Raw genomic sequence first — 144,179 nt, forward strand, 5'->3', positions numbered from 1 at the left:
CACCCCTGCTATTATGAGACTGGAGCAGACATCCACCTCACTGCAGACAGGAGGATCTGTTCTGTAACTCAGAGGAAGAAGGCAAAGCCTGTGCCATGACACGCTATCGGTTTTAGTGTTACTCCAGCAGCAGCTGGCGAAAACTAGTCAATACTTGCAGGTTTTGCGCATGGGGGATGTAAGCTTAAGGACAAGTTGACAAACAGCACTAGCTTATCTGAAGGAACTTCAGCACTCTCAGCAGACTGAGCTGTAAATCATATTATGTATAGCACTAAAAGTATCATTAAGACAACTTGAAATAGTTAGTTTGTATTAGATACATTTTGGCTTGCAGGAAACATGCGGTCCTGTCTGCATTCTGTATCCATCTGAAAAGCCTCCAGCTATGTTTTAGAAAGATTAAAGTGTCTCAAAAGCACCCCCAAAGCCTTAAACTCAGGACTAAGTTGATAAGTTGTCTGTAAGAATTTAAGGCCTGAAGCTAACTTTTATTTACTTTGGGACGTTTGCTCCTCTGTCATACTGTGGTTTCTTGGCGTAGGAGGATTACTGGTCTAGGGTGTGAATGGTATGAAACTGTACAACAAGGCAGAGTGTGGCGTAAGTAAAGCTGCATTTTTATTGATGCTCAGCTGAACTGTCACACAGAACTGCAGTGTAGGAATGGGAAAAGCATCTGAAAAAGCATTAAATCATATTTATAGGGTTGGCGTGTTTTGGTTGGAGTGTCAAGGCCAGGGAGCTATATCTGAGTTTCACTCACTGGTATTTAAGATTTGCACCACTTTCACTGGTTTTGACTACCAACCAGTCTTCTATTTGACTACGAGCTTTAAGTTTGCCAGGAAAAGGGTAAGCAGGCTAGAACTCTGAACAACAAAGTAGTTCTTCAGGCCTGCATTTGTCTTGGTGTCTTCTGCTCAAAACAGTATATAAGATCTCCACCTCAATTTTGTCTTGCAAAAGGAAATCAATACATGCCACCAAAGACCAACTAATACGAGTAGGACAGAGAACCAAGGATATTGGAATCAGCAGATCTCTGCATGCTGTTATCTGAGATACCGTGACAAAGCAGAGCAAGAGCAAAGTATAGAAACAGACTGCTTGCCTGCCCCATGTCCATATTTCACACACCCCTTGCCTCATGTGTTTAGCCTACATAAATCTGAAAGCCCAAAACTAACCGATCAGAATATTCTATGATGAACCCAGGCCATGCCTGTGCCACAATTCGGTGTTCAAGAAGCTGTCTTATGACAGTGGTCTCCTGAGCCCTGGGCTGCTGCAGTTACTAGATTTGATACAAACCAGATGTGATAACTCCACACTCCAGCTTTTCCTCTGGCTAAAGGATGTTCTCATTGCTTTCTAGTAATTTCAAGAGACTTGTTCTTTTTGGAATGGCTTTTTCAGGAACAGGCCTTTAAATGAGTAGCTTCCAAGAACCAGGTCAGGGAGAAGAAAATAACCTCTACAAGCTAGGTTGGAAATGAAATTCTAAGCAATAAAGTCACATCATCCAGGAAAGGTTAATAGTGCTGCAGTCAGTTTGGGAGCTGCGGTGGGGTCCTGCACACGGACAGCGAAAAGCCATGTATGGGACAGAGGGCCATGCTGAGTGGTTCTTTTCTAGCTGTAGAAAACAAGACACACATGGCTGGCCCCCTGAAGCCAGAGAGAAAGCAATCGAAACTCATGAACAAAATAAGTGTTTTGATGCTAACTTTAGTAAGTAAAGTTTTCCAGATAAAGGCAATTGCATCCATATTTAACAGCTGTTAAAGAGATACATATTTAATTGCATTATATAAGGGGTGCTCTATATTCAAGACAAAACATTTCAAGTGTTTTAGTTCTACCTGTTTGGAATCCAGACATTCTCCCTAGAAGATATTCCAGTTGACAAAAGGGCCTTGTTCAAATATCTGGGATCAACTGAATACATTTATTTAAAAGCAATTTTAAATATTAAAAAAGTAGAAATTAACACATACAGTACTCAAAAAACTGTCACATTAAATACATGTGAATAGACGTGTGTACTGATGTTTCATCTTAACATTCAATGAGAAGTCAAGATTTTAACTAGTGGCATGACCAGATCTGATTTCTGTACACGCTGATCTACTATGTAATAAAAAAATAAATAGCAACCATTGTTCAACAGTAAATAAGACATCATCTGCAGAGCATACTTCCCCCTCTGGGGGCACCTTCCCCTGCCCCTCCCCCCAACCCTTTATCAGCTAGTTTCCCATAAAGATTTAGACTTTCCAAATACTATGTCATATACAAAATTGCAGACAGTGGCTCATTGAGTTCAAATATAATACTGTACTTAAACTCAATCAATATCATACATTTTCAGATTTCTTATGACCCACAATAAGCCAGAATAAACAGAACTATTGTTCCTGATGGAACTAATTTAATTTTATAAAATGCATATGTATACTATTTTAAAGAGCGTAGAAAAGAATAGACATTTGACTCTACATAATTTTACATGCCTAGATTTTCTTTATATGATTTGCTTTTATCGGTTTATTTCAAGATCACTTAAAAATACAATTGACCACAAAAGTGAATAGGTTTTGTTCTTTAATGCAACTTAAAACATTGTAGTAATGGATAAAATGGAATGCTAAATAAATGCTAAACCTGATTTCCCTTCCATAAAAAAACAGAATAAAGTCTGAAATACTGGAGCTGGTAATACTGAAGATTAGATGCCAGCAGGCTCAATCACTCATTCTGTATTTTTTTTTTAAATAAACTTTTGTTGTAAATGATAAAACCATTAACAGTTGATAAATGTTTTGCATTTTCTTTTCCATGTGGAGTTTTCACTGGTATTTGTTTCTGTATTAACCACAGCAGAATTAAATATTCACTGACTACAGTCTTATAAAAAGTCTGAGATGTGCTTTTATGAAATGAAAATCTTTCCATGCAGCCAAGGGAGTCTGCTTTGAAATAGCAGTACAAGTTACTGAAGCCAAAATAACATTTAAAGCAAGTAATACTAAACTACATATGAAAGTCATGGAACCTGCTACAGGCAAACTATGGGAAAAACACAACTGCATTATGTTTCAGAAGTTAAAATATGATGTTGAAAGTGACGTAGGAAATGAAAGTTTCCAGTTTAAGTGTTTTCTGGCAATGCAACTTTATACCAGCTTTAAAGAAACCTCAGGTCAAATACAGCCTTCCAAAGATTTTCTTAGAAATTAGTTTAGTGAACTCTACTAAAACCAGTCTGATACCTATAATCTGAGTTCTATCATTAACAGCCTGATCAAATGCATGAGAGGTCATCTTAACTTCCACTTTTTAGAGCAATTAAAAATTATTTAAATTTATTCTTATCACCACTTAAGAAATTTTATTTTAGGTAACTAAGTTTTAGCAAAGTTGAAGACAGAGGAAAAAAAACTCCACAAAATCATTTTTCAAAGAGCCAATTTAGCTATAAACAAATACTGTTGCAAGCTCACATTAATCTGAATAGCAATTAAGTTAAAATGTTCTTTTCCTCAAATGTAGCTATACCACTACAGTACTACTTTTGTACAAAGGCAGGTTTCAAGTAAGCATCTAAATGCATGCATAATGTCAACAGTTAGCATTTTCTAGAAGTCCTCGGTTACTAAGAATTCAGTGAAAGAAACCAGCAAATTTCACATATATCTACTAAAGAACGATATGACTAATTTTCATTAAAAGAAGTTTTTGAATGAAATAAATTTGTAACTTTTTATAGTGAGGTAATATCACAGGGGAACTGCAATCACAGTTTGGCATAGGTCCACATATTATAAACATGAAATGCTGTATGAACACCGTAAAACATTACTGTATCTGTAAAGTCAGTGAATATTTGTCTTCATAATTACACTTAAACTGAGCACTATATTAAATAAATACTGAAGTGGGTTTCATAGCTGTAAACTGCATACACTTATAAACTGCAGACTGGTTTTTAAATTGTCCAAAACCATTCACTCATTCTAACTTTCTGCTAAGTGAATATTGAGAATACCAAGTTATTAGGAACAGTCATTTCTGTACAGTTACATGGTTGACAGAGACCACTTATGTTTGGAAAGCTGGCAGTTCATACCTATTTTGAACAGCATAGACAGAGATGTAAGTGCTAGATGCCAAGGATGGCTTCAATGAACCCAATAAGGCGTGCCAGGTTCCAAGGCTACCGTAATACTGGCAAAGGCAGAATAACACAGTATATTTACAATACATATAATTCAACCTCATGAGGTGAAACTTAAATGAATTCTTAATTTGTAACAGCAGCTATATATACAATTGTGCACAGGATTACAGGGAGGCAGCAGCGTTCGCTTTTGCTAAAAAGCCCGTCTTGCATGAAGAATGTGCAATGCTCAAGTTTAGGATTTTTTGTTTGTTCATGTTTACTAGTCTGATAGAATGTGCACAAAGGACACTGGAAAGACCCCTTTCCTCTCTGGCTGTCCTTCGATGTGGCCAATCTGCAACACAGGAGAAAAAGGTACATACGTGTGTTTACACATGGAGTTCGTAAACTGCATTTACTTCATTCAAAAGCATGAGAACTGCGTGAATCCTACAGAGCATTTGCAAGCTCTTGGACAGTTTAAAGCAGACCTTAGTTAACATTTCAATTTCTGTAAAGGGACAAAACAAAACCATGCAAACATATTATAAATAAGAGAAACTAAGCCAACTAAATCTAGGGAGAATAAATTTACAAACAGAATTTGCAACCCTACAAATGCCATTTCAAGAATCTCACCAAAACAGAAGCCTGACTTTCTTTTGGCTGATGAACCAACTTTCAGTAATGACATACAGATCTCTGAAAACTATGCATCGAATAAATCCTAAACATCTCACTTAAGGAAAATGTCTGCTACAGTTGTGAAGTTGCTTATGGTAATCTGCATGCTTCACTTGAAGTGATAAAGGCCCAGCTCTCTTCTCGTTGAATTAGTGTGACTTCTAAAGATTTATGTGCATGCTAGTTCAGAACGAATCACAGTATTGTCTGATTAAATCTCCTTACATGTTTCACATCATAATCATTTTATAAAGAAATAGCCAAGCAACTTCTAAATGTCCTCCCCAAAATAATGGCACCTTCCCCATGAACTTTACATGTTTAAAATGCATAATTCTAAAGAACTGTCAGATAGCACTGGAGTGGCAGCCTTGACTGATCACATAACCCTCTTCTCATCCTGCTACAGTGCTTCTCACTACTTTCAGAATAATAGTGTACCTCCTTCCTCTTCTGCAAGCTAACAAAATGGGAAAGGGAAGCATGTAGGGCAGCCATTTCCTCTTGCAGAGCCAAATTTTTTGAAGCATATGAGTCAACAGCCCTTGTTTTCCTTTCCAGAAAAACTTGGACCGGCAGCCTGCACAGAACTGGTCAGGCGTGTACCCAGGGATCTTCAAATGCCACTTCACAGAACAGATTCATCAGTGAAGACAACCATAACCAGGGAGTGGATGATATGACTAATAGAGAAGCTTTTTCACTGGCCATTGCTCTTTTGATACCATTTTTTCAGTAGAAAATCTTCCACACTTAAATGATGAGGGAAAGCTAGACTCAAAACAGCAAAAGTTGCACTGCACTCAGATTAGGAAATCACAGGCAGCATGAGAACTTGTTTTAAACACAATGAAATCTGTTTCTTCTTCCCTAGTAATAATTCTTAGGTGGGGAAGTATGATGTAGCAGGTTTTGAGCACAAGAAGTAGACTGTCAAGCATGCTGAATAGAGTACAAATCACCACCTCTTCATTTAATGAAAGGCTACGGTGCATTACAAAGAGTGAGCCAGCAATAAAGTCAAAGTTGAACCTAGTCAGGATGGTTCTAGCAGACTCCCAGGAAAAGACAGACCCTACCAGAGAAAGGAGACCTTCTCCAATAGAAGTTTAAGGGCTGGATGTTAGTTCAGGCAAAACACCCCCCTCCAAACCCCCCCAAAAAGGCAAAATAAAAACCCCAACACCCACAATTAAAAATAACAACAAGCCCTCTAACACTGGAAAAACAAGCTTTCCTTTAGAAGCCATGAAGAAGTTATGCAGAACTATACAAGAAAAAGACACATACCCACCACTCTTGGTCCTCTTCACCGGTTACAATAATTACTTCTCCTTCAACAAATGTGAGCTCATCATCATTATCTGCCTGACAGTCATAAATGGTCTTCACTCGCCTAACTTTGTTTTTCCCCTAGAAGCAGAATGAAGATTTAGATGAAGGACATGAGGAACAGCAAAAACATGTCTCCAGTCAGGGACAAAAACCCTGCTTCTACAAGGTTATTAAAAAACCCTGAACCAAGCAAAAACAAACAAAAATAAAACCACACACACACACAAACCCCCAGCAAACCCAAAACAACAACAAAAAAAAACAACCCACCCCCAAAAAATTCTACACAGGTATAGGTTTTTTTAAGATTCAGAACTCCCAAGAGACTTTAATGTGCAGTATATGGATTATGTAACCTACACTTCCTTCAATAAAGAAAGCTTAAAGAACATCTTTACATTTTTCTAGTCCTTAAACACCCCTTCTCCTTTAGTGCACACTTCATTAAATCACCTGCCACAAATAGAAAATGAAACCTGGTCTCCTCTGAATGTTACAAGAGGTATAAGCACTGAGGAGAATGCTGCACTGAACCCCAGTATTACAGTTTTAGTTTTGGATCTAGTGTAGAGATCTGCTTGCAGGACTGGAAATTACTGAGTGAATTTCCATCCGGATAATTAGCTCTTTCTTACTAAAAATATTACTTTCAGATGGCAGTACTATTTTGTGATGATAATTCACAACAGATATTCCTCACAGCTCTACCATTCTGAGTCCAAGTATTTTCTAGGTCACACTTTGCTGCATACTGCTAATTCATATGAAAAACCCTGAGCCGTGGAGTCCTCTGAACATATGTTTCTCACTGCAGGGAAAATGATTTAAATTATTTCCAAATAGAGAAAGGAAGCGATATTCACAGCAAAACACTCTTGTTACTTTGTATTCCTTATTTTTATACCCACACTTCTTGAAAAAGTACAGTTCCTCCTTTGACCAGAAGTAGTCAGATAACAAGAATGCACAAAAGCTAAGAGTCCAAGGATACGAGAAGCAGAAGGGCTACGAAGGCAAAAATCAGCAGGTTTAGAGAAATTTAAGCCAAAAGTAATTTCACAGAGGAAATTTCCTAGGGAACCTTCTCTTTACTATTACCTTCTCACTTCAAATACCTGCATGTTTTGACCAAAAAAAAAAAAATGAAAAAAAATCCCTGCAGATCAACTGCAGAACAGACACAGGGAAGAGCACTAAAACTAAACTCAAGGTACAGAAAAATAACAATTATAGAGGTATCTGAGGGACAAGGCAGTTAACAACGTAAAAGACGCATATTCAAGACAAATGAACAGAAATACCTGAAGTTCATATGAGATCAAAGGGGCTTTTACACCAAGGGTTTGCTGCAGCAAGAAGTTACTTCAAAGAACACTTTCTCTTTTTTAAAAAGGAAATTCTTATAATTTGAACAAAACAAAACAAATCTCAACTATCACTAGGGATTGGAATTCAATATTAATTGGTATTCGGAGGCCAGTCCCAGCTTTCAGCTCCAGAGAGCCTTTACAAACTAAGAGTGCTTCAAATCAATCATCCAGTGATAAAGGGAAGCAACTACTTCTGCTAGATAAGAATTGTCTCGTTCAATAAAGAGACTAAAAGTTAAACTCCTCTAAACTTAGAGAGCTGTATGCACCTTAGCTTGTAAGAACACAGAGAAAATGATTGCAATTGCTTCTGCTTCCTTCTGATTAGTGCCGCAGATGATATTTTAACATTCTGTTCTTTTCACTGAGTAGAAGGGCAAAAAAGCAGAATTCAAGCCCAGGCTGTATTCAGTCTTGGGAAGGTTTAAGAAAAGATTGTTCTGAAGAGAGGATTTATTTTTCAGAACACAGTTTACAGCACTGGAGTGTAAAGAAATAGAAGCAATTCCAGGACATGTAATTTATGACTACAAAACATGTATCACCCACCTTCCCACCAAGTCATAGCATCCAATGTTAGTTCTTACTAAGAATGGACTTAAACTGATTAATAATCAGATGCTGTGGTCATTAATAATGCCTCCATGCTCTTATTTACATTCAACACTTCTTTTGTTTAAAAAGAAGTATGTTGCCTCCTTTATAGAAAACAGACAAAACAAAAAAACCACCCCACCACAAACACTCAAATGCTCAGTGTGATTTAAAAAGCACTCAGAAATGAAACTTGCTCCAAAAATATTATTTCAAGTCCTTATATGCTAACAGCATTAGTATTTTTTACCTAATAATTCTGAACAGCTAATTTTCCAAAACTTCCAGGTAAGTCCACTCATCTATTTAGTGGCTACATAGTCAAAATCAATAGTGAAGTACCCACAAGTACTAATGGCTGCTGCCATGAGTCCTGCTGTTGGACTGTGGTGTAGCATTTCAGCAGTTTCTGCAGAGAGGATATAGCCCTCTGCTTTCACTATGAAAACAGAAGTCTTACTTCCTTTTACACAAGTGCTTTGCATAGCCAATTTGACAAGCAAAACCAACTCCATTTTGATGTATTCTTAATGATGAAAATCTTAAGAGAGCTCTCAACTTTCATAAAATTATTTCAATATACATATGCATGAAGAATCCTCTGTTGGACAGAAACTGCACTGGTTAGCAAGATGAACTGGGGTTGAACAAGACTAACTCTGCTCCTAGACACCATCCAGTAATGCTGATTTTGCCTCTTCAGCAGTATATCTTAACTTTTGTTAATCACTTAAATGTATCAATATTAAGTACTCATGACAGTTTGGCACAGTTTAATTTATTACCTACTGACATCCCTTCTTAAAGCATCAAATATATAAATATTCTAATGATCTAAGGCATACAAAACAGCAAGCAAAGACAGCAAACTGCCAATCAAATCAGAAGTATGACTGACACAGAAAAATGCCTAAATTCCCTTGTAAATATAAACACAGTGTCATGCTCTTAAGATTATTGCTTTATGTTACCAGTATTTGTTTCAGCATACAAGAAGCCTTGTAAACCTCCAGTATATGCTGAAGATGCTTAGGAATACAAAATAATCCCTCCTCATTCCCCATCCTAGCCCATAACATTATGCTGCTTTGTGTGCATAGCTCAAGGGTGGTTTATTTTTTCTGTTTTGTTGTTGTTTTTTTTTTTTTCCCCCACAGTAACTTCAAAGCGTTTCATGGATACTTTCAACTAGCTGGAATAATACCTACCATATTTATTTTCCTGGGAAGTGGCACAGGAGTTTCTGTCAGGGTATGTGTTATGTCATTGGACTCTTCAGATGCTTGCCTTTGGACGGTGTCTCTAGATTGTACGTTTGGAGAAAGATCTAAGGAGTGAGATTTTTGATTTGCCTCTGAGGGCTGAGGCTTCGGTGATGCTTCTCCACCTTGAGTTTTTGCCAAAAGCTCCCCCAGCTGAGGTTTTGGAGGAAGGTCCTTCATTTGTGGCTTTGGAGGTAAGTCACCAAGTTGTGGTTTTGGTGGTAAATCTCCAAGCTGAGGCTTTGGGGGCAGTTCTCCAGGCTTTGGGGGTAAATCTCCCACATGAGGTTTCTGAGTTAATTCCAGAGGCAGAGGCTTTGGGGGCAAGTCTCCAGGTTGTGGTTTCTGTGGTATATCGATGGATAGTGAGGGTTTGTGAAAGATTTCCGTGTGCTGATGGGATTTATCTATTGAAAGATGATGACTGGTTTCTATTTTCCTTAGTGCCACTAAAACAAAAGAGCATAACAGTAGGTGTTGGTTTGGGGTATTTTTGTTTGTCTGGTTGGTTGGTTTTAGTCTCATTTTAATATTAAAGAGATTGGGCACAGATCAGAACTGCAATTGTGTAATGACCACATGCTCACTGAGCCCCAGTAATGACACATTATATCCTCCAAGTCTATACAAATGCAAGGCAATACATCTTTACTTAACCCTCTTCCACTGAGATCTAATTTCACGGCTCCTCCTGGAGGCCAAGAGTGTTTAATCCAACAGCTACTAGGTGTCAATTTGCAAATTAAGTACTTAAGGTGAAATAAAGTGATTGCTTTTTGAACCTAAACCACAAAATATCAAATACAAGAAAAGATGTATTTTGTAAAACAACCCATCAACCCACTGATGTGCCTGGAATGAAAATTCTCTTTTTTGTCAATTATTCATATTGTACAGTTCAATTCCATACAAAAAAAACCTTCTGAATCTCAGGATTAGTACCTGTAACATCTTAAGAGAGCAAGTGAGCATGTCTGTCTATACACTTCATAGAATAGATTGTATTACAGATATTCAAACCAAAGCTGATAAAAATGTGATTATAAATAACTACAATTTAACAAAATTAAGTTTTGTTAAGTGTATTTTGTGAATTTTATGGAAGGATATTGAAAATACCTTTTCAAATAGGGTTTTTTTTTTGGTGTCATGTACTGATTCTACTGGTAAGTTTCCTAAGAAAACTTGACTAAAATCTACCTTAAAGAAAAAGCCCTAAGAACATCACAAAAACACCCAAACTCCATACACCAAGTAAACCTATATTAAAACAAACCAAGGGGGGCAGGAGAGAGTCAAGCTAAGACCCATGATGAAAGCAGCGCATTTTGATTAGAAGGAATAACCCAACTGCATTCAGGATTGCTTTAGGATCACATATTAACAGCCAAAAAGGTGACCTGCCATTTTACTGTGAAAACAGCAGCACTCATTTGGCTATCACCTACTGTAGTAAGTCTTCCATGTATTATTTATGGTTATTTATACCAAAAGAAGGGGAAACTTTGTGTAATTCTATGAAAGCAACTGTAGAGCTTCTGCCAGACACCCCATTAAAAAAAAAAAAAAGTCATCCAAAGATGATACCATGTTGTAATAATTGTAATTTAATGAAGTTGAAATTTCACATTCGCATTTTATGTTAAAATGATTTCATAGAACTGCAGAATGTTAGGGGTTGGAAGGAACCTCCAGAGATCATTGAATCCAACACCCCTGCCAAAGCAGGATCACCTAGGGCCCATCCCATAGGAACATGTCCAGATGGGTTTTGAAAGTCTCCAGAGAAAGAGACTCCACGGCCTCTCTGGCAGCCTGTTCCAGTACTCTGTCACCCTCACAGTAAAGAAGTATCTCCTCATGTTGAGGTGGACCCTCCTGTGTTCCAGCTTGTACCCATTGTTCCTTGTCCTATCACTGGGCACCACTGAAAAGAGACTGGCACCTTCGTCTTGACACCCACCCCTAGGATATTTATAGACATTGATAAGATCCACTCTCAGCCTTCTCTTCTCCAGGCTAAACGGCCCTAGTTCTCACAATCTTTCTTCACAGGACATATGTTCAAGTCCCTTAATCATCCTCACTCATTTACACTTAAAAATCTTCCTGGTTTTCCAAAAGCCTTTCAATTTTGCTAAAGATTATGTTTGTGGCATTGTAGAAATAATTTTCTATGGTAAAGAACCACATACTTAAAACAAGTACCTACTTTCACACACACACATGAAGGATGTCATTATGAGAACACTCACAAAGAGAACTCACCTTTTTGAGGTAGTTTGGGAAGAACTCTAGGGCCAAGTGCAGTCTTTGCAGTCCCAGTGCTAAGATAAGATGTGAATTGTTAGTGCATACAACTGTTACAAAATGTACTTTTTCTTTCTCCATGTTTTCCCCCCACACATCTATAACTGATTTTAAAAAATAAACAAACAAAACCCAAAACCCCTCCCAAACCAAACCACAACAAAAAGCCACACATCAAAAAAAAAAACCCAACCAAACAAAAAAATTACTCCAAACAAAACCAACCCACCAAATTAAAAAAAAAAAAACAAACCAAAACAAACCCAACTGCATTTATTCTGCTTCTTTTGTACAACTATCTTGTCTATGAATTAATCTGAAACTCACAGCACTCTTAAGAATGAACTGCTATTTTTTTTTTCAGAGAAAAATATACACAAACCCCACTGAGCTTCAATGCTACAGGGCAGATTTATTGCACAAGCTATGGTATGGGCAAAAATGTACCCTGAAAATAGGTGAAGTTGAAAGACCAGATCAATGGACAGGTCCTGAACTTTAAGGAAATTTTGGTCTTTATAATAATTATACTGAAGCACTCAAAACATAAGCTATCCTTCAAGTCAGTGAAGTTTCCCAGGAAGTTTCCAACCTATGCCTTGCAGACTCGTGCACAAGTATGATATTGTATTGCACACAAACTGCAGCTGCATTAGGAGACAAAACTTCTGCTCTTCCAAGGCAGTGCTGATGATTGTGGGAAAACAACATGCTTTACTGTGTAAACCTGTGTTACAGCTGTGTTAGCTACTCAGAGTGGTAAGCAACAATACAAGCAGGACAGCTGTGAGTAAACTGATTACAGCATAAAAACCTGAGATAGCTGCATATTGCCAAAACTTTCCATCCATGCTTTTGCTGCAAACACTTTTCCCCTCCCCAGATTAACACCAGACTGGCTCAAATTTGCAGGTGTGGCATGTGAGAGCAAAACATTCCATATTTCAACAGAAAACCACCAAATTTCTTCTACCAAAACCACACCTGAGTCAATTTTATACAAAAGGACTCTGGGGAAAAAAAAAAAAGAAAGCCAATTGATTTAAGGCATAAAAATCAAACAATAAATAAGCAAATAAAAATCAGTATTGTCACAAAACAGTTACTTAAAAAAAAAAAAAGGAAAAAGGAAAGCAAGTAAAGTTGCCAGAATATGGTATTATTTGTCTCTGAAACTAACATTGCAGAATGAGTATGATGAATCACTTTTGATTTCTTAGCCTTTTTTAAAATAGTCAAAATATACCATGACACAAAACTGAAAGAACAGCCAAGCTCAATCTGAAGTCAATAAATAATTACCTTGACCTTTATCTAATGCCACCAAGCCCGAGCACCATACTTTCACCCTCATCTCACAAATATATCAAGAATATTGCTTTGTGCTCACCACTGTTTCCCGGAATACCCAGGGCCACCTGAATAGATTCAGCAAATATGGCAAGTCAGCTGTGCTACTAACAACACATCCACTGCCAGATTGCAGACTGAGGAGTGTCCAGAAACTCTACCTACATATCTTCTACTGTGATTTGTTTGGTGTAACACATCCATCTCCAGTCATGGCCTGATCGCGCACACTTGTGGTCATGCCAGCTCTCTGCTGTGTGGCCTGAGGCTCGTGTTTATTAGAATTACCATGCTTTGAACCTCAGGACTTTGGAAACACAACACAGGCAAAGGAGTAACAAACACTAAGTGACAGGAATGCATGGCTATCCTTATTGCTTCAGCTATTGAAAAGACATTTATACTGACCTGATGAACTAGGAGCTAAATGCAGTTTGTGATACTACAGACTGTGCTGGCACATAAGCTTGGTGGACTGGAAAACACTTTCTCTGGAAGACTGAGACGAATTATCCCTCTTATATCCCCTTCAAAGCTAGCCTGTACCCAGAGTGACTTCTACAGCTACAGGCATGAGACTTCACATTGAAGCAGATGAAACGAAATGCCAGCAGACATGAAAATAAAACTTTTGTCCTGCTGGACTGCAGTCTTGCAGCCACATTCCCCATCTCAGAGAGCACTTCTGTAGGAGCACAGATAGATCTGGTACAAGTTGTTCTGTCCATCCTGCTCAAAGGATGAATTGTGTATGGACAGCTATGAACAAAGTGTAGGAGGCCCAGTGAAGCCAAAGTATGTGTATGGTAGTAAGGCATGCAGGAAACTAATGAAGAAACATAGCTAGGACTTTAATTCATACAAAAGGCAGTTTTTTTTCCTAATTTACAAATTAGTGACATTTAGGTAAGTTTTCCTCTTTGCCTTCGCATACAGGAATATTACCTTGATTGCTGAGACATTCCCTCAAACTTGTTTGCAGCCTTAGTTGAAGGTGGGCCCAAATCATTACCTGAGGTGAAAAAAGCACAATTTCAAAAAGACATTATCATTAGGATAACTGAAATTAAGTTGCACCCCCATCTGATTATACGTGAAGTACGTTCTTCCAAGTACTCTCTATGTAACACATCTAAAGACTTCAAAGATTGTTAATAATTTTGTAACTGAAAAAGCAGCAGGGGCTATAATAATCCAACTTGACCTTTCATGTAATACATTTTAAAACAAACCTCTGGTAGCTCACATCTGCTGGCAAGAAAAGATTGAATGACATTGCTGAGTTATTGCTGTAGGGCATTTGTTTTGAATATAGTGTTTCAATTTTTTCTGACTAGGAGATATTGCAGGCCAGTAACAAATTTATTACAGATGTTTACATTTTGTGTTATGATGCATGTCTTTTTTAAAACCACCATGAATTCGATTTTATTCATCAAACACCAAGTTTCTAAGAATTGGCATTTTATCCCTCACAAAGAAGAGTCTTTGCTGATTTAATAACTAAGTGATGACCATAACCTGAATGCCAGCCACTGGTAAAGAAAAGATCCCAGGTATACTCGATTCTGTCGAAAGACAGCAATATCCAAACCCAAGTGCTTCTGAATTTCTTCAGCAGAAGGCTTCTCTTTCATAACCATCACTGTTCCCATGGTACAATTAAACCACTTTGTTTTATTGCCTTTATGATCCCCCCCTTCCCTCATCTACTACAGAATGTCTAAACAATCTCAGAACCAACTTCAACAGCCATTAGTGAATTTTGTCATTGAAACAGATGTAAAATGGCATTTAATGATCCAAGAATTCAAAATACTTCCATGCCTCAGAATGACATATCTGCCTAGATACTGTTATTAGTGCATTGATGTCTAACTGAAACAGCAGGAAAGGCTCATGCTGAGCCATGCTAAAAATATGCTTATATTCAGAAGTAGGAAAAGGAAGGAAGGAAAGGGGGGAAAAAAAAAAGAAAGGAAGGAAAGGGGGGAAAAAAAAAAGAAAGGAAGGAAAGGGGGGTAAAAAAAAAGAAAGGAAGGAAAGGGGGGTAAAAAAAAAAAGAAAGGAAGGAAAGGGGGGTAAAAAAAAAAAGAAAGGAAGGAAAGGGGGGTAAAAAAAAAAAGAAAGGAAGGAAAGGGGGGTAAAAAAAAAAGAAAGGAAGGAAAGGGGGGTAAAAAAAAAGAAAGGAAGGAAAGGGGGGTAAAAAAAAGAAAGGAAGGAAAGGGGGGTAAAAAAAAAAGAAAGGAAGGAAAGGGGGGGGAAAAAAAAAGAAAGGAAGGAAAGGGGGGGAAAAGAAAGGAAGGAAAGGGGGGGAAAAGAAAAGAAGGAAAGGGGGGGGAAAAGAAAAGAAGGAAAGGGGGGGGAAAAGAAAAGAAGGAAAGGGGGGGGAAAAAGAAAGGAAGGAAAGGGGGGGGAAAAAGAAAGGAAGGAAGGAAAGGGGGGGGAAAAAGAAAGGAAGGAAGGAAAGGGGGGGGAAAAAGAAAGGAAGGAAGGAAAGGGGGGGGAAAAAGAAAGGAAGGAAAGGGGGGGGAAAAAGAAAGAAGAAGGAAAGGGGGGGGAAAAGAAAGAAAAGAAGGAAAGGGGGGGGGAAAAGAAAGAAAAGAAGGAAAGGGGGGGGGAAAAGAAAGGAAAGAAGGAAAGGGGGGGGAAAAAGAAAGGAAGAAAGAAGGAAAGGGGGGGGAAAAGAAAGAAGAAGGAAAGGGGGGGGAAAAGAAAGAAAGAAGGAAAGGGGGGGGAAAAGAAAGAAAGAAGGAAAGGGGGGGGAAAAGAAAGAAAAGAAGGAAAGGGGGGGGAAAGAAAGAAAAGAAGGAAAGGGGGGGGGGAAAGAAAAGAAGGAAAGGGGGGGGAAAAGAAAAGAAGGAAAGGGGGGGGAAAAGAAAAGAAGGAAAGGGGGGGGAAAAGAAAAGAAGGAAAGGGGGGGGAAAAGAAAAGAAGGAAAGGGGGGGGAAAGAAAAGAAGGAAAGGGGGGGGAAAGAAAAGAAGGAAAGGGGGGGGAAAGAAAAGAAGGAAAGGGGGGGGAAAAGAAAAGAAGGAAAGGGGGGGGAAAAGAAAAGAAGGAAAGGGGGGGGAAAAGAAAAGAAGGAAAGGGGGGGAAAAGAAAAGAAGGAAAGGGGGGGAAAAGAAAAGAAGGAAAGGGGGGGAAAAGAAAAGAAGGAAAGGGGGGGAAAAGAAACGAAGGAAAGGGGGGGAAAAGAAAAGAAGGAAAGGGGGGGAAAAGAAAAGAAGGAAAGGGGGGGAAAAGAAAAGAAGGAAAGGGGGGGAAAAGAAAAGAAGGAAAGGGGGGGGAAGAAGGGAAAAGAAGGAAAGGGGGGAAAGAGAAAAGAAGGAAAGGGGGGGAAAGAAAGAAGGAAAGGGGGGGAAAGAGAAAGAAGGAAAGGGGGGGGAAAGGAAAGGGGAAAAGAAGGAAAGGGGGGGGAAAGAAGGAAAGGGGGGAGAAACGAAGGAAAGGGGGGGAAAGAAACGAAGGAAAGGGGGGGAAAGAAACGAAGGAAAGGGGGGGAAAGAAACGAAGGAAAGGGGGGGAAAGAAACGAAGGAAAGGGGGGGAAAGAAACGAAGGAAAGGGGGGGAAAGAAACGAAGGAAAGGGGGGGAAAGAAAGAAGGAAAGGGGGGAAAGAAAAGAAGGAAAGGGGGGGGAAAAGAAAAGAAGGAAAGGGGGGAAAAGAAAAGAAGGAAAGGGGGGAAAAGAAAAGAAGGAAAGGGGGGAAAAGAAAAGAAGGAAAGGGGGGAAAAGAAAAGAAGGAAAGGGTGGAAAAGAAAAGAAGGAAAGGGGGGGAAAGAAAAGAAGGAAAGGGGGGGAAAGAAAAGAAGGAAGGGGGGGAAAAGAAAAGAAGGAAAGGGGGGGAAAAGAAAAGAAGGAAAGGGGGGGAAAAAGAAAAGAAGGAAAGGGGGGGAAAAAGAAAAGAAGGAAAGGGGGGGAAAAAGAAAAGAAGGAAAGGGGGGGAAAAAGAAAAGAAGGAAAGGGGGGGAAAAAGAAAAGAAGGAAAGGGGGGGAAAAAGAAAAGAAGGAAAGGGGGAAAAAGAAAAGAAGGAAAGGGGGAAAAAGAAGAGGGAAAGGGGGAAAAAGAAAGGTAAGAAACCCAGCAAACCCTTCACATATAGATCCTATGAATAAAGCATGGGAAAGTAGCTCATTGTTGCTATGGAAATCCAAAATAATCTAAGTGACATTTTTAGAACATCTTTGAATAGCAACTTAATTCAGCATAAGCTAAGGATCGCTCTGCTTGGAACTTCAATTAATGCACAGATTATAAAACAAATGCTGAAATTCAATGTAACAAAAAAATACAACACAGAATAAAGCTTCTCAAATGGAAAGCAGTGAACATCTGAAAATATTCTCAATCCAAAACCACAAGTGCAGATATGAGAAACTCTGTCTTCTATAAACATAAAATTTAATACTTGATTAACATCCGAACAGACTCTTACATAGGTAAGAAAAAAGGGAAGAGAGGCCTCTCTTCCATCCATGGAAGAAGAGAAAGGAGAATAAGCAATGTTCTTCTCTGGCCCTGCTTTGAAAAGATACTGATAGAAGGTTCTTCAACTCCGTACTTGAACTTTTCCCATATTTTCCTCTTCCTTTATCTGTAGTCTAGTATTTTTAAAGTGAAGTTGGCAATAGCTTAGCATGTGTTTCTACCACACTTTTCTTTCTGATAGTGTTAATTTACATACTATTCTAGTATATGGTGTTTTAGGTACTGCTTTGGACTTAAATATTTGGGTTTTTTTAAAAAAGGTCTCTTCAAAATGTCTGAAAAAAGTACTCTGAAAAAGTACAGGACTGTTACACTCCAGAACACAGGAAACCTTTTTTCCATATCCCAGACAGCTGAAAAGTAGAGAACTGAAAAGATTGCCGTTAATTGCATTTCTTGAGAAAAAGACTTTGCTTTTCCCTGGATGCTGTTCTTCTCTTCATATTAAATCCTAGATTAAATCATATATTCTACACAAGGCCTCCACGATGTACCACATTTAACTCATTTAACATTCAGTACGCTGAAAAAAAAAAAGTGTTGCTTTTAGGCTTGAGGATGTTTTTAGGCTAGTAATTCTTTGTTTATATTACAACAGAGAGAGGATACCCTTGATCTAAGTGGTGTATGGATGACTCCCCTCTGTAAGCATTGGATTCCGGCTCACAAGTTTACAGATTATGGAAATCCTGCCACCAAGACTAAAATTATAGAAATTTACATGGGCCTGAGATTTATAGCTCTGGGAGAAGTTGACTGCATAGCACAATGTTTATTGAAAAGACGAAGGATTTGAGTTGTCTGGAAAACAATTTTCTTCCAGGAAAGTCTCCTGTTAAAAAAAAACAAACACTAAAGTGCTGGTTCTGTATAGCTTCTGAAGGCAGAAGGCTGCAAGCCTATGAGTCTTTGTATAGGTACAGACACCACAAAACCCAAAAACACATTAAGACAACACAGTGCCACCAGCTTAGTGCAAACACTTTACAGGAGAGATCTGGTATACAGCCCAAGGAAACAAGCTCTTTTGGCAATCAGGAGAACCACACAGATTCATGGAAGTCTGTCTGCCCCAAATCAAGAGCCATCTAGATGAATGAGCTGGTCAAAACAGGAGCAGGGATGTGGAAACAGAGGCAGAGTAGATGCAGCAGATGAGAGGGCTGGGGTGAGGGCAGCCTGGGCAACTAGGGGAGAAAGAGGGAGGCAGCAGAGGAGATTGAATTGGGCCCCAGGGGACCATGGAATATTTTCAGTTTTCTCAAGCAGGACTCAGATACAGAAGCCTGGAAGCTCAAGTGACAGAAGATAGAACTGTTGATTTATCTGAGCTGACATTACATCAAGCTGCAATCATTGGAAAGCAAGTACCAGGTACAAAGAAACCAAAGATCATATATCATCCATCACAAAGGTTTTTCCCCTGCCCTTTTGTTTTGAATTTCAAAACTCACCCCAAGGAATTGGGCCCTTATTCTGGGGTCCATGAGGTAGTGGGCTTGGTGGGTCAGAGAGGGTTCTTTTGTGTCCTGGGGGTGGGGGAGGTGGTCTCTTCTTGGAAAGAGTGGAGCTGCCACTAGAGGTTTGAGTGCTTAGAGGGAGGGTTGAAGGTGGGCCTGCAAAATAACAAACAACCTTCTTACAAATACATGTGCATAAACATCAAAGCAGCACTGAAAAATTCACAGTCAGACCCACAGCAAAGTGCAGCAAAAGACTGAAATAAAGAGACAAGCCATGCCAAAACACTGTTTAGATTAAACGACACGTTGACCACATTCTCAACCATCTCAGCTGTGGGAATATAAGCAACTTGACAAAAGAATGGCATGTGTAGTTATATTAAAAAAATACAGGATAATCACTCCAGGATTTCTAATTTTAGGCATTGTTAAAAAAAAAAAAAAAGGCAAGCATGAAATCTTAAAATTATATTTAGCATGTGGAGTTAAAATTACTATTCATTTATACCAGAATGAAATAGCTTTCTAGATGTTCTATTATGTGGGGATTTTTTCTTTTTCCTCCAGAGCATCCCATAGGAATTCTGAGAAGAAACTTGAGGGAGCAGGGGGGGAGGGAGTGGGATAGAAATCTATAAATAGAAAATTTGAAAACAGGATTGTAAGCTTAAGTTTTTCTGTAGTTATTTTTCCTTTTCCCCCTTATAGCTTAAATACATCAACTATGTATTTTTAGAGCGATGGAAATTGTTGTATGCAGCGATTATAAAATAAAACATTAGATAAGTCCTTCCTGAGGCTTAGATTTAATGGTAGCACTGCTTGTAAGAGCTTATGCAGTCACCTTTACCCTTAACTCCTTTATTTCCCCTTGCATCAATCTTGGCACAGGTATTCAACACAACGCATGTTTTACAAGATATGGAAACAGACACAGATCAAAATACAAAACAACTCAGAGGGAAGACAAGAGTTTTTCCTAATCATTTCCACCATTTGCCTTCAAAAATGTCTTTAAGAAGATCAAGCAATAAGGCAGTGCAGGGCACAAACACGCCGTGAGGGGGTAACTGCTCAAGTTAGCTGCCATTACAGCCCAAAGAAATTATTTGTAACGCTTATCTAAATTAGACCTAGAGCTGCTGCTTTACCAGTGTCTATAGGGAGACTGAAAATGATTGAAGTCTGCATTATTTCCCAAATTACTACATATCACGAAAGTATTAAAATTGGTGAAGAATGATCTTTGCTAAAATTCCTTAAGTGAAATATTAAACATTGGAAAAAGTAATCTTGACAATTGTTATGGATGCCCTCTCCCTGGAGGTGTTCAGCACCGGGATGGATGAAGCCTTGAACAACCTGGTTTAGTTGAGAGGTATGGCTGGGAGGTTGGAATAGCTGATTTCTGAAGTCCCTTCCAACCTAAGCCATTCTGTGATTCTACAAGCATGTGTATGTTTGCTAGATATTTTCAGCTGCTGACATCCCTCTTTCTTCTAAACGCCAAAGAAAGATTAGTAAAACTGCCCATGTGTTAATGAGTCAATCAATTCTCTTCCAGATAAAGCCCTTTGATACTCACGCTAATCTCTCAACCACAACCCCAGCAGGTATTTTGGGCCTGGCTTTCCATTAATTGCTTACTCTTGTAAATCACATTGCATATTTTGTGATTATGCCTCTCAATTTACTTCACACAACCATTAACTGACAAGCAGTGTTAGCTCAAATTAGTAAGACTGTTCCTCAGTTTGCATCCCCTGTTTTAATTTCTTCCAAGCAAGCTAATTTAAGCCATGCATCAAAATGTTTCTGCCAGCAAAAAGAAGTGGTCTTATGCTAAGTTTCACCCGATGATCCCTCTGACTTCTGCAAATTAGAGATTCTTTAGTTTGCTTAAATAACTATAAACCAAAGGATGTTCTGTAAATTGCAGCTCACTCAAGGTGTAATCTAGGAGCACTAGCAGTAAGATTACTGTTAAAGCCCCTTGAAAAGCATACACGATAGGTCGCTGTGGTATTCTTCTCTTGTTCTGACATCTCAAGAGTTACACACTTCCAAAATGTCTGGAAGCGGGAACGGCCAACAGCGCAGAGGTTCTCTCCTACTACCACCTAGTGCCTTCCTGTCCGTACTGCATCACAGCCCCACCGCTAACACGGGTTCCAGCCCTGCCACCAAGCGACAAGCACTTCAAACTCGGCTTAAACCAAAAACATTGGGAGGAAATGTATTAAAAAGGTATTGCTGTCTTATCGCAAAAGTAACACTTCAGATATTAAGTCACATTTGTACTTATTATTGCCAGCAAAATGAAGAATCCTTTCAAACCAAAACAAAAACCTAGTAGCATTAAGAACTCTTTAAATGTGGTCATATGGATACGTATTTTGAATTTCATACTAGAAGTCTAACTCCAGACATCATGAAAGAGATGAAAAATGTTATCACTTCATAGCTGTCAAGAGCTCATACAGCACAAAACAGCTGCAAGGAAAAGGTGTTAAAAGTATTAAAATAGTGCATCTTTTCAGAATCCTAGCATGTGTTCCTTCATAAAAGGAGTAAATACGGATTTAGAAGTCAAATTAATGATTAGATGGCTGATATACAAAATAACGTACTTTAAACAGAAAATAAAAGCAAACTTCAAAATACATTTTCAGAAAGAGATACGAAGTCACATCACACTTCAAATAAAGCAAATGTGGGAAACGTGTTGGAATCTAAATCAGTTTATGAAAACAGCCGGTGAAAACAAAGATTTGAAGACTTACAAAGTGTCAGTAAAATATAAAATACTGTGCCATATGAAAAAACAATTTTTATGTAATATTATTAATTACACAAAGCTAGCTAGATATGAACACTTCTTTTTCTAGATCAAAGACACTGTGATTTAACCAGGCAGCAAGTAAGCCAACCGTTTCTTCTTAATAGCAACCTTAATGACAATTTCTTATGTAGTCATGAAGCTCACATTTCATGAGGAACATAAACAAAAAAAGCTTTGACCTATAATTATTTAACTTTGCTTCCGCTGGGCCCTTTTTCAATTAACTGGGGAACAGCTGCTTTCAGCCTGAGCTGTTAGAATCTTTCATTACTTTTCATATTACAAGGATCACACTTTTATGTGCAGACAGACCAAATAATCTATTACTGTACTTGGGTAAGTAACCAGAAGAGGTCTGCAATTAATAGTGCATGGCCCTTCAGCTTTTGTGCAGTTAGTATATTATCTATTAATTTGTGTACTTGTGAAACCATGCAAAGCTGTCTCCATCCACTCAAGAAATAGTGGCTTTAGAGTGTAAAAACCTCACGTTTGTATCTTTTTTTACCACTTAATGAGAGATATGGAAGAATGAGCATTCCAGCTAATGGTAGAACAGGTACTGCAAAGGAAAGTAAATTTCTATTAATAAATAGTATTTTCATTAGCAACTGTTGTTATTCTTATTTAAGAGGGACATTTTTGCCTTCTTCCGTTTGTCTTCAGGTCCTCTATTTTTAAGATGATAATTAAAGAAAAAAAAAAGTATCACGATCACTCTAATTAAGAAAGCTAAGACTATACCTTGTTTCAACATTAGCATTTGAAGTAAATTCTATAATTAATGCTAAAAAATTCCTGTTTAAAACAAACAAACAAAAAGAGTCAAATGAAACCAGCAGTTTGTCAGCCGTCCCTTCCTATTGCACTATTACAAAATGCAGGTAATTGGAACTTAACCAAAATGCAGATCACATTTTTAAGAATACTTTAAGCATTCAGGTATATGCAAGAGAACCCTGAAAGCCTTTAGAACAAACAGAACAATCTGGATGACCTCAAAGGCTTGAAGTAATACAACAGTGTTATGGATAAGATTAAAATTCTACATGAAGCATTTGTGCTATAAATTACAGACTGCTGTTTAAAGTGGTAGTAGAGACTGTGTAATACCTGATATGCCAGAGACTATGATGCCATCATGGAAAAAATAAATAGCACAGAAGAATGTTTTGATGTAGTATTTCCAGCAGAAGCAACAAGGTTTTAATGCTGTTCCTATACTTAAAGCCAGTTGCATTTAAAGAAAGCTGATTTAAACAGTAAAGGTATAGAGTAAAGGTAGAGAGAAGAGCTAGTATGATTAAAGGACAACTACATGATAGGAGAAAGAAAATGGTCTTCTGCCAGAAAAGGTGAAATATGCTTGATTTGTTTATTCTAACAAGAGAAATAGACACCTGTATGATTGATACCCAGGTAGTGTCTTGATACAGACACTAATGACAGAAATACCACTGAAGTGTTGGTACATGAACAAAGTAATTAGTGGACTTGAGACTATTTCTAGTCTTGTGAGCAATGCAGTCAGACAACTTCTAGAAGTTACTTATAAATGCAAATAAACTAATCTGGACAGAAATTGAGTCTGATCAAGTGAAGCAGTGTGTGTCTGCAGTATCAGTGGACTGGAACCACAAGTGCCTTTAGGATTAGGTACCTAATAGTAGAGCTGTGAAACAGCGTAGAATATATAAACTTGTAAGTACTGAAGATCCAAACGTAATGACAAAATGATCCCTGACCTCTGTGTTCATCATGTATGAGCAAAATGGGCAGAACCATCAAGAAGTCAATTAGCTTTCAGCTAAAATTAAGGAAATCAGGCTTAGACTACCTAACGCTTCTACAAAACCATTTAGCAATATTGCCCTCACATTGGATTTGCAATTAAAGCTGTACAAAAGTTTATCTAGCCAAGTCGTGCAACTGCTGAACAATTGAAATTTTTTGGAAAGCTTTTTGTAAAACAGCAGAAGAGCTGTTAGGTGTCTGGAGCTGTAATACAGGTCTAAGCTGAAAAGACTAATGAAGATTATTTTCAGAATGTTACAGATTGAAGACTTGACTAACACCACAAGTAAGCTGAGGTTGAATAACCTTAGCAAAACTACTGGAAAAGGCATACAGGGGCTGTCTTATGCAGCTACAGTGCTCATTCTGGACTTTTCTTTCTATTAGGATTAACTAGATCTGTAGCAGAGAGCATAAAGTAAGATGTATCCACAAATGAGGTGGTTTAGAGTAGAATACATTAATGTTCCAGTATTTTACAATATATTTTGACAAGTTAAGAAATTGGAAAACCTGGACTCGCATTGTAATGATGTATGGAGAAACTTTACAAAATCCCCATACACATGCCTGCCAACAATTAGACGTCTACAATTTTAATGATGAATCAAAGTAATTTTTAGACACCACTAAAACCATGGGCAGGAGTGGTGTGCATTATGTAAATTGCTCTAAACTTACCTTCTACCCAACAAAGTTCAGACGATGGCTTCCAGTCCGCTGTTGCATCTCAGCAAACACCATGGAACCTTGCTACCAAGGAACTTCACTGGCAAATGAAGCCAGCTTACAGAGGGCTAAAGGGAGGTGGTTTTGTTAAAACATACAACATGTTTTGGAAAAAGTTTTATTTGTATGCCCCAAAGGATAAAAACCATGAAATTTAAAAATCCTGTCTCTTTCTAAAATATGGACCCCACCAGCTACTGCTTCCCTACAGCCTGAGACAAATCCATGCTCTAGCAGGGTCCCATGGTATCTGCTAGGACCTCGTAGCAGAGCAGGGACAAAGATCAGATTACATTTGGGGACAGAAGGTAAGATTAAATTTAATTACAGATTCTTACTCTTGCTATTTAGGGAACTTAGTGCAAAATCTAAACTTATGCTTTCATATATTCTTAAATAGGTTGCTACTAAAATGAACTTTTCTAATAAAAAGAGAATTTGATAAGTAAACTCATTTGTTAAACTGATAGACAGGATACACTCTACTACTGTTCTCAAAAGAGCAGATCAATTCTAGAGGATTATTTGACTGTGTCAAAATTAAGATGCACCACTAGTGTTGTATGCAAGTGGAGTCTCTGCTGCTTTTTCTTTTAAACAATGTTGGGGAGCTGGAAGCGGGGAAGATAAGGTGCAGCACAGTTTACAATGAAGTGTGAGTGCATCTGAAAAGCTGCAGCTCGAGCAACTTTTCCACACTGATGAGATGTTTTATGCATTTGTCACCTTTCAGTCTTAAATTACTACTTTAACACAGGCATGTAATTAATGGAAACTTCTAATATCGATTAATTACTTTACAATTTTTGCATGGACATAGACCAAAAAACCAAAAAATTTTGGCATGTTTGAAGCAGATAAACCTTGTGACATTAACATAGTAGTAGTTCCATTCAACCTCTCACTCAGACTTGTACTGTGAATCTAGCATTTTCCACTATATAATCATAAATCAACGTTCATCATAATCCACTGAAAGCTGAAAACACACTAGGCAGCATACAGACAGATACAAGATACAAACTCCTTAACCTTCTTAAGGAAATAGGATCTGTGATTACTTTCCAAGCATTACAACTTTACAACTAAAAAAAATTATCTAGGTAAGACTGAAAGAACATCTAAGCCTGTGTCTAACAATGGACCACCAGTAACAGACTGTTAGAGCATATAAAAAGGTGGGACAGAAGAGGGGAAAAGTTGGAAAGGTGTAATACCAGCAGAAAGGTCAACACAGTAAAGTTATGAGTAGTACAAATGAGTCCCAATGAAATTATATAAAGCAATTCAGATCGTGAAAAAGCATGCCCTGGCAAAACCACTTCGCCTCTTAGAGGAGAACAAACCCATCTGAAAGAGAGCCAAGGAAGTAATTCAAAAGTTGCCAGTACATGACAAATGATGGTGGAATGGTAATTTTGTCTTTATACATGATTCAGATGCTGTGCTTCAGATACCTAATGCCAGCAGACTCTTACGTCCCTTTTAGTCCTTCACATTTTAGTGAGAGCAATTCATTATTTTTTCAAACTAAGTTAACTACCAGTTCAAGAAATGAAACATGCATTTATAGCAGCAGTAACACAAATGAGCATCTTTCAGTATAAATGCCAAAGTCTTAAACTATACTGTAGCTTTCATCACAACTAAAGATTTCTCTAACAAGTCTACCATAAAACCACATTTGGGCTATTTCTAAATTAAATAAGGAAAAAAAGACAAAATATTAAAGGGGTTTTGTTCTAAAAAGTACACTTGCACAAATTATTGTAAAGTAACAGGTTTTGTTTCCTAAACATCCTCTAAACTTGAAGTTTATAGGAATGTAAGTCAACCACCATTCACTATAGCTGCTAGAGTAAGTCTCATATGGCAGAAAGTTCTCATCCCTTTCAAGCACTACCAAGAACGTCACTAATATTACTAAAAAGAACACACATCTTGTTCATTTCAATTAAATGCAGACTGAAAAACTAATTGAACAATAGCACAAATCTTCCTCACGGGTAATTCTACAACAGCAAAATAGTTGTTTCACTCAGGGAAGAAAGTGTGATGTTTAGAACTTCATTGCCTAAGTGAATTGTTAACCTATCTGGCAAAAGACTTGGTATTTCTGTGCCATTCTCTGCATGCCTCTATCATTCACCAAATGGAAGAGAGGAGTCTTGATGCACTGAGAGAGAAGAAACTTTAATACCAACCTGCTTAGCACTTCACAGGTCGTTCTGGTATTTTTGTTTTTGCACATGGACTGCAAGGAGAGGGAGTCTTCTTGTACCTCCTCTCCTCCAAATCTTTGTTTCTTTGCCCTCTCTGCCATACACTACACAACACATCATCATATAGCAGTACACATCATTAGCCTTTTTCTAGAACACTTGTATTTTCGTGACTGTAAATGCTCAAAAGTACTTCTCCAAATTTCTCCAGAATTTCTACATAAAATGAACCAACATTTATTCCACAGAGTACTACTTTACGTTTTCACTGTTACCTTATTTTTCAATCCATTCATGTACACTGTTATGAATGAGTCTATTACAAAGCACTGACACCCTTCTTTTGTTATTGGGTTTCTTTTTTGTTTGTCTAGTTTGGGTTTGTTTGTTCTGTTTTTTATAAGGTTTAAACATCTGTTGCACCATTTTACATATTATGATTATTATTATTGTAGTAAGAAAACCATGCTACATCTTGAAACACTGTAATACACCTGGTTAAAGGAAGGACAGCTGTGGAAAAATGACTGCTTGCCATCATAGTTTGAAGATAGCCTTACCTTTGCCAGCATTTCTAGGAGGAAGAGGAGGAGCATCTGCAGTTGGAGAGGTGGGTGAATCTGTGCTCGTAGAAGCAAAAATCTGATTGGTAAAAGCTCCATAGGAGAGTCTTTGCTTGTCTCTAGGAGTGCTAAATGCGGGATGGGTCAATTTGTCCTGGGGAGAAATGCTTGAAGAGTGACAAAAACTTTGGGGTCTTGGAGATCTCTCTTTTTTTATAGGGCTAGGCTGTGAACAGAAAATAAAATATATTATACAGCTTTCTAACTATTAAATATAGTTAAAATGTTTGGTAAAGAATCTAACAAAAGGTATTCTAGTGAACATGAGCGTAATTTCTTTATTGGACAAATTAGCCCATATCCCTTCCCCAGAGATTTAACTTGAAAGATCCTCTCCTCTGTAACTGAAATCAATGAATAAATTGATTTATAGAAAGCATACAATAATAATGCACTAAATAATATATTAGTAAAAGCCTAGACAAGTTTTTAGAAGAGTAATTTTTAGTTCAAATAGGTATTTACTCACACCAGACTGTTATCTGCAAAGATCACATCTATTACTCCATTGACACCTATTAAAAATAATAATCACTTCTACACTTCAGATTTATCTGTTAACTGAACCAGCAATGCATTCAGTGATACATCTCATCTTTTAAATGTATATAATTGCTCTTTGAAGACATTTTACACAGCAATTTTTGACTGCTGTATATTAATAGGAGCATATGGAGCATGATCTGTTTCACTGCAGCTCTAGTTCAGGCAGCCTATTATCACCAGTACAGCATTAGTCATCCTCCTGAGGCTCCTCACACAGATAATCATTTTGCTCTCTGCTGTCCTTGAGGATATGTAAATTATTTGGTTTTCTGAATTTTTCGGTCCCAAATGTCATTAAAAGAGAAAAGTGGACCACATTTCTTTCCATAGCAGCCATATAAAACAGGAGAGGTATATTCCCCCATTTACTACAGAAGCAGAACACAGAATAATTAACAGACTTGCTAAAGTAGGACACTGAAGCTAAGTTTTCACATGTTCTAGGATTGCAATTATCCTATGCCCTCAAGTTTTGTCTTTCCATTACTACGTCTTTTTTAATCAGGAATGAAGTGCACAGCACACTTTCAGAAAAACAGAGCTATTGATTCAACTAGGTTTTTAATTAATTTATATGTGCAGGGGGGGAAGTATGTAAGCTTTGGATTTCCTCCAGCTAAATATTAACAACCTAGAATTCAGAAGGTGATAAAATGACAACAAAGTAATCTACATGTACTCATTTATATTACATTCAATGTCTCGTGAAGCAAAATTTCTGAAACTCAAGTCCATAATAACTAGGTTGATAAAGTGCATTCAAGAAACACTTTGGCAGTTTTTAATACAGGTCTCAAAACTAGCTTTTCCCAAAAAAAAAAACCAAAAACACCACTAAGTTAAAAAAAAACAAACATCTTGAAGTGAGTCCCTAATGTTCATTCTGAATTCTGACAGTTGCTGTGATTCATGCTTACCTTATCATCTAAGTCATCATCACTTTCATCAATTTCTTCCTGCCGAAGATTCCATTCATACTCTACATGGACGTGTGGGTTTAACTTGCCTGCCTTGGCTTGAGAAAGCTGAAAGAAACAATTCTTGTTAAAATATTTGCTGTTCCTTTGGTGTCAAAGTTAGTTTTGTAACCACAAGCAATAAGATGAAACATTTGGAAATTTAAATCTTTTGCAGGCATTCAAAAGAAACCCTTTCAGGGCAATCACACAAACATCCTTCATTTATTTGAGGTACAGAATAACAGCTAAAAGGCAGAAAGGGGAAGCTCTTCTCAAATTGGGTAGAAATTGCCATGTTTGGCAGGCATTTGAAAAGATGGTATGAAGAAAAGGTATATGCACAAAATCAAAATGCATCTGGAGCCCTCTTTTCCAAAAAGGAAAGGTTAAATCTATTTGCAAATTCTGTACAAACAAATATTTTACCTTCAAAATCACAATTCTTGTGTTGGAATCAAAATAAAAGGTATTTATCCTTTATTTACATATTTCCCTCCCTCTCACTGGATGAGGGCAAAGTGTGTTAAGCACAAAATTTTTACTTTGTCAGCCTGAATAATGTATTCACATTGTCTAAAAATCTACGACTTCAATGATCAGCAAAAAAGGAAAAAAAAAAGGCAGTTCATGGTTATTATGAGGACATAAACTCTCCTTTTCAATGCTGAAATTTGCCATAATTATTTATTCTCTCACATCCTCTGAAATGTAGTCTACTTGGCACCAGTTAATTCAGGAAAGCATTAACCATCTTCCCAATTTAATTTAATTACACAGTTAAGACTCCAGCTGTTCAACAGAAACTAGCTTCATGTATCTACCATATTGCAAACACCTAGATACTAATTCTGGGGGGTTTTTGTTGGTCATGGTTAAAAAAAAATATATGTTCACTCATATTTCTTATTTACTCTTGATCTCATCTCATTGCCACTTTTGAGAAAAATGTAGAAGGAATTTTTCTTTTAGAAAATGGAATAAGAGAAAAGGCATAAATGCTCTATTATAATTAACTGGAATAATCACAATAATTGAAACAACTGCTACATAAGCTCACTCATAACATCAATTTGGTTTTGTTTGTTCTACAACACAATCAGTTGGTGCACATTAACGGCAGGTGTTATTTTATTAAATATATACTGCAAAGAAAAAAGCAATCCATACCAGTTTTGTTCTGTACAGCTGATCTGTTATTCATCTGACAGGAAACTCAAAACACTGGAAACTACTTACACAGCAGCCATGGGAGTAATTGAGAAGTCAGTAAGAGTACTACCTTATCAACCCTAGCAAAGCAATAACTTGCATCCCCAGGAAAATAGAAAATCATCATTTCTGAAGGATGAGCTCTCTTGATTATGCAATAGTTAATTAACACATGACAAGAACTTTCAAAAGAAAAAACTATTAAAATTACCATCTGCAGAGAAAAAGTAGATGGCTTCCTTGGATCCTCAAAACAAGTCAAAAAAAGCTCTGAGAAACAGAACTAAGCAGCAAGTGGCAACCGTTCTGTAAATCCTTCTAGTTCAGCCCTGAATGTGAAAATGTCACACTACTTAGGATTTTTAATCCCTTGATAGTACTTAAAAATTCACCTGCCTACTAAATACATGCTAGTGAGAGGCACCTCAGAGGGCTATAATTATTGGTCTGATGCAGAATCCTTATTCCTGGCTAGCTTCTTCTGGAGAATAATGGGAAAAATCCTTTAACACCTTTATTTCCAGAACTCCATTAATTTTCTTGAGTGGCATCTGTTAGTGTCACTCATACATTCTCAAAATTTCACCAAGTTTTTGCTGTTCAGTAGAGGAACAAAGTCACACAGAAGCTGGTGGTTTACACTTTTCAATGCTCTAAGCTTCCAGACATTACACTTTTGCTTCCTTCTCCTTTGAGGAGGTTTAATTTCAAGTAGTTTTAATTCTCCTAGGAAAAAGATTTGAACCATCTCTGAGCTATCTATCCCATTAAATAAACTGGAAAAAACCAAAGCAGGGAAGGTCAAAGATCCAGACCTAAAAGGTCTTGACAGATATGAGCATTTCAATGATTATTTTGGACTCCTGATAAAAATGTCTCTAAGAGAACATTTGAAGTGATGAAACCCAAATGTCCTAGAATGATGTGTTCAAATACCTGACCCTCCAGCACTTAACGTCTTCAAATACACTTTCAATAGATGTAACTTCTTAAAAACATAAAAGTGATTTTATCTGTAACAGATTGTTAGAAAAATCTCGATCTACAGTAAGATCTTCAGATCAGCATACAGCCAGATAGCAGTGATACCAAGTCTGAGATACAGTGGCAATGATATCTTAAGTAGATCACATCTGTAAAGAAGTAAACATTCCCCCTTTGCCTTCCCTCACCCTGGTTCTTACCAGTTCCTCACACTGGACAGCTTTCATTCTTTTTGCTGTGTCCAGAGCCGTCTCTCCAGCTTGGTTTACTACAAATTAACAATAAAAAATGAGAGCAATTCTTTGAGATGTCTTAAGAATTAATTTATTAAGTTTCACTATTTTTAGCAGAGTAATTTCTGAAAGTAATCAAACTATTTTCTTTATAGCAGCTGCAGTTCTTTAAGATTCCTAAGTGCTCATATATTTCATGTATTGTCAGGTTCTTGCTGAACAGCAGCAGCTGCTGGGACAGTTCCCAAATCCCTCCTACCCATTCAAGCAGAGAATATAGAGAAATATAGTTATTTCAATCTTCACTCAAGTCCTTTGGCAATAAAGCTCTTACATAAATAAGAAGGAAAACAAGCACACAGGGTAACATAGCTTGAAAGAGAAAACTATTCTAAGAATAATAGTAACAAAAAAAAAAAAGAAAAAAGAAGGCTAATATGGATCTACACACATTACTTTGATTAATACATAGCAGTTTGAAGCCTGAATTTGAAGACAGAATTCCTATTCTAAGATTACATTTAAACAAGAACAATTTTAAACCTGCTAGCTGTTTCATCATTATAAAGGCTACAAAATGTTTTACATTTTAAAATAATGCCTGATCCAAAAGAAGATGATACTGGAACAATCTGGAAGGTATTCTGGCACAAGATCTAATGAGATCCTTTCTAGATACTCAGTGGCAAATCTCAGGAAACACAAAATTTCCCACACTCCAAAATTAGGTAAAATGTGTTCCTACAGTATAGCTGCAAATGCCATGGAACAGGAACAGAGTATGCTCTACATCACATCCAGACTGTAAAGCATTTCTGTGATTTGGAACTAAAACCAGTCAAACTGAGGTCTCATAGGCAAATATCATCTATGTGTAACATTATATATACAACACCAAAAATTAATTCCAAAAATACCAAGCAGTCATCTAGAAAGGTCTATGGATGGAGAAATTAAGATCTGTAGAAGAAGCAGAGCTACTTATAGAAAGATCATAGGTGGTTCAGGGGTTTCAATATGAAAAGGAATGAAAAGATAGTATTTCTTCACTGAAGTCACCACACAGTTTTAAGAGACTACATAAATTCCAAACTTTCAACACTGAAGTATAAACCTGATTTTTCAAGGACTAGAGAAGACAGGTGGTTCCTATGTGAGAACATTTCACAAAAAACAAAACAAAGCCAAAACAGAGAGACCCAGAACAGCAAGAGTACTCTTCTGGCATCTACCTAGGCCAGAGTTCAATGGAAGGACTAATATACACGCTGCAGCTTGTTTAGATAACTTTCCTACTTTCTTAATTATGGACACATCAGCTATTAAGGGCACATAAAATTCTCTGACTTAAGATATTACAGCATATTCTAAGGATGTATCAAAAGGTCAAGGAAACAAATGACTCCTGCCGCTTTTGTGCAGTTGTCTTTTGGTTTTCCTCCACTGGGCAGTGGAGGAAAATGATGGCAAAGAGGAAAGAGGGAGAATTAAAAGTTCATACTCTTCAGTTTGCATCAACTATGTAACATACAAGTGTCAGATGACTTTTACAACATGAACAGCAAACCAAAATTCTAGGACATTTGCAATTCCTCAGAAATCAAACTCTAGAGAAAGACTAGGGTTTACCATTAGTTTTGGAAAATTTTTGTCACTATTATCTTCTAAGAATTTAAGTTCCCTTTCTTAACCGAATGCTCCCCTTCAGGCTTGTTGGTGGTAGTCTTCATCTTTTTCCTTTTAAAGTTTTCAGCTTTATTTTTCCTTTTAAAAGTTTACTTAACATAGTGATACATAAGTGGCTGAAATTATGAAAAGAAATTTTAGGAAATCTTTCTTTCCTGGTTTTAAATAATGAACTTACCAACATCAATAGTTGGCTTCCCCCTCAAAAGCAATTTCAAACACTCAGGCTTATTATATATACTGCAGTAGTGTAGAACCGTATTACCCAATGCTGTTTGCTTATCCAGGTTTCCACTAAACACAAGAAAGAAAAAACAATCAAGAAAAGTATAGTATGCTATGCTATTCATTTTAGATCTAGCAACCCTATAAATAATAAATGCATAGAGGCTTCACTGGATGAATATTAAGTAGGATAAAGAAATATTTTTAAATTCAACACTACTTTCAAAGAATAACTCCAAGCATACTAGAAATTCCAGAGGTGTGGTTGAAAAGAACTGAGCATCTACAGATGTTCACTCACAAAAAAAAAAAAAAAAAAGTGAAACTCAAAGATTCAAACTTAATCCTTTGTAAGGTCAGGTCACTTCATTTCTACCTGCCCCTTTATCATTTTGATACAATTAGAATAGGTTAATAAGTCCCATGAAAGGAACTATAAAGAAGGTGGCTGTGAGGATGCACCAAAGCGTCAAAATGCAGATGATAAGGATACACACAGAGTTAGGGAAAGACAAGCTGTGCAGTGGGGTTCACAGTGCTTTTAAAACTGCACTTCCATCACTTTTCAATTTCTAAACCAAAGTTTCTCAAAAAAAAAAAAAGTTACTGGCATATTGGGATCAATATAAAAATGAAAAGAAAATCTCAGAAGATGACAGGTTTTTTTCCACTATTACCCATGCTGAACTAAGTGCAGAGCCCATATGGGTTGTGAAGATGATCTTACATCTGAGACAAAAATACAGCTAACAGGAACACAGAAAACATTATGGTTGTTTGTAGAGACTATGAGGTTTCATAACTGATTTAAAACAACCATCCAAAATAAATTCTTTAATATTGCTCAGAGTAATAATTTGGGCTTCTAAAACATTTTTCAAATTATGATCTCGAGCAGCTTGCAAATCTTAGTAGTTTCTTTTTAAATTTATTAATTCAATAACATTCCTGCAATAGTCAGCACTCCATCTAATATGAGGAGGTAGAAGAAAGTTTAAGTGAATATTACACAGCTTGTCCACATAGCTAAAGAGATAGTATCAGGAACACTGATTCTGTGCTGTTACAAGACTGAACTTGCTCGCTAACACTCCTTGTGTACAACAATACATAAACTATTAGGGAGAGGAAGGAAAATCAGTATTCACTGATTGCATTTATAGCAGGTATGATTTGCTATGCTGAAGGGGGAAAAAAATAATCTTCTAGCCTCCTCCTTGCAAGCTCAATTAAGTTGTGACAAGTTTTATGTTTCTCCACCCCTCTCATTGCTCTGCAAAAACCACCATCTGACAGCAAGCAACTGCTGCTTCTTTCATTTAACTTCATGCTACAGTAGTGGATTGGAATTGTTCTCATTTAATCATTACCTAGATTGTGAAATATATAAAAAGTAATGTTGTACCACTACACTCTTAGATTTCTCCAAGAAAACATTTTCGTTGACTTTTTTCACTTCTATAAACATCTCTTGACAACAAGGAATAGTTCAGCCAATAAACTAAATGTTGAAAATTACTAGTTAGGATTCTGCTCTCAATAGCCTTAATACAAATTTGTTAACTATTAGAATACCTTCTTCAATCTAGCTTCTACTCATAATTTTCTGAGAAAGAAAGATGCTTATTTTCTACTCTTACAATTTCTTTGCACATATCCTGTATTTGGAATGTTCACTTCTCATCCCTCCTTTACCTAAATATTCATTTGCATTGTTTCATGCTGTCATGATCTAAATCAATGCTTTCTTTGCTCTAAATAGCTTTTCCTTTCATCCTGTATTTATTATCTACACTTTACTCACTAGGAGTACAAAGGTCAATTCAAATATGTTAAATTATGTTCTTCTGAAATGCATCTAAAAGGAAGGATTATTAAAAGTGATGAGTGAGCACTGTCCAAGGCACTGCTAGGATAGCTTCAAACATCTACATTTTTCTTGCACAATTTATTGAAAAATGAGCAATTCATACCAGTTTTGTACAAGGAAGTCAACCAGATGGAGAGAGGTTTGGTCAGCAGTCCGTACTGCTAAATGAAGTGCTGTTTCCCCTGGCTCCTAAACATATGTAAATAAAAGTTAGATTTCTGTGTCTTATTTCTACAAAGCTTATAAAATATCACACCTACCAAGATACAAGTCACCTCTTACAAGGGTTTCAATGGTAAAATATTAGGAAACTATGATGAAAACAGTTATTGACTTTCTGATCTCTAGAAGATATTATGAGCTTCAAAGGAAATGTCGTTACACTTCGAGAACACAGCTTTCTTGAAACCAGTCTTCCTTTTTTCCCAGCTGGATGGACAACCCTGAGGAGCCTTTAACTATTTTGGCTACTAGCAAGTTCCTGTCGAGGAACACTGAGCAAGTTCACTGTATCTTTGCTTTATGACACCTTGCGGAGCACCAAGCCACAGCACTGTTTGCCACAAAACCAAGGGAAAAAAATCTACCAAAAAAAAATTTGTGATCCTACATACATTCATCTCTAACAGAATCACAGAATGGTTGAAGTTGGAAAGGATCTCTGGAGGTCATCCAGTCTGACTTCCCTGCCCCAGCAGGGACGTCTACATCCAGTTGCTCAGGATCATATGCATATAGCTTTTTGAGTATCTCCAAAGATGCCTGGTCAACCTCTGTCAGTGTTTGGTCACCCACACAATACAAATCAATAATAATTATTATTATTATTTAAAAAGTTCCATTAGCTTCCTGATTTTTTTTTTCCAGAGTGTGCCCATTGCCTCTGGTCCTGTCACTGGGCACCACTGAAAAAGAGCCAGACTGTCTTCTTTGAATCCTCCATTCAGGTATTTATATGTATTGATTACAGCCCCCTGTGCTTTCTCTTCTCTAGGTTGAAAAGTCACAGATCACTTGGCCTTTCCTCACAACTCCAGATGCTCCAAATTCTTAAACTTATCTTCGTGGCCCTTTGTTACACTCACTCCAGTATGTCCATGTGTTCATGTCTCTCTTGTACTCAAGCTGTGGCGACACTAGTGCTGAGTAAGAGGGATGGATCACCTCCCTCAAACTACTAGCAATACTTTGTCTAGTGCAGCCTGGGATACCATTGGCCTTCTTTGTCACAAGCACACACTGCTGGGTTATGTTCAACTTGGTGTACCTCTGGATCCCCTGGTCTTTTTCTGCAAATCTGCTTTCCAGATAGGTAATTTCCAGCATATATTAGGCATGGGGTTGTTCCTTCCCAGATACAGGGTTTATCTTTGCTGAACTTAAACTAAATCATAGCTTTTTTTATATACAGAACATATGTATTCATGTACTTAAATGAAAATATAAATGCTATTTAATTCAGTTTAAAAGTTGCCTAAGAAACTAATCTAAAATAATATTTCATTTACTCCTGCCGAGGGCATTAAAAAAAGTCTGTTACAGTACATAGAAGTCACAACTTTACAAATAAAAAGGACTTTACTAAAATCAGAGAATTTAGTGGCAAATGCTGTTATGAGCATCCTAAATGCAGACTACTGTTGTGGTTTAACCCCAGCAAGCAGCTAAGCACCATGCAGCTGCTCACGCACTCCCCCATGTTCCCAGAGGGATGGAAAGAAGGATAAGACAAAAAAGTAAATCTCATGCATCAACAGTTTTATAACTAAACTAAAATAATAACAATAATGAAATATGATAATAATGATTGTGTGGAAAAGAATGCAAGGAGAGAGAGAAAAGAACAGGAGAAGTGATGCACAATGCAATTGCTTACTATCTACTGACCACCTGAGCAGTGATCTGCTCCCCTACCCCTGGTCAACTGCGCCCAGTTCACATAAGCCTGACAGTCTATGGTACAGAATATCCCTTTGACTAGTTCACATCAGCTGTCCTGACCATGCATTCTCCCAACTTCTTGTGCTATTTCACACTAGCATGCAAAACATGGGAAGCTTCTAGCTATTCTTGCTCGTAAGAAGGAAAATTAGCTCTATCCCAGCTGAAACCGGGACAGGTGTTCGTACCTTTCTAGACATCACTGACTGTAACAGTGGAGAAACATTAAAGAGCTTATTCTGTGGTAACTGCTTTGGATTACATATGAAAGTTTACCTTGTAATAAATTTGTAATATGTATCCATGACAAGCACTCGGTGATATCTCAAGTGCCAAGACTTTATTGAACTTACTCCCTTCACTTGATACAAACAGGCATTGTCATTTACCAAATAAGCTGTTTTCACAGAACTTGTTGAAAACTTGCTCTGAGATCTCTCCAAGCTGGATTTAAAACTAATGGGAGAAAACTTTGCTGTCCAAGTGGTTACACAGCATCAATTATTTATAAAACCAGGTTACATTGCTCTTAAGCAACGTTTCTACATGGATACTTGAGGTCAGCATGTACTGACTTTTCTGAAAAGCTGTTAGTAGTTTTAGAAGGAAGATTAAATGTTCATAAATTTATATTACAAAAGAAAAACCACCCCAAAAACAAACAACCCCCCCCCCCCCAAACCCCAAACTCTCTTCCTGGTTAAAAGAAATTGTTCTTCTGTAAATGCTTCATCCTGCTGTGAAGGTATCAGAGCTACTCCTTCCTCATATAGAGTAAACAGATGTCTACACAGTCAGTAACGTGCTTTCAGCCAGTATGATACTGTTTGTTACTAGGGCACCCTGGCTTATGAAGTCCTCTTCTCTTTGGGCCTCTTCCTAAAAGAAATGTACTGCAGAACAGGTACTTTTTAACATACTACAGTTGCACCTAGAATAGGTTGTGATAGTACTATTGCATTTCACACTTCTTTAGACCACCTGATAATAATAGGGAGTCTTTTTTTTTCTGTTTTCAGCTGTTATTTCTCTTGTTTAGCATCTAGGGTCCCTGATCCTGGACATTTTACAAATACACATTATTTAAAATACTCTGCTTTGTTTACCTGATAAGCTTACCTGTCCAGGCTCTAACAGTGGCTCCATTAGCTCTACCCCCTCTGCATAGACTTGAATTAGTGCAAGTAAATCCCTGGATTTGACAGCCTCAAGTAATTCATTCAGTTTAGCTGCTGCAGATGCACAAGTCTTCCTAGAGAACTTATGATCTACATACTTAGCAGTGATAAATTCTTTGCGTGCAGTCCTGTGGGGTGTGAAAATAGATCTTGGTTTAGAAATGTTTAGAAAAATAGGTCAATGGTTTAAATTTAAAATCGCCTTGCCTAAGTCACAGGCTGCAAAGTTAAGAGGGAAACTATCAGATAAAGACCATTTTATTTATTATTACAATGCATGTCTTTCTTGCAAACAAGCCCAAAATAAAGTACATACTCAATTTTATCCTGCCTTCTTGTTACATACAATAACTACTCCGACTCAGGGGACTGAAACAAAAGAAAAAGCAAAGCCTACAATGTGAGTTCTCATGGAAACATAGCTATATGTTAGAAACAGGACAAGCATGAAAAATCATGCTAAAAACAAGTTAAAAGATAAAATACTAAGTCAGCTACAAAACAGCATAATAGGTTAAAAGGTCTTCCCTGGCAAAACCACATTTGCTATGCTCTCTGTGCAAGTCCTCTACCAGGGAAAGGAACTAAAAGCTCATCACCATCTCCAGACAGTACCTGAAGCTGGTGTCACTTAGTCCAACTTTGCTTTTCACTTGAGGGTATACAAAACTCAAAAACATTGAAGGTTCAAAATAATGAAACTCAAACTTAGGAAAAAAAAAAAAAAAAGGAAAACTACACAAAGTTAAGTCTAAATTTTCTAAGTTAAAGACCCAAGTTTTCTACACTGAGAAAGCAAGACAGCTAAAATGTGACTGTACAACACGAAATTCCACAATTGGAGTAAAATACTCCAGTCTTCTGCCATCCTAGCCCTCTTCTGGCTTGGTTACTATTTAAGATCTTTTACATCACATATATATTCCACAATAAACTTAAAGAATTTAGAGATTAAAACTTACATATCACTTGATGGACTGGGTTTAGGTGAAGGACTAGGTAAATTCCCTTCCATAATATCATTAAAACTAGTATTTCCTACATTCTTGGCCAGCTGCAATAAGAAAAAATAAGTAAGAAAGTAGGGTTTTTTTGGGGTCTAACAGTAACCTAAACACTGTACTGTAAATGCTCATTTTCCACACTACTAATGAAAGCTGGAACATAAAAGCTAGGAAAATAAAATCATGATTATTGCATTTAAATACTAAGCCATTAAAATATAATTTGAAGTGTGAATATTATCATCCTAGAACTTTTACACTAGGCTTTACAGTCACAGCTAATTATTTGCATTTCAATCTGCCTAAACTATAAAAAACAACCTGAGAAACTAGCAGCATAAACATTGAAACGGTACTAGTACACGACCTAGTAACAGGAAGTTACTAGTTCCTTCTGGGGAAAGAAGCTCAGACCTTAGTAAGATGCAACTCAAGTGAATAGTAACTTTGTAAACACACCAAGATTTTGAAAAGAGTACTAGTGATAATATTCAACCTATAAACAAACTCAGAATTGGCTTCTATCTTCTCTCAATTTCCCCCCCACCCCCCAGAAAAGTCTCTTTAAGAAGTGTCCTCTCCCAGGACAAACAGGGAGACAAACCTGCTGTAACTGGTGGCTTGGGTTGTTGTTGGGTTTTGGTTTCTTTTGGTTTTAGTAGTCACAAATTGCTTTCATAACTTTAACATTTTTCTGTCAAAATTGGCAATGGTCATTCTCATGTGTCACATCATCTTTGTTGGTGGGGTTTGTTTGTTTGTTTGTTTTTTAAATCACAAGAGATTTTAGACTGTCCTGATTTAGGGTCAAGACCAGCTAGTAACAGGAAAAATCATTATGGCACTAATCACAATGGATATCAATATAAAATCCGCAAAACCTTATGAAATGAACATAAGAAGTGAGAAGCAGTCAATAGCACCAATAACAACACAACAGTGAAAACCCTCCTGCAAGATACATATAAAAATATGAAGAAGACATTCTGCAAAGCCATACCTTGAAATAAATTAACTGTAAATTATACACCTGAACGTTTCTTCTTTACAGGTCGACATTTGACTAAAGAAAAAAAGAAATCTAAATTAAAGAAATTTACCAAGAGTTCAGACGTTCCTAATTTGTCTAATTCCAAAGACTGGATTCGAGAAATATGGACACCCATTTCTCTGTGTATTCCAGAACACTCAATGCAGGTTAAAATGCCCAAATTAGTTGATAGCCATGTTGGATCTGTAGAATCGAAAACAGAAATATTTAATCAAAGTAAAAAAAGAAAAAAAAAAAAAAAAGGTTTTCAATGGTGGTGAGAAATCCCAGTGTATTCTGAAATTATTCTTCATATAATGTTTTAATAAATGGAAATAAGCTAAGTATATTCCATACTTTTCTCCAAACTGCAGTACATAATAAACCACAAACAGCTACCCAATGGAATTATGTTTTTTTAGATTTAGGAACAATCCCAAAGCACTGAATTTAGAATCGTAAATCCATACCGAATGACTGTATTTGACTGCAATTAGGATTTGTTTCCATAGAAAGTAAGCCTTTTGTTTCCTGTTTTTAAAAGGAGCAGATCTCCTAAATTTTACTGTTGGCAACCTCTGAAGTTTTAAAATTTACTACTTAAACTTTAAATAGTCTTTCTTCATTAAAAAAAACAAAGAAACAAATAAAAAAAACCCCAACCTTAGCATTTTCCAGTATGTAAAACATGTTGTAGGAAATGTATGGAAAGCTGGCTAGCACAACAACATAAAAAACCCCAAAACCCAAAAAGATTAAAAAAAAAAAAAAAAGGCTATTATGGAGGAGATCTGCATGTCATATTCAAATAGATGGTATGCTATGAATGCTACATAAGAAGCAGGACCATTTTTTAAGGAAAATCAAAAGCTCCAGGGATATTTTGTATATATGTAGGTCTCAAAATTAATCTTTTCCTGGATCTTAAGTAGGAACTGATAAAGGATTAAGCTGAGAGTTTCCAAGCAGCAAGCTGGGGTGCAGGAGTAAAGCTTAAAAATGTCACTATAAATTAAAAGATGAATGAGAACTGTAATCTGAAGTTTCTCTAGCTTTATAAGATGATATAATTGAATGAACCAGTTCTAGGAATTGACATAATTATATTTCAGTTTGTATTTTTATCAAGGTATTTATTTGGATCATTTGTGCATCAGTAAGTATCTTCAAGACACATACTGTCTACTCAGTTCCAAATGAGTATTACCTTCTTGAAGTGTCTCTTTAGATGTGAAAACTGTTAACAGCTGGCAACTACCACATAGATTCAGTAGTTCTATGACAAGTTGACTCTTCTCAAGCTTTAAGCGTCATACAACTGACCTGTAACTCTGTATTCTGAGGATACAATCTCTTAGGAGTCCAACTCTGGATCTCATTCTTTGTACAAGACTACTTATTTCACTTCTGAGTATTTTTGACACTGCAATTGCAGTAGTCTTATGCCAAGATAAAACCTCAGAGTAAGATCCTGGCCAGGTCAACTTTTCCACAACCATTGTCTAGGCATTACTCACTTCTACTTAGTAGCATGCACAGGATCAGTGATGCCAAGCAACTTCCATTCAAGTGCAACAAGCATCTAGAGACAGTGCAACAAGAACAGTTCAAACTCCAGAGGGGCTTGAACTGCTGGAAGTAAGCACAGACAACACACAAAAATATTTTAGTGAATTAAACGGAACTAACGTATGAAAGTCATATTTGTTCTTTTAAAAACAGGTTGAACACTGATCAACACATCACTTAGAGAATTAGTTTGCACTCTACAAACACTTCTTTAAAGAAATTACTTCGCTCCCCAAAAGAAGTTGATGACATTAACAAATTGAGATACCTGGTGAGCCACAATCACAACAGACTTCATTTCCGGGTAATCTCTGTATGTCATCAATAATGGCTTTTGTCAGATCCTCTAAACTGTTTTCCCCTGTGCTCTGCTCTCCACGGAATGCCATATTTAATGCTTCTTCTTTGCTGTTAGTCAATACTGATATCCATCTAGCACAAGATAAAGACCTTAATGAAGATCTGCATTTGCAAATACAAGTTAAACTGTAGAAAGCTTGCCAGGAACAAAAAATTAGTGGGGATATAGGGAAGGACTGTATTGTGGGAGAGACTAAGTGGGAAAAAGCGAGAGATGGAAAAGAAAGTTTTGAGAGAAGGCAAGGAAGAACGAGAAAAGAAAAAAACTCTTAATTCTAATGTCGGTTTGGTGAACAATTTAAAGCCAGTGCAGTACAGTTATCAGGTTCCTCACAAAAGCTGAGAAGCTGTGGAAGAGAAAGAGTGCAATTAAGCTCCAGTAAATTTAACTGTTTTAAAAGCACGTGCCCAAGATGTTCCTGAAGTCTCCTTTAGCAATGGGAGAGAAAGTTACAACCACTACTTTCTGCACTGAGAATCTCTCTATTCATAGAGAGGACAGCAAGCACGTTCTTGAATGTGTTCATGTCGAGAGGCCTTTCAAAATGCAGGTCTCTGTGCACTAATCAGACTCAGACTGTAATGTCTAAATTAATAAAAATTGCCATGGCAACAAATGGAAAAAGAAAGAGGAAATAACAGGAGACTAACAATATTGATGATAGCCAACAGAAAATTTTAAAAGTGACTGCTGACTGCAACAAATCAGGACTCTTGAATGATATTTCAGGCACCAGTGCCCCCCTGTGCTCCATGCCACTCTGAAAGTTTTTGGGTTTGTTTTTACACAATAATGTTTTAATTAAAAATCAAAAATCTCTCAGTGGCTGCTGCCCTTCAGGTGGGAATAAAGAGGGGAAAGCAGATACACTAAAGACAAGCACATTGCAGATGCAGTGTTGCCTAATTTAGAAAAAGAATAAGTTAAACAAAAAAAAAATCCTCCCAGTTATAGTGATTTTAGATGCTTTTAGATCTACTGCAAACACACACTTTATGCATCAATATTTTAAATTGCCAGTGTCCTCCTGTTCACAATTACCTGAAATTATGTCTTTTGATATGTGCTAAAATGCCTACAGTCATCTAAACAAACTAATAGAAAGTCAGATTGAAATTAATCATTTCTAGCTGAAATAATAATGCAATGATAAACTTCAAAAGATTTCAGAGGGAATTTTATGTATACATTCTTGCAATACAAATTGCAATACTGCAAGCTGCTATACAGGCACTGTATATTATATACTTCATATGCCTTGTTTTTTAAATTTTTATGGGAAGAGAATAACCTGGAAATTTGTACTTAAAAGAAGATTATTTAAAAATATTGGGGGTGGGGGGGGGGTGGGAGGGGAAAAATCAACCTTAAAGAGAAATTAGAATATGTGAAAATAAATTTTCTCCATATATATTTGCTCAATGTATTTATATTAGTATCTCTCTCTGTATTTGTATGATAAAATAAGAACCCACACTAGGTGGCATTCTTCTGCAGTTTTTCTGATGAGTCCAATGTTGTTACAAAAATAAGCAGTGGTGGTGGCTGGCTTCTAATGTTATAGTAATGATTGGTTAAACACACAGAGTAAAATAATTATTAAACTCAGGCAACATTTATTCTGACATTTGTTGACAATTTCTTTCAGGGTTACAATTTGATTAGTTTGTTAAAAAGGCAGATTTTGAATAAAATTCAACTATGTAGTAACTATTAAAAAATTATTACATGCAATTAAAATAAACACAGCATGACTGAGCCAGCTGTTAGTTCGATACAGATTTCTGTACAAGGAGTTCCTAATTCTAAGAGAAGTAACTTATTTTGGTTGTGTTTGCTCAGCTAGAAGGAACCCAGTGTCCAAGGCTGCATGTCATTGGTGTCATCTGTGAGACGATCAGAACAAGAGGCACTACTCATCTACTCTTCCCAGACACCAGCAGCAAGGCCATTTATAAGCCAAATAAGAGAGACATTTTTAATGGCTGGTGCTATTTGCACAAGAAGTCCCCAGCTGGTCACCAGGACTTCCTGACAAGCTGTATACTCAAAAAATAAACAAATCAAATCGGTAAACACAGTTTAGTAATTAGATGTCAATAGTTTATCAAAACTGCCTTAGGATTGCAGTTCTTTATCTACACTAACCTTTTAAATTTTTTATTCCTTTCATTTGAAAAAAAACATATATTTGCTTCATTTTACAATGCCACAAGCGCCAAGCTAACAGTCAAAACTCTTCTGGTAATAATTTGCATTATTATTTTCCAATAATTTAAAAATTACTCAAATCTTGCTTTGTCTTCTGATGCAGTAAGACAGGTGGTCCAATCTTCTAGCACACTTCATTTTTCTGGATCTCAGTAGTTCTTTATGATCCATTGAAACCTTTTGTTTGCTGGAGATTCCCAGTTTTCAAGAAACTCACGAGGCTAAACAAAAAACTGGCATCAGGGGTGACTTCTGGATCCAATGAAGGAAACTGAAGTATTCATTAATCTTTAGTGGGCTAGAGTCTCACTCAGATTCCTCTTATGTTTCTTCAGTATTTCTAATTCCAGAAATGCCTGCCCCAGAATAACAACCAGTCTGACAGGTTTTTGAGTTTGCAATAAAAAATGATCTCTGTCTCTCCTGACAATTACTATTGTAAGATATGCTGTTTCCAGGTAAATGCAGAAACAGAATAAGAATAGCATAATATTGTTTAAATATTCACAGACAACTTTTTTGTATGGAAGAAACAACAGGTATTACTAAGACCTTCCACCTCATGACTTCTCAAAATAAAAAATATCTGAAAACTGTTTCTGAACACTAGGCTGAAGTTTGATGTGTTTTTCTTCACAGCAAAATTTTGGAATATAGCTTTGTTTACAATCCAGGTATTATCTACAGAAGTCGATAAACTATTAACCTTCAAAAAAAAAAAAAAGGGGCACAAAAGAATTCAAAAGTCATGTCCAGAGTATGTTTTGCTCTATCTACAATTATCATAGTAGAAAGTATCTATTATTATATATGTTAAAAAACAGTAATTCTGGTTATTTCAGAGATCTAAGGTTATAATATGCACATAAATATGTATACAGACACATACACAGACATTTCCTTTCTCTTCTTCCTCCTAGACACACTGCACTTGATCTACTATAGAAACCAATAATTAACTAAGAATTTTTAAAGGCCGGTCAAGGAATAATTAAAGGTCAACAGACAGCTGGCTGGATGAAAAAAAATAAATAAAATCAAGGAATATACTGTACTAAAAGATATATTTGAATGGATTCAGTAATAAATCTGTAAAATAATGTAGGCCTCAGTGATTTGCATGTTTAATCATCTCCTTTTCAAAATTATTATTTTTAAGTAGTTTGAAGAGCAATTTTGGGAAGCAATTTAAAATGATCACTAGGAAATTGTATGCAAGGTCAGTTAAACTGTATAACGAGATGCATCTTGTGTTTTTATTTAGATGTGAATCTGAAAGGAAAGCAATTTGAAAAGAAATCTACTTATGCATTTATTTTTCAGTTGGTGCACAAAGAATAGAAGACAGAACAGAAGCAGCACTAAAACTGAGTGGACAAAACAAGATGGAGAAGAAAGGGTCAAGAGAGAGGCACACATGCAAGTCTAGTGGAAACTGGAACAAGGGGATGACAACTCTAACCAAGGAACTACAATCATGTACTTCCTGCAGAATGCTCTTAAATCAGTAAGGTTGGAAGTCAAAGGGTGCTTGCTGTTCATGTGACACCTGAGATAATAAAGCTATTTAGGGTCTGCTCAGTGGCTGCACAAGAAAAACAAAACATTTGGTTACACTGCAGTTTTTCATCAACATATTAAGAGTCACGAACTGTTTCCAGAACTCCAATTAACTAAAAATATTGCAAAAAAATTTTCCAAAGAAACAGGAAAGTAAGCTCTAATGTACACTTCTAAGTACATAACCATTATTTGGGTCATTGCAGTAATTTCCTGAAACAGAGAACTTCTCTGAGGTGCATTACAATATCTTTCTGCTGGTGGATTACAATGCCAATACAGGCAAAATACACTTAGCACAGATTAAATTTGTTTGCATGTATTCCAGCACTGGGATGCAACTAATGTCTCTTTAGCTAAATGAAACTTTTTAAAGTTCTAGCAATATAAAAGTATTCCAGTACAAGTCATTTTTTCAGCCACTGGACTTTAATGTGATAAATCAGACTTCAGTGGTAAACAACTGGTAACTATAGCTCTAACAGGAAACAAAACCAGCCTGGAACTCAAAAACAGTCCAAGAGGCAGATACCTAAACTACATTTACTGACTTGCCATTCAGAGGAATTAACTTCCTAATGTATACTCCTCATACCTTGCTCATGTGTTAGGACAGAAGAAAAACAAACTTCATCTTGTAAACCAACAAATACAGTAAAAACTAATTTATGACAGAGACAAAAACTTCTCACTCAACAAGTGCATTACTTATCAGAAATCACACTATTTTCTTCTTGACTATGACATTTATTGGAATAATTGAAGTTCCAGAATTAATTTGGTAAGCATGACCAGCAAGTCAGCACTGTTAAGAGCCAAAATAAACCTGTAGAAGACTTTAGAAAAAAACAGCTCCATGACAAAACTCTCAATCCTTCCCATTTCTCATACCTTTCAATGCTGAACTGTCAATATCATTCCCTCCCAGCTTCACCAAACAACTAAAATACCTTGGAAGTCTTCCCTGTATCTTTAAAATACACATGGAGCAACACAGTCTTCATTAGAATATGGACATGTAACAAAAGAGCTTAACAGTTTTGAAGAATGAGGCAGCCTGGAAGGCTTAGGCTCCCTGCTCTTTTCAGTAGTAACTTTACTCCAAGACCTGTCAGGTGATGAGCATTTGATTTTCATGTTCTGCACAACACACATTTGATGGCACCAAAAGCAACACTCGGGATAAAAAACGTGGTACAAGGTCCTCAGGACAAGAAGTAGGAAGAAAGATTGTACTAAAGGCGATAATTTGGTTGGAAACATGCATTGCTGAAGCAAGTTACTGGATTCTCATGTACACAAATCTCAAAGAGATCTGCTTTGCTGTTTATTTCTAAGCCTACAGTAAAAAAAATATGCATTGCCTACAAATATTTTCTATATGCTTTATGTGGAAATATTTATCTCTTTATTCTTATTACAGAAAAAGGTAAGATCAGGAAGAAAAGAAGTAACTGTAGAAGAGGGTTGACATAGAAGACTTAAGCATTTAAAAATATTTAATTTGAATCCTAATAACCTGATATACTGTATCAGGCTAAGCAAATGCACACAAACCATGTGCTGGCAGGCTACAGAATATAAATGGGTTTTTGGCTGGTTGATGTTTTATTGTTTTTTTTTTAAACTTTTTTTATTTTAATTTTTTAAACATGACAAGGTTTTCAAGGGCCCTGTAGCATGACACAAAATTTGTGTTTAATGATTCACAACAGCAGGAAAAATAGAGAGTAGACACTAAGCTTGCATTAACTGGGAAAATGATTTCTACTGCTGTGTGTGATTTTTACACATCTCTATTGGGGGGCGGGGGGGGCAGGAAAAGCCAAAGTGTAAGCATTCTTACGCTACGTATTCCTGTTCATCTTCTGCCTGAAAGTGGTATGTTCTGTTATCTGAAAGAAAGAAATACAACTTTTCATTTGGCACATTACAGGTATTATAATATATCAACATATTTTATACTAAGTCTATTTGGCAACTAAAGCCTTTAAAAGGAATTGCTCTCAGCCAGCAACATTAATACTTTGTTGACAGCTATGGAAAAGTTAAGAAACTTCTTTTTACAAATTGAAGGATGAAATATGAACTGGGTATTATTCCTCACATTCAAAGGTTTCATGGGATGTCCTTGTAAACATAGAATGGTGGAACTGTTTTCTGTTTAATACTGTATGTGTAGAGACTGAAAACAGTACGCTGCTGCATTTACTTTAAAAAAAAAACCCGTCAACTCAGATGGGATACAGATATGTGCTATACAAGACCAAATGGAGATGAAGGGAAATCAAAGGAGCTTTAATGTCAAGAAGACAAGTCAGTCATTACCCATTTTAGACAAACAGAAGTATGTTTTAAAAGGAAGATAGGAGAACAGGAGAAATTGGGTTCTCCTTGCATTCCTTGTCCCACCAAATAGCCGAGTAAGTACTGAAGGAAAACCAAGATGAGGCCAAAGGACTTTTTCAGTTCCTGGTGGATATAACCTATCCATGTTCCACTAAGCTGTGGAAACACCTCTTTGAACTTAAAAAGCAGCAGATATGCTACCTTTCATGGCTTGTCACAAATGAATAGGATTTATGTCACCATAAACACAAGAGAAGTTTCTGTCCTTTTGTTCATTCAACCCATCTTCAAAAGTAGAGGTATATAAACACTCATGAGGCACTGCACGTATCTGGATACAGAGCTGAATTTTCAGCTGTAGCCTTAGTATTTCTCATGTATTGTGAAAAGCATTTTGCAGGAATTCCACATAATGCAATATGGTAATAAAGTTGTTACATACGTGATATTAGATCAAAAGACTTCTTATCTTCAGCATTTGGCTTCACCTGACAGGTCAATAAATTCAGTTTAGCTGGTTGTCTGTTGGACTAAAAAGAAAATTTGTTTTACTTTAAAAAGGTCTTGATTTAGAATTATTTTACCTTTCTGGAGAGTGGCCATGATATTAACTCAAAGCATTGGCATACATACATCCACACCCTCAAAATGCTTCAGAGCAGCATAACTTTGTCTGACTTGATCTGTCAGAATTGAAAGATTGCTAAATCCATACAAAATTAAAATCTCCATGACAACCCTTCCTGCCTATTTGAAAGGGATTAAAGAAATAAACCTTGACTTAGAATATGATAATACTTTTAAAAATTGTATTTTACAAATAATGGCAAAACTATTCTGTAATTTTTCATTACAGCATGCCCATATTCCAATTTCTCTATATAAAACTGTAATAGGGAAGTGAGAAGCTGGAGATGTACAGTTTTCTGGACTTGGAATAAATACAATTGCTGCAATTAGGTTACTTAAGACATGGTAACTAAATGTGTGTGAAGTATCTTGGGTTTATGCAGGTTTATCAGAAACCATTGAGATGCTGACTAAATGTTACCAGAGCTGACACAATCTTCAAGTGGGAAATTGTTTTATTAGTAACCACTTCTGAGTTCCTTATGTTAGAAATTGCAAAAAACAAACAACCCAACAAGTAATGCACACCCATCAAACTAAACAAACTAAAAATCTCGAAGTGCATTTCCCACATAGCCAAGTGTTTGTAAGAACAAGCTCAAGATTTTTGATATTTAAGGAGCAATAATTCCTTGAAGGAGTAAATATGTGATTGGACCCTCAGTTTCCAAAGTTTCATCTTGAACAGACTACCATGATCTGAACTTCTCAGCACTGAAAATAAGAAAATTACTTTCTTCTACACTGCAATAGAAAAGAGTGAATGAACTTTCACACAGCTACATACAATAAAAGAGAAACTACAATCAGTGGTGTAATTAAAAGACTTCTGAATTAGCAAATCCTGAGGTAGACGATACACTTTTATTTTTTAATGGTGATAACTGAACCATTACTAACTTAGGTATAAATAATTTGATTAAATGACTCCTCAAAGCAGATTACTTTATCTCCCTAGTCATTGAAAGAGCCCAGCACTCTAGTACAAAATGCACTGCCATTTTCTAATCAAACTATTGATAGATACATTTAACTATTAAATCAACTGTCGTAAGTTACAACAGTGGGGGGGGGGAAACAAAAATGAAAGCTTTTAGAAGGCCACAGAAATGTTCACTTATTTAATCCAATCCCCTGATAATTTTGAAATTCATTTCAGACCAACCTTTAATCTTATTTTCTCACTCTGATTAGTTGGATGATTACATTTTATTTTTACAAAATTAATGTGTAGGCATTACAATGTTTTATATTATTAACATCCTATGTAGGAATGAAAGATCTGTAATACACATGTCTATGTATGAGGTACTTACTGGCCTTCCAGGACAGTCTGCAGTCAGAACTGAGTTGTAACAAGACATCTGACCAAATCTACCCAGACTCCTTCATCTACACTGACCAGATCTCCAGTGGCTAAGACAGGAGTGTACAGGATCTTGTTCTGATACAGACAGCTACAATGTAGACACTTCATTTTATTCAGATGAACCAGATCCCGTATCTCAAAAATATAGCAACAACAGGTGTAATGCTCCATTTGTCCTGAAGTGCAGTCCCCACTAGTGGTCAGCAGCAGACAACTAGGAAAAATTTTAACAGAGCAATGCTAACAATACTTCCTCATGTCAGTCTCCAACTTCTGATAATCCACAGAAATTCAACAGTCAGAAGCATAGGTGGCATTTTTTTCCTTGTAATAGCACACGAAGACCAACAGAATCACCAGAGAAAGATAATATTAATTTATTACCTTAATAAAAAGGTATAAAAATAACTTACCGTTGCATGTGATATGGTAAGAATTCCATTTTTAACAGTGCACTTTCTTCTTTGCCATACTTTCCTTAACCTAGGTAAGAACATCAATAACAACAAATTCAGTAACTAGCCATGATTTCAATACACATATTAATCCCATTCATTTTAAGAAACAAACAGATGCAATCAAAATTTTACTAAATGACTCACCAAAAGTAAGTTGGGTTTTATGATAGGTCTTAACTAGCTTTTAGAGATTTACAAAGGTGACAGCTTCCCTTTTAATATGACTTTTTTTAAAATGATTGTCGTATTTTTTCTATTTATTGTATTAAATTCAGTTCTGTGTTGAAATTCTTGTGTACCAGTGAAATTCTCTTGCCACAACACATTAGGAGAGTGTGTCTTTAGCACTCACAGGAGACAACAATAAAAATCAGTGACCATACTGATAATTCTGATTACAGATGATGTACTCCGTGAACATACCCATCACTCTTCTTTAAAAGATAACCTTTCTTCTCACTGCCATACTCTTTATTCCCCTGCAGCTGATGCATACTATACCCTCCTTGCCTGCTCTGTGAATCCTAAAAAAAGGGAAAAACACCATTAACATTTCCTGACATGCACATTCCTATCCTTTAGGTCTATTTTACTCTATTTCTCTTCTCTCTGACAACTTCACAAATTAATAAAGATTAACAAAGAGAGAACTAATGCACGGGAAAGCTTGATTTGTATCATGTGATTTTATACTAACTGCAGGTTCAAGACTCCATTACTTAGGCATTTGAAGTATACTATGGATGCAAATATGAATCTCAAAATAATGACTTTTTAGAATATAGAAATGTAATATTGCAGAATCTTATCATCAAAAAGGCCACAATAAAATCTCAAACAGAAAGAAACAGAATACAGCATGCATATATACAGAAACACATACATACAAACAAGGAACTCCAAATGCTAATAATCACCTTTTTCATTTATGCCAATTAACAATACGCATATAATTAAGGAGTTTTAGTGAATTAAGTCAACTGAAATAACTTTTGACCTGAGGTAGTGAAATAATTAAGCGAAATGTAATAACTTGTTATAAGCACATCAGAAAAAAAAAGAAATCCCCAAAAGTTCATTAAAACATTGACTTACTCTCCTAGACTTCGATCACGAAAGGCAAAAGCAATAAAGAGAAAGCAAATAATTTAAAACAAGAATTATCATTTAATTTAAAAAATGTTCATTGAACATGAATTTTATAGCCCTCATATCTAGTAAAACCATTTTTTTCCTAATAACACTAAGAAAGAAGGCAGTAATTACTTTTTTTTGGCACACTGGTCCTTTCTCATCAAAAAGCCAAAACATTATAATAAAGTTCTACGGAACCTAGCATATAGGACACTGGCTTCCAAAAGCAACTACAGGATGTGACAGTGAGTACAGGATCACATTTTCCTACATGTCTTTCAGTCTCTTACATTTAAATTGTCTAATTTGATAGCTATATTGTATACCCCTCCAAACTTCAGCTAATTCTGAATTTCCATTGAAAAAGATCAGGTCCAAAGGTAACTTCTGTATGTTTTAATACAGGTTTGCAAAAATTAATTAAGAAGGCCTTGATATGGTTTTGAGCGTAGTTGTGAAAAAATTACCTAAAAACATCTGACAAAATCCCACCAAAAAAAAAAAAAAAAAAAAAAAAAAATCAAAAGAACAGAAAATTCCATTACTTCTTCGGCAATCAGCTTTTTCTTTGAAAGCAGTTTCTTACAATTACCAAAGCCAATATATACTGAAAATTTATTCCCTCCTATTTTACTCAGGGACCTTACAACTGTTTTCCATTTTGTAACTAATTTGTTCTAGAAGTTCAGAGAGAAGTGCTTTGGCTTGCAGTTGGGGTTGGAAGCCACATGAAGGCTGCTATGTGCAATGGGCTGTTAGCAAGGTTTACACTGCCACAATAAGCAGCTAATTTGTTATAAGTAAATTTGAGACCCCTACTGGAATTGGAATCCTCTTAGTATTACCACAGGAAATAATGTATTAAGGTGCAATTCCTATTCCAAAGAGCAAATCAGATGAAGATTTGGGGGAAGAAATAAAAACGTAAAGAAATAGTTAAAGCAGACACAAAACACGATTCTCCATATATTCAACTTCATTTGTTAAGTTACATCTGTACCAACAATTTATTTATATATATGTATATACACACACACAATTAATACAGGCAATAAAGCCTGTATTAAAGGCCTGATTTGCTTTAAAAATCAAGCATGTAAGCATTTTTCACCATACAAACCATACAGTTTACACAATTATAATTACATAAGTATCTCTCAAGAGATTTTTCCCTAAAGCTTTAACCATAGTTACTTTACAAAATCGGGTAATTTTTTGTGTAAAGCAATAGAATCAGATGGAGGTTGATACCAAGGCATTACACAGTGGCAGCTAGACACACCGCATGGAACAGAGCCACAGAAACTGTACGTCCGCTTGTGAAGCTACAGCTCTAACACTTCTGCACAACCCCACGATTCTAAGATTGCCAAGATGTGTGTTTCTGAGAACCAGGCAATCTCAAAGATTACAGCAATAGTTATTTCACCAATGAGAGGACAGCTATGCCAATGAAACATGTAGGAGCATCACGGATGCCCGTAACACCACAAACACCTTGAACGCATGCACCAGTAAAACAAAAGCTGCATTATGAGACCCTGAAAATGAACAAGGTTGGCTCATTTACCACATCAGTGGTTCTTTCTGAACAGAAGTATGGGTGCTGAAAAGTAATTTTTCCATACTTACTATTTAATATTCAGAAAGATTCTATATGCTTTTATAGACTTAACAGCCAAGCAGGAATATACTTTGCCATCTGTGACAGTATGTCAGCCTGAGACAGGAAGGAAGGCTCATACATCTATTGGCAATTAAAGGAGCTCAAAAATGGCAGAACTTAAAATCTGGACAGCAATCACTATTATAAACTTTTTTCTCTTACGCAAAGGGTCAAAGAATCTAAAAATCACATGCAACCAGGGCCTCAGTTTTATTGCAAACTGTTTCCATGCTGAAGTAATTTTTTATAAGAATACTTCTGACATTTTACAAATCCACCAGAGAAAATCCCATTCATTTTATGTTCAATACTTACACGAATGCAAAATTTTTCCAACATTATAATACACTAATATAAGGGGGGGAAAAAAATGCATTCTTAATCACAACCAACCAGGTCATCTGTTACAAGTCCAGCTTGACATACTTAGAAGATTCAGATATACACAACGATGGAGAGCTGACTGGTGAAACTCAAGTCACATGCCTGCAAGTTTCATTGTCACTTAAGTAATGAGTAATGAATGCTGGCATGCTATTTCAGGATTAAAATACTGAATACCTAATAAAAGAGTCATTGGTTTATCAAGCTTCTCAATATCTGCCAGCATCATTATGCTCTGACTCATGCAATGTAGCAGAATCACAAGTGAAAGTTCTCACGTTGATTTTGAAAGAGACACTTGAGCATCAATGTGATCAAACAGTTGTTTTATCCAAAATAGCAGATTCTTTCATTACAGCAGGTCTCCCACAATTTGGCTGAGCATCTGAGAATCACACTACTGATCCTTTTTCTTTTAAGGCACAACCTCAATTAATTTCAATTAACCTTATCATGTTAACTTTCTATATAGCTATCATACATATATACATGCAGGTTTGTTCAAGTCCTTAGGTTTGTCTCCACTACCTTTAAAAAGTCAGAAAAGTTGCAGGGTTTATTTTGCTGATGCCCACGCAGCTGCTTTATTGCAACGTGTAGCTAAGTTTTAGAATTTGATTTGTTTAATTTTTATATTTTAACTGAGGTTACTTTCCCATGAAAAAGAGAACACATCCAGGAAATAGATTGGACTTTGGGTTACATTTAGTTATTCTACCAACAAAAAACAACCAGCACCACCACAGTGTAATGAACGACTCAAACATTACTTATTAATTGATCCCACCTGAAATAATTTACTAACTTCAAGCCCTTGATCTACATGCAGTATCCATAACAACAATGGTACATACAAAATTACACAAGAGCTCATAAAGATACATGGTCGAGTTACTAAACTCCCGTTTTTAAAGAAGTTCCAGAAGAATTCCAGGGAAGTAAGCTTCACACCATGTACAGAAGATTAATAACTACTTTTAGAAGTACATTTAGTATTAAATATACTAGAAAAATCAGTGCAGCTTTTGTACAGAAAGGTTATGTCTCGAAAACCTCCTGGACTTCTCTGAAGAAATCAGTAAGTAAACATACATGAGAAATTAGACTGGTATCAGTGGACTTTCAATGGGCACTTGTTGGTCCTTATGAAAGGGAAAGAATTACATAGCTATAGGACAAGAGAAGTCTGAGCTAACAAGTTAAAAGCAGGAAACAACCCAATGAATTTTAGAGAGAGCTCTGCCAGCACACATGACGCTTAACGTTAAAACAATCTAGAAAAGGGTGAACAGCAAACTGACAAAGTTTGCTAGGTGGTATTAAATTATTCAGGATACCCAAGAAAGGCTGACTGAAGAATTTCTCAAGGACATATCTACAGTGAGTAACTTGGCAGTAAATGATACGAGAAGATCAGCATAAACAAATGCAAAGTGATGCAGAGGGAAAAAAATAAGATACTGAGCTGACTATTAAGACTCAGAAACAGGATGATATGGTTACAGCTTTGAAATGATTAAATGTTATATGCTTCCTTCTCTGTCCTAAACGCTGGTCAGAAAACACTTACACGAAACAAAAAATTAGAAATGATCTAGTAATAAATTCAAGAGTATTCCCATCATGAATAGGGTATGCAGATCTGGAACTTCAAAACAAATAAAAGGTAAGATCTTTCCACATAACATGTAGCAATGATGGGAAATGCACAGCTGTAACAGAAGCTGGTAGTTTACACTGCTTCAAAAAGCAACTGCACAAATTTAAAGAGAGGAAATCCACAGGATTGTAGAGAAACTGTCATGGGGAAATACCAGTGTGTACTGCCTTGCATTTTACTTTAAACACCCAAGCATAGATCACTGTGGGAAACTTGGCTGACTCAGTACATCTGTTTGTAAATTATGCTTTTATGTATATCTTATATTAGCAATACTGTCCCATCATGTATGTGGGTTGGTAATAGCATCTAATGCTTAATTATTATAATAATTCACATTTAATAATAAATACTTAATAAGCTGAGTAGACACCAGGCAAATACTAATGTTTTATTTATCTAAGAGAAAACTGAACAGAAAGTAAACGATCTTTTCCTAAAAGAAAGTTATCCCCTCACCCTCCCAACACACAGCTTCACCATGGGATAGTCAGGATTACTGACTCAGGCACTACCATCTGGAAATCACCACAATATTGTCTCAGGTAAAAGCTGTGATATACATTATATCCTATCTCCTAGTTCACGGTGTAGTCCCAACCATCTGCAGTGGACATTACATGTTCCTCCTTCGCTTCTAATACCAGTGCAATTAATGTATTTTTCTTTTTAACTGCCTTGTCTCAGACACTGCTCTCTAGTTAGCCAAAAAATTTTCTTCCTTATGATAGCAAAAGGAGTTTGGGAAAGAGAAGGCCACAAAATCCATGTGAGTCAGCAGATGAATAGTACTACAGAAACCATATGTAAAGGTAAGCCTTCAGTTCTCTTTCTGGCTTAGCCAGCCTTACCTGGGTCAGGAAAATCCTGAATACAATCTGACTTGAAGACAACAGGACATAAGAAAGAACTGTGCATCCCATCCCTTTAAATTTTTTCCTGAGCGCTCATTCTTGAACGTTGTCAAAGACAGGATATACTGGGCTAGACAAAGCAATTATCTGATCCATCACTATTGTTCTTATAGAACATTAAAAAAGTTTATTTAGAAATACATAGAATTATGCAAAAAAGGAATAATTTCTTTTCATAGATGAAATGGAAACAGAAAATTAAAACTATTCTTTTTTAATATGTAGCCGAGCATTCTAAACAATAGTTCTGCCATAACGTTCAAAGTCCAACTCTTGGGAACCTATAACTACACAAAATGAACATCAACTAAGCCAATTTCTGAATAAAGAATTAATAAATGTACACTATTTCCAGAATAAAATGTATAAATTATTTACCTCCTTCTGATCAAGCTGCAGAGAAGATTTTATCAAATCACGAAGAGCAGTAAGTTGTTTCTTTTCTTCATCTTGTGTCTGCTTTATCTATGGAAAAAGATTGATGGAACTGCAATTTCCACATTGTATGCATTCCATCATACCATTTCAGATGTCTGCAACAACCAGCTCAACTATTCTGTGTTTCTATAATATTTGAGTTTACTTTCATGGACATTCTCATGTATTTACCTTCTATGACAGCATTACTTGAAACGCAAGCTACAAGGAACGTCTAAGCTCTGCATGTTCTGTTACGCTTTAATGGCTCACCGTATCTAAATGCAACTAAATTAGTCTTTGAAGTATTAATTAACCAACATGCTTGACAGACGACTTAAGGAATTAAATGCATTAATGAAAATTTAGCTACAAACTACAAAAATAAATGGGATTATTGCCATTTTGAATATAGAATACAAAAGCTCTTGGGTGACAAGTGGGCTTTGATTCCACATTATTATTTGGCTTGAACGAACATCACAAGTTAATTCACTTAAAGCTGTGGTGCTATCATGATGTAGTTTGGTTTTGAAAAATGAAAATGGTAGATAAAATTGGTGCTTATCATCTGATTCAAAGATTCCCTCTTCAAATCAGTTTCATTTTAATGAAAGTTTCATTTTAATGCAAAGGGTTAGGGTTAATGCAACATTAAATTAATAGTAGAATGAAAGCTACTTTTCCTAATAACCTGAAAAAACAGATTACAAAGTCTAAGATAGTAAAGATGTTATTTCCCCCCTAATTCTAGCAATATTCAAAGCTTCATAGAATGTGCTGTATTTGTAAGTTACAAATGAAATATTCACCCTTGTAATCGTATCTGAAACGTATCACATATATACAAGAGTTCTATTTTCAAAATTATTTATAAGTAAACTTACATTATATAAATCAGCAGCCAGCTTTTCGATATATTGTTTAAGTTTATCAGCTGTTTTCAACCCATCTTGGAAGAAACTATAATAAAAAAAATACCTGTGATTTATCAGGAATATATATAATTGATAACACAAAGATGACTGTCTTGTGTAAAAAAAATAGCAAAACCAAAAAAACCCCATATCTAGCTCCTCCCATGTTCAGAAACAAACACGCACAATCAAAAAATCCCCAGAAAAGCCCAGCAAAACTCCGCTTCCCAGCAGCTTTGAAATTTGATATCTTTCAGCTTTGGGGATATACCATTGTGATTATCAAGTATCAAATTAGAGAGGATTTATTTTTATTGCTGTTAGTCAAGATATTTCCCCTTAGTAAATTCTAAAATCTTTTTCCTGTATTTAACTTGAGGTTCCTGTTTGTTTGCTTCTATGGTTCTGTCAATGACAAGGTCATATCTTACCAGTTTTACCTCAAGGAATCTCGAAGAAATTATTTGGTTTAAAATTTACATAATAACTGAAAAAGTGTTTAAATAGAATAAATAAGCCATATCTATAATTACATTCCAAATCAATGCCTCAGGAACTAAAAGTAATTTTGCATGCAACCTGCAAGTTTTCCTTTGGCCTCTTCTGCCATAGCTTCTGCACCTTATTCACTTTCACACTACCTACTGAAAGGGTACAGCCTAAGAGAATGAAGTTGCAGACACCTGGCAGATTATAATCATGATAAAAACCTCCTTATGTAATCAAACTAAAATTCAAAGAAAAGGGAAACAAACACTTGTGTGAAGAAAAGTGTAAAGCTTACAAGCATTCCACTTACTTGCATTGTGCATGGTAATACTTAATAAGGTTCTGCAGAAGGTCCACACCTTTTTTTGTCTTGATTTCATTAACCTTAATAAGATACTGCACAGACAGTGAAAAACAGTGTTGATAATCATGCCTCACAACCTTCAACAGTTTTCAATCAATAAATCATTTGCTCAATGAATTATCTCTGTGTTTAACCTGGGTGCTGACTTACATGCCACCAGTCTGCCACGGACAACCAAAACATAAAACATAACAATTTATTTGGCCATTCCTAAACAAATCCAGACCACCCAAAAAAAAAAAAAAAAAATCAGGAAAAAGTTACATCTTTTACAATTGTCTGAAGATGTCCTTTTTTAAAATGCTACTGTAACCATAACTGAAATATTCTAAAAATCCAAATACAAGGCAATTCAAATTAATTGCCACTAAAATGTAATAAAGGGAACCATTTATATAAAAAGCAACTTTATGGAATTCATGTATTGCTGCCATTTATCATGTCATTATACATTTTAGAAGGCTTCAGAAAGTATATTGGAAGAATGGGATCAAAAAGAACTTCCTGAATTGCTCAACCATAAACATGAAATAGTGTATTTTCAGCCCAAGAACCTCAGCATAATCAGCTAAAAACCAAGAAAAGAAATAAAGGACATCAAGCCTAGTACTGTATTGCTAAAGTAGTTATCCTTATTTTACTGTATTAAGTGACACTGCAATCTTTTGCTTCCTCCACGCTCATTGAACAACAAAGTATATTTCACCACCTTTAAGTAAGGCCCACAGGGTACTTCTAAGCTATGGTGTCATAACTGGAAGATGAAACTTGTTTCTTACTTCACACATTTGTAGCTGAAATAGCCGCCTTTCCTTCTCCATCTCCTCTGCTATCTCAGCTCCTGTTATTTCAGTTCTTATCATCCCATGCTGTTTTGCGTGCTCTCTTTTCTCCTTTTCAATTTTTGTACTGAAATTTTAATTAGAAAACATTTTAGAGAATTTCTTCTACTGTCATGTGATCTATTTTAGGAAAAAAAATAAGAATCAAGAAATATTAAAAAAAGCCATTCTAAAGACAATTTCCTCTATGATACTAAGCGCTGCCCTGCCTTCCTTTCACCCTTTAACTCGTCTCCCTAGTTTGTGTACTACTTGAGAAAACAAATAAAAACAACCATGAAAACAAAACCCAAAAAACCACCACAACAAAAACAAAAAATACATTAAACAAAACAAAACAAACAAACAAACAAAAAAAAATCAAACAACAAACCTCACAACCTCTCATTCTTTCTTATATGCCTTCATTTATATACACTGCAGCGTAAAGCATACACAAGAAACTACTGAATTTTCAGGGGGGAAAAAAAAAAAACAAAACCAAAAAACAAACCCAGAACAACTTCATCCGGTAACTTTCACGCTCATAAAGCAGGAATTAAGAAAAACAATAAGGCATCATATGAAGTTTACACCTACTCTAAATCACATGAATTCCAGTCATTACATTTTCAGAGAAGGCCAAAACTGAAATTCTGAAATACTGAAATGCGATCTAGGAGGCCATCCTGAGACTTTAATTAGAGCTTTAGAGTGTGTTTGTCCTTATGGATCTGCTCTGCAGATTAAATGGATACTCTGTTTGGAAATAAAGTTAGATTTTCAATACAAAAATAGAAATATCTAACTTCTTTTTTTTTTTTAAATTTCTTTAAGGAAAAAAACCCTAACCAACCAAAAACCCCAACCAAATCTTTCTTCTCCAGCAGCCTTTTTGAGAAAAATAAACACTGAGGTTTTACTTCTGTAAAGCAGGTGATAAAGCACTGTGTGTTTATTAGACTGGTGCTCCTTGCCAGGGGAAAATCCAAACAATCTAAAAAGAATTAAGTTACTTAATTTTGAACCCTGCTTTACTCTATATAAGAAAAAACATAATATTTTCAGCTAAAGCAGAGCACTTTTCAGCACTGTCCCTAAACTTGAATAAATCCTAGGAAATAGTATTCTCTGAGAAATTTAAAGTCTTAAGTCCAAGTGAAATTTGTTCACAAGAAAAAAAAGGCAACAAGATGACAGGTGTCTTTCTGTAACCTTTCCCAATTCAGAACCAAATTTCAGAGATCATTCCATGTGCTGTATGTGACACCCATGCCCTAAATTCTCTTTAATGGCATATGGCATAAATAGGCTGGCAAAAACATCCCTGATTTTACACATAACAATTTGAGAGGCAGAAATAGTTTTCTTAAATCAGGTTGCTTTCCATAGCCAACTATTCAGTATTTTTGCAAAATATGTGATATCTGTAAGAACTAAAGAGCTAAACAGGAACAGAACAACAGTTCTGAATGTTAATTTGAACACTCAACTGAGTGTGATGATGCTATATTGGGACAGGAATCTCTTTTTTTGCCTTGTAAGTAATAGCCTCATTTCCAGTTCACTTATTCACAAGGATTTACCTTTAGAATGAATTTTGAATGCAGAAAGTACAATATGTAGGTAAGAAAATTATGCTGATAATAATTTTTTCAGCAGTTCTTAGTGGTCTTTCTCCTCTACTGCCTTCCACCCCCCTCCTCCATTTCTGGTTAGATATAAATAAAACCTAGCTAATAACAGGATTTTTAAAAGGGAATAAAAGAAAGGACACAAAATCTGAATAAACTCCTGAGAACTCTTCAATTCTGATAATGCAACTGCCCCTCATTTCCATGAGAGCACTCTGAAGTATTCCACTAACTGCTCTGCAACTAGCTTCCAAACTTCTATTTTTATAAATCATTCTTTACCCACAGAAGACAGGTATGAGCAAGAAAATATTTTAGAAATCACATCAACTACACTAAAATTCTTGCCTCTCAAAAACAGAGTTCTGCAATACAGGACAACTTGTAAATCACATCATTTTTTGTGTGTGTTACTATGAATAGATTCCATGTATATGGTTATAAGAATGTGTAAACGCCATCTGAAATCTCCACAATGAACTTCATGTTGTTCAGTATCCATGGTCCTTATACTAAAGGCATTTAACTACTTCAGAGCACAAAAAAATACTTTCTTTCTATTAGTGGTGTAAAGTGATCCACAACAGAGCTGCCTTGCTCATATTCACACCTGCATCCAGATACAGGCTATCGTTTGGGACCGGGAGGGGCAATAAGAGAAGAGAGGAGAAAGAAAAAAAAAATAAAAGAAAGAGGGAGAAAAATACTTACAATTTGGTTTCATAGTCCTTCCAGGCTTTATCAAAAGGCTTTTTGAGGTCCTTAGAAAACAGAAAAATTGCTTAGACTAGTAGAAAAAAAACAACTTGTCTTTTTAGTTGAAATATCAAGTTATGAATAGCAACAAAAAATAATGTTTTCTTTTAAAACTTTTCAGAGAGCAGTTGGGCAAAAGTACAATTTTTTACTTCCCTGTGCACATTAGGACAGGAATTTGAAACAAAATTCTAAAGAAGCATCATAGTCATGCCAATTTTGAATATGTTCTCTGGATTATGTACAGAACATTAGTGTCTATATAAGAAATAATCTCATGGGTGAATGGAAAACAGTCACAGCATGGCTGAACCTGAAAACATTTCCCTGAATAAAAAGTTTTCAATACTTACCCCTTTAACACCTTTTAAGTCTCCTTTTAAGAGAGAATCCAAAGTGAAAATAACATTGTGGCTTAAGCCCTGGAGCTAAAAAGAAAAATGATATACCATTATCATTCAAAAGAGGAATTATGATCTTATCAAACTACTGCAAGTCTTTGAATTTCACCAATAAAGTTACAATCAGCCTAAAAATATCTTAAATAGTAAATTTGAGTCTGAGAAAAATTAGTAAGCATTCACTTGCACCAGACAGAGGCATTTTGATTAATCTTTACTTACATAGGGAAATATAAACCCAGAATTTACAAAAAAATTAGTAGCAAAGTTCTAAAAGCACCTTAAGGTAAATCTTCAGGTTCTTGAAGCAAACATTTGAACACCATTTCATTATCTAGGAAGCAAATTAATTTTTGGAACATAAAATATCCTCCTGAGTAAGAAGTGAAGACCTGCTGGGCTACAAGCAGGTACCATACAAGGCACATGTTAATTCAGCACCACCAACAAAAAGAGCAAAGAATCACTACCTCTTGGAATATTCCAACTATCTGGGAAACCTGTTCCTTCCCTTGTCCAAGATAGAAAGGTGACATCCTCTTAAACTCTGAGTTTAAATTTCAATCCAATCAGTCCATTCCTATTTGATTACGTATCTGTGAAAATGTTTTTTCTTTGCCAGTCTGAGTGCAGAAAAAACTACTACTTTGTGATTCTACCTGAGCATGTATGGTGTGTGTCGTTCCCAAAGAGTTATGACCACAGGAAACAGACACATATCAGTATTATCCCTGTCAAGTGCTAAGGTGGTTGCCTCTCCTACTTCATGACTCCATTTCTCCACTGAAATACTCCATGAATTCTTCAGTTCCTTGCTAAGGGAGGACAGGGAAAACGATAGGAAGATTGGAAGGAAGCATATTTTCTGCTTGCAAATCAAAAGAAAGGAAATACTATCTTAGTGTTTCTAATTGGCCATACATATGGCCCAACTCCCCTCTGAGCATATTTGAGTCCATGAAACTAATTTTTAAGAGACTTTTGTGAAACTCATGATCCACACAGATCATGAATCTCAAAGTGGTAACTCAAACCACTTCTCCAGGTATGACATTCCATTCACAAACTCCTTATATGTTCAAAATGTATGCACGAAAATGAAACAAAACCACCACAACTTGACTTTTGAAAAATAGCATTGAGAGTTTTAAAAACATGCACATAAAAGAAAAAAATAATTCTAAGAAATCTCATTCTGACTACAAGTTTTATAATGCAGCAGCCTTCAGAAGTAAAAGGTTTAAGACAAACTTTAGATGAGTCAAACCTTCAAACCATTTTCATAAGCCTAATATTTATGCAATGGATGATTTGTGTATCACAGAAAGAATCGAGTATTACCACTATTTAAGCATGCTCCTCAAATCAATATTTCTCTTCCAAAGCATGAAAGGTTGTTTTTTGAGCCAAAGATCAGCCATAACTAATGATACTAAACTTGTAACTGCAAAGACAGGGAACGATTTAAAATTAAGGTCTATAAGGAGAGATATACAACACTGTCAATCACTTGAAAATGATATTTCAAGTGATGTCTCAACATTTATGTTTTTCTTCTTAACTGCCAATTCACAATCAAACAATGAGTGTAATAACACCCTTAGTGATCATCTCTGCAGAAGTTATTGTGTTATATTTTGACAAAATAATGAAAGCATCTCTAAAATTAGGATCACTCAGTTGTTGTGCGGCAACTTTATTTTAGACAAACGAAAAAGCTAAGAAAATATTAAACTCCTCACCAGGTTCTTCAGCAGCGTTGATAATTCTTTAGTAAGCGTGGAAAATTTTACAAAAGCGGTGCCAAGATCTGGATTATCCCGACTTAAAAAATTACTTCCAAATTTATCTAGTACTTGTGCATAGTTTTCTTCATTTTGAACGTGATCTACAAAGAAAGAGTAGCTCAAAGTTTTTCTTCCAGACATTGTTATTATTTTAAGTCTATGTATTGCAATACAGTGACAAACCAACTAACAGTACTTTCAAAAAAGCCACAAGCTAATGCATTCACTGAAAATTACAATAATACTAACAAGAACAAGTTCAGCAACTTTGATTTGCAATAAATCAACAACACTGTAGTTTATTAATAAAGGAACAAAAATCAATAAAACAATGTAAGGACGTGTTTATTTTATAAACAACACTGGAATTTAGAGTTCTCTACTGTTATGCAAACTCTGGGGGTTTTTTTGTTTGGTTGGTTTGGGTGTTTTTGTTGCTCTTTTAATGTAGGACATTTTTACAAAACAGTCAATAGTACCAGATGTAAAACTAAGGAGATCAAGTCTGAATCTGACTGCAAGATCAAAATTAACAGAAGCATGTCTTACAGACAAAGACTGCCTTTTCACCTGTTCTGCAGAGTTACTCCACAGAATGGAATGTGTATTGGTATACAGCCAAAGACTTGTTTCAATATATTTAATAGCAAATTGGATGTTTAGAGTGGTCAGGAACAAGATGAAATTGAAGTCCATGAAAGACCAAAATCCTCAGCTCAAGGATGAAGGACATTTTGAATTACAGACCATAAAATGTTTCTGAAATGTTTCTCCTGGTTTTGCTACTTCCATTTTATTATCTTTAAATAGAAAATTTGCCACTGCATCCCTTTGGGACACACTTTATCATGTTTATATGTCTTAGAGGAATATTGTTGACATTAAATAAAAAATTTCACTTTAATGACTTTTCTGTCCCATAGTGTTACTATGGGTTGGTTGTTTGGGTATGATAATTTTATTTTTGTGGGTGGTTTGGTTTTTGTTGTTTTGTTTGTTTGCTGCTGTTGTTTTTTGTCAATGCAAGCCACAAACACAAAACCACAGAGCTATTCCAGTTAGAATAAATTCTAGTTGTGGAGGGAGGAGAAGGAATAGTTACCAACACATAACTTTTCGCTGAAAGACACATAGGTTTTATATTCTTCAAGTTGTCATATCACCTGAGAGCATTTGAATAATAAGGGGTCAGGAAGATGTAAGGCTTAGGGACAATGTCCCACAATGCATGAACCTACTACATCATTAACTGAGAGCTGATGAAGAGTCAAACAATAATACTTCTATGGTATTACAGTACTCAAAACAGTACACTAAAGCTCCAACAAAAAGTTGAAAATCTATTATAAGACAAAAAAAGTATTAAAAAAGTGCCTATCTACCAAAAGCAAACCCCAAACATTAAAACAATTGCATTCTAAAAAAAAAAAACAGACATTAAAACTAAGGTTTTCAAAAGGCCCATTATTTAATAACATGTTAATATAGGGTTATAATCCAAGCTGGTTTTAATAGACCTCTTCCAAAAGTTTTAATAAAATATCTTAGCATTCAAACCAAGGAAACCACTATATAATACTGAAATATGCATTTTGTTTTGTTGTAAAAGCTGTTGTACAAATATATACAGAAGATTTTATTAAAGAAGGAGCTTGGGCTTATGCAGTCCTAAACTAATAAAGCTCAAGTGTACCCAGCTGTGCTGAAGGAAAAGGAAGGATAAAAAAACAAGGTCAGAAAAGTTTTGCTACATTATGGAACCTCTGTCCTTGCCTGTGAAGCACTTCTAACCCCACAACGGCACCTATCTGTTCGAGTTTAAATGCTGTGTTGTTTTGCAAAGCATTTTCAAAAAATAATTTCCTAAAGAGACTGCAAGAGAGCTGACGAGGAATGTTTATGTCTGGAAAGGCAAATTAAATTCCTGGTCTAAAAGAGGAAGCAGGAAGCATATCTCTGTCTCACCACAATATATAGGAAATTCTCAAGAATCTGAGATTGCTAATCACCTGCTTTGATTATGATGTAAAATGAGTATTTTTGTAATTACCACACACAAATCCAAGTACTGTGTAAGAATAATACATTTTCAATTTTTTACTAAGTATCAGTATTTTTCTTGTAACGGGAGAAGAAATATTTTCTGTTGAAGAGGTAAGGCAGTTCCCAACTTGACCTTAAAGGCACACAGATGGAAAGCTAAATCTGCAATGTAGCCTATGCTAAAATGCAACATATTATACAGACATTCTCAGAATCAAGCCAAGGAAGTGCTTGTATCTCCCTGTAGGTGCCCCATGCAAACACAGAAATGACTTCCTATTCTCCCAATAGAATTTCCTTTGCATAAAGAAAGCTGCAATATGCATGCTGATGTTTACTTCCTTAGATACAAGAACAGCAGGAAAGACTTCAATAACCCTAGGCAGCAAGAGGAACACTGACAGCAGCATAGACAAAGCATGATGTTTGCCTTCTAGAACTGGCTGATGTCTTCTCAATGTTGTAAACAAAGCTCAGTGCTGTAATGAAAATGTAGAGGCTTCTCCAGACAGACATCCTCCTTCTGAATTCAGCAGCTGCCCAAAAGGTACCAGAATCACAGACAACTGAGGATGAGCTTTGAACTTTGTCACTTTGGTGACCAAGTCAGCTCCTTATGGGACTATGGGCAGGGAAAAGGGCCTCACTAATCATCCCTGATGGGATCTGGCAAGGTAGCCACTACGTGAGCCCATGCTGAGGACCTTATTATAGAGCAGCTGACGGAGTATAAAGCAGCTGGGCTGTACACAGCAGTGAGATTCAATGAGCTGAAAGGTATGCACCTTCTTCACAATCCAGACCTTCAACCCTGAGACAGGACAGAATTTAACTCTGTTCTGAGAAAGCCCTGGTGCACAGCAATATTGTGCCATCCCTTACTTCTGTGCCATAATGTGTACATCAAGGGTAATGCCCTAAGAGGACATAATACAAGCACATGTGAAGCTGCAGATCCAAGCAGCTGAGGAAGGAAGAACAGGCACAGCAGCCTTTTGCCACACAGCAATGCCCACCAGAAGCAGAGAGCATGCTTGCTCTGAGCTCCAAGTACGGTGGACACTTGGGCTTCAGGACTTCCAGGGCTGAATCCCACCCAGGGTGTTCTGCTGCCCCTGGCAGTCATACCAGAAGATGTCTACACCTAAAGCCACTCTGTGATAAAACTTTTCCCAGGACAAGGTAGAAGACTTAAATCAAATTCCCAAGGCATACAAAGAACTTGTACTGTTTCACTGCAAGCCACAACATTTATTATTATGTTTATTTCTGATTCAAAGGTTACCAAAAATTTATCATATGCTTCTGAACCTAATGAAATTCACATCTGCTTGTGCATACTAAGTAAGGAAACTGAAGAACAAACACTGTGGAGAGAGGTTAAACACACTGGAGCTGGAAAACACATTACTAAAATTAAAGCCTTAACTTTCCTTTGTCTAAAATGGTTTTGTTCAATCACTCTGCAAACACTGAAGAACAACAACAACAAGAGTTAAATAGTTTAAAGAAGAAAAATGCACAACCACAACTCCTGCCACTGATTATACTCAAATTACACCCAAAGAACATCTAAATTACCAAGAATTACTTCTGCATATCTGGTTATGTCCAAAAAAGAAGAATCACAATTCAGAATCCTGATCAACTTGAAATTATTTTTGTTGCATTTATAAAATGACTTTGTTCCACAGGCAGAGAAAATGTAAGCAAGGACAGAACTAAACTGCATTTATGAATGGAAAAGCATACACAAGAAAAAGGACTCAGACTTCAGAAAAAACAAGCTGTCTGGCAACGTTAAAAAGGATGGCAAAAGACTTTATTTGAAATAAGAAAGCATCCTTTCTCATTTCATCCCTCACAAAGATGAAATCTAATGAAAAAATAATAGAAAATTTAAAAAAAATATTTGACCACCATTATTCTTGTTTGGACTTGGCAGCAATAATGCCTTCTGGACTGAGAAATGATGAAAAATAATAAAAACTTTTTTCAAAGATTTTCAGAGCAAGAGGCATCTCAGTGACTCTGCAAGGTTCTCCAGATCATTGTAGAAAATGAGCAGTGAGAAATAAGCCAGCCTAGAAAGGTAAATGACTTGGTTCTTCATCTGTGTTCATCACTGACATGCTTGAAGATGTTCTCATGGAATAATTTTCTATGAACTCTACTTCAGGGAATTTATACCAAATCTAAGTACTAACAGAATTCAGAACAGCTGACAAAAAGAGCAACAGCACTTAGACCCACCTACAGAAGAATAGAATAGGCAAACCATATAGTTGTAAAGTAAAGCCTCTTATTTATAATTGCCTCAATACCACAGGAACAATGTAGCAATTCAATTTATAAAACAAAATTCCAACTTTGAGTTCTCAAAATGCAGTAGAGGTTTTCTTTTGAAATATGAAAATCACCACCTAATTCCTGCTTGAGTTGATAAAAAACAATGCATTTTACAGCTGGTTTTAGTATGTTTTATGTCAAAGTAAACATTAATGAAACCCATTTGCATCACTGAAGCATAAGAAAGCATCTGGCTTAGCAATTGCCTTTGTACAAGCAGACAAAAGTTTTAATTCAGTCACTTCTATATTTATTTTTACAAGGTTTCACGTGTATAACATGCTTTCAGCCTTGGTCTTACTTACTCTAGTTTATATTGATCAGTTACTGCATGAATTGCCTCCTGTGCACACCTTTTTAATTTATAATGTAGTCTATACAACAGCATTCTGAAGAGGGAGCTAGAGTATTATGTATAGTGCTTCCTCTATCCAAAAGAACCCATACTAACTTGTATCTTGGAAATAAGATTTGTTCAAAAGGGAAAAAAAAAAAAAAGGAAAAAAAAAAAAAAGAAGAAAAAAAGAAAGAAAAAATCCCAAAACAACAAACCAAAAACCCCCAAGCAAAACAGACACCTAACTATCTCTGGTCCTATTAAGTGCAGAAGCAGCCAGTTAAAACCATTAACCAATGTTCTATTGCTTTCACTCAGTGTTACTAGCTCATGATACAGGAAGGCCTACTTGCAGGCACTGAAAACAACGTTACCTTGTATTGCAAGACTCAAACATTAACTGAAACCTCCAGTATCATTTATGTATTTCAAAACAGGCAAAACACTTTTCCTGGGTTCTACAGTCTTCACCAGTTTTAAAATTCACTAAGCAAATACTTTCAAATGGAAAAGCAGCTTGGAGCATCTGAATACTTCTAAAAGCATAAAATTAAACATACATGCCAAATACTGCTCTCACTGTAACAGGCTTTACAGCCTATTGGGAAAAAACATTAATCATCAGCTGAAGTCACAGAAAAGCTAACTAAAACATGGTGCTAGTGGAGCAACAATACTAGTGATTGGCAGAAAAGTCAAGAATCTATAATATATTAACCACCCCCCCTTCCATAAACACGAGTTAATGAGAACACACAAAACAACAAAGAAACTGTGACAGCTCTGAAGTGGCTCTCCATAACAAAAAGCTTTACTTAACTGATTACCACTACTAAGGAATATAAACTGAGATTCTCTAAGTCCAGTATTTACAACCAGATAGTTATTGGAGAGTGAACAGCTCTGCTACCCTGTATGTCTTTGGCACAGCTTTTAGACTTTAGGAGAATCAGAGAGAAGCCAGATGCACTTTATAACATTAAAAAAGCCTAATTAGTATATTGATCCATGTTTGGCTGTCATTTGTTACTGAACTCAAATTGATTATCAATTCAGCGTCTTCAAACAAGTAAAATAATAAGAAATCTTTTAGGTAAGAAGCAAAATAGTCCTTGTCACTCATGCAAGTGGAGACCATAGTTTGAAGGAGCAAACATCTACCTGTAGATATTTCTTTTATACATTAAACTTTTTAACAAGTTTTCATTCTTATTCCACTTGCAAGTGCGCTCCATAAATTCAGTCTAGCTCTGGTTGAAGCTAACTGAAATGTTATGACATCAGCAAAATTTACCCATGGGAGTTCTCCTAGAGGGCTTTGAGAATGAATATGAGGGTGAAGGAAATGGAGAGCACATTAATCTGATGTATAGTCAGAAGCAAAGAAAAATTTCAAGTCCAAACACTCCTAAAACAGATAAGCATCTCTTATGCTATATAATTCAACAGGATAAATTGCAAGGCACTTCAGAAACTTGAAATCAGATGCTTAGGTTCTCATGTATAACTGAAAATATCTTACCTTGACCTGAATTATATATTGCTTTCACAGACTTTTTCACCTTCTGTAGCGCAGTTCTGTCTTGATCCAATGCCTGTAATAATAAGTAGTAAATAAATTTTAAATATTTACTTGATTGTTCAACAGAATACACTGTAATATTTAAAAAGAAATTCACAAAAGAAGTAATTTCACAGGCTAGAAAAAACTGCAGATACAACACATTCAGCCTGCAGGAAGGTCCAAGGTCATTCAGCTCCTTCAAGATGAATTAATGAACTGAACTGAAAACGTGCTTAAAGCAGATTAAAGCAGTAGTGACAGTGCTAAAAGAAAAACACAATTTGAGCTTTGCAAGGAACAAAGCATTTATTCAAATTGTAATATACTAAAGAAAAAAAAAAAAAGAAAAAACAAGAACAAAAATTAGTAGATGTTTCTACTCCAGCCCTATAGTTTCTATTACAGCCAAAGTGCTTGTTAATTTCCATGGTTTGTCCACAACAGAAGTCTTCCAACTACAGGCACAGATTATCACACTAACCTCTCGCACCAAACTCCCTAACAGAATTTTATCAACACAGAAAATGAAAAGTAGCAAATCAAAAGACTAAGACCTGATTTATTGCAACATAAAGGAACTGAAAAGAAAAATTTAGAACAATAATAAAATATGCATATTCGTTATTCCTTCATTCTGAATTTCACATTTGCTGCAATAGTTTCAAAATCCAGAGGAAAATGTCATTGAATAACAAAAGATTTAGGATTAGATTTCTAGATACTTTCTTCAAGCAACGTAACTTCTCAACTACCCACTCTATCTGATGTAAGAAATCAGATTAACGTGAGAAAGAACTATTATGACAAAGGTAAATGAAATCAAAGTAAACGTTCATTTAGATTGGCGGAGTTGAGAAACTGAAAAGCCACATACTGGTACCACGTGCAGTCATCCAGTTCCAGTTATGTGTGAGGTTTGGATAGTCTGCAAACTTAACACTGCTATTGATGGAGAATATAAATAGAAAAGTTTAAACCAGTTCTTGTAATTTTTTGCCCCATTTAGATCATTGGCAATTTCCCTTCACATCAGCAATGTTAGATCAGTAATCCCAGGTTTTAATGAAGCTGGCAGTGTTTGCCATTTATTCGCATTCCGATCACTGGACACTGGAGAACTTGTACTCAGAATTAGTGCCAGGATAGTAGTCCAGCTGAGGAGTTGTAGACTGCTACCCTTGAGTAGTTCTGTTATTCAAACAGCTTAAAGCCTAGAGCTCCTGAGAATCTGGCATGTGAAAACTGCCAGACCAAGGCAGAAGAGCAGCTACTCGTACAGCAGAATGTACCTCAGAGAGGGTCATCACTAGTAACATTATGAGTGAAAACTTTATCAAATAGCAGAGTTTTCACTGTGAGAGCTGAGATGATTGAAGCACTGGGCATTAAGAAGCTCCAGAAAAAAAAAAAAAAAAAACAGAGCAGGACCTCCAGGTCATCTAAAGTGTTAAGCATTGGAGATGGTCATACTGCTACTAGTAAAGTTCAAAACACTGAGTGTTTCAGTGCATGCTTTCAGTAGGAACCCACAGAGAGAAAAAACAGTTAATGTATCATAGCTATATTTTGGAGTGGTCCAATTTTAACCAAGCTCAAAATATTAAGATCGAACAATACATGTAAGTCTGTAACAAAGAAAATGTAGTCTTTCTGGGTTTTAACTGAAAACCACCATACAATCACATCTGTGGTAGCTAAAGCTAGAAAGTTTGGAACCACAGTATTTACGTAATGACTTCCTAATACTTTTTATCTCTAGCTTTTGATTTTCAGCAGAACAATAGATGCAAAAAAGATTCAGAACTGCAAATGCCATTATTTCTGTTGCTCTGCAGTAAAGCAGTAGATTTTACTTGGCCATCATCTTGACAGAGTTAAAGTTTTTAAATTTCATAGAATAATAAGAACTCTGTGTTCCTTTTTGAGACAGTGCACAGCAGGTAGTTCTCCTTAGATTCCTTTGCAAACCCTGTCAAAAGCTTCTGCTTCTGCCTGCATGCTATGCCAGACAGTTGCTAGTGTACATTTCTACTGAAGTTCTCTCCATCTTCAATGACCAGAAAAAAAAAATTACTTGTCTATTATAAAGAGTTTGAACACAGAATACTGTAAGATTTTGATTTTTTTTTCCTTTAAACACAACAGCAGTTAACCTTGATAAGATTCAGAGATAAAACTTCCGTTTAAATTCTAGTATTGAAACAAACTGAACACGCAGGAGAAGAAAATAAATAGAACAGCAAGAAAGATGGTTCTTGTTCCTAAAGATATCAGTCTAGAAGACTAGGATAAATAGGCTAGAAAAATCTTCCAAATTGGATTTGATATAGAATTAAATTTAATCACTAATACAGGAGCAGGAGAAAAGAGAACATTCATTATTTTAAGAGTGCAATCATTGAGCAAAGCAACATACAGAGATGACATCCACTGCCTGAAGGAGCCAGTGATCTAAGCCAGATAGACATCACAAGTCAATTTTGCATTTTTCTATCTGCAAATACAATCTTTATGTGAACTAGTTTTTCTTAGTCCAAAACTCTCTAAATAAGACAAATCTATGTGCATTTAAAACTGTATACTAGGGCGAAGGGTAAAACGCCTACCACAGATGGAACCCAATCCTGTGTAAGATTCTAGATACACAAAAACAGTTATCTAAAGGCTTTTTGGCTGGTTTAGGGTGGAGGGTTTTTTTTATTGTTTGGTTTTGGTTTGTTCATTTTATATGACCGGAGGTCGTTTGATTCCAAATGTACTACATTGCTGTTGAGTGTTTGGGGTTTTTTTTGCTAAGAAATTTTTTTGCTGCATTCTGCTGCAGAGAAAGTAAGCTGCACTCAGTGCTCAATTATTATTCCAAAGTAATCTTACCTCTTATGCATGTTAAACTAGGCAGGAACTGTCTTGCTTTCCCCAGTTAGGTGAAAGCATGCTTTTGCAGTACCCATTTTTTGTTTTCCAGCATTTATAATACTAAATATTTTTACTCTCCATCTTAGAAAACACAAAATCTGATCTTCCAGTAGAAGTGATATACTTTTATACTTTTATATTACTCAGAACTAGAAAGTCTTAGAGAACCAAAGAGCCTCTGTGACAATATCTAGGTATTCAGATGTGCTCCTTACTACCTTTCTACACACTGAACTCTTCCTCATCACCACCCATTCCTGGAAAATGTTTCTTTTGTCACTTCTGCAATGCCACCTCCCTTTATTTCCACAATAAAACCCAAACTAGAGAGGTTACCACTGAAATTACAACATGACAAAACCTCATAATATCCCCAGCAAAACATAACCAAAACAAAAGACAAGAATCAGGTGGTGGTCTCCTGTAGCTCACCCACTGAGAAATGAGCAGACCACCAAATTTACTTATTTCTGTACATGGACAAGTGATTCAAACTTGGATCCTGCCCTTCACTCTCCACTCTGTACTGGCCCCACCAGTCACCAATGTGAAGTCTACTTCCAATTTTTGGTCTTAGCACGTATCTTCATGGCAAAAACAGGCCAGTGGTTAAGAATTGTCTAGAGATACAATCACTTTGTGTAAAACATGGATTCGGTTTGAACAGTCCTGAAATACTTAAAAATCCCAAGAGTTAAAATGAGAGAAAGTAAACGAAAAACCCCAATGTCATTGCTGCTGACACCATGTAGTACACCGTCATTTACCAGTTACTCCCAAAATAAGACCAATTAAAAGATTTTTTACAAAACCCTGTGATTTTCCTTAAAACTTGTCTCACCAAAAACTAATAAAAAGAGCATCGGTAATCAAACTTAGGAATCATAGAATCAGTCAGGGTTGGAAGGGACCACAAGGATCACATAGTTCCAACCCCCCTGCCATGGGCAGGGACACCTCACACTACATCAGGCTGGCCAGAGCCTCATCCAGCCTGGCCTTAAACACCTCCAGGGATGGGGCCCCAACCACCTCCCTGGACAACCCATTCCAGGCTCTCACCACTCTCATGGTGAAGAACTTCTTCCTCACGTTCAGCCTGAATCTCCCCACTTCCAGCTTTATTCCATTCCCCCTAGTCCTATCACTACCTGATATTCTAAAAAAACATTTTACCAGAAAACTGTTTTTTTTTTTTTTTTTTTCAGGTAATGCAACATTTTGGAAATTGCGTTTTGGATTCCTCTTTTCAACCACACTCCTAGCCAGAACACTTTGTCTGCAAAAGAATGAATGCAGATACCAATTGCTACCCATCCATGATTACTTCTACATAACATGAAGTTTAGCATCGCATTTTTCCTAATGAGCATGGAACAGACATTTCATCTTATGTGCACTCTGACAGAGTTGGGAATATTTAACAGTATTTTCAGCAGTTCCTCGCTTTAAATTCTAAGTTGAGTGACATTAATATATCTGTGTTTAGTCCAGCTTTCACACAAGGTACAGTTAGAAATGACCAAAAAATAAAGCTACGAGATTTGTTTTCAGATACAATGATGACACAGATCAGATTCATTTTCTGAGTATAAGACACAGAAAAACCCACAACTAGTGACACCATTTGAAAACATCCAGTGACAACATTTTCCCCACAGGCTCTAAACCAGCTTCTGCTGAGCAGGAAACTAATCTTGGTGAAAATACCACAGAAACACATAATGGTTTGAGTTGGAAGGGACTTTAAAGATCATCTAATCCAATGCCCTTGCCATAGGCAGGGCATTGGACTAGATCAGGTTGCTTAAAGCCCCCTCCAACCTGACCTTGAATGCTGTCAATGATGGGGCATCCACAACTACATAATGTCAATATTCCTGGCGGTACACTGGCAACAACATGCCTTGAGCTGGAGATGACTGGCTGAACAGCTATCATTCACCACATCTACACTGACTTCATTATACTGGTCAGCATTACTACTACTAATTACAAACCAGACAGCAAAACCAGTGACAAGTTTTCGTGTCACTGCGGCGCGATTTTACGTATTTCTTACTCTATCCAGCAGCAGATAAGCATGCTAGCATGATTAATGGAGTAAGAAGTGGTCAAAGCTCAGAAATCAGCAAACTCATAGCCAGACCCACAACTCTGAATATAGCACTGTAGATTTCCAAGTTGCACACACAACTTTTACTAAAAAGCTGTGTAGCACTGGCAAGTGGTTGCAGAGAACACCAGTAAGCCCTCCTACACCATAAGCGCCTCTGTGTTCAAAAATAAGCAGTACTGTTGCACTCCACTTTTATGGTGTATAGTCATGGCATCTTATTTTTTCCCCAAGTTGGCCTTTCTTGCCCACATTAGCAATCTACTAAGTACTGCTTTAAAAGCAAAGGGAAAGATCTTAATCTAAGAAACAGAAGCCTGTTCTATGGCTGTGTTCTAACAAACCCCTCCTTACACTTTTTTTCAAAGCCCAGTGGGAGCACATTACACTGAGCACAAGTATTGGCTACTATATACTACCCTACAAAATCTTTTTTTCCCCAGCATACAACTATATAGTTCCATGGAAACAGTATCAAAACAGAACTTTTAATTACTTTAAGATACTTGTAATTTGAAAACTTCAATACATTAAAATAATGCCATTTTCATTTAACAAAATCTAACCTTATATGCAAATGATATAACTAAGCAAATTTCAAAACAGCCTAAAATAGAATAAGATTTATTTTGTAGAACAATCAGAAAATAAATACATCAAAAGACAAAATAGTTGAGGCAAGGTCTTTGAAAAAGAAGCAAACTGAAGAGAAGATGGCATGCAAACAGCATAAACACAAATATGCATGCTAGCAGGCATATATTTATTATAAAATCATAGAATGTTTTGGAAGGAACCTTAAAGATCATCCACTTCCAAATCCTCTGCCATTGGCAGGGACACCTTCCACTAGACCAGATTGCTCAAAGCACCATCCAATCTGACCTTGAACACTTCCAGGGAGAGGGCATCCAAAACAAAGGGGAACCTGTCTCTAAGCAACCTGTTCCAATGGCTCACCACCCTCACACTGAAGAATTATTAGAAAGAAACATGATTCTTAGCAACTTGAATTGGAAAAATCCCACAAAAGTCTCTGGAGAATTGCCACCTCTCCACCCCCGCATCCACCATAACTGACTGCAAATTTCACTAACAGGAGAGCTCTTGGAGTTGCTACAATGGAGTTAAAGGCCACAAAATATTTCTTTCTTCTTTTGAAACCACAAAATATTTTGCAGCATGCTCTGGATTTAAGCTGTTATCCCAGTAACTCACAGGTATTATTCAGTCAGAGAGGGAAGATTAGGACTCCTGAGTTACAATTATTTCTGCATTATCAGGCAGCAAAATTTTTCAAATACTGTACACAGATTCTGTGAATGTTACAGAAGCTCAAGAGTGACACCGAGGGATAAATGAAGTATTCCTGCGCTCAGCCACTGCCAGCCTCATGGTGGTGTTGCAATTGCAGAGAACATTTACACCTCCTAGCTCTGTATATTTCAACTATTGTTATCTGTCAGTAGCATGCATCAGCTAGCAGCAGAGATATGGAGCAAATGAGAAACATATCCAAAGCAAATCAAGCTGTTTCAAAACGTTACTACTACGTCTAACTTTAACTTTTCCTTTTTAAAAAAAAATGCTATCATCAGGGAGGCAGGGAAGAGAAAGAGGCTGAGGAGACATGGTCTCTTTGAGAACAGAAACAACCCATGCTGCTCATCCTCCTAATCCCTGAAGGAATACTTAAATGCATGACTGCAGTATTCCACTTCATAATTACTCTGTTCAGAGAGAAAAAGTAGTAAGAAATTTTATAAGGTTACAAAAAAGTTTAAAACTTTGAATTTAATCATATCTATCTGCTCCAAGATGCAGATTTCAAGAATTCCATTAGATTAATATATATATATATAAATAAGACTTCCATTACAACACAGACCTTGGAGACCACTGTAGCATTCTAAGACACTGCTTATAGCTCAGTTTAATTTTGTTATTAGAGAGCACTATGATCACAGACCCAGTAAGACTTCATCTTACATCATGTTAAACCTGTAACCACCACCACCTATGGAATTTAGAGCTACACTGACATGACCAAGTAGGAAAGCCTAGCATATAATCCTTCCTCCAGGGTATAGTAGGCTGACACTACAGGATTAACAGCAGGAGGGAGAATAACAACAAATTTAGAAACATTCCAGAAAAATAAGTATGCACTCCTCTTTTTGTTGTTTTTAAGGAAGAAGTTAAAAATGGAAATGAATGAGAAGTTTCACAGTACATAACAGGAGTCATGCTCCTGATCATTACAATTAGACTTTAGCCAGTGATGGAATTACATAGTGCAAAAGAGGAGTTTTGAGTCTCCCTTTAGAAAAAGAAGAAAAAAAATATATTAAAAAAAAAAATCACAGGAGCATAGTTTAGATGTAAAGCATTAATTTGGAATTTCCATGTCATATTCTTTGATACAAATATATTCTCTGAACATATTTGATTTAGTTTGGAAAACTACAGAAAAGGAAGCAAACAAAAAATCAGAATAGTCAATTCTAACATTTTAATAAAACCTTATAATAAAACTCAAGTTTCTCCTACATTGTCTTTCACTTCTTTTGATCAACATGCAAAAACAATTTGAGTGTACATTTATGCTAAGATGTGCAGCTCATCTTCACTGTGGTACAGAAACCAAACAGTCCTCTAAAAGCGATACAACCCAACCCATAAATATGTAATATATTATATAATGATATATATGCTTTAAGTAACAGAGTAATTCTAGATACAATTGAAGACTAGCATGAGATCCACTTTCTCAATATACAAGTAAAATGCAGTGAAATGAGAGGAGATACCTAACCTAAAGCAAAGATCTGTAATCTAATTAGATTCTTTAGGGTTTCGTTTGAAGGTGTTGGCACACATTTTGACCATTGGCAAACTGGTTAAGTCTAGAAAAGAATCTGACTTACATAACAAATGCACAGCTATAGCAATTAGAGGTAAAAGAAAAGGATATAATAGCAACAGTGAAATCCTATACTGGAAAGGTAATCTTAATTTGCCCAGAACTGATAGAGCTACTGGGACAACACAGAAGCTACCACTTTCATAAGAAGGACACTTTAAATACAGTACAGATTTTAAAAGTATTGTTTTAAAACCAGAATGAAGCTTTAAAGAATTTGGCAGCAATTTCCAGTATTTAGGAAACACTGTGAGAACTTTGCGTGCAAACTGCTACTTACTTCAGAGCTTCTTTTTAAACTAGTATTGCATTTGGTAAAAACAATGATATGCTGTTTCTTTCTAAGTCTGTATTAGGGAACAGATGCCCTTAGAGAGTATGCTGTAAATTTTCTTACCAATATTAAGCTTCAGGCATAACTTACAGTAAAGATCCTAGACACAAATAAGTTACACTAACAATAACTTCAAGAAAGACTCGCTGTCAGTGCTCAGTTACTGCACATGGCCTGAAAAAGATGGTTTTCCTGCTTCCCTCTGCCAGCCACTCATTCCCAACACCTCCTTTGTACCAGTACACTAGTAGTCAGAAAAACAGAGTGAAGAAATTGCATCAGATGAAAACTGCCTTTTTTGTTGTGTTTTGTTGTGCTATGGCACACAGGACAACTACACACATGATGGCTCCTACCCCTTTCAACAGATACACAAATTCATAACAGATTAAAACTCTCATGTGACCATAACCTGAGCAGACAGATGATATTTCATATTTCCACTACATTAAGATCTGTTCCATCCCAGCTGCATCCCTTGCATTCCACCTACTTTTGCACTGTGAAGATACACTTTGAGACTGCAAAACTTGGGTCCTTGGAAACCAACTCTGAAAAAGCAGCGATATTTACACATGTAGGAGTTGAGCTCAGTTTTCTCCTTCACCAGCAGGGATGACTCGGGCTACAGACTTCCTTTTTTAATCTCATGTTCTTTCTCTTGATTTCAAGATGGTTACATCCTTTAGAAACTCAGTCAACTACTTAAACTACAGTAAACTAATGAATTCCTTATGCTTTGTTGAAATCTATAAAAGCTTTTTCAGAAATGCTTCACCCTGAATCTCCTTTCTTCAGAGCAGCCCCTTCAGAAGCCCCACCTACTTCTCCTTATTACCTGGGACACTAAGTGCAACCCTTCAGATGTCTGCACAGAGAAGGCTTTCTAAAAGATTTAGCATTAATTATGTAGTAAGGTACTAACTGAACAATTATGTTCATGACCAATGAAACCTTTCATACCTTTTGGTTTTTAATTTTGCATAGGCCTTAGACATTAGCCCACATTTCACAAGTTATATTAATGTACTCTGGCAAAATCAAATGATTAAACTTAAAATAAAAATTTATTCAAATTTCCATTGTGTATTTTATAGTCCCATCTTAAACTCAAGAGAGAAGGAAGGCTGATTGTTCCATGTATAGATTGAAGAATGTTTTTACAGCCATAGTAAAAGAAAAGCTGTGATCTATCAGTCTTAATAAGGACAGTTGTTTGATATTGTCTCTTTTGCCCTATACCCACTAAGAATAAAAGTCAATTAACTTCTTTATATTATTGCTGAACATCCAGCCTTTAAGCAGAGAATGGAAACTTACTGAACTAAAGCATCTAATTGAACACTAGAAGTACAAAGTCTTTTCAGAAAGATGTTTTGGTTTCATAAAATCCATAACCCTTTAGAGAAAAATGAATTGTTATTAATCTAGCTCCTAGCCTTTTAAAAGTAACATTTTTAATATAGATTTCCTTTATGCATATATGGTTTTGGATAGAATCCTGGTGCATCAGACAGTGAAGACCTCCAGTATTAACATTTACAGGTAAACATCTACCAGGCAAATCACAGTAAAATTCAAGTTTACATCACAGAATCATGGTACGCACTGGATTGGAATACACCTCTACAGGTCATCTAGTTCAATCCCCCTGCAGTAAGCAGGGACATCCCCAACTAGATCAGGCTGCTCAAAGATCCATCAAGGCTGACCTTGAATGTCACCAGGGATGGGGCCTTCACCACCTCCCTGGGCAACCTGTTCCCAGCGTTCCAGCACCCTCATACATAGTAAAGAAGTTCTTCCTAATGTCCAGCCAAAACCTACCCTTGTATGGTTTAAAACCATTGCTCCTTGTCCTAGTGCTACACGCTTTTGTAAACAGTCCCTCCTCAGCTATCTCTAGGTCCCCTTCAAGTACTAGAAGGCCACTATAAGGTCTCTCTAGAGCCTTCTCTTTCCCAGGCTGAAGAACCTCAACTCTCTCAGCCTGTCTTTATAGGAAAGGTGCTCCAGCACTCTGACCATTTTTGTGGTCCTCCTCTGGACCCTCTCTATCAAGTCTGTGTCCTGGAGGAACATGTACTGAGGGCCCGAGAGTTGGACACAGTGCTCCAGGTGAGGTCTCACCAGAGAAGAGTGGCAGAGTCACCTCTCTTGATCCGTTGGCCACACTTCTTTTGACACAGCACAAGATGCAATTTGCCTTCTGGGCTGCAAGTGAACATCGCTGGCTCATGTCCAGCTTTTCATCCACCAGGACAAAGTCTCTTTCCACAGGGCTGCTCTCTATCACATCCTCCCCCAGCCTGTCCTGATAATGGGGGTTGTCCCAAACAGGTGCAGGACCTTGCACTTGGCCTTGTTAAATCTCATGAGGTTCACCTGGGCCCAGCTCGTCCAGGTCCTTTTAGATGACATCACATCCTTCTGGGATATAGACTGCACCACTCAACTTGGTGCAACTTGGTGGTCTGCAAATTTGCTGAGGGTACACTCCATCCCACTCATGGAAGTATTAAACAGTACTGGTTCCAGTACAGACACCTGAGGGACACCACTTGTCACTCATCTCCATCTGGACATCTGCCCACTACCCTCTGGATGCAATAATCCAGCCAATTCCTTACCCACCAAACAGTCCACCCACTGATTCTGAATCTCGCCAATGCAGAGAGAAAGGATGCTGTAGAGAACTCTGTCAAAAGCCTTGAGGAGTCTAGATAGATGACATCCATTGTCTTTCCCTTATCCACTGATGTAGTCACTCCATTGCAGAAAGCCACTAGACTGGTCAGACAGGACTTGCCCTTAGGAGAGCCATGCTGGCTGTCTCAAGTCAACTCTCTGTCCTCCATGTGCCTCATCATATCTTCTGGGAGAATCTATTCCATGATCTCCCAGGCACAGAGGTGAGGTGGACAGGTCAGTAGTTCCCAGGGCCAATCTTTCTATCATTCTTAAAAATGGGATGTAATGTTTCCCTTCTTGTAGTCACTAGGGACTTCACCTGACTGCTGTGACTTTTCACAGGTTTTAATTAAATTGAGGGTATGGAAAACAGAAATGGTAAAAGGCATGGTAGTGATACTGCCTTTAAGTCAGAAAGCCTTGGTTCAATCACAACAGGTTTATAGGACTCCAGCTCAAAGTGTCCCTGTTCATAAACCAGAGGCACAGTGTACCAAGACAAATACCACTGTACACTGTTTCTACACTCCTTCCACAAGCATCCATTTCTCACTTTGGTTAGAGACAGTTATGGACCAACCAAGTGAAGGTACTCACATTCCCATGATCATAAATCTTTCCTTGTGAATTCACAAGAGAACATTATAAGATTGTATTTTTGCTTGGCTTATTACAAGTTACCAGTGGGCTGCTAGAACAGAGTAAATCCTACACCTGGCAACTGCAGTCTTTCAAAGCTTTCATGAACGTCGCATTGTTTGGGTCTCTGAAAGCCAGTACTGCACAGAATGCTAAGGGCTGTGTTTGAGCAGGGCTGAAGGCAGGACACAAATAGAACAGAGCAGCAGAAAAGGAAACTGTGTGCAATGATGTGAAAAATCCTATTGCTGATTTGTATTCTGCCTGAATATAAGGAAGAAAGTAAGAAAACCTTCAGCTCATTCACATGAGGAATATAAATAGAAGATTCAATAAAGAACTACTTTTCTAAGCATTCGCATTTGGAACATACTCAAACTCTAGTTATAGTGTGAACAATCATAAAAGGAGACACTTGTTAATCACAAAATTGGAGTTCCAAAATTTGGAAATAGAATGATTATGCCAATGTTATATACAGTTTGTGCAAAACACACAAATAAAACTCATGGTTAAAGACACACAGTATGGTAGGTGATGGCAGCTGTAGCTGACTATCTCCCATGGTGGATGTGGTTGTACGGTACATTTCACAATCGTTATAAAAAGATGAAAGATAGAGCCTGAGGACCATAAACAAGGGATTATTTTACAGGCACTCAACTGACAAAGTCATAAGCAGTGAGAAAATATTGGTGTTAAGAAACAGTGAAGCAAAATAAGCAGCACAGTGAAAAAAAAACCCACTTTCAAATATACATCACTCTAAGAAAAAGACAAAGCAAATCTGCAATCCAGAATCCTTATAAGTAGCATATATTACTTGCAGCTTCCTCATAAGGATTGTGCATAAAAATATAGCTTCCTTAGAGAGCATGGGAAGGAAACTACTCCTAGGTGAAGCTTTGCTGTTGTTTAAAGGAAGAAAAAGCAAACAAACAACCCACACCAGACATGTTTGTGCTGCTCAATAAAGACAACATCTACAGGCACAAGTAGAGCACAGTATTAGGATAGGATCTGTAAAACAAAATATACTTTGCCTACATAAAGTGCATTTCAGACAAGTTTACTCCAGACGAGATCTAAACTGCTCTATCAACCGAAAGCTCAGTAGCAGTCAGGAGTGCCTCCTCCAATTTATTTTTATCTAAAAGGAAGCCATTTTTGCCTCATGTCATGGAATAATTTTATAGTAGACATGGCATAATAAGAGGGATAATTAGGAAATTTACTTCAAAACAACTCACGTTCCAAATTAGAACACAGCAAACACTGCTGAAAATTGAGACCACTATCAAAGACTACTTGTTGAAAGGTGAGTCTGATTTCAGAAGGCAATAGACTACCATCTGCTTACTCATCCTACAGTTATTAAAATTTTGTCATGCTCATTTCTATACAAAATTTTATCCATTCATTGCTTCTTGAAAGTGAGAACTGTAGGTAATAGGTTGTACAGAAAAGTGCAGCTATTGTTAATCTACTATTGGAAACAAGAAGGCCTCTTGATATGAAGTGCGATCTTCAGAGGGCTCCACAAAAAAACAAAACAAACCAAAAAACCCCCCAAACACCCTAAAGTCATAAGTGATACTTGTTATATCTCAATAAAGACTTGCTGCCTTTAGACATACATTTTGGTAAATAAACCTCTATAAAGGGCTTCATTGCTGTGCTGAATAAATCCCTAGAGTCCACCTTGTACTATTTTTAGCTACAGACACACATATGCAAATGAGTCTCTCGACCAGCCCGAGACCTCACCCTGCCACTGGTAGTTGGTTTGGACCTGCTGCTACCTCTAGCAGACAACTGGCAACCTTCATCTCTTCTGTGATAGCTACTGTATCATAGTTTTCCTGATGCACCATGGCTTCCAGTTTCTCCTGTTCGCTGTCCATGCTATAAGCGTTAGTGTGGATGCACCTTAGCTGGGCTACTGTTCCCAATACCTTTTTCTGGGTGAAAGCCTTAATTCCTACCTGATCCTTCTCAGGCATTTCCATAGCTTCTAACCCATCAATAACCCTTGCATCTTTGCTGCCCCATGTATCTCCAGCCCCTACCTCCAGTGAGACAGCAGAATGAGGGTCCTCAATAGCACGCCATCCTACAAGCACTGGTGTCCTTTCCTTGGGCATGTTTCTAGGAGATCAAGTTTTAACCCCTTCCAATCTAGTTTCAAGATCTTTCTATGAACCCTGCTAATTCTTGCTCCAGGATCCTTTTCCCTCTCTAAGACAGGTGTATTCCATCTGTTGCCAGCAGGACTGGTGCTGTGTATACCAACCCCTGATCAAAAACCCAAAGCCCTGCTGGTATCAATAGGCTCAGAGCCAGAAATTGATCTGCTGATGGTTCCTATTAACTCCTTCATCAATCCCTGCAACTGGATGGAGGAGAACATAATTTGTGCCCCTGATCCCTTAACCAGCTGCCCCAAGGTACTAAAGTCTCTCTCATTGCTCCCCATCTGAAAAACCAAAAGTGGGTAATAATAATGACATCTTCCCATAATGTAGTCTAACAACAACAACAAAAACATTTAAGTCAAATCATCAGTTTCCAAAGGCTGAAGACAAAACCCTCTGGGGCAAGAAGTCTGCAAGTGTTCTCTACGTTCCACAAAACTTCTGATCTGACAGAGGCAACACATGAAAGCAAATGAATGTGCTTTCTTGCACAAAGGAGGAGCACAAGACAGTGCTCAACAGCATGACAGGCAGCTCTATTTTCAAGTTTCTCCTGACATCATTAAAGAAAAATATCTAACATTTGAGCATACTCTTAGGGTCCCTAGCAGGCGTAACAGGTATCACAAGAGTCAAAGAAGCCCTCTCTAAGTTTACAAGTAAATGAGCACAGAAAGCCAGTGTCAAGGATGGATGCAAATGGAAGACAGTAAGAAACAATAGGTTAAGTGGAAAGCTCTAGGGCTGCTCTTCCCCACAAAGAAAAACCGAATAGCTGAAGGTGTATATATGAGTCACCACAGGTATTGTAGTGGAATCACAAAGCATCAATTTCCCATAAGAATAATCATCAAGACAACACTCCTTCTTCTTCTACATCCCAGAGATCAATTTTTGTTAAGAACTCAATTATGGAAAGTAAATAATAAAATAAATCACAGTCCAGATGATAATCTTATTCTCATCAAGTTCACTCCTTGACAAAATCCACAAACTCCAATATGCTGCAATTCATGCACCTTTGAATGTGCCACGGTTTCTTGATGTCTTCCTTCCTGCATGCCATTAAAAATATACCACTTTTGGTAAAAATTGTTTTAAGTTACTGACCAGAAAGAGCTACAGCCCACTTGTAACACTTTGGGTCCTTTTCTCTACTTGCTGTTAAGGTTCTCTGGGCTCCTGTCTTTCATGAATCTTTATTGTATTTGTCCAAGCTCACACAACATAACTGGTCTATCTTCAATCTAGTCTCTTCCTCCTCCCACTTTCACTTTGAGAATTTCACAGCTTTGTTCCTCAAGTCTCAATTACCATTCTCTCTTTCTGTTTATCAATTGATCAGTGCCTTTTGGAGAGCTTACAAGACTCATTGTCTGTTCTTGAGGCTGAGAGCTCAGTAAAAGCTCATATCCTTTAAAAAAAAATAATTCTACTACCTACCTAAACAGCTAACATACAAGTAATACATTTTAACACACTTTCAAAATAACTGCAAAACAGCCAAAGAACAAACCACATACCCACAGACTAACTGAAGAGTTGCATGTGGCACAACAGAATTTGCAGCCCAGGGTAGGAACACAGGGCAGGACTGCACCACTCAGTTCAGGAACCACTCCAGCAAGTTCAACTGGTGCAAGAACAGGCGTTACACAAACTTTGTCTGTGAAACTCTGAAAAGTGTTTTGGCCCATAGAATCATAGAATCAAGAAGGCTGGAAGAGACCTTAAAGATCATCGAGTCCAACCTGTCACCCTAAACCTCATGACTATCTAAACCATGGCACCAAGTGCCACGTCCAATCCCCTCTTGAACACCTCCAGGGATGGTGACTCCACCACCTCCCTGGGCAGCCCATTCCAATGGCCAACCACTCTCTCTGTGAAGAACTTTCTCCTCACCTCCAGCCTAAACCTCCCCTGGCGCAGCTTGAGTTCCATACTGCTAACATTTACAACTAGGCTTTTTTAATAAGTAACACATTTCAATTCCAGGGATCCTTTCAGACTGTTTATTACACTAAACTACCTTGAATTACCTTCACGTGACAAGGTGAGACTACACGGTCACTCAGGTACAAGACATGTTCACCAGCTGCAACTACTGTGTACAGGCTCTTACATATAGGAACTTTAATTCAAAAACTTCACTGCAACATGACTATTCCATACCAATTAGTAGAACTTTGCTTCTTCAAGTGTTCTGCGAGGTTAAGAAAATTTGCTGGGCAATTTGTGGTAGTACATAACTCTATTTTGGCTAGAATACTTAATTTAGAAAGTGCTATTCCTATGACAAAGCATCAGCAACTTTAACTGAGCTCCATAACTCAGAGAAACCTCAATCTTACAGGAAAGCAAGGCTTTCTATGGTACAGCAGCATCTTCTGATCCCTACACATGCCAGTAAAAGTGAAGTAAGGTACCACAAGCTGCCAGAGTTCAGTTTACTATGGGATTAGAAGGTATGTATTGGATATCTTGAGGATCTTGGGAAAAAAAAAATCTATTATATGCTAAGATGGAAAAGCACATAGAAAAAAAATGAAAGTAGCTGGAGGAAATTTTCTACTAAAAAAAGGATATTCCAAAGACGCTTTTATGAAGCTATCATAGATACGCTACTAATATACATTTCTGAAGGTCAAAGCTAAAACCAAAATACCTTCTGCACTAATTTGTTTCACAGTTGAGTGGTACAATAGCTAATCTAAAACCCCAAAAGTAAGGTTCCCCCACCCCCAGTTCTCACAAGGCAAATCTCAATGCTTGTTCTATTGCTGCAATGAATACAAAGTGCCTTCCTGCATGGTAAGAGAACAGTTGATATAAAATTGACACTCCAAATGAAAACAGACTCTTATTAAAACACTGTAGTTCAGAAAGATTGGAGTGGAGGGACAGTCACATGGCATGCTGCCTTTTTGACAATGGAAACTTGTACAAGCCCTGTATTCAAAAGCCAGGCTGTCAAAAACATACCACTGTTTGAAATCAGCTTCTCCCCTTAATGTCTTATAGAACACAGATGTCTTGGCAAGGTTGGCACTAAAAAAAACCCCAAGCTATTCAACCAGCTGCTTTGATTTTGTTATGCCTGAACAGTCACATGCTCAGTTGAGACCTCTATTCTGTTTATGCCTTGAGTCAGTATAAAGCTTTTTGTTGTTTATTAGCATGAGCAGAAGTTTTTAAACGATTTCTTGTTATATAAAGAAACAAGACTGCTGTAGAAATAATATACCCAAATTAATAAAAGCCTTGATATATCGATAAATAATTAACAAGGTATGACTGTCCATAGACCACAGAATATAAGCTGAGTTCTTATTTTTCCAAATCTTAGATACATAACCAACATACAGCATCTTAAAAAGTAAATTAAATTGAGTGTTGACAGCTACCCCTGTGCATGGTCACAGCCTGGTGCATGTACCTTAGAGCACGTTTTTACAGGTCACCTTCCATTAACAGCACTGTGCAACCTTTGCAACTACCTCACTTACAGACCTTAAGAGCATCTGCACCATAGCTTACAAGTACTTACAAAGTACTGTGACCAGAAAGTACACTTTACAAATCACCTAGCAGTTTCCAAACAACTCACTTGTTAGAAGAAGCATAATTTTCAAAAAGAGGTATTTAAATGTATCTTTTAGGCACTCCAAAGATGAAACACAATTGGCAGTTTGGAGCCAAATCGATCCAAACTGATAGCAGAAGGGGATAAAACACTGGCTGTCCATTATCTTGCTTTGCCTGTAAATACCATTCTCTGAGCCATCTGAAGTGTATTCAAGAACAAAACATCTGGGAGATCTTAACTTCAAGCACATCATCACTGGTGTTACTGAATTACTAAAGTAAAAGCAGAAGTCTTTCACTTAACACTGGCATCAGTAAGCATAAAGAGTAGTTTTTTAACAGGTTGTGCCATAACTCATTCATCATAAATCACATCAAATAGGGAATATTTATCACAAAATGTTTACAAATATGCAAATATTTTTCTGATTTGTGCATCTTATTACGTATTTCAAAATACTGTTAATTCTTGGATGAGTTACTGTTTTCCAAGATGATGCTTTTATTACAGTTGTGTTAAAAACAATTGAATACAAACCCAGTTGATTCTGAAAGAAGAAAAGAACACTAATGGATGAAAGCAATGGGGGGGTTCTGTTCTGCTTAAATATTCATTCCACAGCCTCTTTCATACCTGATAAGCAGATATGGGTTACTGCCTACTTGTTATAAGCTCAGGAAAAAAAGATTAGATGTCAGTTACCCCAAAAATCATAGACCCTGTTGTGCCTAGACTTAATTCAATGCCTGTAACAATACATATTTTATTCCATTCAGTATTCTATAAGGACTTTGCAGCATAACATACTTAGCAAGTCAGAAAATCAGGACAGGAAAATGTTACAATTTCAGACAAAGATTTCCTATTCAGCTTATCAGATACAACAGGAAAGATACCTTGACCCATATTTGCATCTCCAAGAAAGAAAGAAAAAATTGGAGAAAGAATAAAAGTCTAGACCACTCTCTCTTTTCCACCCATGACTTTAAGGGTGAAATTAGTCATACACAAACACTCTGCACCAACAATGGTTATGCCTTCTACCAGGTGCAGCAGGAGGTATGATGAAAGAAAGAATCCAGGACAGGTACTTCTCCAGCTGACTCAGTGTGCTAACTTGAAACAGGGGCAAAAAGCTCCAAGCAGAGTCAGGTGCAACTCATATGACTCGCAGAGTCAGGTATCATTCTCCTTTTTTTTTTTTTTTTGCCACATTATTTAGAAACACTTGCAGTTGTGCTGTCCACTCTCAAAGTCATGGTAAACATTTTAAATTTGCATTCTATTTCACCTTGGTTTGAGTTGAATGGGGTTTGTTTGTTTGTTTGCTTGTTTTTTAAGGTAAAGAAACAATAAGGAATTTTTCATTCCACCATGTAGCAAACTACCAAAGCAGGGCAAACTACCAAACATTCCAGCTGCCTATTATATCCTTATTGAAGGGTTTATCAGAAGGCACAAGTTCCCATTTCAGCTGAATTTTCCAAGCAGTGAAGTGGTCTGCCAGGCTAAGAAACTCAGAAATTGTGCCCACACAATTGAGGATTTTTGACAGCTGTCTGGATTTCTAGAGGTTTTGCAGCCCAACACAATAGTTCACAACACAGGCAGCACAAACACCTACTAGTCCTGCATAAACTCAATACTGTGGACATCAGTTCCCACTTGTTATATGAACAGTAACCTGTAAAAGTACTGCATTTGTTACATATTTCCAGACCAAGTGTACTGAAAGCCTAGCTCTCCCAAAACTGTCAAACTTGATACACATGTAGTAATCCTGAAGAATTTATTTAAATGTCCTTTACGTAGTTATCAGTCAAACCAGGTCCTAGCAAATATTTCTAGGCTACCTTCTTGTTGAAGAGCCTTACAGATATCATTGCACTATCAAACTGTTTGCCAGCGTCAGGCATGTCTTGATCAGTCTTTCATTACTCTGTGCTCTAATCCACAGCCACATTTGGCAGTTATTACAACTTGGCTAAGTACATTTTCAGATTCAACATTAAAATAGCTTTACTGCTAGGCCGACATCCTACTTGGTGTACTGGGTTTACATGGCAAGGTTTTGATTGCCAGGGTGGGAGGCTGCAGAAGTTGCTTCTGTGAGAAGATACCAGAAGCTACCTCTATGTCAGACAGAGCTAGCTCCAATTCCACAAAGATAGGAATCTAGCTTATTTATCAACCTTCAAAGAACAATCCTCCCATCAATCACACAATGTAACCTAGGCATAAGATTTTCATCTGCTTCTGCCCTTAAACTGGAACCTGGTAACTTCCTATACATAAGGAGGTTTCATTGAAGTGATCTTCTGTGCAAGCTCCTTTCTCTTTCAATTTCTCTTAATCAGTTTTAGACTTTTTTTTTTTTTTGATTCAGAAATTACTATGTAAGGAGTAGAGAGGTTTAAATATGAGACTGGGGAACACAGCAAAAGTCAAGTACCAGAGAAGTCTTTGCAAGCTAAAAATAAGTAAACAGTTTGCATATGCTGTAAGTGATGGCTTGTGGGGAATAACTACTCTTTTTTCTTCCTAAACAGTAGTTTAAATATGACACCAAATATAAAATTCTGTAAACTTTATGAAGAGTCATCTGTTAAAACTGTGAAGCGATTCCAGACTTCAAAAAATAAACATATTTAAAATTATCTGAAAGCCAAACACCAAAATACTCAGAACATGAACAGGAAATAAAATTAACTTACAAGTTACTGTCTATCATAAGAAAAATAAGTAAGCACAAACCATGACATCAAGAATGTAGTATTTTAAGCACTGGCTTTAGTGACTATATGGGCATAACCTATCCATTCATAGACAACGTTAATACTAACATGCTGTTAAAAAAAAGAATACAGTCTTTTGTATAAAACAGAAATAATTCCATTTTCCCTTGCATTAATTTTAACACCACAGAAACAGAGAACCTAATTTTGTAAAGACTAGAAGGTTGTCTGGGAAAGAAAAGATAATAAGAAACATTAACTCTTACAGAATGAAGTAAGAAAGACTGCAGTTTGCAAAGGAAATGAAAAAAGGCAACTGGATAAAGTAAACACTGCTTGTCACAGAAACAGAACTACACCCTAATGAACATCAAAAGGCAAAAAAACCCACCATTGCTCTCAGTGCCTTCAGGCTTCAAACAACTTTGTAACTAATTCTAATGATACCTTTTGCTATCTCTGTAAAGAAATGAAAGAGAGCCACATGATGAAGGTAACATGAAAGCATATTCCCCCTACCATACATGAAGAACTTCATCTCCCTTTTCACCCTTTTTCCTTCTCCTAGAACTGTGGAATAGATGCCTTTTTTGGTATTTTTTTCCATGCTTAAAAACTGGCAGGCAAAACATCCAGCTGAGGAAACAAATTATTCATTCTAACAGAAAAGAACTACAACAGGATTTAAAAAGCAAAGAGGCAAGCAATCTTGTTTTTCAGCAGCAAGAGCCAAAGAACTAGCCCTTGCTACTGTACAGTCCAAAGCTATCCACTCCCTCTTCCAAGCACAGTAGCAAGTCAGGAAAAGCAGGCTGGTTAACAGGGGGTAGTAGCAAATGCCACTCTTGTAGCACCCACTACTGTCACTGGCTAAAGCGGAATTGTGTAACCCAGTACAACGGCTCACCCACCCTTTGATATAAGGATGTGTACAAAACCAAAAACATTTTGGTTAACAAATTAAGCTTGGAGGACTACAACCTTTACTTTTTTCATGTCTACTACACAACTGATCAAAATAAAGAGATGAGAAAAACAACTTCAAAGGCAGTACAAAAAAAACCACGTTACCCTTTTCTTTGACTTAGAGCATAACTAACAGCAGTTGGCTATGTATTTTTAAATCCTGAACTAATCATCACCACCTCAAGTTTGGTAATCTGACCTTTCTCCCTGATCAACCTGTTTCAGAAAGGGAGCAGAGCAGGTATGTTCCTCCCATGAAGAGGCAGCATTTTGTGCCAGCAATGCCACCTACACAACTTCTCTTGTAGTGCATGCAACAAAGTTTCCATTTCCTGTGCAGGCACCCATGTGGTTAATGCAACCTCCAGTAGGGCGAGAGCAAAGCCTCTGCCTGACAGCAATGTACTCAGGTAAATACAAATTAAACAAACAAACAAAAACACAGTGGCCAAAATCTTGTAATTAAAGACATAAAGATGGCATCATAAAGAAAAAAAAAAAAACAAACCAAATTTTGTTTTATCTTTAATTTAACTCATCCAAGTAAGGGAAAAAGCAGTAACACTGTGAACCTTACCCTTCATTTTGCTAAATTAATTACCCTGGATTTAAGTAGCATACATGTGCTTGAAGTAAGCATCTGCCCAAATTTCAGATAACACAAGAAGGCCCTTAAGACTAATTTTTCTGTAGCAGGATATTCTACTATTAGCTTTCTCACAGAAGCTCAGTGGACATGAACACATGCAAAGCATGTTCACCAGTTCCATTTACTAGTGAGTGTCAGAACCTCTTAAAAAAGGACATTTATGTGCTGATGTCTTCTACATACTTTGATGACAACATTCTTCCATAAGTATTCCAGTCTGACATATGCTTTTAGCAGAGGCCACCTGATTCAAGTCTTTTTTTTTGTTCTCCTTGAAAATGTACTAGCATGGGCATTATTAGGCCAAACATAACACACAAATATTTTGAAAGTACTTTAAGTTTAATGTGAGATGGTCTCTTGCTGAAACACTGCAACTACCAAATTAGTACTCATGTAATTTTTAATATTAGAGTGTTTCAGTACGATATGCTAAAGGAGATCTGCTCCATTTTCCCTGATACACAACTTCAAATGTTTGACAGTATCATCTTAAGTGATTGTACTTAAGGAAACGAATGGCTGTCATTTCAGAGACATCTCTTCAGAAAGACTACAATTACAAATTGCCAATAAAATAGATTACTAAAAGAAGATGTGCCTGAACAAGCTGAAGTCATGGACAAATGAGGACTTCACACAAGCACTCTGCAAATTAAATGTAAAAAAATCACAATCCAGGACATTTATAGTAACAATTTCTCTAAATGCATAAAAACTAGCATAGTTTTCAAACACATTCAAAGGAAAAAGCTTAGAGTGATCTAATCTTTATTTTCAAATTCTCAATTATGGTCAAGTTGTAACTTTCTTTGTAGATTCTTCTAACAGAAGCAACAGAACCTCCATGAGGTGGAGTTATAAAGTTCAGGTTTTCCTCCTCTACCAGAGATTATAGGGTTGTTTCACAATTAGAGATTCACATAGCAACTTGATGAAAGATACTCCAAAACAGCCTGTCAAGTAAGTTATAAATCACAGCCTTCTGGCTTAACTTTTGGCAAATAGACAAAGGTCCACCAGCCTGCATGTTTATAATGGGCAAAATTACACTATCAGAGAGGAGGCATTCATCCAAATATCTTTGTACATATTGTAGTGTGCTGAAAGCACATGTACAACTACCAGCAGAATATCAGCACTCCATCCGGTAGCTGACCCTCATAGTTTTAACTCATGAATCAAAGATTTCATAGTAAACCCTAAGTCCTTCCTGGGTTTATAGTAGCAATTACATTCTGCACTTAGCTATATTGCCTGTATTTACTGTCCTCATTTCTCTTTATTTTTCTCAAAGCAAACAGACACGCACAAGAGATCATTTCAAAGAAACAGTTGCATTGCTATAAAAATATCACACTAGGCAATGCTTACTGCAAAACATGAGTCAGTTCAAAAAAATACTTCAACATATCAATCTTTCTTTTCTATTCTACGTCAATTTTCTTGCAAAAATATCTTAGGATACCAGTACACACATTTGGATACAATGAAGTAGCACTGTTACTTATAGGAGTAAGTTATATGACAGGAAGCAATAAATATAATGACAAGAAAAAAACAAACAATGGTAGGACCACTCTTACCACCAAAAGACAGCAAGAGAGAGTAAAATAAAAATCAAACAACATTTAAAAGAAATATACAGAAAACTACTTTATTCACCACCATGTTTGATCTTCCACACAGACGTTAAAGTTACAGAAAAATACCCAAGAATTTTGTAAGACCTAAAGAGACATCAGCTGCTTCCATATTAGAGTACATGCAATGTTCACTGACTTAATTTAAAGGAAGCTGCTCTGCTGTAACCACGTTTCTCAATGAAATGAGAAAAACAGGAAGCTACAACAAATTACAAATAAGTTCAGCAAACGGACTAGGATTTGCTGAAGCAACACTGTTCCATATTTTTAACCAGAAAGTACCATATCCACAGAAGAAAATATTATTGAAGAATCTATCCTATACACAGTGGAACCAAGCAAGCAAGTAAGCATTTGTAGCATTTTAAACAAAACAAAGAGGCAAGGTAGGGCAGGCAGTGAATTTGAGGGTTTAAGTCAGTAGCATCTATGACAAAGAGCTTCATTAACCTGCCAAGTATCAGCAAATTAAAAATATAAATAAATAAAAATTTTAATTTCTTCTCATGTTTTATCTGCCAGTTTATTAAATAAAGTCTCCTTCCAAGCACTTCCTTCGACAGCAACACAGCCTGGGAACAAAACTGCCACGAGAGGACTTCAAATGCTGTTAAAAGGCAGGTTTCAGAGAGAACTAGCATCTCTTTCCCTGTTAACTGTACATATGAAGAGACAATATTTTGATTACTGCAGGTGACTCCACCCCAGAATATGAAACCTCTCTTGTACACTTAAATCACATCAGCTATGCAGCACCATTTTTTTCCAAATCTGTGTACAGACAGCCCTGGTATCATAATGCTGAAAACTAAAGTAGGTCTTTCCATCAAAGAGCCTCTGCAGGCTTATTTCACCTCTCCCAGGAGTCTACAAGCTGGGGGTTAAAAAAAGGAAAAAAAAAAAATCCAAAACACAAAAATCCAAGAGACACACACACACACAAACCCCACAACACAAAAAAATAAACCCCAAACAAAACCACAACACAAACCCCTCCTGCAAAACCCTTCCCTTCACTCCCCAAATGACAGTGCAGGTGCTGCAGATATGGCAATGTACTAAAAGCTACAATATATCCCTCTAACTTGGGGAAAAAAATACAAAAATCAAAATTTTGCCCAAGTAATTTCTCCCAAATCAAATCATTAAAGTTTAATTTTGGCAAGGCCTCATATGAAGAACAACTTGCAAAAGAAATCAAATAATCATTTATAAGGCTAGGTTTTACATTAAAAATAACTGACTTTGTCAAAACACCCAAGGCAACTTCACTCAACTTTACAGTTAGTTATATTCATTGCCTGCTATAATGAGCTCCATCTTAATGACTAAGACAGTATAAACACTCTAAGAGATGGATTAGATAAGACATAGTCATGACATCCCACTTGCACTGGCACAGCATAATCACTCTTAGTTTTACAGTTTTGCCCAAAATTCTAACAGTTACAAAAGAAAAATACAAACAAAAACCACCACCACCAAGAATGTGTGTATCTCCTTAAAAAATCATACTTAAAAGTCATCCAATCCTGCTGATATCCAAACCACTTACCATCACCACTGTACATGACATAAATACAAGAATGGACTGTCATGGTCCTGCACATTTACAACATGGCCCAGGCTGGCACAGAATTTGCACATTCTGTTATACTTTGCAGCCCAGTTTTCTTGACTTCCCATACAGCATCCTCAGCACAGAAGGGATTGCTCAGCATGGCAGTAGACTTTAATTTCCTGGACCAACCCCGTCATCATTCAAGTGTATTAAAATTCAAGTTTCATAATCTGACAGTTAACAGTTTTTGAAGGTCATAAACAGGCACTTCATCGTCACTGAACAAGTGTCCAAGTCTGTTTTAACATTACTGTTTTCATTTTTCTAATTCTTGCTTTCACTTCCTTGATAAGACACTGGACAAGCTACAACTCTCCTAGCAAACAAAACTTCATTCCTTCTCACCTCCCCATCCCTAAGAATTTTTTATGATGTGCTATGGAAAAGACAAAGTTTCTTATCAAGAACAGTTCTTCGAATACATTTCTCTCTCCAATCCTAAATTCTTGCTTTGTGAATCTAAAAATCAAGAGATAATTTACCTGAAAAGTAAACTATAATACAAGAGGAAAGGAAATCAAGAGTAGTAAATTCAAAGTGGGAAGTCTAGAATTCAAGATTCCGATCATCTTCCACATAGAAAAGTTAATCCATCAGAGACATATTTAAGTTGTAACAGTCATAACTTTGCAGAATAAAGGTGCAGGCTGATCATTTATAAAGAATTTTATCTGTGTCAAACAGTAACTACTAAAACTATTCTTAGAAGTCATACAAAACACCGAATTTGATAAACTTTCTGAAATACAGATTTGTAAAAAAGAACAGTATCCCATTTCCTCTATTAAAGAAGTCTTTCATTGAAGGAAAAAAAACACGTCAACTTTGCTTACTTCAGTTTTATTAGGTTTAAATGTGCTGTTTTTCCAAGAATATGCTCAGTGTAAACTTTTACCTGAAAACATAAACACATTCACAAAACTAAGTAACCACTTCACTCTGCCTGCCTATCTTCTTAAAGATTAAATTATGCCATGTAAACAACTTTAAGAAGAACTACTTCTACAATCAGGTGGACTTTTGAATGTCTCAGTTGGTAGAGAGGTTCCACTCTCTCTGGGCAAGTGTTCATCAGTCACGTGGTTCAAAATGAACAAACAAATCCAAAAGTAATAATCATAACCAAAAAACCACACAAAAACTCCTAAACCTAATCAGAATTTCGCCTACTCAGTTTCCTTCTATTACATACTTAAAATAAAGCAATGTGACCTTCCTCTAGCCTCCTAGAAATCCAGTTTCCCCTCCTTATGTGCTCTAGGCCTCTAATGATTTTGATGATCCTCACCTGGACTTGCAGCAGTATGCTACTTCTTTCATATTCTGGTGAACCCCAAACACAGTAGTTCAAATGTGGCCTTGCTATCGCTGAACAGAGGAGCAGAACCACTATTCTATGGCTGCTGGCTACACTCTTATCAACACAGTCCAGCATGTAGCCGGCCTTTGCCACTGCCACTCCACATTGAAATTGTGATTCCAGCTGAGTCTGAGGTCTTTTCCTGGAAACCTTTCTTCCAGCCAGCCTGTACTGCTGCACCCGACTACTCCAGCCCTGACACAAGATTTCGCATTTCTATTCACTGAGCCACACAAGGCTCCTCCTCTCAGGCCATTTCTTCAGGTCCCACCAAATGGTGACTGCCTGTCAGCATATTGAGCAACTTGGTATCCAAATATACTTGCTAAGATCACACTCCAGCCCATCATCCAGACAGTTAGAAGACACCAAACAGTACTGGCTCCAAAACTGATCCTGGAAGGACGTCACTTGCAGTCTGCTACCAGCAGGACTTTGCTTCACTGATCACCATCCTCTTGGCAACCCAATGTCACACCCACCCTGCAGATCACTTATCTGGTCCATCTCTCACCAATCTGGGGATAGGCAGCTAGCAGAGCAGACCATGTCAGAGGCCTTGCAGCGCTGGAAACTTATTTTACAGAAACTGATCTCTAACATCATACCAGATTTTGAGTTCTTAGATATGGAAAAAAAATTAAAATACTCTATTGGTACTGTAAGCATCTATTTCTGCACCAGAAAGACTTCTGTATTTCTCCTGATAATAAACCTATCCAGAAGAAGTAAAATAAGTAAGAACAATATAGCGGTTGCTATTTAAAAGAAAGAAAAACTGCATATATTTCAGGCTAGCCACAGTAACACCGCCACTTTAGGCCTGTCCTTTCACTAGTCAATGAAAGAGATGAAGCTGCACAGGCACCCATGTGCACATCTATGTGTATAAAGCGGGAAATGGGACCCCAAGAGAATTTTCTTACTTTTTCACAGGAGCATTAAGGTTTCCCATAATCACTGCAATCAAACCCACTATCCTCAAAAATCTTACTTGTCACAATGCTTATACAAAATTTCAGTAAGAGCCTACTGGTATTTAAAACCCAATATATATGGCAGATCAATACTGCCTCTTTAGATATATAAAATAACTGTTTACTGCACTTCTCAGAAGGGAATTTACTTCCAGCTGTACTTTCTCAGGAAAGGAATCTTATGCTTTTATCTCAGGAGTTTTCCTTCACACTCACCAATAAAACTTTAGGCCTCTTGGCCAGTATCAGTGAAAGCTGACAGAAAAGTCTCCCAGAGAAGTACACACCACAGCGGAAGCTAGTAACTGGATTCAGAAAAGTTTCTCATGAAATATAAAAATATACTGCTAGGTTAGGGTACTTTTTTAGAATATGCTTATATTGCCCACTTCTACATTTAAAACAATACTAACACTTTGTATTCTTGGCTTGATTTTTATTGTAAGGTACTATTCCATTGAGCATTAGACATTATGTTCTTTCACAGAATCACAGTAGGGGTTGGAAGGGACCTCTGAAGATCATTTAGTCCAATGCCCCTGCTAAAGCAGATTTCACCGAGATCAGGTTACCCAAGACCACATCCAGGCAGGTTTTGATCATCTCCAGAGAAGGAGACTCCAAACCTCTCTGGGCAGCTTATTCCAGTGCTCTGTCACCCCCGCAGTAAAAAAGTTTTCCCTCATGTTCATATGGAGCTTCCTGTGTTATAGTTTGTGTCCACTGTCCCTTGTTCTGTTGCTGGGCACCACTCAAAAGAGTCTGGCATCATCCTCCTGACCCCCTTTAGATATTGATAAGCATTGAGAAAATTGCCTCTCAGTCTTCTCCAGGCTAAACACCTCCAAGTATTTCAGCCTTTCCTCAGAGAGACGCTCCAATCCCTTAATCATCTTTGTAGCCTTCCACTGGACTCTCTCAAGTAGTTCCCTGTCCCTCTTGAACTGGGGATCCCAGAATTGGGTACAGTACTCCAGATGTGGCCTCACTAGGGCAGAGCAGAGGAGGAGGAGAACCTCCTTCAACCTGCTGGTCACACTTCTCGTAATGCATCCCAAGATACTGCTGGCACATTGCTGGCTCATGGAGTTCAGGATCTTCTGTGGAAGAAGCAGGGCAGCTCTCCTATCTGTAAATTTGTTTCTCATCTGTTTAAAAAAAAATATTAACAAACACCTTCATTCACATCATCACAAATCACAATAAGAGTTATGAAAATTGAGTTTTATTCATTGAGAGTGTGAAAAATACTGGAAATTAAATCAACCAATCTAATTCTGTTCCAAACAGTTCATTTGTAATCTTTCAGTGATGCCACACTGGATTACAAACATGGGTTTGTGGGGTTGCTTTGCCCTCTCCCTTCCTTCTTTCTTCAGCAACTTCTTCCATTTTACTGTTTTTAATCTACAGAAAATATTTCCACAAAACCCCATCCTGAACACTAAAGCAGCATTAAATCATGTCACTTAAGCATCACTCTCTTCTCCATCAGGGTCCAAGTACCCATGACCACATGGTACCCACTCTGTGAGGATTTATCTGAATGGTATACTGAACAGAGTGCACCAAGGAACACTTTAAGAGTTTCCTAACTGATAAGCAAACATGAAGAAGCCTGTTAGGAGTTCAAAACAAGAATCAGTACATCTCTTAAAAAAAAAAAAAAAAAAAGGCAACTTACAAAAAGCAGTAAGTAATTTCAAAAATGTGCCTAAAACAGACTCTCAAAAGGCAAAGTTAATTAATCTGTCATGACTGAAACTTTGAAATACCACTGAATTTTTTTTTTTTAAGTTTTCCTCACATCAGTCACATTAGGTAAAAGGAGATTGCCTGCTTATTACAACAAAAGTTTTCACTACTACCAAATGAAAGGTAAAATTGATTACATACTAAATGAATAAGCACTGTAGTATGTACACACGCTATTGTAAATACAGGATATTGCTGTCAAGTTCCTCCTTAGTCACGTTGTGATCAGGAGTTACCCAGGAGCTGTCACTGCAGGTCCTGTATTTGAGAATGCTTGTGTACCCATTTTAATGTCTTTGGTGCAATTTCCCATTCAGTTTTAAAATAGTAATTATTATCTTGAGCTTACTTGCTATGCAAAGAAACTTCTTGTCTGGTTCTTTTAGGAGGGTCTGCTCCCAAAAGTGTTATTTCTTCAAAACCTGAAGATTTCTTGTGGTGTGTTATGTAAGACCCAGCTCTTAAGCCCTAAGCTCTCTATGATGTAAAATGGTTTCTGACTGCCATAAGCAATAGCTTGCAAGGTTGGGAAAAACCTTATGTCAGAGAGCACATTTTGAGTTTTCAACTTCTCACTGGATAGCCAAAGAAGGAAAATTAGTCAAGATGCTCAAGTATTACAAAAGTATAACAGTAAAACAGACATCAGAAACAATTGCAACTATTCGTTATTCTATCACCAGCTTCTAACTGTTCCATCTTATCTACCAGCCTGCCTAAAAGGAATTGAAACATCTAAGCTTAGCTTTTGTATCTCAAGACAGTCCTGCAAAACATCTGCTGCTTTAGCAGAGACTCAAAACTGCCTGGTCATGATAACTGAATTATCCCTTGAGTGCAAAGATGTCCTTTCAGCTGGAGCTGAGACACAGTGGAATGGTAATCAAGACAGTTTTGTGGTGATCCCACATGTGCACTACTTATTCTCAGAGCAGATGTCATCATTCTCTAAAAATTCCAACTAGCTCACAAACATCAACTCTAGGATTAAAATCAACTCTTCAAAATCTATTTAAGTAACAAATCATGGAGCTACAATGGATATAAAAGCATGTCTGGTCAGAACAAAGCAGAGGCTATACTTTAAGACACTGTATCAGCATTCTGTCTATACAATCTTAGCATTTTAACCTCTTTTTAAAAAGTAATTAACCACCCACTTGCATACACAATAATCCACCTCTTCATATGAATATTATAAGAAACTTCTCCCACTTTCATGCAGAAATGTAACATTTAAAATGTCTTCTTTGCATGAATGTAACATTCTGCTGAACAAATCAACACTGAAAGAATACAGACTGCAAATTCTCCTCAACTAGAGCTAGGCTACAATATAATGGTTTTGTTCATTCCTCACCAAGTTTGAAAAAATTAGTAATCACTACTTTATCAACAGAATGAACCTTAAAATTTGTGTTTACTGATGGCAATTAGATAACATTCATACCTTAAAATAAATTATTATTAAAAAAATAGTGTTGCAATTCTTTGGTTCCTTTGCCTAAGCCTGGCTACAATTATGACAGTGTCTTTTTTTTTTTCTGGTGTGACTGGATGAACAAAACAAAAAGTAAATAAATGAAAGTTTTGTCTTAAAAGGAAAAACACCCCACTTGAAAATTGTCAAACGTTTCAATGTAGCATGAATCCTTTTTAGTCAACAAACCACTATATAGCCACATATACTTACTATTTTCTCCTTTGACAGTATTATAACAGATTTAAATAAGCTTTGTGTGGGGTGTTTCCTTGGGGAGGGCAGAAACTCAGTATAATGATATTGTTAATTGTGATTAAGGAATGGTAAATTCACAATTCTGTAACAACCTTCACACACTAGACGCAGAGAGACACACACACGAGAGCCTATTTCTTGTCACATTCTTTATGAAGAGGTGATTCTCAGCTAACCACTGATCTGAGATACACCAGACTAAGAGACTATAAAACTGAACTAACTTGCTAAATCTGTTTAATTTTCTTATCGTTTCTGTTCAGCAAACAGTTGTAATTCACAACCTTATTTAAAATAACAGAATTAGTTTATTCACAAATCAGCTCATGGCCCCCAAGATATCTGCAGGTTGTGTTGAATTAAGTTAGCTTTAAAATAACCACCTAGGCTACTTCAGGCTGCAGCACTGTAACAGCACAGCGCTCCACAGTGCCTGCAAAAGCCCAGTGTGGGCTCCAACCCATATTCAACATTAAGTTAAAAACCAAACAGCTGCAAGGATGGGATCATTCCCTTCGCCTTAATAAAGTGGACTCAAAACTGAAGTTCAGATGCTGCTTGAAGAGCCCTTCAGTCATTCACAATACATGGACAACAGCAGAGGTAGTAAGAGCCATGTAACAGCCACTTCAAACATTCAATCTTGACCTCTTCCTTCACATGAATCATAGCCTTAGGTAAGGAGATGTAAAGAAACCAACCTAAAGTAGCAGCAGCAGAACTGCATACACAATCTGTAGCTATGATAAAGATTCTAAGAGAGTATTTCGCTGACTGGGTTCTGACCATCAGCACTATTTCATCCAAATTAATAAAAACAAATTTGGGAGAGTTGCAGGGTTTTGCAGTATGTAAAGTATGTCTATCTTGTTTCCTATCAAATAAAGTTTTTTTTACAATTACAAATAGTAAAAAAAAAAAAAAAATACAAAACAAGTCCAGAATCAATGTAAACCACAGACAGCTTAAATAGGGCACATAAAATAATTATACAAACAAAAGAAAGTCAAGGAATAGCTAAACAAGCACTGTAAGTGCCCACTATTCTCCATTCCTCTGAATTACTGATGTCAAATCAGACACAAAAAATTTGAAAATACACACAAATGTTACAAAACACTGAATTTATCAGCTATATTTTGGTTTTCTTCGGACAGGCATTACCACACTCAGACTGGACTGATGAATCTCCTAATTCATGAAAGCATTCTTACTCTAGAAGTCACCAGTGATGGCAAAATATTTTATACTTAACTCTAAAGATGCTGTCAACTGTACTGTAATGTCAATAAGCATACCAATGTTTTTACTTAGTCCACATTGTTAAGACCAGGGGGCAGCAATACTGTCAAGCACAGACCAGAACAGGTAAATTTCTGACAAATCTACAAGCAAACATAGCTCAGTTACACAAGAGAAAAAAAGCACATTACAGTTAGGGAAAAGTCACAAAAGTTAAACTAGGTTACATAAAAGATATACTTTTAAATGTAATTTTACAATCACTTTATCACCCAGTCATTGCAAGCAATAGTGCTGTTAAAATTCTGAACACAGACAATTTCTCTACAAAGACAATATTAACTAATTTTAATGCACTACAAGTATATTCTCCATACCCAGGACTATCAGGACAACACCATGATTAACATTCTTTCCCTGTATACCAAATGCTTTGCTTCTGCCAACATATTCAGCAAAACTAAAAAGAATCTATTAAAACCATCTCCTAGCTACACGCTGGCTTATAAAGAATTGACAAATACTTGATGAACTAAGTGCATAATCCAAAACAACTAACTGCCGTCTATGAAACAACAGCAAAAAAAGTCTTCTTCCAGCATCATTATGCTAGCACTTTCAACCAAGCACAGAGGAGCAGAAGAGCAACACACTGCCTTGTTTTAAAGTCATTTGGAAGACATTTCCTCATAACTGCTACCCTAGTCTGTAGGAAATCACACTGAAACCTCAAATAGGAAGCAGTGGACTGATATCCCACAGAAACCAGCTCTGGAAGTCTATCCATTTTCACATTTCTCTTTCCTCATGGAGAAGCAAGACAAACACTTACATGATGCGCATAATAAGCACTTAAAAAAAAACAAACACCACCACTGAGGCTTCAAGGTTGAGATGCTGACACTGTATAATCACTTCTGCTGCATCATTTTTCCTCCTCTCCTTCGATCACCTTAGTTATACTATTTTCCTTAGTCCACATTCACCTTTCTATCCTTACCTTATGTCTTAGACCTTAGGTCTCCTTTAACAGGTTTTCTGTGGTCAGAGTTCTGCACTGACTTGATCTAACGAGTGGCTGGAGAAAACCTCTGCTAATGCTCCCAAGCAAACCATCTTCCCTCTAAAAAGCCCAAGATTCACACATTTTTTCTACTGCAACAACTGCCAACACCAAGAACACCAACAACTAGAACAGTAGTATTTAAGTTCAGACAACTGCTTTACACACTAATCTTTAAGTCGCATGGGCTGGAAAGCTTGCTGTAACTGGCTCAACACAAGACCGAAGTCCCACAATTAAAAAATCAGATTATATGCATACCAAAGCCTCTAGCTGCCATGGATTTACGGGTGGCGGTACTGCCCTATCCCCGATGCTCAAAGAAACAAAAAAACCCAAATAAACAAAAAATAAAACCAAAAACAAAGAAAAAGAAAACAGGAGGGGAGTGGGTGAAATGTTTTACCTCTTCCAGCAGCGTGACCGTATTTCTGCAATTCTGCAGCCGGGTGGTGAAGCTGGAGGTGGTCGGGGAGTTGTAATCCTCTGTGGTCTCCGCGATGAACTCCGACACGGTGATCTGGTCCGGCATGATCCTACACCACCGGTAAAGCCCCGAAGAAGCCGACCAGAGAGATCCAGGGGAAAAGACGACAAGTTTGCGGGGGAAAGGTGGAGGGGGGGAAAAATGGAAACAAACAAACAAAAAAACACAACCAAAAACAGAGGGAAGATGTTAACAGCCAGCAGAAACCCGCAACATCAAAGCAGCAGAGCCGCAAACAAGCTGAACATTCTCCCTCCACATCCAGTCTCTCCCCCGGCCGCCCCCTCCTCCTCCTGGACAGGAGGTGAAGGGGGGAGAGGCCCCAAGACGGCACCCCTCGCCTCACCCGGCTCGGCCGCGCCGCCGGGGAGCGCTCCCTCGGCCGACTGCGGCCCCCAACGGGTGCAAGGACCGGGCCGCCTTTGAGAAGCCTGGCCCTGCCGCCGCCGCCGCTGAGGGGAGGGAGGGCGGGCAGGAAGGAGGGGAGCGGCACCCAACCCTGCCGGGTTCAGCCCCTTTCCCCACCCGCCGCCGACACCCACCCGCCCCTCACGCCCCTCGCTTTCAGCGACGCTCCCACCCGCCGCCAAGTTGAGCACTAACTTGTGCGGGCTCCGGCTGCGCCCCCCGGCCGGAGGGAAGGAGGGGAAGGGCCGGGGGAGGCGACGGCTGGCCGGGGTAGGCAGGGGTTCCCGGGGGCTCCCACCGCCGCTGACAGTCACCCGGTGACTGACACGCGCTGCCCAGCGCCCGCCCGCAGCCGTTACGTGGGGCCAAGGAGGAAGTGCTCTGCGCACGCGCCGCCTTCCCCTCCCCCGGCGGCACCGCCGCCTCCCCCGGCCTCGCGCGCCGGCGGCCCCCGTCTACCCCACGGGGGGCGCTCACGCGGGGGCTGAGGCGCGGAGGCTAGGGCGCGGGGGCGGCGCGGTGGGTGGGTAGGTGGGAAGGGGAGAGGAAAAAAGAAAGAAAGGGTTGCGGGGTGCGCCTCTGTATGTGCTTTTCTCCCCCTTTTTTTTTATCGTGAAAAAGCTTTTTGGTGGAGGCACACACAGGGTCGGGGGGTACCGGGCTTCGGCTCTGTCCCCAGACAGGAGACGAGGTTCATCGTGCCAGCACCCGTGTGGCAGCGGGGCTCTGTCTGTCCAGGGCGGCAGATCAGCCCCCGGCTCCGCAGCACCCCGCTTCAGCCGCGGGTAAGCCCCAAGGCCAAGGCACCGGGCTGCTGCAGGGTTGGTTTTTTTTTTTGTTTTGTTCTTTTTTCTTTCAGTCCATCACAGCCGGTCGAAGCCCCTTTACTTCAAGCCCTTGTGCTTCCGGCTTTCTGTGATACAAAGCGTGAGGATTTCTTAGCCACTACTGATAAAGTCACTGCTTTAAGCAATCTGACTTGGGTTTTTAGCTTCCTTGTGTTTGGTAATTTTAAAGAAATGTTGCAATGCCTCAGTGACACCCTTGAAGCTGCTGTTACTGATCTGTATTACTAATTCCGAGCCTTTTGAAAGAGAATGGGAGAGTGATAGATGACTATTGACCCGGCTGGATGGCACAGCTCAGCGACGATCCTGCAGAGAGGGCAACAGCAGCCCCAGCACTGGCCTGAAACCTTCTTCGAATCCCTGGTACCCGCCCTATGTGATTTTTACCACTCCAGCTTTCTGTCATAAGTAGTGATTCTGAATAAGTTAAAATAAGCCTTATCCATTATTGCATCATGTAACTCTGGGAACTGACACACAGCACTAATTAGGTGGGGTTTTCTTTTCTCTTTTTTTTTTTTAAGCATAGATTTTGGGGCCCATATGTCCCTTTCTAAAGAAGGCTAGGTCTCAGGAGGCTCAAGTAATTATGGTCATCTGCTGTTTCAGTCTGATTTATTTAGCCTTTTGTGTTTTCGTTCTCTTTGTATTTGGGATTCTCTCCACAGAAGCTGGGAAATACCAGACTGGTAAATATTCTCAAATATGAGAAATATTATATGGATATATCCACTTCAAAGGATTTAATGTTCTGTGTATAAGGACCTGTTCCTGTATTACGATGTGCTTAGGCTTTTATATGGGTTTGTAGGTAATTCTAATAAAATGCCTATACAACTCAAAAATAGTTGAAAATATCAACAAAAGGCTGCAATGCCTGAGTAAGTATAAACAGGAGACACACGATTTGTATATACCTATAAAAATTATTTGTATACTGTTCTGCCAGCAAACACATGACCAATACTCCTGAGAAATGGTCCTGCCTGAACATGCTGCTTTGATTTCATTGCCTTAGCAGAAGCCCTCCATATGGCCATGTGATTGCTGCTGCTGCTGCTGCTTCACGTGATCCAGCTTTCTGGCACAAAGGCTTCAAGCTCTTACAGATGATTGTTAAACGTCATGAGACTCAGAAAGGTAGAGTAGGCAAGAGGAGGAGGAGGGAGCCAAGAAAAGAACTGTGTGGGAGTTGCAGTGAAAAGTGGATTTGGATGAAAAAGTTGAAGCACTGAAGAAGCAAGTGGAGGGGTGGGAAGACAATCAGATGAGGATCATGTTCATTAACAGCAGTGGAGGAGGAAGAGAGATAAAAATGGCTGGTGGTATCCAAAACAGTATGGAAAAGAGAGTGAAGAGCTGTCTGAGGATTGAGACCAGGGAAGAATTGTTCATAGTGCCAAAAAGAGCTGTGTCAGTGTGCCTGACCTGCAGGAAAACTGCAAGGGTGAGGGACTGGGATACTTCCTTAGGGCCAAACAGGGTCTTTGTGGTGATTCCCAGTAATTTCCTGCAGAGTGTTGATCATGGGCTGTCACACAGCCATTCCTGAGCCAGACCTGTGGTCAGTGACTCAGCTACAGTGCTCACATTAGGAGGAGTCCTGATTCCTCTGTAACAGATTTCAAGTGAGGATAAATCCATCGCACATATGGGAAAACTGGTTTAATTAATTGAGCGCTCTCACTGTTGAATTACTTCTCGTCAGGCTGAGGTTATTGAACTTGAGGGCCAGTTAAAGCCTACCCAGAAGAGTGTGGACCAAAGCTGGGTATACTGCTACAGACAGAATTTCTTTAATACTATTTAGAGAAAATTTAAACTGCAAAATAGAGGAGTACATTCAACAGAAATGGAGGAGTCAAGCCAGGGAAACTGGAGTAGTGTAGAGTGACAGAAATGAAGGCATAGTGGGGAGTAACAGTAGCTGAACTTGTGTTTTCTCATCAGGAAAAACTTGTCTTTTAAAATAAAAATAAAAAATAGAATGAATACAGAAGAAAACTGAGAAATAAAAAGAACAGCATAACGCCTAAAGATGAAAAAAGAAGATCAATAGCTACAGATCATAACCGCCTATTAGTCTGTTGGGGGTTTTGTTGTTGTTTTGTTGGGTTTTTGATTTTTTTTTTTGGCAGTTCTTAAATTATTAGCTTTATTAAAGAGAATATGGTGCTCAGGTTTGCTGCTTTACAGCAGCATTTCCTCTTCCCCTATACAAATGCTAGCACAGAAAATAGCCCTGTGGGCATGACCTCTTTAGGCTTGGATTATCTTCACTTAAACTCACTAGCAGCAAGATTAGTTAATTAATGTAACATTAATAAAAAATAAATTATGCAACTTGCTGTAAAAATTTGCTTGCATGTAAACTAGTCAAATTATATAACTGCTTCAGATAGCTGTTAGTGGATTCCAGATTTAACCATGTTTTCTGTTTTGAATTGCAATCAGTATCTGATATTCACTTCTAAATTTATAATATGCCCCTCTCTATAAATTGTCACTAACTGAAAGCACTGTTTCGCTTCACAAATGTCAAAGAATAATCAGCAGAGTGTGAAAGTTATATTTCACGGCGTCTGCTCTAACGCTATCTTAGTCTGTGCTAGATTCTGGGGGAGGCTGTGCCACAGCCTTTTTCTCATGTAAGACTTGCCAATAGAAGTTAAGCTTATCTCACTCCTCTTGATTTTCTGATGTGAAATGTGTCTCTGTGTCCATCCTGGGACAAGCGAGTGGCAAGCAGCCCTGGAATGCACGCTCCCAGCTGAGGATACATTGCAGTCATGGAATTACTGTGTTGCCATTCCACCCAGTGATTAAATCTATAGATCCATTTGATTGCCCAGCCTTTTTTTACTGTGATTGCCAACAGAAGAGTTAATTGCAGCAAACTGATAATATTTCTGCAATATTAGTGGTAGTCACCATGCTTAGGGAGAGGCTAAGGAACATGGCAACAACAGTACAAACTACTAACACAGGTGTTTTGCAATAAGCTGATAATTAACTATGGTATTTCTCATTTTATAGTGCTCTAGTCACATGTAGATTGAGATCCTGAGTTCATTCACAAAAGCCAACTAGTCATCAGGTGATGATGACTATTGTCATCACTGTGAACTTTTAAACATAGATATGTGCCAGAGGTGAAGAGCTACGTTGCACTTGCACAGCTCTTCATGTCATCAGTGTGACTGTTTAAGCCATGCAGCAGCGAGGTAGAGAACAGCAAGATTATCCTTCCACTACAGATAAGGAAACAGATAGAGGAGGCCACGACTCTGTTGACCAAAAGCAGGGCTGTATTTTTGGCTGTCTAGCTGTAGTTATGCAAAGTTGGCTCTTCAGGGTATCAGTGTCTCAGCTGCACTGAAGCTAGTAGCAGACCTCTTACAGGATATGATGAGACTGCCCACAGAAAACAGCCCCAGGGCAACCCCTGAGGCCTTGATTGCCTGCTGCACAGATAGCAAGTTCACAAATACAAACTCAGGTGTAGCGACTACTTGGTTTGTGGAAAGAAGCTTGACCCAGGTCCCTGGCTGTGCACCAAATATGCTCTCAAGCGTGCTCAGAAAGCTGCCTCCAGGGCCATTTGCAACCTGTCAAGTGTGGCAGTGAAGTGAGTTGTTAGCTGAAGAAAGAATTCACTGTGCACATGGCTCCTGTGCAGATGACTCCTTTTGATTAGTACAGACATAGTCATGCCATGATCTCACATGACAAATTTGTTTGAATGAGATTACACCACTTTGCAAATAAGACTTTACACCTTAATTCTTTATTTTAAGGTTCTCATCTTGGCTGTTACTGCTCAAAAAAGTCGTGTAGATCAGGAGTTAGTGTTTAATTAAAACATTAAATTATTGAAACTATTGTATACTATTGTTAGTAGACCATATAGTTGTTCTTTTTATGCTCCTTAGCATCTTCACAAACATGGGGAATATCACCAGCTCAGCAGCAAATAGTGACAGAACTAGTGGCATGCTAGAGCTCATCAGGAAAACATCCTGAGGCTATGCTGCTCTACTATACTGCTATTCTGAATATATTTGTGGTTTGGTGTTACATTCATCCATTTTGGCTAAACACAGCAGTCAGCATTACTTCCCATCCTCCTTCCTATCCCAACTCAACTGTGTGGGGGTCACTGCATGGCATAAAGCAGCCATGGCATTTCATGCCCAATAAAGTTGGTTTGAGATTCCTGGAGAAAGCAAGCATGTGGTAAATTTCAGTTGCTGCATTTTTATACTTCCATTTTCAGGTAACTTCTCAGAAAATTAATGCAAAATTATTGTTTAAATTTATGGCCATAAGTAGTAGAATGTCCACATACATTTCTGAACATCAACTCTCCTCACTTGAGTCGAATGTTGATCTTCGAGGATATGAGCAGCTACGAATCAATAAGAATCTCAGCAGGGTGAGTTTCAATTTTGATTTTGGAGTATTTTGTGTGCTAAAACTTGGTAAACTTTTTTTTGTTAATGGAACTCCCATAGTTTTGTTTTGAAAAACAAAACCACCCCATTTAGGTAAGGGCACTCTGTACTTCATCAGGAAATGTTTAGTCCGGAGGATTTTCACCTCCAGCATCAGTGCCCTCTTAAGAGGACAGCCCCACTGGCTGACTAAGCCTTGTATAAAATGTAACAACTACATACTTTAACCTGCAGCATGTTTACACTTTTAATATCACATAAGAGCATGATGTACTCATAGGAAAAGGCAAAGCCTATTTTAAACATTGAAGCCTACATCACACATTGTGACTAGTGCTAATTTGCTTGAAGGGAACTTATATGATAAACTACAAAGTCTTTTTGCTTGCAGAAGAAGGCTGTTGGATTTGACATTTGCAAACAAATCTTTGAAGTGTTGTATTATAGGGACAGAATATTCAGGTAACTTTCCAGTCACAGAAAAATGTTCTTATCTAAATCATATTGCTGTACCTGCAGAATACCAAAATTCAGATGTAGAAAACATGCTAATTACAGTTCTGTATTTTTAAGCAATAGGATTTACCAACATAACTTACAGAATACACGAGCTGCATGAACAATTACTGTTGTCACTGTTTTGAATACAAGAATCAGCTGATTTCAATTTTAATATTGGCATCTCCAAGCATTTCTCTTCATTTGATATTTAACATTAGATAAGAAAACACGGGAAACTGTCTCAGAAATGACAGTATTAGCTTAAAAGCCTTTTAGCACTAGAAATAGTGGTTTAAACACAAGGTCCTTTTTGCATTCTTTCAATATTAATATGGTAGCAAAAGAAAAGCCATTGTGTTCGCATTAGAAATGACATTTTGGTAACATTAAGATCTTGCAGTTTTAACGCTAGATATGCCAAATGAAAATGATTAAATCAAAGCATCAGAAACATACCACTGAATGATATATTTTGCATCTTATTTATTTGAACGTCCTGTGCATGGAGTATGACTGAATGATAGGTAAGCTCAAATAGCCATCTGAAAGGATAGCTGAAAATAACAGCACTGAAAATGAAGCTCAGCATTGAGTTACACAAGATTAAGCTGACTAATCTGCTGGTTCAGTTTTGCCTTTGCTTTTTGGTGTTGTCATGCAAGATCAAGACTCATGCAGACAAATACATAATGGCGTTCCAGGCTGACAGTAACAAGCAATGAGCTGTTCCCCTGCAACTTCTGCATCTTCCAAAGAGAAAAACAGCACAATGCTCACCAGCAGCAAGAGGCAGCATGCTGAGGACAGGGAAAGAATGCTCTTTTTGTTGTTGTTGCAGGTGTACTGAATTTGGTGTTTTTATTGCACGGACGGTTTTTGTTAGAGATATTAATTTAAGAAACCTTACTTCAGTCCATAGGGAAGCATAATGCTGTGTTTGTCAGGAGAGATCTGATTCAACTACAGCCCTTAAAACATCTACAGGATATAAAAAATCCAGCAGTATATTCTTCTATAAGGATCATGTTTTGGATAGTCCAAAGATACCAAACTTATGAATGCTGATGGACAAGAAAACTGTCAGTGGAGCCCCTGGCAAATTTAACTCTTGCCCATGGTGCAAATGGGAACCCACTTATGGCAACAGTCACGCAAGGAGTGCTGACCCCACAGGAGCAGCTGTCCCAGCAGGACCCACCAATACCGTGTCAGTGAGGTTGAGGACCAGCATGGGAGAAATCTGCGCATGATTATCCTTGCATTCCTGACCCTGAGCAAATCCTTGGATTTTTATTGAGAAGGGCACAATGGACACGGTAGCATGAGAGCCAGCCATGCCAGTGGGATTACGAACAAAAGACACAGCAAATATATCATGAAGGGATACTCTGTGATTGAAAAGAGAGAAATAAGAGTCTTTCCAAAGACTCTTTTTTTTTTTTTTCTAACATATATGAGAAAGAGCAATGACTAAAATCAGAGGGTGAAGCTGCAGAAATGAACATGTTGCAGGGCAGCTGGCATAGCAGGCTCTGCAAAATAAAAAGAGAATGAAATAAAGCTTCAACCCACACTGCAAACATTTCAATATTTTATCTTTCCCTCTGGAAATTATATGGCTGTGTCATTATCCAGGCACATCTCTGGTTCTACCTAATCTGCAAAATCTATGCTGATGGCAGCATGCATCTTGCCTGCAGTGAAACTGGAGGCTCAGGCCAAAATGAACCTGGGAAGCAGTTTGAGAATGAAATAAAGGCTCTGTAGACCCAGGATCATGTCCTTGAGCTGCCACTCACAACTGTGGCATTTGATCTCCGTGTGCATCATTTCTCTCTCTGTGGAATGCAGACAATTGCATTTATTTTTCTAGGTAAAAGCACACTGGGCTTTTCCAAATGAGTAGTGCTATATCACAACTCAGTATTTTTATTATTGATTCTATTCTAGGAGTTTCAAAAAATAGCTGAAGGATGAGAAGGGCTCTTGGGCCAAGCAATTTCATCGGCATTTTATCAGATAGACAAAAAAGGATTGGCAGGTAAATGAGGTTTCTTTCACTAGTTGTTCATGATGAGAAAATAGAAAGGAGGGACATTGACTTTTGTGAGGGCTTTTTCCTTCCTAGCATTAATGCAATATTTAGTGAAAGAATAGGGACTGAGACCTCATCTCAGATACAGATACACAGAAGTAATTTGTGGCTTTACACAATTACACTAGCTTTTCTAAGACACAGTTTGGAGACATGCATGTGTGTGGGTCCACTGAGCTGAAGTTCAAGACTGGCTTATAGTGTTGACTGAGCATACTTAATTTCTTCATTTCTTAAATAGCATCTCATTAGAGAAATGCTGGAAGTAAATCTGCAGATGTTAGATGTCATAAAAAAGGCTGAACTTACTGGCATCACTGAACTGATATCACTGAACTTACTGGCACATCTTCATTTCCCTTATACAAGCCTCGGTTTTCAAGGATGCATTACTTGACCAGATTCTAGACTGAAACTTGTAATAGAAAATTTTCACTTCAGGAGTGATGTCGTTGGGGTTTTGGTGGGGGTTTTTGCTTGGTGTTGTTCTTGTTATTTGGTTTGGGGTTTTTTCCCTTGGTCTTGTTGTTTGGTTTGTTATTTTTTTATTAAGGAGATCAATGTGTTTAACAATATGTAGGACCTGAAATAATTTGAGATATATTTGATTTAATGCTCAAAGGCTTGTCATCAAGGAAAAATTAGATGTAGCCTCTGTTGGGTCAGTTGTTTACACGGTACTAAATGAAACAAAGAAGTTCAGAATTTCAGTCTAGAAGTCCATCACAGCAGCTCCTCTCTGTGATTACTCATTTTCTTCTACTTTTAACTGCTGAAATGAACCACTGGCTGTTTCCTGTTAACTGCCTCTCAGCTGACTACAGAGGAGGGTGATCATCTGCTCATCTGTCCTGTCTATAATGATTTTTTGAATGCATTGCTGATTCCAGCAAACGTAAAAATTCTTCAGTTCTTAGAACTTTTGTGAGAAAATAAAAATGAGCAGAGGAAAAATATGTTTATGGATAGAAATGGCTAGCCTTATTCTTGTTCTTTATTAAGAGATAAAAGAAAGATCCCGTTAAGTGTCCCAATCATGGGAAAAGTTTCACTGATGTTTTGCACCTCCTCAGGAGCTGCAGTCAAGACACAAATCCATAGGAAATCAGATTTCATTAATTTTAGCAGTCTTACCACAACTAGTTGGTGGGTTTGCTTTATCTTATTCCTCCAGGAAAATCCAGTAGGACAGAAACATTTAAATGCTCTTTCAAAATAAAATAAGAATATCCAGCTTAATAGCTTCATACTTTTCAAAAGATGGTTGTTTGACTTTTGAACTCTTGCTTATTTAAGGCATCATGGACTTAAAAAGGAAAAATATGTGTAGCCATGTGACAAAGCAAACGCACGGAAAGAAGATTTATTGGGTTTTCAGATCAGCAGCAGTGATTCACCCCTTTTGGCAGAGCTGCACTGCAATATGGTCAACTGTTTCCCCCAGGGGAGAAGAACAGATGAAAGTCCCAGACTGCTGTGATGGCCACGCAGGGAGCAATAACCTGGGCCAGGATAGTTCCAGCCAGTGTACCAGGTAAAAAGAAAACTTCAGCCTTAACTGTCAGTGGTGTTGTGGTAGGGATTTCAACTCAGGCAATCCAAATGTAGCTTTTAGTGGTTCAATGAAACACAGTAAAAACTTTAAAACAAGAGCACTCGCCATCCAGAGACTGAATAAACAAAAGCATATTTAGACAACTGTGTGCTATTCAGCACTTTACATCACCAGAAGAGAGTTGCTCCTCTTTCAAGCCCCCGCACAAATCTTACCATAGATTTTTCAGGCTGATCTCAGAGATTTGTTGTTTTCAAAGTTAGAACATCAGTTACCAGATATAGGTGTGTTGAGCCTTGTTACAGAAAGACCATTTTATAGCCTGCCCCCCTATCCAGATTTGAAATTTGTGAAAACAAAGCAAAATACATAATAATGTTAGCATTTGTTCCACTTCTTCCTCAGGCAGTCAATGTTTTGTGAGGATTTACAGATTTTTTTTGGAGTTTTGATCCTTCAAGGATCATAGAATCAAAGAATGCTAAGGGTTGGAAGGGACCTCCAGAGATCTTTGAGTCCAACACCCTTGTCAAAGCAGCACACCCAGAGCAGGTCTTTAAATTCTCTAGAGAAGGAGACTCCACAACCTCTCTGGGCAACCTGTTTCAGTGCTCTGTCACCCTCACAGTAAAGAAATTCTTCCTCATGTTGAGGTAGAACTTCCTATGTTCCAGTTTGTGTCTATAGGTTAGACTTTTTTTTAAAAACACCCATGGTAGTAATGTCCAAAGTGGCATTAGGAAGAGAAAAAAACTTGCAGGATTTGTGATTGATAAAGGCATATTCTTTTACGCTTATTTTTCATAGATTCTCGCTGCTTTTTATACTTTAGATCAGTTATTTATATTCTTTCTTACCGATTCCATAGTGAATCTCTTGAAGAAAAACTTGAAAGCCTGGAAGCTGAAGATCTCATGTCTCATCTGTCACGACCAGAAACCTACCTAGATGAGGAAAAAGGATTGACTGAGTAAAACTGACTGAAGCTATAGAACCGACAAGATCACTTGCTCAAACGATCAGTTTGAAACAACGTCTGTTATTGTTCAGTGATGGCAATTTATCATACCTCATTTGATTACTGCTTTTGATACTCTAAATTTAATTGTGGAAAACAGATCCATTAGAAATCTCCTGAAAATGACACCTTGTTAAAAATTGCTGCAGAAGAGCTTAGTGTAGCTGACTGGGAAAACTCCCAGACTAACTCATTGTGGCAACTACTCACTCAGCTGCACTGAGTGCAGAGCTGGTAACATCAGCTGTCCAAGTTGTCTGACACTTCAGAAGACCCTGTTTTCAGACGTAACTTCAATTTAACCAGCCAAGCTGAAAATTTCCATGTCAGGTGTATGCACCAGACTGATCTTCTTTTGGAAGATGGAGATATGATTTGAAGGATAAAAAGCCTGGGAGCAAGAAGTGGCCTGATAAAGAGGAATTCTGCATGTAGGAGAGGGGAGGGGTTTGTGGGGAGACAGTCATACCAGGACACAGGGAAGTGATTTCACACTTTTACATCAGACTTCTCCACCATTATATTGCAAGCTATTTCCAGTTTAAGACTTGTGGTACTGTGGGGAAAGGAATGTGATAGAGACACTAAGGAGCCTCAGGATGAGGTGGGTAGGACTGGGACATACCTTTAATTTTGGTAAATCCAAAGGGATGCTGTGGAAAAATACTGACGAGGACTTGGGGCCAAATGTAGGTGCTGGTACAGAGAAGATTACCCAGAAGCTGTTGCCTTTTTAGATGAGGTGATAAAGCAAGGAGAATGGGACAAGCCATGTGGAACAGAGACGTGTGGACCAGGTAGACTGGCAGAACAGGAGACATGACAGGGACCAATAAGGATGTGATTGAACAGAGCAGCCAAGGCAGAAGAACAGGCAGAGGCAGGTCCCCTCCAGATCAAACACTTTGCTTAGCCAGTGTGCCCATTTCCATTTGAGCATACCACTTGATTCCATAAGGAAAATAATATCTCCTCTCTAAGGTTTTTTTTTTTAACCTTCTAAGAGAAGTTGTGCTGCTTCTGCTGACCCATTTCCCCAGAGACTGCTATAGTTTGTTTATGGATTTTGTCCTGTTTGTTTTATGTTTCCAAATATGTCATGTGGTTCTGAAGGTTTGCCAACCCTTAACATTAAAAATAACATAAAATAATCCCTGTCTCCAAGACACATGAAATTCAATTAAAAATTGCAACATAGAAGTTTTTTTAGAAGGGATATTACAGTATCTTTTTTTCCTTTCAGTTTCTGAGCCTTTAGGGTACTTTCAAGTGATGTTATCAGGAGCTGTTTTGTCATTAGGAGGGTTAGACATCTCCTTAACCACTACCTTGCAGATTTTTACATAGCAGCTGGTAAGGATCTGAGGTTCTAACAGGTATGCCACCAGCTTGGCACTGTGGGAGGAGAAATGGTTACAGGCTCTGTCTATAAGGAAAAGGTGTATCCTTTGATATGAAGGCAAGACTGTAAAAGAAGTATCTGCCTTTAACCTATAATATTATGCTTGAATATTACATTACATACACAAAGAAGGTGTTAGAAGAAAGTCTGTGTGCTACACTGTTTTTTTATGCACTGCGAAAGGCTTCCAGCAGCAGACAACCAATTACCATTATCTTACAAAAAAACCATAGCCACTGGTAACTTGGGGTCTAATTTAAACCATGATGACATATCTGCTTGTTGTTTAACTTTACAGCACATCTTTTTAATTATATTTTCCATCTCCTTAAGCAAAACGCTCACCTTCATTATTACAGGTTTGTGTTACTCAAATCAAATCAATAGGAAAAAAAAATGTAGTGGCTCATTGCTTTCTAAATAAAATGCTGACCTAAGTTCGCAAGTAACTATGATTCATATTAAATTCTGTTTTAAATTGGTGGTAATTCATTTTTCTGAAGTCCAAAAAGTCATGGAATTTCCTTACATCTGCTGTAATAAGCTGCTGAATATTACTCGTTTGCTATAGGAAGTGTTGCCAGCATTTGTGGTTAGATCTCAGTGGTTCAGGGCAACCCATTATAAGTCTCCAATTTGTTTCTAGGCCTCTCAATACTACAGCTACCAGCAAACAAAAAGGAATAAGAAAGAAACTGCAGAATCACAGAATGATAGGGGTTGGAAAGGACCTCTGGAAATCATCTAGTCCAACCCCCCTGCCAGAGCCGGTTCACCTACAGCAAGTTGCACAGGACTGTGTCCAGGAGGGTTTTGAATGACTCCAGAGATGGACAGTCCACCATCTTTCTGGGCAGGCTAAACAATACCAAGGAGGAAATGTATGTAGCTCTCTTAGAGAAGAAAGTGGTCCAGTGATGAGTATGCTCATGTGTGTTCAGTATCCTGGCTTGGTGACCTTGGAAGTCAGTTATTAGAGCATCATTCAGATGGCAAATTACTTGGGCATTATGCCCATGAGAATGTTTGTTTGTTTGTTTTTCTGACTAAAGAGTCTTTTGAGGCTAAATACAGTTTTATTAAACTCTTATCCCAAAGACAGTATTTTGGTCTGTGTCGTGATGACATCTTGACTCTGATTCTCACTCTTTCACCACACCCCACCCCCCAAAAAAAAGAAAAAGAAAAAAAAGAAAAAAAAAAAAAACCCACCAGTTCTTCCCAACCATCCTTGGCAATGTGAAGGTAGCACTAACAGATTTATGTAAAGTCCTTACATATGACAGTGTGTGGGTGAGAGTGGGGAGTGTACAGGAAATGTAAACCCCTGTAACTGATCGAGAACAATGAAAACCTGGGGAAAGATGATCGCCTTTTACCTAGAGACACCTGCACCTGAAAAGAGAAACACTAGTTGAGGCTTAAGTAAGAGAGAGGCCTAACTGAGAACAGGGTGACATTACCAGCAGCTGGGTGACAATTCAATACAATATAACAATACAATAGCAGATTGTATTAGTCCTCAGATGAGGAAAGCATTTGTTCTTGTGCCTGATTATAAATACGTGCAATCATATTGAATTAATTGGTACAATCTAAGTGCTTGACTAATCCTAGCTCTTAACTAATAAGTATAATGAGTTGAATCCCTATATTTTTAAGCTTTTAGAACTGCTTAAATAGTGTGGAAAGCCAATGGACTATAAAAGGGAGTCAAGAAGAAAATCTTATCTAGGGATTTTGCAGAGGAGAGGAAAAGATCAGGAAGTACTTTTACATTCCTTAATTACCTGCATTTCATATTGTTTAAACTTGGTCTGATTTCATGCATAAGTCATATAATGGCCTATTTTGGTCTGCTTTTTATTTTGGAGGATTTAATTTAATGTTTGCTGCTTTGTTGTTTTTTTTCTTTTTGCTTTCATAATAGAATATACAATCTGAACACGAATAATATAAACATATATTTTCCATGTCTAATGAATATTTGAGTGCAAATATTAGCAAGCCAGTTTTCTTGTATGCCTTAACTGGAGTTAACCTCACCGGAAAGACACAAACAATCAAAAGTTAATATTGTTTCTACAGTCACTGATGTAACAATAATAGTAGTTGAACACCAGCATGCTGAAAATCGACTCCCTTTATGTCCAAACAATAGTGTGAATCACAGAATTCTGACCTTGATATACAAATGTGATCATGGAATAATTATAGCTCTTGTGTTTTCTGTATAAACAACTACTTCATCTGGAAATTCTGTATGGTACAGCTTCATTCTGCAATTCACAGCTAATGACTGAGCAGAAAGCTTTTATATCCCAAGAAGTTTTAAAATAAAGCAGGTAGAAAAAAAAATCTTATTTTCTGCAAATGAAAAAATTGATCTGATTATATGAACTACAGGGAAACAAGTCATTGTCTATAGTCTGATGAAGAGCATCTCTTACTAATTTAAAGATTGTCGTCAAAATAACATTTTTGCAAAAGCTATTGAAGTTAATTTCATGGGTAAAATATAGAATGAAATTACTTGGCCCAGGCGATAATTTACTTGTTCTTGAACAACTAGGAGACTAAAGAAAATGTCCTTCATTCGTGCCAAAATCTACTTGTTCTGTTAGTGTCTACGCTGGTATCATCCAAACAAGATGTGACAAACATGTTCTTTGGCTTCACCCTAATCCATGGTTTGGATAACACTATTAAGATATGGTCTAACAAACTTCAGTGAAGCAAATCTGAGGATATTTGTCTCTGAACAAGTCACAAGAGACTTGATTTTAGTATGTCTTAAGCATTAGAAGCTCTGTCCTGGCCTGTATGTGTTCTCAGTGCTTCCATAAATACACCATCAAAATACTACCTTATAGGCATGAGCTGAATTCTTAAAGAAGTAATAGGAAAGTCATCAGCAAATTGTAATAATCCAGCAGAGAGCCCAGAAATGACCCTGAGGAGCCGACTGACATCCTCTTAATGATGAGTCCCTACTTATAGTGGTTTATGAGACAAGTCAGTTACTCTGTTTAATCTACTAAATAGTTACAGCATTTAGATAGCTATAATTTCTTAATCAAAATTTTGTTTGGTGCCAGAAGTTCTACCAAAGTTCATAGCTATTACATCAATAGATCAATAGTATAGATTTTTTTTTTCTTTTTGCCTGAAGGATGGAGAGAGACTGTTTACAAAGGCCTGTAGTGATAGGACAAGGGGCAATGGCTTCAAACTAGAGAAGAGCAGGTTTAGTTTGGATGTTAGGAACAGGTTCTTTACCATGAGGGTAGTAGAACACTGGAACAGATTGCCCAGGGAGGTGGTTGGGGCCCCATCCCTGGAGATATTCAAAGTAAGGCTCGACAGGGCTCTGGGCTCTGATCTAGTTGAGGATGTCCCTGCTGATTGCAGAGGGGGTTGGACTAGATGACCTTCAGAGGCCCCTTCCAACCCAGACCATTCTATGACTCTATGAAATCAAATGAGTTTGAAGCAGGTGAGAAAGCATTGAGACTGTCTCCATGCCCTGATGGTAGTTAAAAATGCTGAATAACTCACACATCACACTCTCTAAATCTCTCCTATTGTTAAAAAAAATCACAAATGAATGAATTTTACCACTATATTAATTAAACTGGCTAATGAATTGCTAATAGCTTAGCAAATGACAGTGAAGTGACTATTTTAGATGCACTTAAATGTGGTTGCTCGTGTTATAGAAAGTAGAGATGTGCATGGTGGGAATCTTGAGGTTTCTTCTGCCCTTCTGCAGCTGTGGAGCTGAGCTGCTTGCTCAGTGAATACTTGCCAAGTGCTAGTATTAAAAAAAAGACAGAGAACAAAACCTCACAACTATTTCAAGGAGCAATTATCTAAATGAGCTGGAGAAACCTGGGATGACTAAACCCCCAATCTCTGGAGAATTTATTCTGAACACTTTGATGAATTTTAAAATGGTATTGCATTTTGGATTTTAATAGTGTAGCCTTGCTCTTCTTCTTGCTCTAGGCAACTGTTCTTGATTCCATTTTTACAAAAGACTAAGGAGACTGAGTTAATAAGGCAAAGTCACTAAACTCACTGCCATAAAGCTTCCAGGTGCCTGAGAAGGCCAGAAGGCAGATATGTCCATTACCTTCAGCATTGTGCCAGAGGTGGGCCTTTAATATGTATTTGTTTCACTTTCAGTTCTGCAAATAAAATAATTACAAAGGGAGTTTGGGTATCTCTAGCACAATCAGTGGTAATTTGTGCAACTTCAGTTTCCTTCCTCTGAGATATTAATGAACTGAATCTGGATCTTGAAAAACAGGAGACATCTCTGATTAGAAAAAAACACAAACACCAATGGGAAACATCACTCTCTGTCCCTGATTTACAGTTTTAAGCCAGTTTCCTCAGTGAACAATGCTAGAAGCACACACATGTTGCTGATTGAGGTTGGCATCATGAGCAAATCTGGCACTGAAACACCAAGCAAAGTGCAGGTTTTGGGCGCCTTAGTCTGTGGGGAAAATCCAAAAGCCTGAGTCAGCTGCCCACGTGTCTCTTTAGCCAACATCTGGATGGCTTGACACTTAAATGTGGGTTCCCAGAAGAAGGCACAGTAATAAGAAGGCACCTAAACCACATAACAAGGAACATGAGAGGTGCAACTGGCCTTTGATAAAAGCCTTCAAGAATTTGGGGATATCTATTCCTGCAGTAGATCTGTAGTCATAAATCTGCCCCTGGAGGTGGGATCTAAAGTCAGCTCATCATATCCTGTAAAAATACAATGACTTGTAATATTTGAGCAGTTAGTGGCATTGTGTGTTGTGGAGGCTCCATGTTCAGTTTCCTCCTCTGTGTGAGTGAGATAAAGATTTTCAGCCGGCACCTGTCCTCTCCTGCAGGCTCTTAAAACCACTTTGCAAGGCTAGAAAGTGTTAGTAGTTGGAAAATAATTGAGTTAGATCTTCCCTTGTGAAAAACAAAACCAAAACCATACAGCACTGTGAATCTAACTCAGCTTTTTTCACAGGGAACACGTGATCCAGTTTAATTCAGTAAGTCCCACTCCAGTCATTAATCCCCAGCCAAATTTTGGGGTTTATTTTATTGCACATTAGCATTTAATGCATAGCTATCTGTTCATTATTACTTAGAGAAGCAGTTGCTCAGATCCTCTTGATCTTCTGATCATGAAAATACTGTGCAGATGTGAACAGAAGTATGACTAGTAGTCCTCTGAGAGAACTCTTCCCCAATTAAAAATAGTGTCTGTGAGGGAAATTATGATCTTGCAAATAGATCCTGCTTCTAAGAAAGACTGCATTAACAGCACAAATGAGGACAGGTTTCCTTACATCAGGTCTACTGTTTGCTGCAAAAAACTGCATTAACTGGATACAATTAATATTGCACACATATCTTGGGAGTGCTTAAAAATGCTGTAATCCCACATACATATCCTTTAGTACATAAAAGAACCTGATCTGCCCAGCTTATTGCAGAAAGAACCTATTCCCTTTTTGGGAAATAGATATCTTGTGTGTTTTTGTCATGCACAGGAAAAGACAAACAGAAACACATTTTCTCGTGATAACTAGTGTTGAAACCAGAGGGTGTTGCCAGTGTTCATGCAGGTGCTGTGTGGTGACTGTGGTCCTTCCTCCTCCCTTGTGTTGCATCTGTGGGTAACAGAGCAAAGCCCACTGCAGTTTGTGTCAGGAGTAGGAGCTGGATGATACTGTTCAGTGCTGGTGTTTGTGACCACCACTCATCTCCTGCTGAATTGGTGAAATAATGTACATTGCAGATGACTGGAGGTGCTAAGCAGTAAAAGCACTAACCTGTTCTTTCCGAGGATCTGAGTTTCTTTCCCTTCTAAGATCACATTCTGGAGGGAACCTGGTGTCTTTCTCCAAGACAAAGATTGACATGTCTTCAACAGTCTAGCCCAGTTGATGATTTCTACTTAGAAATGGTCTTGAATTATAAAAACAGATGTTCCACAGCTCAGGACCGAGATACGTTGTTTTGCACTGGCAAGCTCAAGAGGAAGTACTGAACTCTTGCCTACAGAATCTCTAATAAGTGAACTGAAATAACTGCACTTTCAAAAGGACATCAAAATAATTTATCCAGAACTTTGGTATGAGTAAAGGCTCTGAACTTTAGGCAGACAGCTTTTGAAAATTACTGATCTAAGGTTTTTTTTACAACGGGCCAGCAAACTGGGTCCTCTCCTGGTATTGTTTGTCTAAGCAAAAAGTTGCCACTGTACTAGTAGCCAGCACTTGTATGCAAACACCACTGAAGTCAGGATATTATTATCCCCAGGAAATGTGTTTTGCATTAACATGATGGTTAAATGGCTTGTGATATTGTAAGAATGTGTTTCTCCCAAGGAGAGAGAATGTAAATACTGGGATAAATAACAACAGGTGTCTTTCACCTAACTATTATTGCTCTTATAGCTGTGCTGGCACACAGAGGTTCATGTGAACATCAAGAGGACTTGGAGGCACTAAAGCCCCGCATGGAGAACCTGAAGGACAAATGCCAATGGAAGCTTTTCCTGCAGGTTTTGGTGGGCACAGCGCTGCACTGCTGTGGAAGTTCTCTTTCCGACTCATGACAATTGTGATTTTTCCTTTGGGGAGGTTGTAGTCAGAAGTTATAAGCTACTTTTATTCTTCTAGCCATCTGCCTGGTTTACAAAATATGGAGAAGCTCTTGAGACCTCCATCTGTGTTGGTTGAGGAGGGTTCATAGTCTTGGGGGGACACATACACAGAGTGCAATTAACTTAGCCTCATTCAGGCTAAAAATATTGCTGAGTTCTCGATAACATATTATTTAAACCCCATTTCAATTATCTACATTTCCATGATCTAAGTTACCTTTTTTCTCACAGAGTTTAGACTGTGACACGAATAAGATTCCCTTAAATGAGAAGGTCTCCTTCAGCATCCAGTGTCATGAAAAAAGTGCTGTCTAAATCAACTTGTTTTCCTTAGGTTCATTCTAAACACAGTATCAGTAGTTGGAATCATGTTTCCTCTTGTGCCTGATCCATCTAATGGTGCAACTCTGTTCTAGGAGCTTACTTGCAAGTATTACTTTCTTGCCCAAGTTGTAGTAATCAGAGGACTTTGCTTAGGGAACTGCCAGTATGACTACAGGCCACAGGCTGATTGCAGATCTCAGCCTCAAGAAGGAGCTGCTCAGAGCCTTCTGACTGTTTGTGAAATGAAACAGTATTAAAATGGGCATAACTGGTCTTAGAAATCATCCTTGGGACAAGAATGTTTCTGAATGAAGAACCTCACAGCAAGACTTGCACTTGAAAGCAATGGAAGGGAGAGAAGAATAAGAATTTATGATAGACCACATGCATACCTGTATATCCCACCCTACAGGGAGGACTGTGTAATTACTGTTTTGAGCTTCCTAGGAACTCTGGGAAGAAATCTCAACAGTTAAGTGATTTCTCTAATTCAGACCAGGTGTCAAGTAGGCTGTCACACAGCTCCAGCACAGAGGAGCAAAATGTGACTTAAAGTCATCTTTCAGTCCTTGTTACTGCTACTGCTGATGCCCTTTAACTCTAACATTCTCATTAGTAAGGAAATTTGTTTCATCTGAGCCAAATCCCATTCATCTGTCTAGGTAGTGAGAACAAGTACCAGTTATAGATCATCTTGGGTCAGAAATAGATTTTTAACCTCATCCTGGTCCACATATGAATATGATAGCTCTTTATCAACCATGACTTCATAAACATAAAAAATAAAGATTATAAAGTTTAAATGACCTGTGAGATCTGGGCTTCTGACTAAGATCTATTTTACTGTGCTTTAAATCTGGAGTTAGATTGTGACATTAATTTAAGACAAGTGTAACATAAAAACCACACCCTGCTGGTTGATAACAATTTAAAAGCTCCACATTTAATGCAGAATTATGGTACCCATAGTTTTAATAAAATATCTTCAGAAATTATTCTACTAAGGTAGAGATCCTCTTTGTTCATGAATATAGATAACTACTGAATTGGAATTTATGATCCTGACAAGCTTTGCTAAGTATTCAGCTACTAATTATGAACAGGAATAAAAGGACACCTGCTGAAATTATTAAAGGATATGCAACTATAACCTGCCTCTGATCAGATGGATGATGCCAGTATCCTACATCAGCAGAGAATGCAGTCTTAAACACGTTATGAGAGATATGCTATTAGGTAAATGATTACATCAATATGCATATTCAATTGGGAGACTACTGAACCTTCAGGTGAGATCCTGGAAAGCTGGGGCCATAATCTTGGAAAATATCACTCTATATCCTCCCTGTTCAACTCTTGCATCCTATATGTCAGCCACTACTGAAGAGCAGATGCTGAAGTATTTGCTTAGATGGTTTTATGCTGTTATATAGAACCATAGTGTTATGCTAAGGGCTTGGTGTTAGGCTGAATCTACGTATCATAGACTTGTCCCAGTGCCTGAAACATCCTGCTGCCTCTCTGGTTTGCAGTTCTAGCCAGAATAAAATTGCTTTTTATGCATCTGGCCAACTGCTTAAAAAACACATGCAGCTGTGCCAGCCTTGGCAGGCGATGTCTCCTTTTCTTGTCCCAGGAGTTTTGAGGAGCAGGTCAACCAAGTGCCCTGCATTTTGCACATACACACTTCTTTCTGGCTACTCCAGAGATGATCAGAAAGAAAGAGGGAGTCAGCCAGAGTCCTGCTGCTGATCTGGGTAGTGCCATGCAGTGACTGGCCTGTGGTCACATCGTAATTGAGTCCTAGAAGGCGACAATCCCAGGGCTATTGTTCAGTCACTAACTAGAAACTGATTTCTTTTCTTCCCAGAATGGAGAGTGGATATGTGGCTGCAGATCCTCCCAGGACCCTGAGGCACAGCCCGGTTTCTAGCTGCAATCCTATCCCATCCCCATGCCACAAGGCCACAGCTCCAGCTGCTGTAACTGGGAGAGGAGACCTGGAAAAGCCTTATTTGCCCTTTCTCCAAAGCAGGCTGAATTTTCATCTTCAAGGCTGCACTCCAAAAATCATTTGCTTTCCTAGATCAGGGGCCATTCTGGTGATTGTACAGATTTGGCATTTTCACCTGCTGAATTACAAATGAGGCCTGCAGCCGGCTGAAGAGGATTAATTGCATTGTTTTATTTGTACAATGAATACTTAGGAGCATATCTGCAGCCAAGAAGAGGCTCTTCTAATCACAAACTGAGGATACACTGGAAAAGGATGGAAATTAAAAGCCCATGACTTCTGGGAGTCACAAACCACTTGCAGAATGTCTCAAAGGCATGTCCTCCCATGGGGAAATGTTGTACTCTTCAGTTTTACAGGTTTCTTTAAGCCCAAAACTCTTTAAAACTGGATGTTAGAGTAACCCCACAGCACTGTGATAATCAGTGTGTCACCATGCAGGCACTGGGATCTTTACCCTCAGAAGCACAACTGCTCATGTCTTTGCACATGTCCTCCCTCCAGCCTTTCCTCCTCACTCAACAGCTTGAGGTTTGAGGGATGGAAGAGCTCAAATGGGGCATTTTACCACCCTGACCAGGGTTACTCTTTGCTACCCCCCTGGAGCCTGGCTCTCCAGCCCCTGACCATTTGCCTTTCACAGCTTTCCCTGAAGTTCACTAATGGTCCCAGGCACGCTCAGCTTCATGTCGAGCCCTCTCCAATTTGTTTGTTATTTTTCTTCTGGCTTTATTTATGAAAACTGCATGCTGAAATGCCCTCTCTCTGGTTTGTTTCCTGCCAGGTATTTCACACTGACACACCAACAAAGACACGAATCAGGAGGTGAGTAACATCTGGCCTTGGCTGCAGAGCACCTACAAGAAGAGAAGCTTCTAGAGATAAAATAATTTTTTTTTGCCTCTTCACAAGACCTTGCAGTGGGATGTTCAAGGTTTCCTACTGCAGCCCTGGGCATGACTAGCAGCCCCCAGTCAGATCTCTGCTCTCCCAAACGCAATTACAGTCTGCGAACATTTAAAGGCAGTTTCTTTTGAGTTAGCCACATGCTTCAAATTGTTATGTGGTTAACCACTGAGAACAAACCCCCACACAAATACCTAGGGATCAACTTGCTCAAGCCAGGGTGGTAGCAGTGGGGGCAGAAGGGGAGGGAGATGGCTTCCTCATTTTGCTTTTGATGAGAAGAAAATACAGTTTTCTTTCAACCTTTACAAACTGCTAGTAGCCACTGTGTTGCGGTGTGCCCTTGTTGTTGCCATTTGCACATTTGTTCACGTTTACTGCTGATGAAAGGAACCTTGTTCAACAGCCATGGCTGTGTATACCACAGGCCAAATCCTCTGCTGGTGTAAATCAGCTCATCTGGTGAATGAGAACTGAAAAGGCAACCTCCTCTCTGTGTCTGCCAAGCAAATGCCAAGCCGGGAGAAGACTTCTGTGCTTTGACATTGCCCTATCCCATGTCCCTTAACTCTTATAAAAGCTGAATACTTTTCTGCTGACTCACAGAAGCAGATGGATTTTGTTAACTCCAGCTGAGATAGAGGAGGATGCTTGAAAAACATTGTTGCTTTTCATGGGACTGAACCCGACTTGGTGCTTAGGGGGGACCAAGTGAGAAGCTTCACATCATGCCCTGTTCAGCATGGATGGAACTTGGGTACCACATGAGAGGAGAACCAGGCTGAGAGACTGATCCCTGCTGCTAAGCAGTGTGAAATAATGAACCACACAGTCATTCCCTCTGCCACCACCACCTTATGCTCCCTGTCTGAAGCACTGTGGCTCCCTAAAGCCCAAGAGAGACTTAGAGCAAACAACAACAAAAACCTAAGCACCTCAAAACAAGAACAGAGCAAAAACCACCCTCAGTAATTCCATTGCCTTTACTTAAATCTCCTTAAATTACAGAGTGTTTTAGTAAAGTATATTATCTTCCCTTTTCTTGCATTTCCCTGTACTTTTGAGGACTAAGAAGTCACTGAGCAGTAAATTGTCTTACAAACCAAATCCCACATGGGAACAGTTTCTAAATATGACTGGCATAACTGTTCACCCATCACCCTTGGACCCAAGTGGAAATACAGATAAGTAGTTTGCCATGGGCCAACTTTAAAATCCACCTTGTTTATTTTAATTTATAAAATGGCAGATTAAAGACTCTACAAGGTGGCTAGAAGAGTCTAGAAGGAGAAGCTGTGATCCAAACATGATCCCCTTTGCTAAGGTATGAGCCAAAACTGCATTCATCTTTTTGTGGAAAACTGCGAAAAGGAGACGTTAAAGGCTTTGGATGTGGGGAACGGTTTCAGTGAAAGTAGTATAGTTCCTCTGGTCCCTTTCTCATCTGAGCAGAGAAACACCATAGTGTGTATGAAGTTAGCTCTGATGGTCTCTATGCCTGTCAAAACTGTTTACCTACAATCACCAACAAGAGCAATAAAGGCAGGAGGACTGGCAGTCATGATGGTGAATGAGTTGGACACATGAATTGAGAATGCATGAGTTGGACCTCCTCACTGATGCAGAAAGGGAAAAAGAGAGAGGGAAAGAACATTAAATCATGAAGTGTCTAGTCTTAGAGAGTTTCATGGTGCGGTTGGTTACCAAAAAAGTGACCTTGTCAGGATTTCTTCATGGGCAACTGAGTAGATAGGTCTTAGTGGCCAGTTAGTCATCATGCTGCTGAAGGGTAAATGCTAGTAGAAATAACTAGTGAGGGATATTAGCACATTAATATTATTGGCTGTGGGTAGCTGAGTTGGGAATATTGCACTTGGATAATTCAAAACTACTGTGGTAATCACTTAGTAAAGAACCATTTAGTGCTTGGTATAGTTATACAAAGACATATGAAAAATCCTCACAGTCTAAATCAAACAGAACCATAATCCTAAGTGAAGGCTATCAGGACAGGGAAAAAAAAAAGAAAAGAAAAAAAAAGGGGAGGGGAGGGAAGAGAATTCAGGTTTATAAAAAGAAACACGTACACAATGAGCTGAAAGGTTGTGCTTCTGCACTTCCTGGTCTGGGTGTGAGCAGAAGAGGAAGTACCAAAATACCACCAGAAAAACTATTCCCACAGCATTTCCAACCTGACTGAAACCAGAATGTCCTGATAGTCCTGCAATAAAACCAGAGGAACCCCCCACAAATGATCCCATCCCAAGCATCTTGCTCATACAAAAGCCAGTAAAATTTCCAAAGCTAGAAGATTTGGGTAGACCTAGACAAGTCTTTGTATTTTCCTGGAGTCCTTATTTGTACTCTGTATTTTCTGTGGTTTGCTGACCATTGGTGACATTTTGACTCCTCTGCCAGCTTTGAGAAGAGCATACTTTTGCCAGTTTAATGACATCCATGGCCACCACACTACATGTTATCTGCAAGGCAGGGCACACAGTTGGGTCTAACTCAGGTGAGGTGTTCCATGTCCTCCCTTTCATTTTTGGGTGGTCAGTCTCCTGAGCACAAACCTACACAGACAGCAAGAAGTAGCAGTTCAATGCATAAATTCCATCACTTTCAGTGTGGCCCCACATTAATAATTAAAACCAGATTCCTGGATGCTTGAAGGCAGAAAAGTGTGGTCTGGTGGGTCTCACACAAGCCTTCCACTGATACCAAAGAAAGAGAATTGTACGGAAAGCCAGGCAATTAGTTCAAAACTTCAGATTTGGAAGCTCTGCAAAGGATTTGGAAGGTGGCTCTTTCCCTTGATTGGCATTAAAAAGAAAAAAGAAAAAAAAAAGCTTTCTGTTCCACTAAACACCAAGAATTTACATGTTAAAGTCTCTTGACTGAAGTGTGGTGTGATAGACTAGAATTCAGGACACATTGAATAGTCTAAGGAAAGTCAGGGCTAAAGTAAACCTACTGTAGAAACCTGGTTTTCCTGTAAATGTTTCCCAGCTTCTAAACAATTTCTGAATCAAGCTTTTCCCCCCCTAAAATTAGAGAATTTAGGAGCAGCCCAGGAATTCTCAGCACAACCACAGCCTCCAGCTATGGGACAGAAGAAAAGTTGCAACAGTCATGATGCTTTATCTTCTGCAACTTACTCCAACAACACTTCCATCAGTGCCAGCAAAGAAATCTGCTTCAGAGGTCTGAAAAGAAGACTTGGTCTTTTCAAATGCTCAGTCACTTACTTTGGAACTGGTTAACTCATTATACTCGTGACTGCAGTTTAACTAAAAACACCTAAAGCAAATAATGCTGTCATGAACACTCACATGCAAAAATGAAGCTAAAACCTTAGCTAAGCCTCATGTTTGAATGCAGCTTTCCAGTTCATTCAGAGCAGCACAGCACTCAGCATTTTCCCTCCAACAACAGAAAGCCCCTTTCTGGCCTCCTGGAACATTGCTGCATGAAATACATTTTCACTCCTACTGCAAACTGATTTAAGAGACAATAGGAGAAATAGTTGGCTTATGGATTCTTCTTAAAACTTAAATCTAGATCAACAATAAAACATAAAAGGCCAAGGAAGTATGCAGAAACATTCAGAAAATTCTCATTTTAAGATTAGTGTTCATTGAGATCGAGACATTGCACATTACTTAAGGTGGGCCCCATTCCACACGTTTTTTCTTACTTGAGCTCTTTTTCAAGTCACTGATATTGTTTACATGAGTAAAAGCGCCTTAAATGAGAAAGGACTATCAGAATCTGGCTTTATACATTTTGCTATAGGAAAGTTTACGTAGACGTTATCTGGTCTGCAGAGCAAAGTCTATTTTTAGGAATTAAAAATTTAGTTATTTTTTAAAAAGTTCTAACTTCAGATTCACCCCTCTGCCTTTTGCAGTTTGTTCAGCAGCCACATTGAACAGACTCACTCAGCCTTTGTCCCTGTCTCAGAGTTGCTCCTTACCAACCACGCTCAGCCCTAACGCGCTGTAACTCACCAAGATGTGTGCAGTCTGAATTCCCATTCCAGATTTGATCCTCAAACCTAGGGCCATCATTCCATCTCAGATTAAAACATATTCTCCCATAGGCAGCTGAAAAAGAGCATGTTTCTTCAGGTTTTCTTGCCACAAAGAGATAAGGCAAAATAAAATAATAAAAAAGGAAATCCAATATAGAGCAATCCCCAAAGTTTTGGAGCCTAAGACTGTTGATCTGCATCCATAAATGTCCTGAGCGGTGAGGAGGCACAGGCACTACAGCTGGAAAGAGAGCAGGAAGGAAAACCTACCATGTGAGCAAAGTTAAAAAAAAAAAAAAAAAGAGAGAGAAAGAAAAGGGGGTGGGTGGGAAGAGAGAGAGAGAAAGGTCTGCTCAGTGGACAGCACTTGGGCCGATAGCAGGGATTTCAGGAAATCCAAACACTCAGACAGGAAATCTGAACACTGGATAAACATGCCATAATCTCCACAGATACAGTTAACGTGCTGCGTCTCCCGTTAACCCTTAGCCTGCTCACGGCTGAGGCTGAAATCAGATCTGCAACGCCTGGAAACACAAGCTGCCCGGGGGGGCTCCAAAGTCTGAGCGCTCCAAAGGCTGAGCAGCAGCCCTGTGTTCAACCCTGCCCTCTTCTTCCCTTACTGTTCTGGTGATGAAGTTTCTCTCTCTTTGTTCCTACATAGTAATGCCTTAGTTAAAAAGTGCATGATTCTTCTTCTTCCAAGAAGGAGAAGATATTGCACCCTGAGCCTGAAACAGCAGGGCAACCTGCCTGCAGACCTGTGTGCCACCAACCACAGCTACCTTGTAGTCCTGAATTGGCTTAACCTGGTTCTGCACACACCCCACCCCCCACCCCCCACCACCCCCCCCCCCCCCGGCCTTTTTTTTCCCTGTAACACAAGATTTATGTGGCTGTCTATGAAATACTTGCCGAGCATCACTAATGATTTACTCCAGAGCTGATGCAGCAGGATTGAGGACACACTTTAGAAATTAGAGGGAGAACATTCTTAAGGAATGGTGTGGGGGTGTGTTGATATCTTCCTTTATGCCAATTTGTTGAGGAATTGAGGATTAAATTCTGCAATCCTTAATGAAAGTAAGATGAAGGCTGTTTGTTTGCTTCTGGAATATATAGATTTTGCTCTTTGTGTCTTATATGGTTTGATCTCCGTCATTAATGACATCACTTTTTTGTTTGTTTTGGGGCTTCTTAATTGTTTTCTTTTGTATGATCTACCTTGGTTAATCTGTTGATGTAAAAGTCCCAGCCAGCTACACAATCAAGAAGAAGCAGTCATATTTCATAGAGCTGACCCCTGGCTCCCAGAGGTGTAATTAATAAAGGGAACTTCATGTGAGAGTTGTCCAATTTAAATCCATAGGGCTATGAGCATGCACACAATTAAGCTCCTACATGATTTCAGGATTTCAGTGAAGTCACTGCGGTTTTCTGTAGGAGGACAGTTGCATGCTTCATTGCTTTTCAGAGGTTACTGACTCCTAAGGCAAGGGGTTGCTTCCAGAAATGATTGTTCTTTCTTAAAATTGACTTTTTAGGATAGTCCTGCCTACATATCGTGTCTCTTCAGATTTTCTGGTCCTCCTAGGACTTCATAGTGGTAAAAAAGTTATAAAAAATAGTACCTTGAATTTTACTCTGCCATTTGCTGGTGGAAGTAAATAAACACCAAGTAACTGGTGCCCTTACTTAAGGCATTGGCAATTAGTTCATTTGAAACAGTCTTAATGTAAGTCCCACATACAATATTAACCTATATCACTAAAGTACCCACCAGGAACAAAATAGGAGCATTCTAGGAAAAGGCTTCCTTCAGCACCTTGCACTATTTACACTGTGTTTCTGCTCATTGCTTCAAAGGTAGAAGCTCTGGCAAACCAGCACTGGTTACAGCGTTCCCTGGAAGCGGCCAGGTTTGGAAATCACACCTGGACTACTGAGATAGGTTGTGTTGGCCAAATGATGCCACAGGGAGCCTGGCACCAGAACTGAGGTGGAAAATGGGGCCTTTGGGGCATCCCTACCTCAGGAAATCTCCTCAGGTTTCCAGCCCAGTTCTGAGTCAGGAGATCTCTTTCAGGTTGGGTCTTTGCATTCCCAGTCATTGTCCTACTACTTTTTAGGATGTGTGAGGCCATGGATGGACATGGATCCCTGAAATCATGGCTGGAACACTGGCCAGCAGCATCTGTTCAAATAGCTGGTAGAACAAAGGCTTGGCTTAGAAGCATGAAGTCATTCCCTTTGCCTAGCATGTGCTACATGAAACAAGTACCTAATGGTTGCTTGATGATGTCAGGAGGGAACTGGTGGAAAAACAGAGAAAATTTAAAACATGTCAGGTTGGACTTTTTTTTTTCTTCTTCTTCATGTTCCATGTGCTTTGCCAGTGAGCTATTTCAGTTATTCACTTTTTTTTTCCATAGACATTCTTCTGTTGTAATTTTTTTTCACCTTCCTTTTCCTGTATTTTCCTCTTAGTGCAACTCTTTCCAGAAATAAAAAGGAAAGCAAAAATAGGGGAAAAGAATAAAGCACAGCCTTTATGGTTCAGTATAACTGGAAGAAGGAGAAAATATTTATTGACTCTCAAATATGCATTTTGGGAAAAAATGCCTTTTAAAATTGAGAGACTTTTCATTTGAAAACATTCAAGTAGCTCTAGAAAAAAAAAGAGCTGGGGGAAGTGGGATATAATTTATTACCACTAACATCTGCTGTAAATCAGTTGGAGGTAGGCAAACATTCTCTGCCAGGGCACAGTTAGGTCAAGGTGAGAGGGGATAAAGAAATAGTTAAGAAAGACCAGCATCTTCCAGCTACTTTGAATAGGCTGTAAGCAGAAGAGCAAGTGTTTCCTGCCAAACTGTTTCTTTGTCTTGAAAAATTTCAAAGGAGGGGGAAAAGAAATTGATTTGTATATTCAATAGAAAACTTTCGGTTTATAAGACAGCTCCAACGGTTTCCACAAAGAACCACAAAAAGTACTATACTTTTCTGGTTTTCTAATTTAAATTAAGTAGAAAAAAGGCTGTATATATTGTGAAAAGTTTCATTTGATGAGAAATTTCTGTTGAAAAGCTCTACAGAAAGTCTTGGTAAAAGGGAGAACGAGGATAGCATGTTAGGAAGAATAATGAAGCTGACAAAAATCAGCCGTACAGAAAAAATTCATCAGAAACAGAGTAGAGAGAAAACTTCAAACTCAGGCCAACTGTTATCAAAGCTGAAAAGTGGATAAAGATTCCTGAAAGGGCACAGCAGCTGCAAAAAATCCACCATCACCTGGGAAAAAAAAAGCCGGTGGCTTTACCCAGTATAGATATGAAGATGCTTGCTTTTAATTTGGAAAAAACCTTCCACCACATCCACCCTTGATGTGCCCACAGCAGCTGAGTTTTCTACTCACTTGCTCCATACCCCCAGGGTGTAACTTTCTGTAGTCCTAGAGCTGATAACAAAGTTCTTGCTTCTTCCCCAAAGAACTCTATAGCTACTGAATCAAGACAAATCAGTTCATTAAAGATTAAAAGGGTTTAGTTATGTATGTGAAAGATAAGGCACATGAAATTATAATTGAGATTGTGAACAAAATTCTTGTGAAAGAGTTATCATTAACCTATGAGGCCCCAAGCTCTGTTATTTTTCATGATTCAATGACAAGCCTTACCATTATAAATAGTTAGAATTTTTTTTTTCCAACATAGATTTGAAACAAAGATCAGATCTTTAATTTTCACTGCCCTACTTACTGGCTTTGGAGAAGAATTCAACAGAATAATGAAAACATTTGGAGAAAGAAATCTCAGGTCCCAGATTTGTTGTTTCAAAGATATAAAGCCTTTCAGACACCTTAGGCTTTACATCCTTGAAAAAATTACTTAATATTTTCATGTGAAACTAATTTGCTTTCTCTTTATAGCATGGCCAGCCCTGTGCGCTCAGCAATCCCAGACCTCTCGGTAGCTACCAGAAACTGGATACCAGAGAAATACTGTAACACACTTAAACAAAGTTCCCCATTCACACCATGATTCTATGTGGATTTACAACAACATATGCTAAAACTTAGCAAACATGAGAGAAAACGAGTAGAAAACACTCATCAAAGGAATTTCATAAACACTGACACAACTTACCATAAGCCATAAACACTATTTTTCTTGCAAAACTTCAGTAATTAACTGGTTTAGAGACTTCTTGCTGCACTACAAAGAATATCTCTGTGCACTGGCTTTCAATTTTAACATTTGCTGGGAGACCTCTGCCAATTTTATTACTAGTCAGCTCCTTCCCTAAATGAGCAGTCAAGGAGGTTTACTTTTGGGATCAGCATCCCTGCTGGCAGTGTTGCCTTAGGAAAAGCACCAAGCCCCCTTCATCCAGAGCAAACCATGTGCTCTTAGGTTACAGAAGAAACATTGCCACTTTCCCCACTGTTCATTCAATGAAATACAGCAGAAGCTGTGTTCTAACAGGTTTAACGACATGTTTGTACATTTATTAAGCAAATAGCACCTCTTGATGTTACGAAAAGGTCCAGGCATTAGAATCTACCTTGACAAGAAGCACTTGACCCTTAGTGGCAACTACAGGCTGTACCAATGTGCAGGAGGCTGTGCATGTTTAATTTTCGATTGGTTTTATAGTTTTCTTGTTTTAATATAAAAAAAAAATCCCAAAACAAACCCAAAGCATTTCCTATTTCTCCCTTTGTTTTCATTCATTCTTCCTTGTTGCAATGGCAAAAAAAATGAGAATTTTTTTCACAGTCCGTTTTTTCTCCCCTAATTCTGTTTTGAAAAGAGGAAACCAAAGACATGTCAATTTTTAATTTTTTTTTAACAGCTCTACTCAAAATAAGCTGTATGAAAATATATCAGCAGAAAAGTACTAAAGAAAACAGCTGTCACCTAAAGCTGTCACCTCAGACATGGGTGTGAGGGTGGCTGCTGGTTTCATCATTTGCCAGAGATACGTGGAATTTCCAGATAACATTCAGAGACAACTGTAAGTCGAATTATACACCATGGACATGAGTACCAATGACATAGCTTTGTGGGGAAAAGGCTGATTTGGATTTCTGAATCTTCTGCATCATTCTCTATAGGTTTATGGACCATAAGCCATGTTGAAAGGGGTAGGAAGATACACTGGACATGCTGTGAGCATCACACCAGACTCGTTCTCCCTTTTCCACCAGTCTTCCTCAGTTTATGGGTGACAAAGGTGCCTCCTCAGTGTGCTGTCATGCTTTGTTGCTGAAAATTTAAATGGCAAACACAACACAGGAGTTCCAGACATTAATAAACATTATGACAAACTCCCAATGATGATCACCAAATTGGTTTAGCGATTATGGGATTTTTTTAAAAAGGAAATGTATATTTCCCATGAACTTTGGAAGTCCTATGAGCAATAATTGTAAGCATTTCTTATGAATGAAGACTAGACACATACAAAAAAAAAAAAAAAAGGTGCTAAAATTCCTGTCAATTGCTGATCACAAGAAGCTGAACACTCCAAAGTGTGGATGGGTGCCATGAGACTTGTCGTAGACATGTGAGAGGCAACACTGCTATAAATGCTGCAAACTTCACATGCTATAAGCACTGTATATTTGTGTACAGCAGAGATTGTACACAAGAGCCATTAGCTGAGGGAGCTCTAGTGCAGTCTGGAAAATGCAAGGCCACAGGGAAAAAAACCCATAATTTATAATTCTTTTTTTGAATGTTGGAAACGAGTGATCACCATCATGGCAACATGTCTACAAGGAGGAAAACTCAAAGCCAAGTTTTCCCCACAGCTATAATCCTTTAGGCCTTTAGATTTTTTAATGTGTATGCATATGTGCATTAAAACTGTAAATGCTGATGAAGAAACAGAACTGAGAAACAAAGCAGAAGGGTAAAATACAAGCCCTAAGCCAACACAGACACTTCAGCTTTGTCTGCCTTAATTCTCCATGTACAAAAAGGGATAAAGACAATTTGTGATGTTACAATACATGACTCACAGGTTGCACAGATGCTTCAGGGATGAGATTTGTAAGGCCTAAGCATGACTTGTAAGGATAGGATGCTATCTAACATTTCTACCACTGTGGCTTTAGTGGTAAAATTGAATTCTTCACTGTATAAGAAACTAGAGAGAATACCATACAAAGTGGACTAGATGACATCAATTTTCTCTCTCCTGTTTTAACACTATATGCATTCAATATGAAAGCTTGGGTTTGCCTCGTAAAATGTACAAGAAGTTTAGAAGAAAATAGCATTCTTGTCTGGGGGAGCTAAAAAATAAACAATTTCTAAAATGGGTCTGAAATCAAGAGTCACTGCTGTTTGCTGTGTGAAAAAAGGGAGAAGAATATTAACTTCTGCGAGAGGAGGATCTGTACCTTAAAAAAAAAAAAAGAAAGAAAAAAGTTGCTGTTGAATACAATGCTGATTTGGAAGGCTCAGGTAATTGGAAACATGTGTTCCTGGCTGCAGTCATACAGCGCATAAGCTGCAGAAGAAAAATAGTAATAGGAAAGATATAAAGTATTTGAAAATATACTGAGAGGAGTCAACATTTTGCAACTTTTTAATAGAACTATACCTGAAAGGTCATTTCACTCTGCTGTTAATCTTAAGAACACAAATACAGCTGTAGATTTCTTGGTCTTCAGCAACTTCATAATAAAATAGAGATTCCAGATATGTTGGATGATAGTATTACATAAGAAGAATATTTTAGTAAACTATCTGAGCAGAGATGACTCATAATGATACAGATGAATATTTTATTTTAAACACAGAATGTGAATTACTTAGCGCCCCAAAATAACACGCCTCCCCTTTTAACTTTCAATGAACTGTGTTGACATTGCAGGAGTTTCTAACTTTTTCAGTACAGTAAATCATCCATCTTTTGTAGTCTCTTAATGCAAATATCTCTTTTCAGGCCAAAGCTTCAAAACCAAAGCACATATAAACCCCCTCACACCCACATTCCCTTCGCTTTGCAGCTTTTTGTTCAGCCTCTCTTCCTTCTTGGGTAGTAAAAGCCAGAGGAGGAAGGAAAAGCTGTGAAAATCTGCACAGAAAAATGAAAATTCAGTTTATACTGTAGACTATACCATAGCCATAATGTAAAGCAGTGTAGGCTGGTCACTTAAACCTGTGTGGGTATAGCTGTTGCCAACCTGCCTGTTTCCAATCTTTGGCCATTTAGTTTCCTCCTATCCCTGTTGGATATGTGTTTCTCCCTCCTTGAATCATCCCTGAAATTCTGTCCCTGTCTTGGTAGAGGTGAGTTTGGCAGCTCTCAGATGTCTGTACACTAGCCCAGTTGAGTGTAGATCAGTCCTGGCCACCTCTGTGCTGGCATGTGCTATGTACCAAAGGTGATGTCTCAGGCAATTTTAGTCACCAAAACCTATATCTGTCTGCATATATGCTGGCTTCCAAAGATGTGAAAGACACATCTCTATCTGAAAAGCCATTTCACTGTCAAATATTAACTTTTCCTAATGAAGAGGAGTGAAGTTTCACAGTGCTGTAACATGGGGGGTGGAGGAAAGAGGTGGAAAAGGAGCTTTCCCTTGACTTCATCATCTTGAATGACTCAAATTTTAAAGTTCCAGAAAGAAACAATTATTTAAAATAGATCAGCCTGAGACAGACAGTAGAGAATGTAACACAAATAGATACAGCTCAGTGAACTAATTTTCTCAGGATTTTGATATGGTTGGGGCTATTCTAGTAATCAGTGGTGCTTCCTGCATACGATTATCATACAAAGGCCACTGGATTCAACAGGAAACTTTCCCTCAGCTTCTGTGAACTTCAGATCAGACTTCTGAATCATTCAGTGCTGTGCCTTTTATTATATTCACTGGGAATAAAACCTACATGGCACATCGAAAGCCAACTCTAATACTGCATCAGATTTAGCATAATCTTGCATATCATGTTGTATTTCTTCACTTTGCTAATGCCACTCAGCTTCTATTCACCACGGGCCTCCTTCACTATGTGATTTAATGCCTTTCCTTCTGCTAGAAGCAAGGCAAATTATCTTGAATATGAAAAAAAATGAAAGGATCCTTCAGAGTACATTCAGAAATAGATCTTGTACACTACAGGATCTTGAAAAGCCTGTGCAATGACCAGGGTATTTTTTTAGTCTGGCAAGAATAGAAACTTATTCCCACACCTACAGGTGTTTTCTAGCTTTTCTGTGATGAGCTCCACATCTCAGTAAAGAAATTGCCTCATGGGCACTTATCCTCTGAGTAATTCTGTAACATCCCTGTGGCAATTTACATTACATGGAAAACCGTACTGAAAAAAACATTTGTGCCTTTTTTAAAGAGGTATTTAGAGGAATATGGGTATTGATGTTCCTGTAAAAGTTCACCATGGCTTCTGCTTCTGCTGTTTATCTCATCTCTTCTCTTTTGCTTGGCTCTCTTCCTCTCAACTGAAGTCCAGGATGAAAGCCAGCATACTGCAGGCACAATGAGCTCACCAGTGCACTCTGGACCATGGCTAAGGAATCTCCATCCCAATAGTTTTCTAGTGTGAAGATTCAGTGTGACATGCAAAGCGCTAACAGGATCACAGATCACATTTAATAAGCAAAATAAAAGAAAGGCAAGTCAACACCCACAGTGAGTACTTACGAGAGTGCTTTACAGCCAAGTATAACACCTCTCCCTGACGCAGTCTGCTGGATGTTTCCAGGGTCATTTGCCTTGTTCTTGCAGAAACAACAGGATGGCACTGGGAGCTGAACTCTGACTGCTGTTTCTGCTGTTCTGGATGCTGATGCTGCTCTTTCACAATAGCTGAGTTGGATCCAGATGTGAATTATCATTTCTCTAAAGAAGAAACATTAAAAAAAGCCCCTGACACTTTTATATATAGTTGAGAAGTTGCTTTTGTTATTTCATGGCATGATAGATTGTAGGCTATTAACATAGTCTAATTGCTTATGGAAATACCATTTTGTTTTGTGTTCAAGTAGCAGATTCACATCAATCCCCATTCATTTAAAATATGTGATTTTTCAGTACTTTCATGTTGTAAAGGAGTTGTAGAGATGGACACGATGGAAATTTAAAAATTAAGGGATACATACAGTTGGCATTAGCTATGATTGCCTGAGGAAAATATTATAGTACATACATATATATATATATATATATATGACTTTTGTGAACATTGTTCTCTTCTTACAGTAAAAGCAAATCTTTAAAGTCTGGTCTGTTCTAAAGCCTTCTTTAGGACCTGTCAAGTATCTGTTCCTATCATGCCATGTAGGACAATCTGGGATAAGAAAATAATTTGGCAGTGATTAAAGGTAGGAATATATGTAGCGGCAGCAGGAAATTTCTATTAGCTGATGCCTCTCTCAGTGCTCTGCTACTTAGTGTCAACTTTTGTTGTCAGATTTTGAATGTTTGTTTATGTTTTCAGGAAGAGTTACTGAACTGGTCAAAACATGTATATGCATGGTTGGCATAAAGCAAAAACAGAAAACTGAATTGCTGGGAATAATCCAGTCAAAGCTTTTACATTTGGGACACTGAGAGGACTTTCATGATTTCATAATAATAATACAATACAATAATAATACACAGAGGGGCTATCTGGGCATTCTTGATTTAAGAAATGTGGTAACAACTGCCTTAGATGAAGACTGCAGAAAAGAAAAAAGAGTGGAAATCATGGGTAGCCTTCCCTGCAGATAAACTGTGACTTCAGTGACTGATTCCCTATCCAAGCTTTTCCTTTCTAGGAGCTCCTGATGCTCAAAAAGGGGTGTGCCATAAGGCATCAGATGATGTTGTGGCACGGGGGTTGGACCTGATGATCTCTTGAGGTCCCTTCCAACCTCTGATATAGTGTGATACTGTGATACTGTGATATTAGTGTTGACTCTAGAGCGCTGGAGGAGGTTAGCCAATGCCCAAGAATCAGAAGCCTTTCAAACATGCTGCATTCCAAAAACAAGATGCAGTGGTGAAATTTTTCTCTCTTATAACCATAGGCAGGAGAATACAATGTGTGCATTATTTGCATAAGATGCTGTACTGTGTTCTCAGCTTTTGCCTGAGCTCAGCGTTAGAGCTGAAGCTTTTGAGGGCATTGAACCATTTCTTGTAGTGAGGTCTCTAGTTGTTGCAATATCAGTGAATGCTAGGGAGCCACTCTGCTGAAGTCAAGCAATCTGAACAATATCTGATTTTAGTGCAAACCAAAGCACTCCTCAGTGCAACTGAAGGAGGCAATGTTGTTTCTTTGCATCATGCTTATTCTCTGAGGGTGCCTGGGTCATCTGTGGTGTTTACGGAGACATTTTCCTTCACCCATCGAGGCTGCAGCAGCTGCTTATTAGTGTTGAGAAGTGCAACCAAGGCCACAAGAGAGCAGGAGCCCATGCTGAGAGGGTGAACCAGAAAGCTGAAATTACAGCAGCTGGATGTTGGCCAGCAACACTAGGGTAAAAACTGAACTCTCCTAAAGAGCTGCTGAGACCTTATGTGGTGGTCATGGGCAGGATGTTTGTTTTCCACCTCCTCCAAGGGAAAGCATATCCAGCTGTAATTTCCCATCTTAAAGCCGTACTGAGACTTTTGTTCAAGACTGACTCAGAGGAAAGGGTGCCACTCAATGAATCACTGTGTGACTTCCCTCAGTTTGGGATTTTTCCTTGGAGACCCTTACAACTCACTTTTCTGGAGCCATCCTGCCCGATGGACTGGAGTTGCTGGGATGGCAGCACAAAGCATCACTGCAGCAGGGCACTCTGCCAGCACTCTCGTTGCCCGGGGCCTGCTGCACCAAAGGAGTACACATATGCTTAACTCTACACTTCTGAGGCATAATCCCATTAATTTAAATGGGATTATGCATGGGTTTAAATTCCTGCAGGATCAGCACTGAGGTCTGTTGCTGCAGCTGCCAGGGGCAGCACAGTTAATGGTGTAAAAAGTTTTGCTTCTTCTATAAGCAAGGGCTGCTTTGCTGAACATCAGCACTGGTCATATCTTCAAGCCTGAAAAATGAACCAACCTTTCTCAATTCAGAGTTCTCATGGGTTTTATCTTTGCTTTGTCTTCCTTCACCTGCAACCCAAAATTTCCTAAATTGAACTCTCCTATGGTTTCTGCCTCTTCCTCATTGTCTCCAGGCTGCATGAAAGATTTTTGTGCTTACTACTGCTCATGGATCATCTTAACCACCTTGATCAGTACAGTAGAGTGAACTCCTCCCTTCTGTTTATCTTCTCTAAACAGGCGTATTTCCTCCTGCTTAACATCTTCCTGCTAATCTTCTCCATCCTGCTGGAACAGACTGCCTCTTAAAAGAAATATTATCTCCATTTGCCCTCAGGTCACTTTGGTCATTGGATTCTACTGCCAGCCCAGGGGTAAACTCATTGTATTCAAGAAAAAAGTTAGTTAAAGAATGAAAAATGTCCTACAAGTGCACCCTCCTCACCCTGCTTTTTATGTGGGTAGATAACTTATTTTCACGTTGTTGCTGATTTTCTATCTGAAGTCACCTGGCCTCTTATATTTTAAATGAATCAATAAGGCTGTAAGTTAGTCACTTAATTTTGATAAATAGATTAGTAAATGAATTAATCAATAGCTTGCTTCCAAAGGCCTGTGCTCAATGATTTTGGAGAGGCAGTCTCTGAGGGTAAGTGAATTTCTTTTGTTTAACTTCATGTATTTTAACATTTTTGCTTTAGAAAAAAAAAATTAAATTTCTCCCACTTGAGACCTTTAATGCCAAGTTTAAGCCTGAAGCAACTTTTTACAGCTCAGTTGCAGTAACCCCTTGAATGTGGGAATTTATAATGGAAACTCTGACAAACCTTCAGCTAAAGCACTTCTAACAGATGTTTCTGTAATGAAAGGGCTGTGCAGAATAGGCAACAGAGATCAAACTACTTTGTATTTTGCAAAGATTGTGCACAATTTATAAAACGATGCAGCTTTAACCCAAAGTGGCAGCGCTCACACCAGGCTGCAGACCGTGTGCGTGCATACATTAGCAGCATAGTGTTTCAATAACCCAGCCAGCTGTGGAACCAACTCACTGCCCCTCTTAGAGATTTGAAAATAGAAGCCACTTTGCTTTTCTGAACAGTAATTTGGCCACCTGGTAGTGGTGGTGGTGATAGGCGTGCTTTGGTTCAAAGTGCCTTGAAGTTGGATAATCAGTATTCCATTAAACAATTGTCATGGACAGAAACCAAAAGTAATCATCCATAACTGAGAAGAGACAGTTTGGTCCCTTGAGACTGCCATGGTTGTCTCCCTATGCTGTGGCATCTCCAACACACCTAAACATGGCAGAATGAACATCTTGGTCTCCTTTCCTGAGGGGTGAATGGCTGCAAGCTGAGTGCCCAGGGTGTACTGCAGTGGCTTGTCCCTGGCCCGGTTGTGGACAATGAGGACAATGTGGATTCAAGCATGTCAGAAGGCTCTGGGGGTGAAATTGAGCAGAGATTTAGGAAACTGTGTCCTCAGAGATGCAGATGTCTTGGCTCATGATCACTGAAATGTTAAAGTCTGTCTTAAAACAGAATTATTAAGAGGAAAAAGCAAAGAGCTCATGCCTACAGCTTCACCAGAAAAGAAGGTTCTGTAACTAGAAATGTTACCAGAGGATATTTTTGTTTTTGTTCTAATCTCTCTGTCAACACTCATTAAGTGGAGATCAGAGTCACTTGATGGTGCTGTGGAGACCTTGACAGCCATCTGCAAGCCACGAGGTTAGTGGAGCCTTCATAGGCAGTATGGAAATAGTGTTTGTATGTCACACACCTCGATTTGTTCCACATGCCTTCCTTTTTATGACCATGTTTTGCCAGGCTGAATTCCTTTTGGGTGAGCAGCAGCAACAATGTGTAATTAATGTTCTCCTGGTTAACACTCAGTTAATGCACTGTACCCAGAAAAATGCAGTCCCTGGAGCTGCATTCATCACTGCTTTGCAGGTACTTTGGAGTAACCATATTCCCTAGGTGAAAATATCACACTCCTTCATCAGTACAATGAGCAGAGGCATGTGTTACTACTGAAAGACTGAGATGAAACTATGCTTACCACATCCTTCAAACAATAGTGGGAAAAGAAATCCCCACGATTGACTTTATCAATTCACTTCTGATGTCACTGTCATATTATTTTTAGGGCTTGGTTCACAGGAAAGCATGAGGGCTCAGGAGTGCTTGCTGGAGTGGGCTCCTCCTTGTCATCATATTTTGTGCTGCAGTAGACCCAAAAGGGTTCCCGCTACCCATTATGATGAAGCTGCTCTACCCTTGAGGGTATCTTGTGGCCTCAGCATATGATCCTCTAATTTAGATGTCTATTTGCAAGTGTCTGGCATTTAACTTTTCATTTTTTTGCTCCTTGGATATGGTTTGGCTGCAGCATTCTCCCCTCTTCCTGACTTTCTGTCTTTGTTTTTTGTTCATTACGGTCAAACAAAAGTCAAAGCAGTGGTCTTCTTCCCAAATGCCACCTTTGGTGTACCAGAGCTGAAACACTGTTCCAGCTGCCCCAGGCTCCCCAAGGAGAGCACAGGCTGCCCTGGAGCAGGAACTTTCTCATCATTTTGTGGTCATTTATGTTATGAGAAGCTCAAGATTTTGACCAGGCTGCCTTTATCTTTCTGTGGTGGAGCTATCAAGTAGCAGATAGCTCTTTTTTTCCCTGAGTGAAACCAGTGAATTTGTCGTAATAGATTCAAATGTGGGAAAGTTATGCTTATGTGAGTCGAGGGACAAATAATACCATTGTAACCACAGTCAGAGAGGAAAGGAAAATGGGAGAAGTGCAGTGCAGGAGCAGTCTCAGGAGAGCACTCTCAAGTTGACCCTTCATCAGTCACTGTGGCTTAAAGGGATAAACATTTCATGCCTTCCTTTGCCTACACCACAGCCACCTCATCTGTTAGTAAATTTGGGCCTGTGCTTTGCTATCCTTAACAGACCCCTAATAATCCTCCTCTGGAGGACCTGTTTTGATTTTAAAGGACTTAC

At 38.0% G+C, this 144,179-nt stretch overlaps 1 protein-coding gene across 4 annotated transcripts; it reads right to left on the reverse strand.

Moving 5' to 3' along the window:
- Positions 1–4,445: 4,445 nt before the first annotated feature.
- Positions 4,446–103,929, reverse strand: ASAP1 (ArfGAP with SH3 domain, ankyrin repeat and PH domain 1). Of its 4 annotated transcripts, XM_054385515.1 has the most exons (30): positions 103,804–103,929; positions 70,201–70,273; positions 63,905–64,050; positions 62,115–62,189; positions 61,717–61,766; positions 59,330–59,459; positions 58,497–58,582; positions 57,668–57,743; positions 56,742–56,828; positions 51,701–51,709; positions 51,029–51,129; positions 50,561–50,630; positions 48,591–48,678; positions 47,646–47,694; positions 41,936–42,099; positions 40,169–40,302; positions 39,027–39,118; positions 38,006–38,192; positions 35,049–35,134; positions 33,029–33,144; positions 31,132–31,199; positions 28,697–28,804; positions 27,171–27,399; positions 22,374–22,427; positions 19,015–19,176; positions 14,016–14,082; positions 11,679–11,737; positions 9,357–9,859; positions 6,140–6,262; positions 4,446–4,520 (listed from the first exon to the last, which is right to left on the reverse strand). In XM_054385515.1, the coding sequence occupies exons 1-30, from the start codon at positions 103,927–103,929 to the stop codon at positions 4,446–4,448; spliced, it is 3,393 nt and encodes a 1,130-aa protein (XP_054241490.1). The 4 variants fall into 4 exon arrangements, with proteins under 4 accessions (XP_054241490.1, XP_054241487.1, XP_054241489.1 ...); XM_054385512.1 differs by lacking the exon at positions 22,374–22,427; XM_054385514.1 differs by lacking the exons at positions 19,015–19,176; positions 22,374–22,427.
- Positions 103,930–144,179: the final 40,250 nt, after the last annotated feature.

This window comes from Indicator indicator, chromosome 12 (assembly GCF_027791375.1).
Source record: "Indicator indicator isolate 239-I01 chromosome 12, UM_Iind_1.1, whole genome shotgun sequence".
Taxonomy (NCBI): domain Eukaryota; kingdom Metazoa; phylum Chordata; class Aves; order Piciformes; family Indicatoridae; genus Indicator; species Indicator indicator.

Coding starts and splice junctions, on each gene's coding strand:
- ASAP1 (XM_054385515.1), bottom strand. CDS start 103,929: ATGCCGGACCAGATCACCGTGTCGGAGTTCATCGCGGAGACCACAGAG. Junction 39,119..40,168: donor TAGGAACGTCTGAACTCTTG/GTAAATTTCTTT, acceptor TTCTTATTGCAG/CTGGCCAAGAATGTAGGAAA. Junction 38,193..39,026: donor CCCAGTCCATCAAGTGATAT/GTAAGTTTTAAT, acceptor CACACCCCACAG/GACTGCACGCAAAGAATTTA.